This window comes from Musca vetustissima, unplaced genomic scaffold (genome assembly GCF_032173495.1).
Source record: "Musca vetustissima isolate MV318-11 ecotype Yass unplaced genomic scaffold, APGP_CSIRO_Mvet_v1 utg14244, whole genome shotgun sequence".
In the NCBI taxonomy this organism is placed as follows: domain Eukaryota; kingdom Metazoa; phylum Arthropoda; class Insecta; order Diptera; family Muscidae; genus Musca; species Musca vetustissima.
Genome location: NW_026875857.1, coordinates 2,054 through 118,723, shown reverse-complemented (window position 1 = coordinate 118,723; position 116,670 = coordinate 2,054). Strand labels below are relative to the sequence as shown.

General features: G+C 35.8%; 1 protein-coding gene, 1 long non-coding RNA gene and 2 other non-coding genes across 5 annotated transcripts; 2 read left to right on the top strand and 2 right to left on the bottom strand.

The window, feature by feature from the left end:
- Positions 1 to 33,047: 33,047 nt before the first annotated feature.
- LOC133338360 (apoptosis-resistant E3 ubiquitin protein ligase 1-like) lies at positions 33,048 to 94,377 on the bottom strand. Of its 2 annotated transcripts, none has more exons than XM_061546536.1 (9): positions 94,176 to 94,377; positions 36,175 to 37,124; positions 35,918 to 36,116; positions 35,716 to 35,852; positions 35,209 to 35,644; positions 34,122 to 34,411; positions 33,730 to 34,053; positions 33,411 to 33,673; positions 33,048 to 33,165 (listed from the first exon to the last, which is right to left on the bottom strand). In XM_061546536.1, exons 1-9 carry the CDS (start codon positions 94,375 to 94,377, stop codon positions 33,063 to 33,065), a joined length of 2,904 nt encoding a protein of 967 aa, XP_061402520.1. In that variant the 3' UTR covers positions 33,048 to 33,062. The 2 variants fall into 2 exon arrangements, with proteins under 2 accessions (XP_061402520.1, XP_061402521.1); XM_061546537.1 differs by having other exon boundaries at positions 35,209 to 35,626.
- Trnaq-cug (transfer RNA glutamine (anticodon CUG)) lies at positions 92,405 to 92,476 on the top strand. Its single transcript has one exon. It is a non-coding gene; the product is annotated as a tRNA-Gln (tRNA).
- A 5,273-nt stretch (positions 94,378 to 99,650) lies between the features above and the next one.
- Trnaq-cug (transfer RNA glutamine (anticodon CUG)) lies at positions 99,651 to 99,722 on the bottom strand. The gene has a single exon. It is a non-coding gene; the product is annotated as a tRNA-Gln (tRNA).
- A 1,891-nt stretch (positions 99,723 to 101,613) lies between these two features.
- On the top strand, positions 101,614 to 101,850 carry LOC133338359 (uncharacterized). The gene is made up of 2 exons (XR_009754629.1): positions 101,614 to 101,657; positions 101,722 to 101,850. It is a non-coding gene; the product is annotated as an uncharacterized LOC133338359 (long non-coding RNA).
- Positions 101,851 to 116,670: the final 14,820 nt, after the last annotated feature.

Here is a 116,670-nt window from a genome sequence, read left to right as displayed (position 1 = left end):
GCCCAAGGACGAACCCTATTGAAATTGGGAAAAATCGGTTCAGATTTAGATATAGCTCCCATATATATTTTCGTCCGATTTAAGGTAAATGGTGCACCAAAGTCCCTATATATCTTTCGATTTGCCCGAAATTTGGCACAGAATAATGAATAAGGTCAAGAATGATGTGTGCAAAGTTTTGCGAAAATAGGTTCAGATTTAGATATAGCTCCCATATATAGCTTCGCACGATTTTAGGTAAATAGTCCACAAAAGTCCCTGGACATCTTTTGATTTGCACGAATTTTGGCATAGTGTACTGAATTATGTCTAAAATGATGTGTGAAAAGTTTTGAGAAAATCGGTTCAGATTTAGATATAGCACCCATATATGGCTTCGCCCGATTTTAGGTAAATAGTCCACTAAAGTCCCTGGAAATCTTTTGATTTGCACGAATTTTGGCATAGTGTACTGAATTATGTCTAAAATGATGTGTGAAAAGTTTTGAGAAAATCGGTTCAGATTTAGATATAGCTCCCATATATACACTCTGCGACACATGAATAGGACACCAATGTAATTCATATTAAATTACAAGTTATAAACATATATAGCGAAAAAAATTTTAAGTTTTTGCATTTTTTCAACCACAGGTAGTTCTTAACGAGAAAAATATTTTTCGATATGATATGGATAATGGTTTTTTAAAATAATGCCAATGAATGTAAAACTACTGCAAATTTGGCTTTATAATTGCGTCAGTAGAATAGGACACCCTTTAAAAAAACTCATAAAATGTATAGTTTGAAAATAGTTTTTATTTTGGTTTATTTTTAACGTTAAATTATTGAGATTTGAACACATTTTTGCAATATTAATAATGAGTAGGTCCTCCTCTGTTAAGAACTACTTCGTACATTCTGTCTGGAATGGAATCGTACAACGATTTAATGTAGTCGAGGGAAATTGTGGACCAGGCCTCTTTTATTGCATAGATAAGGTCATCTCTGTTGTTGTACTGCTTACCAGAAGCGTAAACTTTTCTAAATAGTCAGCCCCACACATTTTCAATTACATTAAGGTCTGGGGAGTAAGGTGGCCAGTTAAGAAGCTTGACATTTTGGCTTCGAATCCAAGACTACGACTCCAGCTGTATGAATCGGTGCATTGTCGTGCTGGAATATCCATTCTAGGTCTCCAAAAAAATTTTTGAATTGAGGAAATGCTTCCTGAAGAACATTTTTGTAGCAATTTGCATTCATTGTGGTGGTTAGGAATTGCAAATCGATAGTGCCATAGTATGATATGGCCCCCCATACCATTACACCGCCCACTCGCTATGCAAGCGATCCAAATAATGATTTTCTTTTCGAATATCGTGGAAATAATAATTAAAACCATCTGGCCCCTCGAAATTAATTTTTTTTTCATCAGAGAAGACGACACGGTGCCAATTTGTTTTACCCGTCCAATGCGAACGACAAAATTCGAGGCGTGCCTTTTTACGCGTGTCGTTAAGCGGTGGTTTCTTCTTAAGTTTTAATCTCTTTAAGTGGTCAGCTTTAGAAATAACACGCTGAACAGTTCTTACGCTCGCTACTACACCTGTTTTAGCAAACATTTGTGCTGCGGAGTCGTGAGAGTTTGAAGCTTTTCTAAGTATAGCACGTTTATCTGCTGCTGAAAGTACACTTTTTGTTCGACTTTTCATATTTTTTCCGTAACTTGATTCATTTTTTAAAAAATTGGATACTACATTCCGGCTTCTGCCATTTTTTTTGCGATTTGATTAATAGATAAATCAGATTCTTTGTAAATTTTAATTTTAAGTTTTTCTTCAACAGTCAATGATTTTCCTCGTCCCATTTTTCACGAATTGTAATTTAAATTACTTTAATTACGGTGAAAATTAAAATTATTGACCTTCACATTTTAACTTGTACGAAAAAACTGGAATTTAAAGCAGTGTCTTATTCAAGTGTCGCGAAAAAATACTGTACTTTTACCACAGTACCAAAACAAAATAGAAAAAATCTCATAACGGTACATTTTCTGCACATTAAATTACACTCAAATAATGAGCGATAATCAATAAGAAAAAACAATAACAAATAACATACAATTGTACCTTTCTTTTGTAAAAACCAGCAGTCTCTTAAATAATATTTGCGTTGTCCTATTCATGTATCGGGGAGTGTATCTTCGTCCGATTTAAGGTTAATTGTGTACCAAAGTCCCTATATATCTTTCGATTTGTACGAAATTTGGCACAGCGTACTAAATTAAGTATAGAATGATGTGTGTAAAGTTTCGTGAAAATCGGTTCAGATTTAGATATAGCTCCCATATAAAGCTTCGCTCGATTTTAGGTACATAGTCCACTAAAGTCTCTGGAAATCTTTTGATGTGCACGAAATTTGGCACAGAGTTATGAATAAGATCGAGAATGATGTCTGCCAAGTTTCGTGAAAATCGGTTAAGATATTAGATATGTATTTTCATCCGATTTAAGGTAATTGGTGCACCAAAGACCCTATATATCTTTCGATTTGCACGAATTTTGGTATATGGTACTGAATAAAGTCTAGAGTGATGTTGATAAGCTTCGTGAAAAGATCCATAGGTAGGCCAATTGACACAACGTACTGATGTTATATAAATTAGTCTCTGGCAAGTTTCCCTGAAATCGGTTCAGATATAGATTTATAACAAAACGCGTCGTCTGTTAGGATACATATGTAAAATATACCCAAAGTGGTGAAGGGTATCATATAGTCGGCCCAGTCCGACTTTACTACTTTCCTTACTGTTTTTTTTTTAATATATGCTAGTCTTGGATCCAAAAATAATTGTTAGAAAATCTACGTATGTTAGCCAATACATGTCTGTATTGGCTAACAAAAATAAGTTTTAAAACTGGCATTGAACCTTAAAAAATATTCTTTATAAAATTGACGTCTTGTGTCTGGGCTCTGAAAAAATGCATTTAAAAATCCATGTCTCATATGGGTTCCTGATGAAATATTCTTAAATTCTTGTTTTGGAACTTAAAAATATTTAAAAATGATAATAAGGGAAGTAGGCCTGGGCTGACTATATGACACCCTTCACCACTTTGGGTATACTCTAACCATTTCATATCAATGTTCCTTCGATACGTGACTTTTATCTATAAGTGAACCTACTAACATCAATCCATACCTATTCTAAATTTCACTTCATTCGGGCAGATTTAGAGTCGTTTTTGTAAATCGATAGCACACTTGAATCAAATCAATTGTAATCAAATTTAATCTCACCCGTTCGAAATATATTTGGCAGGGACGTGCGCACCGGGCCCCCCGAAATGAAATCCTGTGTACGTTGCTGATATTTGGAAGCTATGTCTACATCTGATCCAATAAAAAACCGCCATAAAGCCCTTCTAGTCTCAATTTGATTCGTTGTGCAAAATTTTGCGTCAATCGGACAAACATTAGGAGTTTGGTGCACCACTTACCCAAAATCGGACGAAAATATTTATGTGGAAGCTATATCTAAATCTGAACCGATTTCAGCAAAACTTGAAAGTGATTAATATATATTACTTTAGTATATTGTACAAAATTGTATGCCAATCGGACAAACTTTGGATCTTTATTGTATAATTTACATAAAATCGGAAGAAAATATATACGGGAGCTATATCTAAATCTGAACCGATTTTCACGAAATTTAACACACATCTTCCTACACTTAATTCAGTACGCTATGCCAAATTTCGTGGAAATCGAAGGACATATAGGGACTTTTGTGCACCATTTACATAAAATCGGACGAAAATATATATGGGAGCTATATCTAAATCTGAACCGATTTCCACGATACTTAACACACATTATTCTATACCAAATTCCATCCAAATTGAACGATATATAGGGACTTTGGTACACCATTTACCTTAAATCGGGCGAAGATATATATGGAAGCTATATCTAAATCTGAACCTATTTTCATGAAGCTTATCATTCTAGACCCAATTTGATACGCTATGCCAAATTTCGAGCAAATCGAAAGATATATAGGAACTTTTGTGCACCATTTCTATTAAATCGGACGAAATAGGAGCTATATCTAAATCTGAACCGATTGTCACGAAAAGATGTATAGGGACATTGGTGTACCATTTACATTAAATCGGATGAAAATATATATGGTAGCTAATCTAAATCTGAACCGATTTTTTCCCATTTTCAATGGGTTTCGTCTTTTGGCAAAGCAAATGAGTTGTGCCAAATTTCATCCAAATTGGGCCATAAATGCCACCTGTACTTTGTGTACAATTTAACACGCACAGACGGGCGGACAACGATAAATCGACTCAGAAAGTGATTCTATTCACATTCTCAAAGTGTACAGTGGGTCTATCTCGTTTCCTTTTGCCTGTTGCAAACATATGAACAAAATCTGCGCCTGCGGTGAGTAAGAAATAGTTTCAAAAATCCAAGCCATTTTACTTCTTAAAATATATTTTTTTTAAATCCAAGCCATGTAACTTAAAAAAAAAAACTTAAAATACACGCCTCTGATAGACCTCGAAAAATTTTCTTTAAGAAATCCACGCCTCTGATAGACCTCGAAAAATTTTCTTTAAGAAATCCACGCCTCTGATAGACCTCGAAAAATTTTCTTTAAGAAATCCACGCCTCTGATAGACCTCGAAAAATTTTCTTTAAGAAATCCACGCCTCTGATAGATCTCGAAAAAATATTCTTTAAGTAAACCACGTCTCTGATAGGCCTCAAAAAATATTCATTGAAAAATCCACGCCTCTGATAGACCTCAAAAAAATATTCCTTAAAAAATTCATGCATCGCTGAAAATATATTTTTTATAAATCCACAATTTTTAACTTTTTAAATATTTCTTCAAACTCACGCCTTATATTGAGCCTTGACAAGATATTCTTTAAAAATACCGAAAAATATTTTAAACCAGTGAGCGGAGCAGTATAGTCGGACGGGGCCGACCATATGATACCCTACACAACTACCACAGAACTCTAACTTTTGCGTATGTTTATTTCGAGCCTGATCAATATTTCGAGATATTTGCAAACTATTGGCCGATTAGAGATCAACAGCACCTCTTCCTTACATTGACATATTTTCCGAATATCCCAATATTCTGTACAGCCCTTCTTATTACTTGTCCAGATTCGTGTGTTGTGATTTTCAGTTTTGTAGCCTATAGATCGACTCGAAAAAATACAAAAAAATAATAGTTTTGGGTCAACTTCATCCCAAAATTTTAATCTCATCATCACAGAAATTATAGGCGTTGTCCTTGACCATACCTGGATCCTCAAGGAAATTTTCAAAGCGATGAGCGCTATATGTCCCCCCTCTATTGTGGCAATATGTTACTAAATAATATATGAATACGTAAGCTCCTGAAAATTTTTACGTGTAACTCCCACATCCGAGTACATACGACCATATAATTGGTATCAATTTTAATGGTGAACCACTCCTCTTGGATATACTATCAACTTCAAGGGTCTATGTTCTTCAGGAGTAAATATATACGCTATTGAACACAAATTTTGTAATTTTTCACGCAAAAGTCAGGGTCCATTTGACCCGCTAAATATTGACCGATCTTTATCAAAACAGACATGCTTATTCTTTGGCCCGATCCCCTTCTCCATGCAAAAATTCGCGATGTTTGGGCCATAATAGCGGTCTCTGGAGTGACCAGAAAAACCGACAAAAATTAAGTATTTGGTCCATTTCATCCCCTAATTATTAACCGATCTTTACCAAAAACAATAGGGGTCTTCATTGGGCAGAACGCATCCTACTTGCAAAATTTCGTGAAGATTGGTCCATAACTGTGGCCTGTATGGTGTTTACAAATTATAATGGACGGACGGACGGACGGACACACATGTCTAGATCGACTCAGGTAGTCGAGATATGACGATCGGTATACTTAAAGGTGGGTCTAGGTCCAATATTTCGCGGTGTTACAAACTCTTGGGGCTGCACAAAGCTATTATACCCTGACAACATAGTTGTGTAGGGTATAAAAGTCCGAGTTCATTTCTGCCTTGAAAAAATTATTATTTTTTAACATCCATACCAAACCAATTTTTAACCCTTTGTGGCCATTTTAACCCTTTTTTCAGTAATCATAGAACAATTTTCTGTTCACAGATTTAATGCAACTATCTGAAATAGGATATGAACAAAATTTCCTTGCATTCGGGAGATACGGTATGCCCTTACTAAAAAATAAAACTTCAATATCACGAAAACCAAATGCAAAACTGACGGAAAATTAATTTAAAATTATTCTCTACATTCTTTTTTTACAATAATCAAAAATAATTCTAATGACAGAATTTGTACAATTCGAATATGACGCGATATAAATAATTTGGACTGTATACACAAATTAAAACTGTACACATTTTTGTCCACTTTTCTATATTAACCCTTTGTGGCCCAATGTTGCCCACAGGCACCAAAATATTTTAGAGCTTATATTTAGTATGCAGCTAGTACAGGGACGTAAGCAGTGGGGCGGCCCGGGGACCCCCCGAAATGAATATTTTTCACAGTAAATTTGTCTTGTCCATAATCAGGTATGAAATCCAAAGTCTACTGGCTACATACTAAATATAAGCTCTAAAACATTTTGTTGCCTGTGGGCAACATTGGACCATAAAGGGTTAAACAACAGACAGGATGTTGTTAAAAATTCGATTTTAGTTAAATCCAAGTTTTTTGTGCAATGAAATCAAGCGAAGAGCTTTCGAATAATTGACCTGCATATAGGACCACCAACATTGGGCACGTATCAAACAGTTATATTTTTGATGTCTTTGAAAATAATTATTACATCTCTCCAATGTGCATCACTACTGGTAAATTTCCAACCCAAGGCTCATTCTGACAAATTTCGTTGTGAATTTCCGGTACTATAAATAGAATTTAATTATTTTAATTATTAACGTTAAACAAAATGTGCATAATATAAATAGGTATGTTATAATAATAATAATTGTAAGCAAATTACATTTTGTCATCTGGTATGAACGACCAGTTTTATGCGTCCATTACTGGCCACCGCTCTTCATACAAGTGTTTTCATTATTTGTTAACTTTCTTTGCACTGAGAAAAATAGAAGACGAAAGAAGAAGAAATAATTGTTTGCCAACTTCCAACCATGGCGATAGGGTTGAGTAGCAATAGACGTTGTCGTGAGTGACATCAAGACATTTTATGAGGTGATAAATTTTTTTAGAGTTATCATCTAACCAGAAAATTTGTTAGATGCGATGTGATGCTATGCAATCCGCAGATGATGACATTATTATTATCTTCTGTAAATTAACAAAAAAAATAGGCCTCACACCGCCGATTAGGAAATCCACGAGAAGGCACTCAGTTTCTCCTCGCATGGCGTTAATAAATGTTAAATGCTTTGGTAAGCCTATTTCCGCACGAAGCTAACAGAAATAAAGACAGCAAAGTGTGGCAATAATTTTTATAATCATAATCATAATGGAAATGAAAATAATAATCATAAATTGTGAATTATGAATTCATTACCAAATGACTTACTTATGTAATGACCGTGTTCATAACTCGCTAAGCTCATCTTTTTTGGCGAACAAAAAAAAAAAAATATGTCTGAATTATGATCTTCTTTAATGTATGAGCATAAAATCATAACTAAGTTATTCTTTTGCTCTCTCATTTGATTATAAATATCTTGGAAGAAAAGTGAAATTCTTTTTTAATTGAACGATAAATGCAAATGTCAATAATGTGTTCCAGAATAAACACACGGCTATTTACATACCTACACATGTATCTACAATCATACATACATACAATATCTTTTTGATAGTTTATTTAATGAAGCGCCGGTGTGGAATATTTGTTTTTGCACCCACATACAAAAATATGACGCAAAAAATTTGAAATTAACCGTTATGTATATCAGGTCAAGCGTTTTGAGAGGATTACTATTTATATATCGGGTCTGAAAAATGTCGGGAGTGGATTTTTTAAAGGACTAATACAAGGCATGGATTTTTAAAGAATATTTTTTCAAGGACTATAAGAGTAGTGGATTTTTAAGAATGTTGTACAGAACACGCGCAGTTTTCGCTTGGGCGGATGCGATTCGTTCCCTTCCTGCGATTCGTTCGCTTCCAGCGATCCTTTCGCTTCTATATAACTCTTCTCGTTTCAGAAGGAGTTTGAACGAAGGGCCCGACCGACTACATCAGCCTGCGCCGACTACATTAACCTGAGCCGACTACATCAACCCGAGCCGACTACATCAACCTGAGCCGACTACTACAATCCTGAGCCGACTACTACAAGCCGAGCCGACTACATCAATCTGAGTCGACTACTTCAACCCGAGCCGACTACATCAACCCGAGCCGACCACATCAACCCGAGCCGACTACTTCAAACTGAGCCGACTACTTCAACCCGAGCCGACTTCTTCAACCCGAGCCGACTACTTCAACCCGAGTCGACTACATCAACCCGAGCCGACTACATCAAACTGAGCCGACTACTTCAACCCGAGCCGACTACTTCAACCCGAGTCGACTACATCAACCCGAGCCGACTACTTCAACCCGAGCCGAATACATCAACCCGAGCCGATTACTTCAACCCGAGTCGACTACTTCAATCCGAGCCGTCTACATCAACCCGAGCCGACTACTTCAAGCCGAGCCGACTACATCAACCCGAGCCGACTACTTCAACCCGACCCGACTACTTCAACCCGAGCCGACTACTACAGCCCGAGTCGACTACTACAATCCGAGCCGACTACTATAACTCGAGCCGACTACTATAACTCGAGTCGACTACTTAACACTAGCCGAATACCTAAACCTACACAACCGAAGCCGACTATACAAATACAGCTGAGTGCCACAATCGGAGTCTACTAGCTACAATATGAAGCCGAGTACAGTCACCCCATCAGCCCGACGGAACGAGTCCCAACACACCGAAACGACAACCAACGAATTAATAACTCCACCGTATTGAAGATCCCACATGTTACTCTCTATCTAAACACAGAAGTATTACAATAAAGAATTTAACTTTTACCAAACGTGTTTTTAACTTAAGGTTTGTGGGTCCTTGAGTTGACCCTGGCTGCGACTGAGCATACTTCAGCCTTACACAAAACCACACGTTATAAAAGACCTCGTCTCCAGATTCACTCCAGTAGATGAGCGATTTCCTATAATCCGTATAACAGCGAAGTTCTTCTACATCAGTCTTATTTGCGCCCATGCTTCGACCGAAGACAAAGATGAGCAGACCAAAGACATATTTTATGAGCGCCTAGAAACATCATATGATCGCTGCCCTGGCCATGACATTAAAAGTCTGCTAGGAGATTTTAATGCAAAAGTCGGAAGGGAAAATATCTTTGGCCGCACCGTCGGAAAATTCAGCCTTCATGAAGAAACATCCGACAAAGGCATGATATTGATTGACTTCGCGGCAACAAAAAACATGGTAGTTAGCAGCACCAGATTCAAGTATCTCGATATACACAAGGCCAGCTGGATTTCTCCTGATCAAGCAACGAGAAATCAAATTGATCATGTTGTGATAGACGGAAGGCATTCATCCAGTGTATTAGAGTTCGATTGATCAGAGAAGCGAATATCGATTCGGACCACTACCTTGTAGCAGCCAAGATAGCAGCAAAGCTACATTAAGACGGTTGCGAATCTTGGCGATCTAATACAACGCGGAAATTCGACGCCCAAAAGCTGCAAACACAAAGCTGCATGTAGCCGAGGCCTACTCCGCTCAACTTACCCACCTGCGTATAGGGCAACGCTGCGGACAGTAGCAACACGTAATGCGATGGAGAACTATCGGGAGAAAACGAGAGAGGAGAAACGTATTTTCAGAAAAAAGAAGAAAGAGCAAGAAAACCATGAGCGTGAGCAAATCGAGATGTACAGGAGTCAGAATGAAGTCCGAAAATTTTACCAACGAGTAAAACACCAAATCGATGGCTTTGGCGCAGGCACATCCTCCTGTAGAGATAAAGATGGAAACCTGGCGACAGATGCAGGCAGCGTGTTGAGGATATGGAAGGAGCATTTTGAAAAGCTTCTGGTATCAAATAGTGGCGGTGAAGAAGATACCCTAGAACCAATAAGAGATGACCTAGCCAAGATGAGATCAGAATAGCAATTAATCGCCTCAAGAACAATAAAGCAGCAGGAGCCGATGGGTTACCAGCCGAATTATTCAAGACTGGTGGTCAGATGCTGGTAAGGAGCATGCACCAGCTGATTAGTACAATATTGCTAGAAGAATGCATGCCCAATGATTGGAACCCCAGCATACTGTGTTCCGTGCACAAAAAAGGAGACAAGACAATATGTGTCAACTATAGAAGAATAAGTCTCCTTCCCATCGCATATAAAGTGTTATCCAGCGTACTGTGTGAACGACTGAAGCCAAGGGTCAATGACATTATTGGACCATACCAATGTGGCTCCAGACCTGGCAAATCCACCATTGACAAGATTTTCACTCTGCGCCAAATCCTATTCATGTATCGGGGAGTGTATCTTCGTCCGATTTAAGGTTAATTGTGTACCAAAGTCCCTATATATCTTTCGATTTGTACGAAATTTGGCACAGCGTACTAAATTAAGTATAGAATGATGTGTGTAAAGTTTCGTGAAAATCGGTTCAGATTTAGATATAGCTCCCATATAAAGCTTCGCTCGATTTTAGGTACATAGTCCACTAAAGTCTCTGGAAATCTTTTGATGTGCACGAAATTTGGCACAGAGTTATGAATAAGATCGAGAATGATGTCTGCCAAGTTTCGTGAAAATCGGTTAAGATATTAGATATGTATTTTCATCCGATTTAAGGTAATTGGTGCACCAAAGACCCTATATATCTTTCGATTTGCACGAATTTTGGTATATGGTACTGAATAAAGTCTAGAGTGATGTTGATAAGCTTCGTGAAAAGATCCATAGGTAGGCCAATTGACACAACGTACTGATGTTATATAAATTAGTCTCTGGCAAGTTTCCCTGAAATCGGTTCAGATATAGATTTATAACAAAACGCGTCGTCTGTTAGGATACATATGTAAAATATACCCAAAGTGGTGAAGGGTATCATATAGTCGGCCCAGTCCGACTTTACTACTTTCCTTACTGTTTTTTTTTTAATATATGCTAGTCTTGGATCCAAAAATAATTGTTAGAAAATCTACGTATGTTAGCCAATACATGTCTGTATTGGCTAACAAAAATAAGTTTTAAAACTGGCATTGAACCTTAAAAAATATTCTTTATAAAATTGACGTCTTGTGTCTGGGCTCTGAAAAAATGCATTTAAAAATCCATGTCTCATATGGGTTCCTGATGAAATATTCTTAAATTCTTGTTTTGGAACTTAAAAATATTTAAAAATGATAATAAGGGAAGTAGGCCTGGGCTGACTATATGACACCCTTCACCACTTTGGGTATACTCTAACCATTTCATATCAATGTTCCTTCGATACGTGACTTTTATCTATAAGTGAACCTACTAACATCAATCCATACCTATTCTAAATTTCACTTCATTCGGGCAGATTTAGAGTCGTTTTTGTAAATCGATAGCACACTTGAATCAAATCAATTGTAATCAAATTTAATCTCACCCGTTCGAAATATATTTGGCAGGGACGTGCGCACCGGGCCCCCCGAAATGAAATCCTGTGTACGTTGCTGATATTTGGAAGCTATGTCTACATCTGATCCAATAAAAAACCGCCATAAAGCCCTTCTAGTCTCAATTTGATTCGTTGTGCAAAATTTTGCGTCAATCGGACAAACATTAGGAGTTTGGTGCACCACTTACCCAAAATCGGACGAAAATATTTATGTGGAAGCTATATCTAAATCTGAACCGATTTCAGCAAAACTTGAAAGTGATTAATATATATTACTTTAGTATATTGTACAAAATTGTATGCCAATCGGACAAACTTTGGATCTTTATTGTATAATTTACATAAAATCGGAAGAAAATATATACGGGAGCTATATCTAAATCTGAACCGATTTTCACGAAATTTAACACACATCTTCCTACACTTAATTCAGTACGCTATGCCAAATTTCGTGGAAATCGAAGGACATATAGGGACTTTTGTGCACCATTTACATAAAATCGGACGAAAATATATATGGGAGCTATATCTAAATCTGAACCGATTTCCACGATACTTAACACACATTATTCTATACCAAATTCCATCCAAATTGAACGATATATAGGGACTTTGGTACACCATTTACCTTAAATCGGGCGAAGATATATATGGAAGCTATATCTAAATCTGAACCTATTTTCATGAAGCTTATCATTCTAGACCCAATTTGATACGCTATGCCAAATTTCGAGCAAATCGAAAGATATATAGGAACTTTTGTGCACCATTTCTATTAAATCGGACGAAATAGGAGCTATATCTAAATCTGAACCGATTGTCACGAAAAGATGTATAGGGACATTGGTGTACCATTTACATTAAATCGGATGAAAATATATATGGTAGCTAATCTAAATCTGAACCGATTTTTTCCCATTTTCAATGGGTTTCGTCTTTTGGCAAAGCAAATGAGTTGTGCCAAATTTCATCCAAATTGGGCCATAAATGCCACCTGTACTTTGTGTACAATTTAACACGCACAGACGGGCGGACAACGATAAATCGACTCAGAAAGTGATTCTATTCACATTCTCAAAGTGTACAGTGGGTCTATCTCGTTTCCTTTTGCCTGTTGCAAACATATGAACAAAATCTGCGCCTGCGGTGAGTAAGAAATAGTTTCAAAAATCCAAGCCATTTTACTTCTTAAAATATATTTTTTTTAAATCCAAGCCATGTAACTTAAAAAAAAAAACTTAAAATACACGCCTCTGATAGACCTCGAAAAATTTTCTTTAAGAAATCCACGCCTCTGATAGACCTCGAAAAATTTTCTTTAAGAAATCCACGCCTCTGATAGACCTCGAAAAATTTTCTTTAAGAAATCCACGCCTCTGATAGACCTCGAAAAATTTTCTTTAAGAAATCCACGCCTCTGATAGATCTCGAAAAAATATTCTTTAAGTAAACCACGTCTCTGATAGGCCTCAAAAAATATTCATTGAAAAATCCACGCCTCTGATAGACCTCAAAAAAATATTCCTTAAAAAATTCATGCATCGCTGAAAATATATTTTTTATAAATCCACAATTTTTAACTTTTTAAATATTTCTTCAAACTCACGCCTTATATTGAGCCTTGACAAGATATTCTTTAAAAATACCGAAAAATATTTTAAACCAGTGAGCGGAGCAGTATAGTCGGACGGGGCCGACCATATGATACCCTACACAACTACCACAGAACTCTAACTTTTGCGTATGTTTATTTCGAGCCTGATCAATATTTCGAGATATTTGCAAACTATTGGCCGATTAGAGATCAACAGCACCTCTTCCTTACATTGACATATTTTCCGAATATCCCAATATTCTGTACAGCCCTTCTTATTACTTGTCCAGATTCGTGTGTTGTGATTTTCAGTTTTGTAGCCTATAGATCGACTCGAAAAAATACAAAAAAATAATAGTTTTGGGTCAACTTCATCCCAAAATTTTAATCTCATCATCACAGAAATTATAGGCGTTGTCCTTGACCATACCTGGATCCTCAAGGAAATTTTCAAAGCGATGAGCGCTATATGTCCCCCCTCTATTGTGGCAATATGTTACTAAATAATATATGAATACGTAAGCTCCTGAAAATTTTTACGTGTAACTCCCACATCCGAGTACATACGACCATATAATTGGTATCAATTTTAATGGTGAACCACTCCTCTTGGATATACTATCAACTTCAAGGGTCTATGTTCTTCAGGAGTAAATATATACGCTATTGAACACAAATTTTGTAATTTTTCACGCAAAAGTCAGGGTCCATTTGACCCGCTAAATATTGACCGATCTTTATCAAAACAGACATGCTTATTCTTTGGCCCGATCCCCTTCTCCATGCAAAAATTCGCGATGTTTGGGCCATAATAGCGGTCTCTGGAGTGACCAGAAAAACCGACAAAAATTAAGTATTTGGTCCATTTCATCCCCTAATTATTAACCGATCTTTACCAAAAACAATAGGGGTCTTCATTGGGCAGAACGCATCCTACTTGCAAAATTTCGTGAAGATTGGTCCATAACTGTGGCCTGTATGGTGTTTACAAATTATAATGGACGGACGGACGGACGGACACACATGTCTAGATCGACTCAGGTAGTCGAGATATGACGATCGGTATACTTAAAGGTGGGTCTAGGTCCAATATTTCGCGGTGTTACAAACTCTTGGGGCTGCACAAAGCTATTATACCCTGACAACATAGTTGTGTAGGGTATAAAAGTCCGAGTTCATTTCTGCCTTGAAAAAATTATTATTTTTTAACATCCATACCAAACCAATTTTTAACCCTTTGTGGCCATTTTAACCCTTTTTTCAGTAATCATAGAACAATTTTCTGTTCACAGATTTAATGCAACTATCTGAAATAGGATATGAACAAAATTTCCTTGCATTCGGGAGATACGGTATGCCCTTACTAAAAAATAAAACTTCAATATCACGAAAACCAAATGCAAAACTGACGGAAAATTAATTTAAAATTATTCTCTACATTCTTTTTTTACAATAATCAAAAATAATTCTAATGACAGAATTTGTACAATTCGAATATGACGCGATATAAATAATTTGGACTGTATACACAAATTAAAACTGTACACATTTTTGTCCACTTTTCTATATTAACCCTTTGTGGCCCAATGTTGCCCACAGGCACCAAAATATTTTAGAGCTTATATTTAGTATGCAGCTAGTACAGGGACGTAAGCAGTGGGGCAGCCCGGGACCCCCCGAAATGAATATTTTTCACAGTAAATTTGTCTTGTCCATAATCAGGTATGAAATCCAAAGTCTACTGGCTACATACTAAATATAAGCTCTAAAACATTTTGTTGCCTGTGGGCAACATTGGACCATAAAGGGTTAAACAACAGACAGGATGTTGTTAAAAATTCGATTTTAGTTAAATCCAAGTTTTTTGTGCAATGAAATCAAGCGAAGAGCTTTCGAATAATTGACCTGCACATAGGACCACCAACATTGGGCACGTGTCAAATATATCTACGTTTAATGTCTTTGAATTCAATTATTATATCTCTACTCTCCATACTCCAATGTGCATCACTACTGGTAAATTTCCAACCCAAGGCTCATTCTGACAAATTTCGTTGTGAATTTCCGGTACTATAAATAGAATTTAATTATTTTAATTATTAACGTTAAACAAAATGTGCATAATATAAATAGGTATGTTATAATAATAATAATTGTAAGCAAATTACATTTTGTCATCTGGTATGAACGACCAGTTTTATGCGTCCATTACTGGCCACCGCTCTTCATACAAGTGTTTTCATTATTTGTTAACTTTCTTTGCACTGAGAAAAATAGAAGACGAAAGAAGAAGAAATAATTGTTTGCCAACTTCCAACCATGGCGATAGGGTTGAGTAGCAATAGACGTTGTCGTGAGTGACATCAAGACATTTTATGAGGTGATAAATTTTTTTAGAGTTATCATCTAACCAGAAAATTTGTTAGATGCGATGTGATGCTATGCAATCCGCAGATGATGACATTATTATTATCTTCTGTAAATTAACAAAAAAAATAGGCCTCACACCGCCGATTAGGAAATCCACGAGAAGGCACTCAGTTTCTCCTCGCATGGCGTTAATAAATGTTAAATGCTTTGGTAAGCCTATTTCCGCACGAAGCTAACAGAAATAAAGACAGCAAAGTGTGGCAATAATTTTTATAATCATAATCATAATGGAAATGAAAATAATAATCATAAATTGTGAATTATGAATTCATTACCAAATGACTTACTTATGTAATGACCGTGTTCATAACTCGCTAAGCTCATCTTTTTTGGCGAACAAAAAAAAAAAATATGTCTGAATTATGATCTTCTTTAATGTATGAGCATAAAATCATAACTAAGTTATTCTTTTGCTCTCTCATTTGATTATAAATATCTTGGAAGAAAAGTGAAATTCTTTTTTAATTGAACGATAAATGCAAATGTCAATAATGTGTTCCAGAATAAACACACGGCTATTTACATACCTACACATGTATCTACAATCATACATACATACAATATCTTTTTGATAGTTTATTTAATGAAGCGCCGGTGTGGAATATTTGTTTTTGCACCCACATACAAAAATATGACGCAAAAAATTTGAAATTAACCGTTATGTATATCAGGTCAAGCGTTTTGAGAGGATTACTATTTATATATCGGGTCTGAAAAATGTCGGGAGTGGATTTTTTAAAGGACTAATACAAGGCATGGATTTTTAAAGAATATTTTTTCAAGGACTATAAGAGTAGTGGATTTTTAAGAATGTTGTACAGAACACGCGCAGTTTTCGCTTGGGCGGATGCGATTCGTTCCCTTCCTGCGATTCGTTCGCTTCCAGCGATCCTTTCGCTTCTATATAACTCTTCTCGTTTCAGAAGGAGTTTGAACGAAGGGCCCGACCGACTACATCAGCCTGCGCCGACTACATTAACCTGAGCCGACTACATCAACCCGAGCCGACTACATCAACCTGAGCCGACTACTACAATCCTGAGCCGACTACTACAAGCCGAGCCGACTACATCAATCTGAGTCGACTACTTCAACCCGAGCCGACTACATCAACCCGAGCCGACCACATCAACCCGAGCCGACTACTTCAAACTGAGCCGACTACTTCAACCCGAGCCGACTTCTTCAACCCGAGCCGACTACTTCAACCCGAGTCGACTACATCAACCCGAGCCGACTACATCAAACTGAGCCGACTACTTCAACCCGAGCCGACTACTTCAACCCGAGTCGACTACATCAACCCGAGCCGACTACTTCAACCCGAGCCGAATACATCAACCCGAGCCGATTACTTCAACCCGAGTCGACTACTTCAATCCGAGCCGTCTACATCAACCCGAGCCGACTACTTCAAGCCGAGCCGACTACATCAACCCGAGCCGACTACTTCAACCCGACCCGACTACTTCAACCCGAGCCGACTACTACAGCCCGAGTCGACTACTACAATCCGAGCCGACTACTATAACTCGAGCCGACTACTATAACTCGAGTCGACTACTTAACACTAGCCGAATACCTAAACCTACACAACCGAAGCCGACTATACAAATACAGCTGAGTGCCACAATCGGAGTCTACTAGCTACAATATGAAGCCGAGTACAGTCACCCCATCAGCCCGACGGAACGAGTCCCAACACACCGAAACGACAACCAACGAATTAATAACTCCACCGTATTGAAGATCCCACATGTTACTCTCTATCTAAACACAGAAGTATTACAATAAAGAATTTAACTTTTACCAAACGTGTTTTTAACTTAAGGTTTGTGGGTCCTTGAGTTGACCCTGGCTGCGACTGAGCATACTTCAGCCTTACACAAAACCACACGTTATAAAAGACCTCGTCTCCAGATTCACTCCAGTAGATGAGCGATTTCCTATAATCCGTATAACAGCGAAGTTCTTCTACATCAGTCTTATTTGCGCCCATGCTTCGACCGAAGACAAAGATGAGCAGACCAAAGACATATTTTATGAGCGCCTAGAAACATCATATGATCGCTGCCCTGGCCATGACATTAAAAGTCTGCTAGGAGATTTTAATGCAAAAGTCGGAAGGGAAAATATCTTTGGCCGCACCGTCGGAAAATTCAGCCTTCATGAAGAAACATCCGACAAAGGCATGATATTGATTGACTTCGCGGCAACAAAAAACATGGTAGTTAGCAGCACCAGATTCAAGTATCTCGATATACACAAGGCCAGCTGGATTTCTCCTGATCAAGCAACGAGAAATCAAATTGATCATGTTGTGATAGACGGAAGGCATTCATCCAGTGTATTAGAGTTCGATTGATCAGAGAAGCGAATATCGATTCGGACCACTACCTTGTAGCAGCCAAGATAGCAGCAAAGCTACATTAAGACGGTTGCGAATCTTGGCGATCTAATACAACGCGGAAATTCGACGCCCAAAAGCTGCAAACACAAAGCTGCATGTAGCCGAGGCCTACTCCGCTCAACTTACCCACCTGCGTATAGGGCAACGCTGCGGACAGTAGCAACACGTAATGCGATGGAGAACTATCGGGAGAAAACGAGAGAGGAGAAACGTATTTTCAGAAAAAAGAAGAAAGAGCAAGAAAACCATGAGCGTGAGCAAATCGAGATGTACAGGAGTCAGAATGAAGTCCGAAAATTTTACCAACGAGTAAAACACCAAATCGATGGCTTTGGCGCAGGCACATCCTCCTGTAGAGATAAAGATGGAAACCTGGCGACAGATGCAGGCAGCGTGTTGAGGATATGGAAGGAGCATTTTGAAAAGCTTCTGGTATCAAATAGTGGCGGTGAAGAAGATACCCTAGAACCAATAAGAGATGACCTAGCCAAGATGAGATCAGAATAGCAATTAATCGCCTCAAGAACAATAAAGCAGCAGGAGCCGATGGGTTACCAGCCGAATTATTCAAGACTGGTGGTCAGATGCTGGTAAGGAGCATGCACCAGCTGATTAGTACAATATTGCTAGAAGAATGCATGCCCAATGATTGGAACCCCAGCATACTGTGTTCCGTGCACAAAAAAGGAGACAAGACAATATGTGTCAACTATAGAAGAATAAGTCTCCTTCCCATCGCATATAAAGTGTTATCCAGCGTACTGTGTGAACGACTGAAGCCAAGGGTCAATGACATTATTGGACCATACCAATGTGGCTCCAGACCTGGCAAATCCACCATTGACAAGATTTTCACTCTGCGCCAAATCCTGGAAAAAACCCCAAGAAAAACACATCGACACATTCCACCTATTCGTCGACTATAAAGCCGCATTCGACAGCCCTATCCGTTTAGAGGTGTATAAAGCCATGTCTGCGTTTGGCATTCCTGCAAAATTAATTCGGCTATGCAGGATAACTTTAACTGGCACAGGATCAGCAGTCAAAGTCGGAAAGGACCCCTCGGAGCCCTTTAATACCGAACGAGGATTCAGACAAGGTGACAGTTTGTCATTTGTCCTTTTTAACATCGTGCTGGAAAAGGTCATACGAGAGGCAAAAAGGAACAGAAATGACATCGACATAATGGGCCGAACATTCAGCCACCGTTGAACAAATTGGAAGGAGTCTGCCAAAGTGGGTCTAACAATAAACGGTGAGAAGACCAAGCTGATGGTATCAACGGGCAAGACGTCCAGTAGACCTGGAGCAACTGTGGAACTTGAGAACTACAGCTTCGAGGTAGTCAAAGATTTCATATACATTGGTACCGCCATAAACAAAGCGAATGACATCAGTTTTGAAATTCGGAGAAGGATAGTGATGGCCAACCGATGCTATTATGGTCTGAGCAAGGCCACCTCTTGCCAGACCAAACTCACACTATACAAGACGCTGATACTACCCGTGCTGTTATATGGATCTGAAGCATGGGTACTTACGCAAGCAGATGAGACAGCTCTTGGAGTGTTTGAGAGAAAAATTATCCGAAAGATCTATGGGCCGATCTGCGTTGACGGTGAATATCGCCGTCGAATGAAACATGAGTTGTACCAGCTATTCTCGGACATCGACATTGTTAGACGTATTGAGCTGCAGCGACTACGTCTCACATGTTGTGAGAACGGATGAAGATGCCCCAGACCAGAAGGCATATAAAAGTGAACCAGCTGATGGTTCGCGCAGAAGCGGAAGGCCAAGAATACAATATCGCCGAAAATGGTCTTTCAAATTGGAAAAACTGCGCAAAAGACCGACGCGCCTGTAAATCTTTTCTAAGTTCGGCTTATGGAACGAAAGTTCTGTTACAAGCCAGCTAAGTAATTTTGTTTCAAAGAAATTAAAAAAAGGAATTGTTTACAAAAAATATTGTTCCAAAAATTTCTAATCCCTCCATCCAAGTGCAGATTATAAAAATATCAGAGCTTATGCTCATTTTGGTGATGTTTGCATTTTCTCCATCATAAATATACAAAATTTGCATAAAAAACCTGCAACTAAGTTATTTTGCAAAACAAATAACTAATATTTGGAAACAGTGCTAAGATGTGAATGCCTGCCATAAAAAATTAGATCAGATGCGGCAAATCGTGCAGCATTTGATTCAGTCAGCTAGCCATCCCGCTAGCCACGGTCATGAGTGAGAGTTATGGTTATGCGTGATTAACAAATTATAATAGTTAACATACAAGAAGGGTTTACACACGATGAAAAGCCATTGATGAAATTGTGATGAAGTTGATGATGAGCCTTCACAGCAACAATGGGACGAAAAAGAAGAAGAAAAACATTTTGGACAAAAAGATTGTCGTCAAATACGACGGTGGCGCATGTCATCGATGGACTTTACTTGTGCACAATGCGCAAATGTAAATGGTGTGTGTATGTTTTGGAGAGTATTTACAGAGGAGAGAGTGTATGTGAGTGGCGTGAATATGTAGTTGTTAGAATTTGTTGTTGCTGCTATTATATTTGGTTATGAATTGTATCCAGCTACCGATCGATGTCATCATCATATCCCTCTATATAATCGCATAGAAAACCTGATCCTCTCCATTAATTTCAAAATGATTTGATTTATGTTTGGTATTTTCTAGATGTTACATACATACCAACATATGATAACGAAATTGACACAAAATTAAGTTATCAACAATTTGGTATGAAAAAGAAAGTGTTTTTGTTGCTGTTTTTCCTTGTTGTAATAAAAATGGCCATAATGTTGGGTCGTCGCATTAAAAACTCAAAAAAAAAAACTGCGGTCATTTGCAATTGCCCGATCATTTCATACGTTTAGCCCCAAAAAATTATCCGACGCTAAACTAATATGGACATGGGTTTATTACCAACAATGACAACGGCGACCTGTTGCTGTTCTCGGTCTTATGAGAGTTGTTGTTGCTGCCCGACAAATGTTAATTGTTTGCCTCTATAACCTTTTTTCTCGGTGTTTAAAAAAAGTTTAACTTAAACTAATTTCAACTGGATTAACCACAGCCCAGCTACTCCATATAGCTGCGAACATAAATACGCATGTTACATACATACACACATACGAATATACATATGTATTGTCAACTGTGGAGGGGCGATTTTTTTGTTTGATTTTCTCCAGACACTATCCACTACTGCTATGTTTATTTTATGACACTTTTACTTGACTTGACGTGACAACAACAGAAATAAAAGTGATAGTGCTAACAAATAGTCGATCGGTCGACTTTTCTATGAATGACGACGACATTAGAGCAATGTTTCTCAATTTGTTCCCCCCTTCCCTCTGCTGTTAGGATTAGATAATCATTTTTTCATAAGACCTGATCTTTGATCTTCAACAATTACATATCCACTGAATTTTTTCTCATGTAATATTATACAATATTTTCTTGAACCTATGGGACAGATGTATCATGCTAAAGTGACCTTCGACCATGGGAAAGTTCAAATGACATGAAATGCAGATGTAATTTCCTAAACGAAATTTTCTTTTCATTTTGCAATATGGGTTCAGTGGCTTTCACTTAAAAAGACTTCGAATTGGCTAAGTTTTTTCGAGACTCCAACAAATTACAGCCCTATAGGTGGTGTAGGGTGTCATGTGGACCATTATCACATGCCGGGCAGATATTATCCACCGTGCCATCAATTCGTGCCCAATATGAATTGAGGCGGCTACACCATCCAGATCTCCTTTGTGCCAAGACCACTCTGGTTAATTTTTCAAGGTCTATCAAGGCGTTGTTTTTTAAGATTCATTTTTCAAGGCCTATCCAAGGCCTTGATTTTTTACACATTAATTTTTAGGCCTATCTAAAGCGTAGATATTTATGTATTCATTTTTCAAGGCCAATCCAAGGCCTGGATTTGTTAAACATTCATTTTTCAAGGCATATCCAAAGCGTAGATTTTTTAAAGATTAATTTTTCGAGGCCTATTTAAGGCGTGGATTTATCATTTTTTGAAGACTTTTGTGATCATTGTCTGAAAATCTTCTGTTAGATCTATCCTGCCCATTTCCAATATCGGGAACTATTAGGATGGCTAAAGACAAATTATGGACTTTGATTAGCTACTCAACTCCTGACTCGTCAAGCTGTTTCAGCTTCACCATGAATATTGTGATGGCACTTGCATCATCCTCTAACATAAATTGTCGCTAATCGAGACAGACGTCCGATCATCCTTAATGGATTCAAAAGCGACTTAACTGTTGCCCAACATTTACTCACTCCGATACTGATGTTACAACACTTCAGATATTGTAGTCACATTTTCATTCTCTGTTCGCTGTGAAGTTGAGTCTCAATTCGGGTATACGACCAGAAGGTATATAGCGAGCGCCTGGTGACCCGAAAATTTCTTTTTGCTACTCGAGGATTAGAAGGATTATACAGTTCTCCACCAATTGTCGCTGGTAAAATTTCTGAACTCTTGCCGATTGGATTTCCCATGGTTAAGGAAAGTACGGCGTTGAGAAGTTATGAAGGGTGTTCTATTGATGGATATGACAATAGGGTGGTGAGTTGGCCCCAATGAAATGACGAGTTGCAAAGCCACGTTGTTCATCAGACCTGGAGACACGAACTTTGGCAATGTCCACATATCCTGGCTTCATTCATCGTGCAAAACGTTGAGTTATCTATTTCCTCGGCCTGCGTCATGCCCTTCTGGTAATTACCCCTTGTACCAGGTTATTGCCTTCCAAAGGGTGACTAATGTCTGACAAATAACGCGGGGAACTGCTATTTAACGGCGGAATATACAGGGACCCATCTGGCAACGCCATAACTATTGACAGAGATGCCACATCGCTTAATGACATACCGCGTTTGAAGCGTCAGTCCAAGCAGATTTTTACCATGAACCAATACAAACCACGCGAGCGCTCTGAAATAGTTGAAATTTACATTCAACAGAAGAAGTCAATTGTGAAAACTCAATGTGCTTTTAAAACATTAAAAAATGTGAGAAGTGCGCCTTCTAAGAACACCATTAAGCGTTTATACGAAAAATGTTCGACTGGTAAGGCTCTTTCTAATCCGAAGAGGCCATATATAGCATTTCCACATTAAATGAAACCTTTTACAAATTAAATGAACCCTTTTCCAAATTAAATGAACCCTTTTCCAAATTAAATGAAACCTTTTCCAAATTAAGTGAAACCTTTTCCAAATTAAATGAAACCTTTTCCACTTGAAATGAAACCTTTTACAAATAGAATGAAACCTTTTCCAATTGAAATGAAACCTTTATTCTTATCTAGGGAAATATAATATTTGCACTAATTTTAAACCAATATATGAAAATTAAATCAAAGAATATTAACAAATATAGTTGTATGGCTATGTAATTAACATAAATATTATTTAATTCGGTGTGATTTCATTTAATATCTTAACATAAAACTAAATAAATAGTAATACAAACTGGGGTATTTCTTGACATTTTAATAAATAAATATTTAAGAACAAGAATTGAATACCCGGCCCTAAATACGAAATACATATTTGACTTAATAAATTGTTGATGATAAGGTAACTGTTTATCTTAATGAAGGGGTTCCCGACTTGCAGCTAGTAGTAGTTAGAACAATCTTGCCGAGTAAGCTTTTGAATACTTCGCTCGATTACATCAACAATGTTATGTTCCATTGAAACGTCACACAGCTCAGCTCTTGCACATAATTTTATTTTTGAAAATGCATTTTCGATTGGATTTAGCATTGGAGAATAAGGCGGTAAGAATTTAAGGTTGCATCTTTTGGATTCGATCAAATTTTTTATGTCATGTCGTTTGTGTATTTGAGCGTTATTTTCCAACTCTGGATTGATTTTCTCAAAGAAAATTTCTATAAATAATTTAAATCTATCTGCATTGACACTGGAATTAGAAACGATTGTGTGATGTACAACTCCCGCGTTGTTTATTGCTGCAATTATAGTGACATTACGACCTCTGACCGTAGGCAACACAATGTGTGCTCTTGTTCCTTGTCTTGAACGGGCTTGGGTTCTTCGTATGTGAAGATTAAATCCACACTCATCAATGAATATAAATTTTTCTCCTTGTTGGGGTATCCATTTTGTAAAGTCTTGAGCATATTTTTGTCTCAAGCCTAATGTTCTGGAGTCATTCATTCGTTCTATTTCAATAGAGGCCATCTTAAACGTAATTTGTAATCCATATTCTATGCAGCTTGTGGAAATATTTATTTCATTTTCTCTCAAAAGTTTAGTTTTTATGGCTTTGAGGGTAATTCCAGGTTGACTTTCTATGTAGAACTCGATCAGACTTAAAACTTGTGGTGTCAACAACTTAGTTCTATTTCCTCCACGCTTATTTTCCTTCAATGTTCCAAAATTTTGTTTGTATCTTCTTATAAATGTTTTTTCGGAATTTATGTTTATGCAGGTTAAATTTGGTTCTCCCCTCTTCATAGAATTTAAATAATAACAATTTCATGTCTTTTGTTATACTGACCCAATTTGTTTCGGGGTCTTGTAGATGTAGCTTCGGTAGGTTCTGGAGCATTTCCACTTGTAATACTTGGCGAGGATATTGATTCTTCCTCAGGTTCCCAATCTTAAACCAGGTTCGCATTTATTTTAAACGTTGCTATTTTTAAATACAGTGAACTCTCGATAATGTGAACATCCAAAACAGTAAACTCTCGACAATGTGAAGTAATTACAAACAAAATTTTGGAACATTGAAGGAAAATAAGCGTGGAGGAAATAGAACTAAGTTGTTGACACCACAAGTTTTAAGTCTGATCGAGTTCAATATAGAAAGTCAACCTGGAATTACCCTCAAAGCCATAAAAACTAAACTTTTGAGAGAAAATGAAATAAATATTTCCACAAGCTGCATAGAAAATGGATTACGGAAGTTAAAAATTACGTTGAAGATGGCCTCTATTGAAATAGAACGAATGAATGACTCCAGAACATTAGGCTTGAGACAAAAATATGCTCAAGACTTTACAAAATGGATACCCCAACAAGGAGAAAAATTTATATTCATTGATGAGTGTGGATTTAATCTTCACATACGAAGAACCCAAGCCCGTTCAAGACAAGGAACAAGAGCACACATTGTGTTGCCTACGGTCAGAGGTCGTAATGTCACTATAATTGCAGCAATAAACAACGCGGGAGTTGTACATCACACAATCGTTTCTAATTCCAGTGTCAATGCAGATAGATTTAAATTATTTATAGAAATTTTCTTTGAGAAAATCAATCCAGAGTTGGAAAATAACGCTCAAATACACAAACGACATGACATAAAAAATTTGATCGAATCCAAAAGATGCAACCTTAAATTCTTACCGCCTTATTCTCCAATGCTAAATCCAATCGAAAATGCATTTTCAAAAATAAAATTATGTGCAAGAGCTGAGCTGTGTGACGTTTCAATGGAACATAACATTGTTGATGTAATCGAGCGAAGTATTCAAAAGCTTACTCGGCAAGATTGTTCTAACTACTACTAGCTGCAAGTCGGGAACCCCTTCATTAAGATAAACAGTTACCTTATCATCAACAATTTATTAAGTCAAATATGTATTTCGTATTTAGGGCCGGGTATTCAATTCTTGTTCTTAAATATTTATTTATTAAAATGTCAAGAAATACCCCAGTTTGTATTACTATTTATTTAGTTTTATGTTAAGATATTAAATGAAATCACACCGAATTAAATAATATTTATGTTAATTACATAGCCATACAACTATATTTGTTAATATTCTTTGATTTAATTTTCAAATATTGGTTTAAAATTAGTGCAAATATTATATTTCCCTAGATAAGAATAAAGGTTTCATTTAATTTGGAAAAAGTTTCATTCTATTTGTAAAAGGTTTCATTTCAATTGGAAAAGGTTTCATTCTATTTGTAAAAGGTTTCATTTCAAGTGGAAAAGGTTTCATTTAATTTGGAAAAGGTTTCACTTAATTTGGAAAAGGTTTCATTTAATTTGGAAAAGGGTTCATTTAATTTGGAAAAGGGTTCATTTAATTTGTAAAAGGTTTAATTTAATGTGGAAATGCTATATAAGTCGACCAAGGCGATCGGCCGAGAATATCGCTGCGTACGAGCCTGTGTTGAGAGGTCCCCAAGAACATCCCAAAAACGCCGTTCTCAGCAGTTGGGCATGGCTCGGTCCACTTTACAACGGATTATTCGCATTGATTTGCATTTGTTTTTTGTCGACAGATCTAAAAATGAACATTGCTGACAGTTTTTTTTATAAAAAATCGAAATACCGAATTACAAAAACGTAACTTGGTAGGTAGAATAGGGTAAATATGGGGATGCATTAAAAGGGAAATTAAATAGTTCGGAAGTTTGCCGCCAGATGTAGCCGAACACATATTGTACCGTAGTGAAGACTCTTACCAAATGTGGTGAAATGTTAGTTCAAATCATATTATCGGGTGAGCAAAGACCCAAACCATAACTGCAAATATATCCATACATATTTACTATGATAATACTCCGGCGAAAGAAAATATGTGTGAATTCTCATATATTAGTTTTTTGTAATATTCTGGGTCGGCATTTTCTCTATTATCAACATAATATAAACTAGTAGTCTGCTATATAAACGTAATTAATCCACTTAGAACGGGTGTTGGTCGTAAAAAAATGTGCGTGCGCCACATTTACAAACATATTTTACGACTCGAACATACATGCTAATAAAAGCATTTCGTTTCTAGATCCTAAAATATTTTTTCAATGAAGTGAAAGTAAAAGTAAGCTTATGATAGGGTTATAGTATTCTGCGGAATATTGTTTATTATATTCAAAGTCTTATGGCTAATGAGGGTATAGTATTCTGCGGAATGTTCTTTATTATATTCAAAGTCTTATGGCTAATGATGGTATATACATTTTGCTACGGCAAAAATGTGCCTCATCGAAATATTGGGTTTTGATCCAATGTTTCTTTGGACCACATCAGTTTCACTGGCAAACACGCATTTTGCACATTGCTTTTAGACCCCATGTTTCTTTGGATCAAATCCGTTTCAGACAATTTGGAGTCGACTTACAAATGTCCGTCCGTCTGAGGTCTGACTGGTGCGCACGATAATTCCAAAAGGGAGTAACCGGTTTTATTGGAAGTTTGCAAATCGTACACATTTTACAATCCGGTTCACATGGATCGATCTACGAGTTATTACTAACTAGTGATCTAGTTAGTAATAACTCGTAGATGGCAGTGATCGGTAAGGGTCGTTTGTCGTTTACTAATACATTTACATATTCCAATGGGAGAAAATGTGAAGAAAGGAGAGAAAAAAACACCGCTCGGTGGTGTATACCCGGTCAGTATATACCCGAATGTAGACTTTTGGCCCAATAAGGAATTTAAAACTAATTTTGGTGGTTCAGCTTCCAGTATTTGGGGGAAAAGATCAGCGCCAGGTAGAAAAACTAAAAATGTGTAAGCTAAATCTAAATTAATTTCAACGTTGAAATAGGTGGTGGTGAAAACAATTTCCTATTAACACTACGTCTAACAAATGTTTTTGCTTCAAAAAAATTAGACGAGTTTTTGGTGGAAGACAACTTAAGGGAACAAACTTCTCTTGGTGCAGATTTGGATTTGAGTTTCTTACAACAGATACCTCGGATGAAGGATCAATAATGGCACGAGCAGTGTGTTGTGTTTTTCCATTATGAACTATGTTACCACTGCTGTTCCAAAGAGCACATTTCTGTCTTAACAGGTATCGGTGGATGAACACATTTTTTTCAAAGGCGGGTTCGACGATTTAGGAAAATAATTCATCTAGCTTCGCGAAACCGAAATGGATTAAAACCCTAAAATGAGGCTATTTTAATAATTTCCACTCTGTGTTAGGACCACAGAATATTAACGAAGTATTGAAGCATTGTACAGATAGCAGAGTAGTAGGTTAAAAATGGGGGCTCGTTAAAAAACACAATAAAATACTTTAAATGGTTGCCGCTGGATTTCGCTGTTCTAATTTTACCGTAGTGTAGACACACTCTTAATATGGTAAACTGAAGTGAACACCCTGTGATTGCTATCAAAGACACAAACCATTAAAGGCAATCATTAGAAACTACTTTTGCATATCCTTTTTTAAATCTTACATATTTTTAAAGAAGTCTATAGAATAATTCGTTCCACACAGCTGAAATAACATCCAAGATCGCGTAGTATTTAATAATTATAATTTAATACAAATTTTTATATACCTGCAATGTTATGTATTCAAAATAAATTCTAATACTTACTCTCTAAACCAGTTGAAATTAAAAAAGCGTTTTTTTTTCAAATTCTATTTTTTCGCATCTAGTTTATTTGATTTGGTTTTTTTCATTTCAATATTTTTTATTTACGTTTCATTATTCGGTTGTTTCTTATTTTAAAATTTCTCTATATTATCAATCAACAATATTCTTGTTTTCTTCTTTTCAATTTTTATTTCACTTATTCAGTTTAGATTTCGTTTGGTTTTTTTCTAGGGATTTGCAACCTTGTCATTATTTACTCATTTAATTACAAATACAAACAATGCAATTTGAATTAATTTTGAACAATTCATTGCTTTTATGTTTTCAAAATATTTTGTTGTAAATATTTTTTGTCAACTACTTTATGTCAACTGAAGATGAGTGATTTGGAAACCAGTAAATAAAAATCAAAATATAATTTCTGAAATATGTTTATCGATATGTGTGCGTGTGTCTGAAGATGTTTGTAAAATTGCTAATGCTATAAGCTTTTTATAACATAAATTTTCGTATTATCGAATATTGTTCAGGATTGCTTGGCATTATGGTTTTTATTCAAAGCTTTTTTGGAAATCTATGTAAAACGTAAGCCAGGGTTATTTCAACGCGTTTTTATTCAATTAAAAAATAATAAATATTGCAATATTAATTTCAATTTTAAATACTAAAATTTGAATTTAAATTCTAATTTTTTGTTTATTTCATTTTTTCAATTACAATATTTTATATATCAATTTCAAGAATTTAAATACATACATTAGAGATGATATCACAATATTTGCTGCTGATACGCTTTAGGGATGTTTTTTGCTACAATTTTTCGTTAGTTATTACTTTGTGTTTTTGTTTTTACCAAACTACATAAGTACTGTACAGGATGGCTATATAATATCTAAACCTACACCGCAACACTTCGAAAAAGGACTTTTAACACACTAATTGTCAAAATCGAAGTCTTCTTACTGTAAATGTCAATAGTGGCGCCCAACGAAATAGTGTTTTTATATATACCTACAATTTCTTTCAAGGAGATTTGCAATCCTCTGAAAATCAGAAAATTTCGGAGCTTGTGCGCTATGTTTATTCACAGATATAGGTAATTTTGCTACGTAATATCAAGTACAGGCTATTCGGTTCGGAAATCCTTAGAATATCCATCCAAATAATTTTCAAAATATCTAAAATCGAATAAAACCTATGCGGCTGGAATTTAAGATATTTAAAGGTAGCAGAGTAGTAGGCTAAATGTGGGTAATCCGCACAAAATCAATAAAAATAGTTCAAATGATTGCCGCAACAAAAGTGGTGAGGTATGGCAATGACCTTGTGATCGTTATCAAAGACACAAACCATGAGTATAACATTTAACAGCAAACATCAGAAAGTATTCATATATTACCTTTTAAAGCGTCCTCATATTTACCATACTTGCACTATTTATAGAAGTCACACATGGTTAGGCGGTTAATTACATCAAAATACCTGAAATGGCTTCTTTGTGTGGTGATTTTGTGGTATAATTTTCGCAGCAGATTAGTAGGTTGAAAATTTAGTAGGTAAGTTAGTAGGTCAAATGCTTGGCGCCAGATTTCGTAGTTTTTTTTTCGAAGTGTAGACACACACCAAAAAGTGGTGAAGTGCAGTAATTACCCTGTGATCGTTAACGAAGACACAAATGGTTTGTGTATAACGTATAACGGCAAATATATTATAATGAGTCCTCTCATTTACCCTGTACGACTGACTGAAATAATTGCCGATTTAATACAAGCCAAAGACTTTGTAGCGTTTTTTAAATAAAATAGAGATTTATACTTCAAAATGCCTTCTCTACGAGCAATTTTCAGACGAGCATATGCAAGCTCGTCTTCGAAGGCCCACACAGTCAATTCGTAACCTGTGAGGATATTCTTAACCTTTTTTCACAATATCCGATATTTTAATTATACAAAAGCTACACCAATCGACACTAGCCTTTGCACATTTGTGCTAAAAATATCAAACATTCCAATGGAAATGCCATATGACGCAAGACCACACTAAGTGTTGTCTATATATATCTAGTAGGTCAAATATTCTCCGAAAAGAACGCGTGTCCTTCTATGAGAAGATCATCTTACCTCAACGAAAAATACCCTTTTATTTCAATGTGAAGACCTGTTGGCATTCTATGAGTATACATTTAGTTCATTTAGATGACGGTCTCCTGTTCCATGGAAAGAAATTCACACCTTCTAGAAGATGTTCGTTAGCTTTTTTTAAGAGAATTTTTGCTTCTTCTTTTTCTTCTCTTCTTCTGACCTCCAAGAAAATTCGTAACCCTTAAGCTTGTCTTTGGGAGACCCATGTAATCTTCAACAATAACGTCTTTTGCTTTTCTAGAGAAAAAATCAGCACTTATGAGAAACCCTTCCGCTATTCGATGAACACACCTTGAGCTTCAGTCCTTCAGGTCTTCTATGAGCAAAACCTTTTGATGTTTAACAAATTGATGAGAAGGATACCTTCAGCTCTTCTATGAAAAGAAGACCTTCAACTCTTCGATGAGAAGAATACTTTCAGCTCTTCTATGAAAATAAGGCCTTCAGCTCTTCTATGAGAAGAAGACATTAGCTCTCCTATGAGAAGAAGACCTTCAGCTCTTCTATGGGATGAAGGCCTTCAGCTCTTCTATGAGACGAAGACCATCAGTTCTTTTATGAGACGAAGAACTTCAGCTCTACTATTAGAACTCTTCAACTCTTCGATGAGAAGAATACCTTCAACTCGTTCATGATAAGAAGGCCTTCAGCTCTTCTATGGGAAGAAGACCGTCCGACCTTCTATGAGAAGACCTTAAGTTTTTTCTCTGATAACAATTTCAGTTCTTCTATGAGAAGAAGACCTTCAGGTAATCAATGAGGGGACACCTTCAGCTCTTCTACGAGAAGGCCAGCTGGTTTTCTATTAGCTGACGTTCTACTGTTTTATAACAAGACATTCTGTTCTTCGGTAAGAAGTTCCTAAATAAGTTAACGGAGAAAATAATCTCCTAAGATTATGTTTTCTGCTTTCAATGAGGAGACTTTCTGGTCTTCTATGATAAGACCTTCAGCTATTAGTTAGCTAAGTACTTTACTTTGTTACAAGATACAATTGGGTATAAACGGGTTTTCTGTATTAATAGCTTCTGGGGAGAATATTCCCAACAAAAAACTAAGGGAACTATCCTGATTGCTTATATTGAAAAAAGTAGGAACTAGGAAAATTCAAAAATTTACCTATTTTGAAGCAAAGAGTCCGATAAGTTGGAGTGTGGCTACAATCCATTTACAGACTTGGAAGGAAATTTTCTTGAATAAACAATTCTGAGGGAGGCCGTGAACTTTGCAATTAACCTTCAAGAAGATATGCATATATAATTTTTATCCATTTAGAAGCCAAAATTACAGAAACATAGATTGGGAAATGCGGATTAATTTTCAAAAAGTGTGTATTCTTTGGATGAATGATTAGTAGTGTTATCATGGTGATTCATTAAATATCAATAAAATTAGTTATGATGATTGCCGTTAGAACCCGTTTAACATGTCTTTGCAATAGTACAGATACGCACCAAATGTATTGAAGTGTAGTTACGGCCCTTTGATCGTCAGTAATGGCACAAACCATTAGTTCATCTAGAGGACAACATCTGTATTACATTAAGATTATGTTTTCAAATTTATGGTATACATATAGAGTGATACGATTAATAAAATAAAATAAGGATGATACGGTGGAGAGTTGCTATAATTACGGTGCCATCCTGGAAGGACATTAGCAGGCTGGCGATATTTAAGCGTCTGCTATAATGGTCGCCCAATATCCCCGATCGAAGTCAGTGGTGTAGGTCATTTTGGATATCAACAAAACACTACTAGTATAAGATTTTAGTTATGAATGATTTTTTTTCTTCTACTTATTGCTTAATTTTTTTCTTTGGTTTTTTTGTTCGTCACTTTTTGATATTATTGCTGATGAAATGTTACGATTTTGTGGATTTCATGAGCATTATTCCGCAGTAGTACAACAGCAAAAATAAATCACGTTCTCTTATTCAGAAAGATATACAATACAAACATACGTATTTCAAAAATATGACATTTGAAATAGTGGGGAGGGTGTGTAAATGTAAGGAATTCGGAATTAGTTGAAATCTACCGTTTTTAGAAAAGGTAAAGGTAGTCAGAACCCACAGAACTTTTGAAGAAAATTTCCAAAATTATGAGTTCAACACTTTCTCTATCAATTGGAAACCATGGTATCCGCATTTTCTTATACATAATTTATATCCACTTTTAAATATTTTCTTAAATAAAAACCGGTATTGAATTCCTTACATTAACTCCACCTCGTATCAAATGCCTCGTCTTTTTTCTACTACAACTACATTTAACTAACTTATTATTAAGGAACACACTTTTTCATATACAAATTACTAATTTTTTCATGTGGCATACATTTTCCATTCTGTGGCTTTCTCTCTGAGGATTCCAAAAATTCCATTTTTATTTAGACCATGCCAAAACCTTCGGTACCCTCACTAATGGCCAATAGTAAAGCCTTTTCAAATTGTTCATAGCTTTCGTAGTCGGGTAAGCAGAGTTGATTGAAACTGTAAAAATAAAAAGAAGAAGAAGAGATAATTTAATAAAAACAGTAAGGAAAAGTGTCAAAGTGGGACGGGACCGACTATAAAATACCCCACACCATTTAGGGTATGGACCATAGGCGTGTTTTTTTAATTATTTTTTAGAACATAGCCATAAGCGTAGATTTTTTTTAAATCATTTTTTAAATCATTCATTAGTCCAGGGTATCAAAAACATTCTCTAAATTTTATACCCTTCAAGTACTCACCACGTATGAGCTGTTGGTAAATTACCAAATGTCGGAGCCGCTGTAATCTGAAATTGAGGATTAAGCTCTTGAAACCCACCGGGTGGCAGTTGGGAACAGCCCGTGGTAAATTGCAGTAAACGGGCCATTTCCGTTTGACTAAAATTGCTAATGCCGGCCCAAAACCAGGCCAAGACACGACGGAACTCCGATGAGTTGCCATTCGCTATGTGATGAGCCTTGAAATCGGCAATGGAATATTCGCCGGTACCGCACATAAGAAGCTAGGAAGAGATTTTAAATTAAATAGACTTTCTCTTGCCCGATGTGTAAGCCTTACCTCCAATTCATTTTCATCGAAAATACTTAACAAATTATCCGGTATAATACCGTTGAGACCCTTCAGGAAACTATCCACTTCGTCCTTAACACTATTACATAGCCTTTGCTGGGCCAACGCATCTAAATATTGATTTTTTGTGGCATTTGTAACCCGCACCTTCGAACCATTCGGTACCAACTCAATTGTTTTGCTTAGCTGGCCACTGGCATCATAGATATCCTCAACGAAATATAATTCCAACGAGTCACTTGCATCCAAATCTGTATCCAAAATATATTTAATTTTTGATAAATACAAATCCGGGTCATCTTGTTCGAAGTACTAAAAATAAAATTTACAAAATTGTGTTAATAACAGTTTTAAATTTCAAAAATTGGTTCGGAACTTACCTTATAGTGAACTCTTAAACCTATTAACTGGGCAAGGAAAGATCGGGTAAATCTGGCCCTCACCAATTGCCGATATGTACCACCCAAGGCACTTTCATATAAACATTTGCCGACAATTTTTCCGGCAAATTCAAAATGTTTTAATTTCAAGTGGGGTGGCCGGTGAGGATTTGGATGGACCAAGGCCTGTCGTTTATCGTGGAAGGTACAGAACAGGCCACCACGTGGATCAAACAAGGCACTGCAAATAAGTTCAAACCATTCACGGCGTAACCCACCCCAATCGATACCTGGAAGAGAAAATGGTTCAGGCGTGGATTTATTAAAAATTAATTTTCAAGGCATAGCCTAAGGCGTAGATTTATTAAAAATTCATTTTCAAGGCATAGCCTAAGGCGTAGATTTATTAAAAATTCATTTTCAAGGCATAGCCTAAGGCGTAGATTTATTAAAAATTCATTTTCAAGGTAAAGCCTAAGGCGTAGATTTTTTAAAAATTCATCTTCAAGGCATAGCCTAAGGCGTGGATTTATTAAAAAATCATTTTCAAGGCATAGCCTAAGGCGTAGATTTTTTAAAAATTCATTTTCAAGGCATAGCCTAAGACGTAGATTTTTTAAAAATTCATTTTCAAGGCATAGCCTAAGGCGTAGATTTTTTTCAAGGCATAGCCTAAGGCGTAGATTTTTTTCAAGGCATAGCCTAAGGCGTAGATTTTTTAAAACTTCATTTTCAAGGCATAACCTAAGGCGTAGATTTTTTTCAAGGCATAGCCTACGGCGTAGATTTTTTAAAAATTCATTTTCAAGGCATAGCCTAAGGCGTAGATTTTTTAAAAATTCATTTTCAAGGCATAGCCTAAGGCGTAGATTTTTTAAAAATTCATTTTCAAGGCATAGCCTAAGGCGTAGATTTTTTAAAAATTCATTTTCAAGGCATAGCCTAAGGCGTAGATTTTTTAAAAATTCATTTTCAAGGCATAGCCTAAGGCGTAGATTTTTTAAAAATTCATTTTCAAGGCATAACCAAGCACATGCTATTTACATATGACTTCTAAGAAGGTATATTGTGTTTTTCTCGAACTTACCTTGCTCCCCCTGAAAGGTAACCTCAAAATTACCACACCAATCGGAAACCGAAAAATGCTTCGTAGCCTTCATGCTACTCTCCAGGATTTTATCTCGCTGCACCTTCAACGACAACTTCTCATGATAATAATTTGCATGGAATTTCCGAACCTCATGATAAAAGAAATCCTGTTTATCCTTAAAGGTTTCCGAACCTCCGATATTCTTCAGTAAAAAATGTGTAAACGTGGCCGCAATAATATTACGATCCCTAGAGGCCAATTCAATTTTCGGCTGGGCGCCATCATCGATTATGAAAATCGGTCCATGGACATGAGTCGGCAGTTGTGGCAAAAAATGGAACTTTGTCGAGGGACACAATCGAAATGTGGCAATCCGTTTGGGTATAAATTTCAAGATCATCTCTTTGATCGTGACCTGAAATATTAAAGAATTCTTGATCAATGAAATTTCGAAGTAAAAATCGAGGATTATTATTAGGGGGGGCAGGCTCCCCAACAACTCACTTGTTTCGGACCCACCGAACAGAGAACTTTACGTGGCTTAGATTTGGCCGCACCAAATATACTGAGGAGGCGGGCCTCATAGCAAATGTTGTGCTTGCGTGAAGCGATATTTTTATGCACCAATGTGGTGTCGCTGCCTGGAAAGAGAAAGGGGGAGGACATTAGAATCCGTGGAAGATCTATATTCAATTGAGGGACTCACTGCTTAAAACTATAATATCAAAGTCCCCATTGGGTAACTTTTGGTCTAGATAACTTATAACGGCACGTAGACATATGGGTTCGGGAAACAAAGCGGTAACGGCAACTCGAGCATTTACCCTATCATAGGTGAAGGCAATGGCATTTCGCAACTTCTCCAAGGGTTGGCCATTTAGGTCATAGGTTTCCACGTGGTAGCCCTTAAAAAATTAAAATTTTATAACCACAAATTTTTGGGGGCATTTCAGAATATCTTACTTTAACCGGATCCACACCCTGATCAAATTGGCAAGCATTGCCGAACTCATCTCTCGGTTCGATGTGCAATAAGGTCGGCGATCCGGCACAACAAATAACCGTACTTGCCGGTCTTATAAATCTCGAACGCCTGGCATCTATGGGACCCGGTATAAAGGTCTTTGTAAATGGCGATCCGGCAATATGGCTGGAACCAATCATCACCGATATTTTATACTGCCCTGCTGTGCGCACTGTAAATTTCACCTTTGCAATATTGGCATTATTTGGATCCGTCGGGGAACCCAATTCACTGATTGTTACCATTTTGCGGGTACCTTCGGTAACTTCAACAAAAAATTGATCTGTATCACAGATGGGATAAGGCTGGCCGTTGCGTTGATAGAACCGCACAACAAAGCACATAGTGCCACCCACCACCGCCGGATCTTTCCAATCCCATTGGACTTTACAATTTGCCGGAAGTAGATATTTTCCCGTTACGTATTGCAGTAAGGAGTGGCGAGCCTCTGGGGCCAAGGATGGTTGGGTCATGGCAGCCAAAGTGACCAGGCCGGCCACAGAGACGGAGACCACCAGCATACCACCCCATGTCCAGGCATCTTGATGTTGACTGGATTTAACAACGGTGGACCACAACTGGGCCTTCAGTGCATCCAACTGGGCCTTCGATGTGGGTAGATTTTGTCTGGCTTGTGACCATACCTGCCAATCTTTTCCCAAAATTTTACTGGCCCGTGAATCTTCGAGCCAATAGACATCTTCGAGGGAGGCAACCTCGACATTGAGGAGACGTTGATAGTGATGCTGCAGCCGATGATCCTTCAGCCATTCTCGGAGAATGAGTTTTTGTTGCAAATGCATAGCGGCACGTTGCAGTCGCTGTTCATCACCGGGTGGCAGCTCGGGTAGGCGGTCGGGATCGCCACAACTTGATAAGGAGGAAATGCCTGGAATAAAAAAAAAAGAAAAACAAGGAAGGATTAGTGCCTTGAAAAAATAATGTTTTAAAAAATCCATGCCGAAGGATATGCCTTGAAAAAATAATGTTTTAAAAAATCCATGCCGAAGGATATGCCTTGAAAAAATAATGTTTTAAAAAATCCACGCCTAAGGCTATGCCTTGAAAAAATAATGTTTAAAAAATCCACACCTACGCCTAAGGCTATGCCTCGAAAAAATAATGTTTAAAAAAACCACGCCTAAGGCTTTGCCTTGAAAAAATAATGATTAAAAAATCCACGCCTAATGCTATGCCTTGAAAAAATAATAAAAAGGAAGGATTAGTGACAAAATTGCAAACAGTGGATAGACAAATTATCCATGCGGAAATCCATTTAAAAAATCCACGCCTAAGGCTATGCCTTGAAAAAATAATGTTTAAAAAATCCACGCCTAAGGCTATGCCTTGAAAAACTAATGTTTAAAAAATCCACGCCTAAGGATATGCCTTAAAAAAATAATGTTTAAAAAATCCACGCCTAAGGCTATGCCTTGAAAAAATAATGTTTAAAAAATCCACGCCTAAGGCTATGCCTTGAAAAAATAATGTTTAAAAAATCCACGCCTAAGGCTATGCCTTGAAAAAATAATGTTTAAAAAATCCACGCCTAAGGCTATGCCTTGAAAAAATTTCAGAAATCCTCGCCGAAGGCTATGCCTTAAAACAATTTTAGAAATCCACGCCTAAGGCTATGCCTTAAAAAATTAGAAATCCACGCCGAAGCCTATGCCTTGGGCGAAATCATTTTGAAAAACAATTTCTATCCATGTGGTAAACAATTTTCCTGCCACTTCCCCTCCAGCCCCCTAAATTTATTCAATAAATGTGATTACATCGTTTCATTGCGATAAGTGCCCTGATTTGGTTTGGTTCACATTAAGATAATCTCACTTTTAATCAGCACTTAATAGACCTAATTACATCTACCCCTACCTACCCCTCATCTAATTTTCTTGATTTAATAATCGCCACCATGTAAAATATTTTCAATTTTGGTACCAAAGGAAAAAGTAAAACAATGTGCGGCACCCCCCTCACTCAATAGCTGTTGCCTGAGAGTGTTGCCTGAGAACACTCAGTCTACTTTTAGAAGTAAAGAAGCAGGTGGTGTAGGATATTTTTGTCGTTTTCGTTCACTTAATAACTTTAGTGTGTTTAGTGTGTCTTTGCTCCTTCTTCTTCCCTTCCATCCCGCCAAAATTATTTGGTAAATTATTTCTTAATAATTCCAACTCCCGAGAACTCCTATCCAACGGAATTTTATATTTCTTCTACTTATTTTCTTACAAGCACCGAAGTTAGCTATTTTCAAGAATGGTATTTGTCATAACGTCTGCCCTTTACTCAGACACACACACACACACACACACACATAACCTAACTATTTTCTCCCCAGCCCATTTTTGCCTCTGTAAATGGCTTGTAATCGCTTAAAAGCATATTACTGTTTTGTTAGCCTCCTCATGCCTCCTTCACAATCTATTAAGCCAGTCCGCTAACTGGCTCGTCGTTGTAGAACAACTGTCAATCAATTAAATGTAATTTTAGTAAATTTTTATGAAAAAGGCGTGAAATATTTCATTCGAATTGAAAATAATTTTTCTTGTGTGAATGTCACGAAAAAAAAACAGGTAAATGAAATGTCACTCAAAGCAGAAAGGACATATTTCCATATAAGAGATGAGGGAAAAAATCCTTGATGAAAATGAGAGAAAGAAACATTATCCGGCGGATTACTGGGAAGGCTCAGAAGTTATACGTTATATATACATATTCACCCAGATGGATATCCTTTCGTAAAGTAGTCATACTGAAATAAACAATAACTATCCTTAAATGAGAGTTGTGGTTTCCGGACCAACCCCTTCTATGCATTAAATTTATTTACAAACATCAAGGATGCATATAGTCCATTGGTGCAGATGGAGAAACATCCTTGGAAAATTTTTCAAAAAAGCGTAAAGTTGATTCAGATAAATATGACATTGAAGACGTATGTGGGTAGAAGTGCGGTACTGAACATTGGTCGCAAACTGAAGAATAAGAACTTACCCCAAAGAAATCCAGGGGAAAGTATTTATACTCTACACAACAATGTTATCAGGTTGTTATAACTCTGTGCATTCCCAAGAGTTTGTAATGCCGCGAAATATTGGTCCTTGACCCACCTTTAAGTATACCGATTATATCTCGACTAGCTGAGTCGATCTAGACACGAGTGTCCGTCCGTCCTCCTGTCCATTATAAATTGTAAACCCGATACAGGCCACAGGGAACAACTGTAGTTTAGTAAAAACGATCAGATTTTTCTGAATTTTTTTCCAGAGGTAGGTATTTTTACCCTAATTATGGGTTTTTTTTTCTTGGAGGTCGTACCCGGTTACCGGGTAATTTGACCAGAAGTTCGGGTACGCGTACCCGGTTATATCCGGTTCTACGAATCCGGTTAATATAAAATGGGTATCAGTTTAAAGCTTATAAAAAGACCTTTCCATTTAGAGGTGATATGATGGGCTTATCTCAAACCGGAGATACAGTCAAAAAACTGGGTTTTGGACCTCGATTTTTTTGAAAAACTCCCTAAAAGTCGAACTTGGATCCTCTCCAATCCGGACTAAATTGATAGACTACAATGTCCTTGCCCTTTCCAAAACGGTGCGACATGCGTCTATATCAGTTGTGGATCAAAAGGTATGAGCCTCAGAACCCTATAAAAACAAGGGAATTCTTTCTACAAGGCATAGTCTCCTTTTAAATAGAATGGTTTTTTGGGTGGGTTTTAAGACTTAAGACTTTCACCTTTCACACCGGCTACGCGACAGAAACTCCTGGGGATTTAAGACTTTCTCCCAGATACCAACAGCGGCTACGCGACAGAATCTACTGTTAAATGAATAGTTTTTTTTTTTGTGGCCGGTCTTTGGCCGTGGATTTAAGACTTTCTCCTGTTGACAGATACATACACCGTCTACGCGACAGAATCTCCTTTTAAATAGAATAGTTTTATGGATGGCCGGCCTTCGACCGGACATTTAAGACTTTCTCCTGTGGACAGACACCAACACCGGCTACGAGACAGAATTTCCTTTTTTTGTAGGATTCTAAGGCCCATATTCACAACAGATATAGCCACATATCACACCATTTTGGAAACGACAAATTGTATTCTATCATTTTAGTCAGGATTGGACCCAAGTTCGACTTTCAAAGAGTTTTTAAAAAAATCTGGGTCCAAAACCCAGTTTTTCGACTACGTATTCAGATATTGTTTAGTAACCCATTGCTACACTAGAGGGCGGAAATATAGCGCTGATCGCTTGGAAATTTTTGTTTGTTTTCGAGTCGATCTATAGGCCACAATTATATGCCGAACATCACGACACAACCCATGTTGAAGGGAATTTGGACAACAAATTAGAAGGGCTGCACTGAATATAAGTAATATTCGCAAAATATGTCAGTGTAAGGAAGAGGTGCTGTTGCCATCTAATCGGCAATAGGGTGCAAATATCACGAAATATTGCCAAGACTCGGAAAAAACATTCGCAGAATGTTAGAGTTCCGTGGTAGTTGTGTAGGGTATCATATAGTCGGCCCCGTTGGACTATATTGCTCCGCTCACTGGTTTTTGTGTCGATTTGTTTATATAGAGAAATATAATATAGTCGATTTAATTTTTTTTATTCCGATGTGTATTCCTGCACGTGTTTGTGTGGAGGGTGAAACTCGTGCGAGCATTTTGGTGCTTTGTATGGAATATAATATCAACCTATTAGACATTACATGCGAGCTTAAATGACAATACCCTCCATATCCTCAAGTATTCTGTCTCCATGGTATTGAATCGGCGCAAGGCTATTGACAAGAAGAAATAGCAAGACTTTGTGGTGAATAACAGAGAGGACACAACACGGAAAGATTTTCCGCTATCTTGTTAAAAGTAAACATAACCCACTTCTATGGCAAATTTAAATGTGTTTTTCTCGAAACCGTGTTTTTACGAATGGAGAGCACGACTATTCAAAAACTTATAATCCAATCGGTTTCAAATTTTGACACGTTACTCTATGAGTATATAGCTATCGCATGAATAGGATAAATCCAATCGGATTTATTGGTATTTTGTCTAAAATATTTGATTTTCCAAAGGTACGTCATTTTGTTAATTCTAGACCTAATTCAGTACCCTATGCCAAATTTCGTGCAAATCGAAAGATAAAAAGGATATTTGGTGCCCCATTTATCTTAAATCGGACGAAATTATATATGGGAGCTATATATAAATCTGACCTGATTTTCTCAAAACTTGACACACATCACTTTATCCTCAATTCAGTACACTATGGAAAATTTCGCGCAAATCGAAAGATATATAGGGACTTTTATGCACCATTTACATAAAATCGGACAAATGTATATAGGGGAGCTATATCTAAATCTGAATCAATTTTCTCAAAACTTAGCACACGTCATTCTAGACTCAATTTTCTCAAAACTTGACACACATCATTTTAGCTTCAATTCAGTACACCGTGCCAAATTTCGTGCAAGTCGAAAGATATATAGGGACTTTGGTGCCCCATTTACCTTAAATTGGACGAAAATATATATAGGAGCTATATCTAAATCTGAACCGATTTTCTCGAAACGTGACACACATAATTCTAGACGCAATTCAGCATAATATGCAAAATTTCGTGTTAATCGAAAGATATATATAGGGGCTTTAGTGCTCCATTTACATAAAATCGGACAAAACTATATATGGGAACTATATCTAAATCTGAACCGATTTTCTCGAATCTCAGCAGACACTATTCTGGACTTAATTCCATACGCTACGCCAAACTTCGTGCAAATAGAAAGATATATAGGGACTTTGGTGCCCATTTACCTTAAATCGGACGAAACTATATACGGGAGCTATATCTAAATCTGAACCGATTTTCTCAAAGGGGTTCGTCCTTGGGCCAAATAAGTGAGCTGTGCCAAATTTCATCCAATTCGGATTACAATTAATTTACAATCTAACATGTATAAATCGACTTAAAAAGTTATTCTATGCATATTCTCAAAAGGAACCATGTGTCTATCTCGTTTCCTTTTGCCTGTTACTAACATATGCACAGACATAGCACCCTGTACCACATAGTGGCGAAGGGTATGATAAGGATGGTGGCGTTATATGGGAGCTAAAACGTGGAGCATTGACAATACCAAACGTCCTAGGAGTAATTGCAATGTCAGTGTGATCTCTATCGGGATTTCAACAGGAAAGTCATACATGCAACAGGAAAGTCATACATGCAATTTCCGACGACACTCCAACTTATGGTGGAGGGTATAACAATTATAAGTCCACGAATTAATATAGCTCCCCATTTAACGGTACTACCAATTTTTGATATTTTTAGAACTTCATACTAGTGTTTCAACCGAATTAGCTCTATTTACATATTTTTTGATATCACGCGTGGAAAAGTTCCTACCAAAAATGTTAAATTTTGGTATAGCCCACATTGAACGATCCCTGCTCTTAAAAGGTATTTTGATGGACCTTGGCACATTTTCCAGCCGAAATGACTATATTTTAACATTACGAAGTGGTTGTAATTTTCCATTTTCAACTCTAAATGGCACCAATGGCAAAAATGTAGCATGGGGTGGTATACTGAGGAAATCTGAAATACCTTTTTGGTTAGAAAATGTGGTTAGCCTTAAAGTGGAAAAGGGGCCTGGACAATATATTGACAATTTTGGTGTTTTTCTAGAAAATTTAGCTAAAAGAGGTAACTAAAGCCTCATTGTCTCATATTTTTCACAGCATGTTCAACAAGGGTTTTATGATTACCATTTTATCTCAATATATTTCTTATCAATTGTACTTTAATAGAAAACGGCGTATAAAGGTCGTAGAAAATCCACCGTTTTTAAAAGTCATTGCTAATACAACAATGACATTTGAAAGAAAGGTCTGTATGTAATGGCAGGACATGCAAAAAAATATCCATTTGCAGGTTTGGTAGGAGGGGGTGTATTTCGAAGAATGTTTGTTTCTAGTCACGAAGGTATAAAAGCAACAACTTCCTGTAATTTTGTTGTTGCCGCTTTCCTTTACTTGCAAAACAAGTTCAAATGAACTTGCAATAGAAATTGGTAAGTAATGGAAAGAAAAAGTCAAGGAAACAAGGTTTAATCGGACATGTTAAGGTAGAGGAATGGTTATCAGCAGTTTATTAATTTCTATTTCAATGTTCAAGGTGTGTGAAGGACAAAGAGGCCTTCATGCACATAACAAATAATAGAATTTCTTTCAAAATTTATTTCTTAAGGACATCCTCTTGAAAAAATCGTCCTTAAGAAATCCACTGCATGTATTGGTCTTTGAAAAAATCAACAGCTTGTATTGGTTCCGGAAAAATATGCTTTAAAATGCACTCCTTGTATTGTTCCTTGCAAAAATATTCTTTATAAATCCACGTTCCTTAAAAAAGAATATTTAAAAAATATTTAAAAAATATACGCCTCGAAAAGTCCTTGAAAAAAAAAATTTTTTTAAAAATCTACGCCTCGAAAAGTCCTTGAAAAAAATTCTACGCCTCGAAAAGTCCTTAAAAAATATTCTTTTAAAAATCGACGCCTCGAAAAGTCCTTGAAAAAAAATTCTTTAAAAAATCTACGCCTCGAAAAGTCCTTGAAAAAAATTCTTTAAAAAATCTACGCCTCGAAAAGTCCTTAAAAAAATATTCTTTTAAAAATCGACGCCTCGAAAAGTCCTTGAAAAAAAAATTCTTTAAAAAATCTACGCCTCGAAAAGTCCTTGAAAAAAATTCTTTAAAAAATCTACGCCTCGAAAAGTCCTTGAAAAAAATTCTTTAAAAAATCTACGCCTCGAAAAGTCCTTGAAAAAAATTAATGAATCTGCGCCTCGAAAAGTCCATGAAAAAAATTAATGAATCTACGCCTCGAAAAGTCCATGAAAAAAATTAATGAATCTACGCCTCGAAAAGTCCTTGAAAAAAAAAATTCTTTAAAAAATCTACGCCTCGTAAAGTCCTTTAAAAAAATTTTTTTAAAAAATCTACGCTTTGAAAAGTCCTTGAAAAAAAAATCTTTAAAAAATCTACGCCTCGAAAAGTCCTTAAAAAATTCTTTAAAAAAATTTACGCCTCGAAAAGTCCTTGAAAAAAATTCTTTTAAAAATCTACGCCTCGAAAAGTCCTTGAAAAAAAATTCTTTAAAAAATCTACGTCTCGAAAAGTCCTTGAAAAAAATGCTTTAATGAATCTACGCCTCGAAAAGTCCTTGAAAAAAATTCTTTAAAAAATCTACGCTTCAAAAAATCCTTGAACAAAAATCTTTAAAAAATCTACGCCTCAAATAGGTCTTGAAAAAAATATTCTTTAAAAAATTCACGTCCATAGTGGGCCTTGAAGGAATAATTTATCTCTCCGTACAATAATTAACCGCTTCTTAACTTGTAATTTTCGTGATGGGTTTTTAATTAAACGAAGTAGTGACGTTCGTCCTCTTAACTTACAAAAAGGACATGCATGTCTGTATATGTACGTGTGTAAAAATGTAAGAAATATTGGCTGTTATGCCAGAAAACAAAACAAAAATGAGAACAAAGCAATCTGGTGGGCGTAGCAACTTCTGCATTACTCAGCACCATTGTTGTGCTCGTATCCACCTAGAAAAAAAAATATTGAAGGTCTCAAACAGAAAGGTCACAGTATTGCTCTTTGATATTTTACCTAGAAATGAAAGGAAATACCGACTAAATACTATGGATGCGGATGCTTTTCGAATTGCTTACAATGGATATTTTTAGATGCGAAACGAAATGCATAAGGAATGGAAAAAATGATTTTTCTTTTGTGTTACAAATTGGATTTTGTCTTAGGTTTATGGTTTCGGTTGTTTGATATTAAGTACAGATTGATGAATTCAAATGTCTCATTAGGATTCGGATTCAGCAATGCGACAAATATTATTTTTGGAAACCTATACTTGCATTAAATTATTGATGGAGAGATATTGTAAATGTTTCAAAACGTGGATTTTTTAAAGAATATTTTTAGGGACCCATACAAGGTGTGGATTTTTAAAGAATATTTTATAGAGACCCATCCATACAAGGAGTGGATTTTTTAAAGAATATTTTATAGGGACCCATCCATACAAGGCGTGGATTTTTTAAAGAATATTTTTCCAGGAACCCATACAAGGCGTGGATTTTTTAAAGAATATTTTATAGAGACCCATCCATACAAGGAGTGGATTTTTTAAAGAATATTTTATAGGGACCCATCCATACAAGGCGTGGATTTTTTAAAGAATATTTTTCCAGGAACCCATACAAGGCGTGGATTTTTTAAAGAATATTTTTTCAGGAACCCATCCATACAAGGCGTGGATTTTTTAAACAATATTTTTTTAGGAACCCATCCATACAAGGCGTGGATTTTTTAAACAATATTTTTTAGGGGCCCATCCATACAAGGCGTAGATTTGTTAAACAATATTTTTTTAGGGACCCATCCATACAAGGCGTGGATTTTTTTAAAAAATATTTTTTCAGGGTCCCATTCATACAAGGCGTGGATTTTTTAAAGAATATTTTTTCAGGGTCCCATTCATACAAGGCGTGGGTTTTTTAAAGAATATTTTTTCAGGGTCCCATTCATACAAGGCGTGGGTTTTTTAAAGAATATTTTTTCAGGGTCCCATTCATACAAGGCGTGGGTTTTTTAAAGAATATTTTTTCAGGGTCCCATTCATACAAGGCGTGGGTTTTTTAAAGAATATTTTTTCAGGGTCCCATTCATACAAGGCGTGGGTTTTTTAAAGAATATTTTTTCAGGGTCCCATTCATACAAGGCGTGGGTTTTTTAAAGAATATTTTTTCAGGGTCCCATTCATACAAGGCGTGGGTTTTTTAAAGAATATTTTTTCAGGGTCCCATTCATACAAGGCGTGGGTTTTTTAAAGAATATTTTTTCAGGGTCCCATTCATACAAGGCGTAAAGAACATTTTTCTAAAGACCCATACAAGGCGTGGATTTATTAAAGAATATTTTTTCAGGGACCCATACAAGGCGTGGGTTTATTAAAGAATATTTTTCAAGGGCCAACTGAGGCGTGGATTTATTAAAGAATATTTTTCAAGGGCCAACTGAGGCGTGGATTTATTAAAGAATATTTTTTCAAGGACCATACAAGGCGTGGATTTATTAAAGAATATTTTTTCAGGGACCCATACAAGGCGTGGATTTATTAAAGAATATTTTTTCAGGGACCCATACAAGGCGTGGATTTATTAAAGAATATTTTTCTAAAGACCCATACAAGGCGTGGATTTTTTAAAGAATATTTTTCTAAAGACCCATACAAGGCGTGGATTTATTAAAGAATATTTTTCTAAAGACCCATACAAGGCGTGGATTTTTTAAAGAATATTTTTCTAAAGACCCATACAAGGCGTGGATTTATTAAAGAATATTTTTCTAAAGGCCCATACAAGGCGTGGATTTATTAAAGAATATTTTTCTAAAGGCCCATACAAGGCGTGGATTTTTTAAAGAATATTTTTCTAAAGGCCCATACAAGGCGTGGATTTTTTAAAGAATATTTTTTCAGGGTCCCATTCATACAAGGCGTGGATTTTTTAAAGAATATTTTTTCAGGGTCCCATTCATACAAGGCGTGGATTTTTTAAAGAATATTTTTTCAGGGTCCCATTCATACAAGGCGTGGATTTTTTAAAGAATATTTTTTCAGGGACCCAAACAAGGCGTGGATTTTTAAAGAATATTTTTTCAGGGACCCAAACAAGGCGTGGATTTTTAACGAATATTTTTTCAGGGACCCAAACAAGGCGTGGATTTTTTAACGAATATTTTTTCAGGGACCCAAACAAGGCGTGGATTTTTTAAAGAATATTTTTTCAGGGACCCAAACAAGGCGTGGATTTTTTAAAGAATATTTTTTCAGGGACCCAAACAAGGCGTGGATTTTTAAAGAATATTTTTTCAGGGACCCAAACAAGGCGTGGATTTTTAAAGAATATTTTTTTAGGACTATACAAGGCGTGGTTTTTTTAGAGAATATTTTTTCAGGACTATACAAGGCATGGTTTTTTTAGAGAATATTTTTTCAGGACTATACAAGGCGTGGTTTTTTTAGAGAATATTTTTTCAGGACTATACAATGCGTGGTTTTTTTAGAGAATATTTTTCTAAAGACCCATACAAGGCGTGGTTTTTTAGAGAATATTTTTTAAGGACTATACAATGCGTGGTTTTTTTAGAGAATATTTTTCTAAAGACCCATACAAGGCGTGGATTTGTTAAAGAATATTTTTTCAGGGACATGGGTCCCTGGATTTGTTATACCCTTCACCACTCTGTGGTACAGGGTATTATGTCTTTGTGCATATGTTTGTAACAGGCAAAAGGAATCGAGATAGACCCATGGTTCCTTTTGAGAATATGCATAGAATCACTTTCTGAGTCGGTTTGTTCATGTCCGTATGTCTTTCCGTCCGTCCATGTATTATTGTGAGCAAAATACCGGTCGCATTTATGATCCGATTTGGAGGAAATTTAACACAGCCCATTTGTTTGGCACAAGGACGAACCCTATTGAAATTGAAGAAAATCGGTTCAGATTTAGATATAGCTCCCATATATAGTTTCGTCCGATTTTAGGTAAATGGTGCACCAAACTTCCAATATTTTTGCGATTGAAAAAAATATTGCGCAGCGTACTGAATTAGGTCCTAATTGATGTATGCGAAGTTTTGTGGAAATCGGTTACGATTTAGATATAGCTCCCATGTATAGTTTCTTCCGATTTTAGGAAAATTGTGCACCAAATCACAATTTTTTTTCGATTGAGACAAAATTTTGCACAGCGTACTAGATTAGGTACAGATTTAGATATAGCTCCCATATATAGTTTTTTCCGATTTTAGGCAAATTGTGCACCAAACTCGCAAAGTTTGTCCGATTGAGACAAAATTTTGCACAGCGTACTAGATAAAGTCCTGCTTGATATTTATGAAGTTTTGTTGAAACCGGTTCAGATTAAGATATAGCTCTCATATATAGTATCGTCCGATTTTTGGTAAATGGTGCCACAAACTTTCCATAATTTTTTCGATTGAGACAATATTTTGCAGAGCGTATTAAAATAGGTTCACATTGATGAATACGAAGTTTTGTGAAAATCGGTTCAGATTTGGAGATATCTCCCCTATACCGATTTTTTGGTAACTGGTGCACCAAACTTCCAAGGATTGTCCGATTGATACAAAATGTTGCAGAACGTATTGAGATAGGTCCTTATTAATGTATACGACGTTTTGTGAAAATCTGTTCAGAATTAGATAGGGCTCCCATATATAGTTTCTTCCGATTTTTGGTAAATGGTGCACCGAAGAGCCTACGTCTGTTCCATATAAACGAGATAAAATTGTGAACAGCGCTCTGTGCTGCAGCATACCAAACGGTATATGCACGGTTGCTCAATTCAGAATGGTATGTGTATTTTTTCAAGGAGCCATACAAGGCCTGTTTTTATTAAATAATATTTTTTCAGGGACCTCATACAAGGCGTGGATTTATTAAAGAATATTTTTTGGGGACCCATCCATACAAGGCGTGGATTTATTAAAGAATATTTTTTTCAGGGACCCCATACAAGGCGTGGATTTATTAAAGAATATTTTTTCAGGGACCCATACAAGGCGTGGAGTTATTAAAGATTTTTTTCGGGGACCCCATTAAAGCCGTGGATTTATTTAATAATTTTTTTTCAATCCTATCTCTTCCCCACCAAACTACCCACAATGTTCAATACTCAAAAACCCACACCCATAATAGGCCACAACCACACAACTATTAGCCAAACGTCATTGCTAAAAGGATCGCCGCCATACAATGTTACAGAGACGGAGATAATATCTAAGTGTCAAATACATGCAAGTCAAGTCAAGCCAACCAAGAAGTTTGTGGTATGTAAACGGCTGCAGGAAACGGAAACATGAAATAAAAACCCACGCTCATTTTCATGGCTGAAGGCAAGCAAGAAAGCTGGCAGGCAGGCATGCAGCGGCCAATAGAAACCAGAAAACAAGAACAACAACTGCAATAGCAACAAAAACTACAACCGAAACTGTCACTTCATAGATGTCGACCATTTAGGAATATTGCTTCTTCAGTGCCCCGAGAGCAAGATGTAGGATATTTGCATATTGTTGCTGATATCCATTTCCATTTGTATTGGAGGTTAGTAAACATTTTGTTTTTGTTTCTTTTTTGTTGCATTTTACAAAACTTTTCTAATAATTTATAATGAACCTTGAAAATGTTCTAATAGAACACCTTGAAATGTGTGTACATGTGTTGCATTTTTTGTTTTCTTTTTCCATAAGTAAATAAACGCAATAATAGTTTGCATTACCAACTCGTATCGAATAATAAATTTCAATTTAATTTCAAAGGCACCTTGGATTGCCTTCCTTGCATTTATTTACATGTCCTTTTTCACACCTTTTCCGCATTGACTGCAGCAAATAAATTTTCGTGTTGATTAGCAAATTTGTCATGTTGGGAGGGGCTTTATTTAAATACAATTAATTGGCACTTTGAAAAAAATAATTGGTACCTGCAGAGCTACTGAGTGACACCATTTACGAAGAAACTTATTCTGTAATAAAATTGTTGGCTATTTAAATATGTATTTATACCCTTCACCACAGTATGGTACAGGGTATTATGTCTTTGTGCATATGTTTGTAACAGGCAAAACTAATCGAGATAGACCCATGGTTTCTTTTGAGAATATGCATAGAATCACTTTCTGAGTCGATTTATGCATGTCCGTCTGTCCGTCCGTCTGTCCGTCCATGTATTTTTGTGAACAAAGTACAGGTCGGATTTATCATCCGATTTGGATGAAATTTGGCACATGTCACTTAATCGGTCCAAGGACGAACCCTATCCGATTTAATGTAAATGGGGTACCAAAGTCCCTATATATCTTTCGATTTGCACGAAATTTGGTATAGCCTACTGAATCAGGTCTAGAATGATGTTTCGTGAAAAACGGTTCATATTTAGATATAGCTCCCATATATAGTTTCGTCCGATTTAAGGTAAATGATGTACCAAAGTCCCTATATATCTTTCGATTTGCACGAAATTTGGTATAGCCTACTGAATTAGATCTAGAATTATGTGTTTTAAGTTTCGTAAAAATCGGTTCAGATTTAGATATAGCACCCATATATAGTTTCGCCTGATTTTAGGTAAATGGTACACCAAGGTCCCTGAAATTCATCTGATTTGCACGAATTTTGACATAGCGTATTGAATTAAGTCTAGAAGAGCGTGTGCTAAGTTTTTTGAAAATCGGTTCAGATTTAGATATAGCTCCCATATATAGTTTCGATTTTAGGTAATGTTCTACCAAAAACCCTATATATATCATTCGATTTGCACGAAATTTGGTATAGCCTACTGAATTAGGTCTAGAATGATGTGTGCTAAATTTCGTGAAAATCGACTCAGATTTAGATATATAAATATGTGTCTGATTGAGGTTAAATTTTAAACAGTGCAGCATACCGAATAGCGTGTGTCAGGTTTGAAATGAAATGAAATTTAGCATAGGTTCCAGAAAGACATAATAATCACATATTTAAGTTCGTTCAATGTCATGTCGAAATTCCTTCAAAAAGGCGACATCTTTTCGGATACATATGTAGAATATACCCAAAGTGGTGAAGGGTATCATATAGTCGGCCCAGGCCGACTTTTTTGTAAAGGATATGTTTGTCTAGTTAAGAAAATGGTTCGAAATTGGAGGTTATACGTATTCTTGAATGCCTTTTATAAAATTCCAAGGCATAATAATAATAAAATCTTGAAGGCATAGCCGATTTATAGTGCCAGTATCAGGTATCAGTGAGAGATCTTCCCAACATTTTTAGCGTAATTTTCTCGAATGAGAAATACAAACGATTTCACTTCCATATACCCTCATCTTTACGGAAAGAAAGACTATATATACTTTTCTATGCATACATTTTTAAAGAATATTTTTCAGGGACCCATATAAGGCGTGGATTTTTTAAGAAATATTCTTCAGGCCTTAAAAAGGCGTGGTATTTTTAAGAAAAACATTTCAGGGTCTAAACAAAATATGTTTTCAAGGGCTAGACAATACGAGGCTGCGATTTTCATAAGAATAGTTTTCAAAGACTAATCCATAATAGGTCTATAATAGGTGGGGATTCTTAAAAAATTCCGGGATTAAAAAATTATTTTTGAAGTCTATAACCAGTAAGCGGAGCCGAATATTCGGACGGGGCCGACCGTATGATACCCTACACAACTACCACGAAAATCTATCATTCTGAGGTTCTATATTCTGAGCCTGGGCAATATTTCGCGGCATTTGCCCTCGTTGGCCGATTATAAGTCAAAATCTTCACTTTCAAACCCTGGCATATTTTCCAAATCTTATTTTCCCGAGGTGAATATTTACGCTATAATATAAAAATTTGATTGATTTAACCCTTGGAATATAATATCTGCTGTTCTACATATAATAATGGCCTCTAAAGCAACTAGAATATCTGACAAAAATAAAGTTTTCGTTTCATTGCACCCCCTAAATATCATCTCAACATCACCGAAAATTATAGGCGTCGTCCTTGATCATAACTGGAACTTCATGTAAAATTTTAAAGCGATCGACGCTACATTTCTGCCCTCTAGTGGGCTTAATAATATCATAACACATATACACCTTTAAATATTTACGTATAACTCATACGCGTGTACATACAACAATAAAATTGGTATCAATTTAATATTTCGCGGTGTTACAAACTCTTGAGGCTGCACAAAGCTATAATACCCTGACATCATAGCTGTGTAGGGTATAATAGGCGGGGAATCTTTAAAGAACATTTATTCAAGGACCAACAAAAAACGTTGATTTAAAAAAAGCATTTTTTCAAGGTCAAGGCCTTGATTTTTTTTTTAAAGGCCCCCTATCAGAACACCCGAAAAGTTAATGTTATTGCTAAAAGAAAATGGTTTAGCTCATGGAAGACTGCCAGGATATCATGGATGTCGTTGCTAACTCATTGATGCCTTTACGTATGTGTCGAGGGTATGAATTGCATTCTGAACTACTGACAGCGTCCTCGTCAACTAAAATAAATGATCCGCATTCGTTATCTGGACACATAAAATTGGTAGTGATTTCTAACAAAAAGGCGATCTTTTGAAATTCCAATAAAAATTTACATTTTGATTTCACACAGCTATTGAAATACTTATAATTCAAAATAATACTTCTTGATAGAAAGCAATGGACTAAACATTTGTTAATATTGTTATTAAGGGGAACCCCTCATTTGATTTAATTCGAATCTACACTAATTCAAGAATGTCTCTACAAAATTTCAAATGAAAATCTCAAGAACTCTTGAAGATATAGCCGATTTATTGTGTCAACATTAAGTGTCGGCAAGAGTGATTATCAAACATTAAACGCGTTTTTCTTCAAACATTGATTTTGCGAATGGCGGGCACGATAACTCAAAAACATATAACCCAATCGATTCCAAATTTTTACACGTTTCTCTGTGAGTGTATAGCTATCGTATGAACTAGGATAAAGCCAACCGGATAAGACCTTCCTTATTTTTTAACTTGAGTCTATATGTTTTTTTATTCAAGTAGTTTTTAATAATGTTGGAATTTTTGAGACATATGGGCTATATACAATTTCATTATTCTCCCTTATTATTTAACCTTTAATCACCACTAAATGCAGTTGTTGCTATTATTATTGTCCATTCTTATATTTGTTGTGAATAAATGCAGCAAAGCGAAAACTGATGATGGCACAATGCCCACTCCGGTTAAACAATTACAATTAGAATTGTTGTTAGTATTTCCGTTGACGAAAATACGAACTATTATTGGTAATATCATGAGTCATCTATTTTGCGCTGTCCATATATATATATATACAATGACACTGTATCAATATAATATTTTATATATTTAAATGGTGTTTTTATACCGTCCAACATAGGGAGGCCATAAAAAGATCGGTCGGGCCAAGTTTAATTTGTTTTTTTCTTTTTTTATAAAGATATATTTGTAACGGCGAGAACTTCTACATGTCTTCCCAAAACTATTTTAGTAAAGCATTTTGCAACTAAGGGGAGTGGATTTTTGATGTTGATGTCATAGAACCCATATGCACGTTCAGCTCCATTCTAGGTACACAATATACCCTGTCCTGTCACATTTCAGGTATTTTTAATGTCCCAATCACATTATTTAATTGAGGTAACTGTAATTTGTCATTTGGGGGTTTCAAGGGCCTAGAAGGGTTTAAAATTTTTTAAAAAATCCACGCCTAAAGACCTCAGAGAAGGGTTTAAAAATTCTTTAAAAATCTACGCCTAAAGGTCTCAGAGTAGGGTTTAAACATTGTTTAATAAATCCAAGCCTAACGACCTAAGAGAAGGGTTTAAAAATTCTTTAAAAAATCCACGACTAAAAACCTCAGGGTTTAAGAATTCTTTAAAAAAATGCATGCATAAAGACCTCAGATAAGGGTTTAAAAATTATTTAAAAATCCACGCCTTAAGGGGACCCCCCCATTCTCGGTGTCAAAAAATTTTATTTAGTTATTCGAATCTACACTACTTCAAGAATGTTTCTACAAAATTTCAAGTGAAAATCTCAAGAACTCTTGAAGATATAGTCGATTTATTGTGTCAGCATCAAGTGACGGCAAGAGTGATTCTAAACTCATTTTTCTCGAATCAGAATGGCGGGCACGATAACTCAAAAACTAATAACCCAATCGATTTCAAATTTTGGGACGTTTCTCTGTGAGTGTATAGCTATCGTATGAACTAGGATAAAGCCAATCGGTGAAGACCTTCCTTATTTTTAAACTTAGTTTGTGGTAAAAAAAAATAGGCGATTTTCCAAAAAAAAATTTCAAAGTTCCGCCATTTTGTCAATTGTTGTGCGAAGTCAATAATCCTAGTTCATACGAGAGCCAGACATGTACTCTTCCTAAAATCGTTTGATTTTTCGGATTCCGATATTCCAGTGAGGAGTTATCATGCCCGCCATCAAAAATAAGAACTTTTCTTTAATCAAAAAAAAAAACAGCAACAAAACAATTAAAATATTCGTCTTCCTTTTTAAATCTTCAAATATATATGTGCAATGTTACAAACCTTAACATGCATTGGTATTCATTCACCAGCCCTTTTAAAATCTTAAAAATATAAAATTGATAATGGGGGAGGTCCCCTTAACCCTTCATCGAAGGCTTTAAATATTCTTTAAAAAATCCACGCCTTAAGGCTTCATCGAAGGCTTTAAATATTCTTTAAAAAATCCACGCCTTAAGGCTTCATCGAAGGCTTTAAATATTCTTTAAAAAATCCACGCCTTAAGGCTTCATCGAAGGCTTTAAATATTCTTTAAAAAATCCACGCCTTAAGGCTTCATCGAAGGCTTTAAATATTCTTTAAAAAATCCACGCATTAAGGCTTTCGATGAAGGCTTTAAATATTCTTTAAAAAATCCACGCCTTAAGGCTTCATCGAAGGCTTTAAATATTCTTTAAAAAATCCACGCCTTAAAGCTTCGTCGAAGGCTTTAAATATTCTTTAAAAAATCCACGCCTTAAGGCTTCATCGAAGGCTTTAAATATTCTTTAAAAAATCCACGCCTTAAGGCTTCATCGAAGGCTTTAAATATTTTTTAAAAAATCCATACCTTAAGGCTTCATCGAAGGCTTTAAATATTCTTTAAAAAATCCACGCCTTAAGGCTTCATCGAAGGCTTACAAATATTCTTTAAAAAATCCACGCCTTAAGGCTGCATCGAAGGCTTAAAAATATTCTTTAAAAAATCCATGCCTTAAGGCTTCATCGAAGGCTTTAAATATTCTTTAAAAACATCCACGCTTAAGGCTTCATCGAAGGCTTTAAATATTCTTTAAAAAATCCACGCCTTAAGGCTTCATCGAAGGCTTTAAATATTCTTTAAAAATCCACGTCTTAAGGCTTCATCGAAGGCTTTAAATATTCTTTAAAAATCCACGTCTTAAGGCTTCATCGAAGGCTTTAAATATTCTTTAAAAAAATCCACGCCTTAAGGCTTCATCGAAGGCTTTAAATATTTTTTAAAAAATCCATACCTTAAGGCTTCATCGAAGGCTTTAAATATTCTTTAAAAAATCCACGCCTTAAGGCTTCATCGAAGGCTTACAAATATTCTTTAAAAAATCCACGCCTTAAGGCTGCATCGAAGGCTTAAAAATATTCTTTAAAAAATCCATGCCTTAAGGCTTCATCGAAGGCTTTAAATATTCTTTAAAAAATCCACGTCTTAAGGCTTCATCGAAGGCTTTAAATATTCTTTAAAAAATCCACGCCTTAAGGCTTCATCGAAGGCTTTAAATATTCTTTAAAAAATCCACGCCTTAAGCCTTCATCGAAGGCTTTAAATATTCTTTAAAAAATCCACGCCTTAAGGCTTCATCGAAGGCTATAAATATTCTTTAAAAAATCCACGCCTTAAGGCTTCATCAAAGGCTTTAAATATTCTTTAAAAAATCCACACCTTAAGGCTTCGTCGAAGGCTTTAAATATTCTTTAAAAAATCCACGCCTTAAGGCTTCATCGAAGGCTTTAAATATTCTTTACAAAATCCATGCCTTAAGGCTTCATCGAAGGCTTTAAGCTTTCTTTAAAAATTCCACGCCTTAAGGCCTCATAGAAGCCTTGCAAATTTTTTTAACAAATTCACGCTTTAAAGCCCTGTGGAAATCGGATAAAATTATGGGTTGTCAATATTATGAATCTGGTGTTAACCCCATAAAGCAACTCGTTTTCGATTATGGCAGATCATTCCTTACTTTCTGTGGATAGTACAAGGATAGGCTTAGGAATATCCCTAATAAAAATGTTAGCTTTCCAAATCTGCTCTATCCGCCTGAATTTACCCCCACCATTACTTATCCAAAATACTTTCTTTGAAAATACAACACAAAGAAACTATTGTTGGCACATTGTTCTCTCTAAGAAGAAGAAATAACAACTACAATAACAAAATAACACAAAAGGAAATACATTACAGGTATTTTTTCTGTCGTCTTTTTTGTTTTCTTTTATTTTTGGATAAACAAAAATTGTCCATGAATTTGCCTTCCTCTTCAATTCGCTTGGATTGTTGAATGAAAGCCAAGTTGATTTCATTCTTTTGAGCATTTTCTGTAGCTGGCATTGTGACTACATTGTTCCAGACAACAACAAATTCAAATCCATTAACAACAGCAACAACAAAACAATAACATTTATTAAAATTTGTTCCAGTGATAATTATTTTTGGCACAATTCTATCTTGAAATTGTCTTCTAGCCTGCAGTCTCACTCAGTTTTAATGAAAATTTATGATAAAAATAAAATAATTAAAAACAAAAACTAGAAGAAAAATTAATTTCTGCAGCCATATGTCAACTTTGGAAAACACATACAAATTAAATGACGTTAACATGTTGTTGGTTTTTCGGGGGGGGAACCATGGAAGACAAGGAATGGCATTGGAAAACAAATTTATTAAAAACGTATCCATCTTGGTTTCATGTTTCCCGCAGAAATGTTTGCCACATTGTTATGAAATAGTTTTCCATTTTTTTTTTTTTTTTGCAAATATGCTTTTCATTTTTGTCTTTGTCTGTGTGTTTGTGGGAGTGTGGAAAAACTCTGTGACGGACAGCTGTCTGTCAGTCATTTTCATGAGTTATGTAAATGTGGTCGAACACGATGGTCTGACAGACAAGTACATAAAAGAACTAGAGATATGTAGATTTACCTTTTATTGCTTTATGGTATTTGCCCACCGCCCACAAACCGCAACAACCACAGAGTGTCCTTGAACTGGGCACGGAGGAAATAAGAGCATGGATATTAGAAATATGAGCAGGTTATGTATACCGGAGCAAAATAATTATGGGTCCCTAAAAAAATCTTTAAGAATTCACGTCTTATATGGGTCCCTACAAAAATAATCTTTCAAAATCCACCTCTTATATGGGTCCCTGAAAAAATAATCTTTCAAAATCCACGTCTTATATGGGTCCCTGAAAAATAATAATAAAAACAAAAATTCACACCATTTATGGATCCCTGCAAAACATGTTTACGAACACGCCTTTTATGGGTCCCTGAAAACTAATCCTTAAAAAATCCACGCCAAAAAAATATTCTTTAAAATTCCAAGATGTTGTTTTCTACTTGGTCTTTCCATCTAATTCGTGGCCTTCCCATTCTGTGGGAACCATCAGCAAGCTCGCTTTTGAGCTGGGGGCATTCTCATTCATTCGCACAACATGGCCTAGCCTCCGTAGTCGCTGCAGCTCAATGGCTGACTATGTCGATGTCCGCGTTTAAATTGTATAGCTCGTGGTTCATTCGACGCCGATATTCACCCTCGACGCAGATCGGCCGTAGATCTTTCGGATAATTTTTCTTTCAAACACCCCAAGAGCTGCCTCATCTGCTTGCGCAAGTACCCATGCTTCAGATCCATATAACAGCACGGGTAGTATCAGCGTCTTGTAAAGTATGAGTTTGGTCTGGCGGGAGATGGCCTTGTTTCTAATCTGCTCGTTTTATTCCCAGGTTTATAAAATATTTAACTACCACTCCATTTTGTGTGCTTCGGGTCCTTATGGGTGTGCTTCGGGTCCTTATGGGTCTATAGAAAAATATTCTTTAAAAAATCCACGCCTTGTATGGGTCCTTAGAAAAATATAAAAATATTCTTTAATAAATCCACGCCTCAGTTGGCCCTTGAAAAATATAAAAATATTCTTTAAAAAATCCACGCACAAATATTCTCTAAAAAGGCCTTAGAAAATATTCTTTAAAAAATCCACGCCTTGTATGGGTCTCTCGAAAAAATATTCGTTAAAAAATCCACGCCTTGTATGGGTCTCTCGAAGAAATATTCGTTAAAAAATCCACGCCTTGTATGGGTCTCTCGAAAAAATATTCTTTAAAAAATCCACGCCTTGTATGGGTCTCTCGAAAAAATATTCTTTAAAAAATCCACGCCTTGTATGGGTCTCTCGAAAAAATATTCTTTAAAAAATCCACGCCTTGTATGGGTCTCTCGAAAAAATATTCTTTAAAAAATCCACGCCTTGTATGGGTCTCTCGAAAAAATATTCTTTAAAAAATCCACGCCTTGTATGGGTCTCTCGAAAAAATATTCTTTAAAAAATCCACGCCTTGTATGGGTCTCTCGAAAAAATATTCTTTAAAAAATCCACGCCTTGTATGGGTCTCTCGAAAAAATATTCTTTAAAAAATCCACGCCTTGTATGGGTCTCTCGAAAAAATATTCTTTAAAAAATCCACGCCTTGTATGGGTCTCTCGAAAAAATATTCTTTAAAAAATCCACGCCTTGTATGGGTCCTTAGAAAAATATTCTTTAAAAAATCCACGCCTTGTATGGGTCCTTAGAAAAATATTCTTTAAAAAATCCACGCCTTGTATGGGTCCTTAGAAAAATATTCTTTAAAAAATCCACGCCTTGTATGGGTCCTTAGAAAAATATTCTTTAAAAAATCCACGCCTTGTATGGGTCCTTAGAAAAATATTCTTTAAAAAATCCACGCCTTGTATGGGTCCTTAGAAAAATATTCTTTAAAAAATCCACGCCTTGTATGGGTCCTTAGAAAAATATTCTTTAAAAAATCCACGCCTTGTATGGGTCCTTAGAAAAATATTCTAAAAATCCACGCCTTGTATGGGTCCTTAGAAAAATATTCTTTAAAAAATCCACGCCTTGTATATGTCCTTAGAAAAATATTCTTAAAAAAAAATCCACGCCTTGTATGGGTCCCTGAAGAAATGTTCTTTAAAAAATCCACGCCTTGTATGGGTCCTTAGAAAAATATTCTTTAAAAAATCCACGCCTTGTATGGGTCCTTAGAAAAATATTCTTTAAAAAATCCACGCCTTGTATGGGTCCTTAGAAAAATATTCTTTAAAAAATCCACGCCTTGTATGGGTCCTTAGAAAAATATTCTTTAAAAAATCCACGCCTTGTATGGGTCCTTAGAAAAATATTCTTTAAAAAATCCACGCCTTGTATGGGACCTTAGAAAAATATTCTTTAAAAAATCCACGCCTTGTATGGGACCTTAGAAAAATATTCTTTAAAAAATCCACGCCTTGTATGGGACCTTAGAAAAATATTCTTTAAAAAATCCACGCCTTGTATGGGACCTTAGAAAAATATTCTTTAAAAAATCCACGCCTTGTATGGGACCTTAGAAAAATATTCTTTAAAAAATCCACGCCTTGTATGGGACCTTAGAAAAATATTCTTTAAAAAATCCACGCCTTGTATGGGACCTTAGAAAAATATTCTTTAAAAAATCCACGCCTTGTATGGGACCTTAGAAAAATATTCTTTAAAAAATCCACGCCTTGTATGGGACCTTAGAAAAATATTCTTTAAAAAATCCACGCCTTGTATGGGACCTTAGAAAAATATTCTTTAAAAAATCCACGCCTTGTATGGGTCTCTCGAAAAAACATTCTTTAAAAAGTCCACGCCTTTGTATGGGTCCTTAGAAAAATATTCTTTAAAAAGTCCACGCCTTGTATGGGTCCTTAGAAAAATATTCTTTAAAAAGTCCACGCCTTGTATGGGTCCTTAGAAAAATATTCTTTAAAAAAATTCACGCCTTGTATGGGTCCTTAGAAAAATATTCTTTAAAAAATCCACGCCTTGTATGGGTCCTTAGAAAAATATTCTTTAAAAAATCCACGCCTTGTATGGGTCCTTAGAAAAATATTCTTTAAAAAATCCACGCCTTGTATGGGTCCTTAGAAAAATATTCTTTAAAAAATCCACGCCTTGTATGGGTCTCTCGAAAAAATATTCTTTAAAAAATCCACGCCTTGTATGGGTCCTTAGAAAAATATTCTTTAAAAAATCCACGCCTTGTATGGGCCCTTAGAAAAATATTCCTTGTATGGGTCCTTAGAAAAATATTCTTTAAAAAATCCAGGCCTTGTATGGGTCCTTACAAAAATATTCTTTAAAAAATCCAGGCCTTGTTTGGGTCCTTAGAAAAATATTCTTTAAAAAATCCACGCCTTGTATGGGTCCTTAGAAAAATATTCTTTAAAAAATCCACGCCTTGTATGGGCCCTTAGAAAAATATTCTTTAAAAAATCCACGCCTTGTATGGATCCTTAGAAACATAATCTTTAAAAAACCCACGCCTTGTATAGGTCCTTAGAAAAATATTCTTAAAAGAATCCACGCCTTGTATGGGTCCTTAGAAAAATATTCTTTAAAAAATCTACGCCTTATATGGGTCTCTCGAAAAAATATTCTTTAAAAAATCCACGCCTTTTATGGGTCCCTGAAAAAATATTCTTTAAAAATCCCCGCCTTGTATGGGTTGCTCAAACATACGCTTTAAAATCCACGCCTCAAATAGTCCTTGAAAAATTATTTTTTAAAATCCACGTCTATGGCTCTGCTGATATTGTAACGCCTGCAAATATTTTAACCATTAATATTTCTCCGAATGGAAAGTAACTCCCACAAATATGTCAGAGATGTCTTGAAACATGATTGCTTTCGATTTTGATTAATAGTTTTCTGTTTTTTTTTTTATTTCAGCAAATATAACCCGAAATTAAATGGGTGATTATGGAAAGCCGTAAAAAATGGTTTGCTAAATTCCATCTACAGTGGAACAATGTTTTTACCTATCCTACAGAGACGACCCAAAACATCGATAAACCAAAAATGAAATTTTAATCCCACATTTTCGAATTCATTACTAAGTAGACGGACTGTATGTCCCCTTATATATGTATACATATGTGTGCTGTTTATTTAGAAAACAAATATTTATAAATAGAGGTCAGTGCAGCACATGTCAGTATCGCCGGAGGCGTTAATAAATTTTACTTAGCAAGCGATAAATTTTTAAAAGTTAAACTAAACACTCATAAATGTCCTACCATCCTATTTTAGTTAGGAAGCCATTATGGCAAAGTAAAACCTGAAACATGTTTGTAAGAATGTAGTGTATGTTCGCTACATTTTAGGGCTATGTTAAATAGTTTAACAACAAATTTATTTTATCCTAAACAAATTTAAAAGAAATATTGAAAATGTGACCTTGAAATCATTTCTTTAAAAAATCCACATCTCCTATAGGCCTTGAAAAAATATTCTTTAAAAAACACCACAGAGGGGCGTATGGGATGATAGATACCAAGCAACGGCTTTGATTGGCTTATCTTGGGACCTCTTTCATCTCAATTGTAGACACTGGCCTCCTCCTGTCACCTCCCCGGGGTGACACCTGGGCTAGCTATTTTCAGCGAGTTCACCCATAAGAACTATAAAAAAATAGGTTGAGGCGTCGGGTTAGTTGCCCACACTCGGAAAACCCCTCCTAATATGAACAAGCAAAGAAAAAGAAAACCAAACCCCCTAATGTTGACTACCCCTGCAAACGTATAAAGGGCTACGATCTGCGAATCTGCACTTGGAATGTGCGCACGTTGTACAGAACATGGGCAGTTTTCGCTTTCGCGGATGTACTCAAGAAGTACAAAGCCGATATTATTGCCATACGGGAAATGCAATGAAAAGGGACAGGCGTAAGTAAGTCAGGCGATTACGCCCTGTATTATAGCTGCCATGAAACGAGACATGAATTTGGCTGCGGATTTATGGTTAATAGCAGAATAAAAGACCTCGTCTCTAGATTCCCTCCAGTAGATGAGCGAATTGCTATAATCCGTATAAAAGCGAAGTTCTTCTACATCAGTCTTATTTGCGCCCATGCTCCGATCGAAGACAAAGTTGAGCAGACCAAAGACGAGCGCCTAGAAACAGCATATGATCGCTGCCCTGGCCATGACATTAAAATTCTGCTAGGAGATTTTAATGCAAAACTCGAAGGGGAAAATATCTTTGGCCCCACCTTCATGAAGAAACATCCGACAACGGCATGAGGTTGATTGACTTCGCGGCAGCAAAAAAAACATGATAGTTAGCAGCACCAGATTCAAGCACCTCGATATACACAAGGCCACGTGGATCTCTCCTGATCAAGCAAAGAGAAATCAAATTGATCATGTTGTGATAGAAGGAAGGCATTCATCCAGTATATTAAACGTTCGATCGATCCGAGGAGCGAATATCGATTCGGACCACTACCTTGTAGCAGCCAAGTTTCGCACTCGTCTAAATGTTGCAGCAAATGTGCGATCTAACACAACACGGAAAATCGACGTCGAAAAGTTGCAAACACAACAGGTATCCGAGGCATACTCCGCTCAACTTACCCACCTGCTTGACAAAAGCACTTCTTGTCCCGATAATAGTATAGAAGCACAGTGGTAAAGAATTCCACACTCCCTACAAACTGCAACAAAAGCAACACTTGGGTACCATAGACCACCACCAAGAAACCTATGGTAAGATCTGGAGTGTGGTAATGCTACTGATGTGAAAAATTGCAGCGTATAGGGCAATCCTGCGGACAATAGCAACAGATAATGCGATGGAGAATTATCGTGAGAAAAGGAGACAGGAGAAACGTGTTTTCAGAAAAAAGAAATAACAAATAACAAAACGTGAACGTGAGCAAATGGAGGTGTACAGGAATCAGAATGAAGTCCGGAAATTTTACAAACTAGTAAAACACCAAACCGAAGGTGTTCGTGCAGGCACATCCTCTTGTAGAGATGAAGAAAGAAACCTGATGCTCTGGAAGGAGCATTTTGAAAAGCTTCTGGTATCAAATAGTGGCGGTGAAGAAGATACCCCAGAACAGAACAATAAGAGTTGACGGTATAGAGTGTATACCACCTAGCCAAGATGAGGTCATAATAGCAATTAATCGGCTCAAGAACAATAAAGCAGCAGCAGAAGATATGTGCCAACTATAGAGGAATAAGTGTGCTGTGTGAACGATTGAAGCCAATGGTCAATGACAATATTGGAACATACCAATGTGGTTTCAGACCTGGCAAATCCACCATTGACATGATTTTCACTTTGCGTCAAATCCTGGAAAAGACCCACGAAAACACATTCCACCATTCGTCGACTATAAAGCCTCATTCGACAGCCCTATCCGTTCAGAGGTGTTTAAATCCATGCCTCCGTTCGGCTTTCCTGCAAAATTAATACGGCTATGCAGGATAACTTTAATTGGCACAAGGTCACAAAGTCGGAAAGGACCACTCGGAGCTCTCCAATACCGAAAGAGAATTCAGATAAGGTGACAGTTTGCCGTGTGATTTTTTTAACATCCTACTGGAAAATGTCATACGAGACGCAAAGGTGGCAGAAGTGGCACTCTGTACACCAAACAACACATGTTACTCGCCTACGCCGATGACATCGATATAATGGGTCGAACATTGCGAGCGATAACAGACACCTTTGAACAAATTGAGAAGGAGTCGGCCAAAGTGGGTCTGACAGTAAACGGCAAGAATACCAAGCTGATGGTATCAACGCGCAAGACGTCCAGTAGACTCAGACCAACTGTGGAACTTGTTAAATATTTTATATACCTTGGTATCGCCATAAATAAAACGAATGACATCAGTTTTGAAATTCGGAGAAGTATTGTGCGGGCCAACAGTTGCTACTATAGTCTAAGTAAGCAGTTTAGATACAAGGCCACATCCCGCCAGACCAAACTCACATTTTACAAGACGCTGATACTACCCGCGCTGTTATAAACGCCTAAATAGACTATGGTTCCACCAAATAATCTTTAAAAATCCACGCCTAATATAAGACACATGGTTCCAAAATAATCTTTAAAAATCCACGCCTAATATAGACTATGAAAAATATTCTTTAAAAATTCCACGCCTAATATAGATCCACCAAATAATCTTTAAAAATCCACGCCTAATATAGACTATGGTTCCACCAAATAATCTTTAAAAATCCACGCCTAATATAGACTATGGTTCCACCAAATAATCTTTAAAAATCCACGCCTAATATAGACTATGGTTCCACCAAATAATCTTTAAAAATCCACGCCTAATATTAAAATTTTCTTTAAAAATCCACGCCTAATGGTATGGGGATTCTTCGTAAAATATTATTTAAAATTCCACGCCTAATATAGACCCTGAAAAATATTCTTTAAAAATTCCACGCCTAATATAGACCCTGAAAAATATTCTTTAAAAATTCCACGCCTAATATAGACCCTGAAAAATATTCTTTAAAAATTCCACGCCTAATATAGACCCTGAAAAATATTCTTTAAAATTTCCACGCCTAATATAGACTATGAAAAAAATATTTAGAAAAAATCCACGCCTATGATAGACCCTGAATTTTTTAAAAACATTCACGCATGACATGATTGAACTTGAAAAAAATCTTTATCTTTAAAAAAAATCCACGCATTTATAGACCATGATTTCGTTGTATCGTCGTCGTCGTCTTAGATTGAGGTAAGTTTTTCACACATATACAAGGTAGGTTTCGTATGTTAAACACTTACACATTTGTGTAGTTATCTTGATTAGGGGGGCACAATTTATATATTTTGGTTTGAGGGGGGATTTTTTTTAAAATTTCATATGCAAGTTTTACGGAACATTGTCGGAACGAGAGTCGTTGTTTTGTTGCTATTGTTTGTTTATTGTTTTTTTTTCTACTAACCCATTTGATTAGGGCAAGATTTAATGGCCAAGTGGCTTTTATGGTAACAATGAATAAATAACAATGAATAAATAAAAACATTGCATTTAAATATTTATTAAGAGAAAAAGGATAGAGACTCCTCAGGGCAGGGAAGTAGCCATAGGAGGGGTTCCAACTGATATAATATTCAGTGGCTCTGCCCTTCCAATATAATATTCAGTGGCTCTGCCCTTCTGAAGATCTACGTCTATGCTTTCTAAATATCTGTTGTGTGTTCTATTGTTCTTGTTGTTGTTGGCAATTTTTTTCGTGGTTTTCAACATTCAACTTCACACTTGACTATACAACCACTAGAAGCGAACCCAAGCAAATCCTTTTCATTTGCTTTGAATATATTTGTTTATTCTTCAATTGCAATAGAACGTAATAAAAGAGAAGCATCTTCCAAATCTGATACAACAACTGCCAAATAATCGGAATGCTGCATTATTACCACAAATGGAGCTAAGAAGCATTTACACGTTTGAAAGGAAAGGCAAAAAATAAATAGAGACCATAAAACTATCACTCAACACTCATACAAACATACATTCTCGGAAGACAAAAGGAGAATCGAGGGACATTCGGTTTTAAAGGCCATACAAAAATATTCTTTAAAAAATCCACGCCTTGTATAGACCATTGAAAAAATATTCTTTAAAAAATCCACGCCTTGTATAGACCCTTGAAAAAATATTCTTTAAAAAATCCACGCCTTGTATAGACCCTTGAAAAAATATTCTTTAAAAAATCCACGCCTTGTATAGACCCTTGAAAAATATTCTTTAAAAAATCCACGCCTTGTATAGACCCTTGAAAAAATATTCTTTAAAAGATCCACGCCTTGTATAGACCCTTGAAAAAATATTCTTTAAAAAAATAGGCTTTAAAAAATATTCTTTAAAAAATCGACGCCTAAAATTATATATCCTCGAAAAAAATCCTGATAGCCCTTTACCACATTTCTATCTGATGGAGTTATTAATTGCCAACACGTAAAAGCCATAAATTTACAGCCTTTTTTACACCATGCTTCCCGAACGTCCATTCAGCCAGCCTACCACACATTCGTCCTTCTACGCAATCAAAATACAATTTTCAACAAACCATAGTCATGTGGTGGCCATTCATTATAAAAATACAATAAAAACTCACACACACGGTCACCGACAGACAGACATACCGACCAACTGACAATTTAAGTTCCGCACTTCCCATTTGTCCATCATAATTATCAAAACGAAGGTTTAAGTTGTTGTTCGGTGGTATGCCCTACAAATTCCATCGAGGTCCTTTCTGCCTGAATGCCTACCCGCCTAACCGCTTGGCCGAGGACCACAACACGTTAAACATATTTTCTTGTCATTTCATGTTGTGAATATTAATTATGACAAGATATTATCGTGTCATATCAACCGCTTAAGTAGAGCTCTTCTTTAACGTGAATTTATTTTTTGTAACACGCCATTAACACCGATGGTCAGGCGGCATATTGAATCGGAAAGACGGGGTTTGCGGGCGGTAATGGTGTTAACACGGAACAAAAATTAAAGGGGCACATTTTATGACAACTATTTTTGAAAAAGGCGTGGAATTTTTAAAAAAATATTTCTTCAAGGCCTATACGGGACTTTTTAAAGAATATTTTTTCAAGGACTATAAGGTGAGTGGATTTTTTTAGGAATATTTTTTCAAGGCCTATAAGAGGCGTGGATTTTTACAAGGATATTTTTTCAAAGCCTACAAGGGTCGTGGATTTTTTGGAATATTTTTTAAGGACTACAAGGGGCGTGGATTTTAAAAAAAATCTTTTTTCATGGACCCATACATTGGTAGATTTTTTAAAGAATATTTTTTCAGGGACTCATACAAGGCGTGGATTTTTTAAAGAATATTTTTTCAGGGACTCATACAAGGCGTGGATTTTTTAAAGAATATTTTTTCAGGGACTCATACATGGCATGGATTTTTTAAAGAATATTTTTTCAGGGACTCATACAAGGCATGGATTTTTTAAAGAATATTTTTTCAAGGCCTAAAAGAGGCGTGGGACCCATACAAGGCGTTGATTTTTTTAAAGAATATTTTTCATACCTAAAAGAGGCGTGGGACCCATACAAGGCGTTGATTTTTTAAAGAATATTTTTTCAAGGCCTAAAAGAGGCGTGGGACCCATACAAGGCGTGGATTTTTTAAAGAATATTTTTTCAAGGCCTAAAAGAGGCGTGGGACCCATACAAGGCGTGGATTTTTTAAAGAATATTTTTTCAAGGCCTAAAAGAGGCGTGGGACCCATACAAGTCGGGGATTTTTTAAATAATATTTTTTCAAGGCCTAAAAGTGGCGTGGGACCCACACAAGGCGTTGATTTTTTAAAGAATATTTTTTCAAGGCCTAAAAGAGGCGTGGGACCCATATAAGGCGTGGATTTTTTAAAGAATATTTTTTCAAGGCATAACAGAGGCGTGGGACCCATAAAAGGCGTGGATTTTTTAAAGAATATTTTTTCAAGGCCTAACAGAGGCGTGGGACCCATATAAGGCGTGGATTTTTTAAAGAATATTTTTTCAAGGCCTAACAGAGGCGTGGGACCCATATAAGGCGTGGATTTTTTAAAGAATATTTTTTCAAGGCCTAACAGAGGCGTGGGACCCATATAATTCGGGATTTTTTAAAGAATATTTTTTCAGGGACCCATACAAGGCATGGATTTTTTTAAGAATATTTTTTCAGGGATCCATACAATTATAAATTATTTTTTCGAAGTGTAGATATTTATACCCTTCACCACACTGTGGTACAGGGTATTATGTCTTTGTGCATATGTTTGTAATAGGCAAAAGTAACGAGATAGACACATGAGATAGAGATAGATTTATGCATGTCCGTCCGTCTGTCTGTCTATGTTAAACCAGGTACAGGTACAGGTCGAATTTATGATCCGAATTAGATGAAATTTGGCATAGGTCACTTATTTGGCCCAAGGACGAACCCTATTGAAATTGGAAAAAAATCGGTTCAGATTTAGATATAGCTCCCGTATACAGTTTCGTCCGATTTAAGGTAAGTCCCTATATATCTTTCGATTTGTACGATATTTGGCATAGGGAACTGAATTATGTCCAGAGTGACGTATGTTAAGTTTCGAGAACATCGGGTCAAATTTAGATATGGCTTCCATATATAGTTTTATCCGATTTTATGTAAATGATGCAACAAAGACCCTATATATCTTTCGATTTGCGCGTCTTTTAGTATACCGATCGTCATATCTCGATCTAGACATGTGTGTCCGTCCGTCTGTCCATTATAATTTGTAAACACGACACAGCCCACAGTTATGGACCTATCTTCACGAAATTTTGCATGTAGGAAGGGTTAGGCCCAATGAAGTTCCCTATTGTTTTTGGTAAAGATCGGTTAATATTTAGGGGATGAAATGGACCAAATACTTAATTTTTGTCGGTTTTTCTGGCCCAAACATCGCGAATTTTTACATGGAGAGGGGGATTGGGCCAAAGAATAAGCATGCCTGTCTTGACAAAGATCGGTCAATATTTAGCGGGTCAAATGGACCCTGACTTTTGTGTGAAAAATTACAAAATTTGTATACTATGGTGTATATATTTACCCCTGAAGGACATAGACCCGAGAAGTTGATAGTATATCCAAGAGGATTGGTTGACCTTTAAATTGATACCAATTATATTGTCGTATATACTCGAATGTGGGAGTTACACGTAAACATTTACAGGTGTTTACGTATTCAGATATTATTTAATAAACCATTACCACACTAGAGGGCGGAAATATAGCGCAGATCGCTTTGAAATGTTCCATGAGGTACCAGTTATGGTCAAGGACAACGCCTATAATTTTCAGTGATAATCAGATAATAATTTTGGGATGAAGTGGACCGAAAAATTATTTTTTTTTTCGATTCGATCTATAGGCTACAATTATAAGGCGAACATCACAACACAACCCACGGTGAAGGGAACATGGGCAAGTAATTAGAAGAGCTATACTGAATATTGGTAATATTCGGAAAATATGTTAGGGTAAGGAAGAGGTGCTGTTGACCTCTAATCGGGCAAGAGGGTGCAACTATTACGAAATGTAATATCACCAGGCCCGGAATAAAAATCCACGGAGATAGAGTTCTGTGGTAGTTGTGTAGGGTATCGGATGGTCGGCCCCGTCCGACTATACTGCTCCGCTAACTGGTTTTTAATTATTTTGTTGAGAGGTATATTAAAAAGTATTGTTTTGAAAATTACATAAGACTTAATTTAAAAAAATATATTTTTAAAGACATTTAAAGTTCTATAAAGTTCAATCACGCCACCATAATAATCTGTTTTTTTTCTTCTTACGCTCTCATCCAAAATTAAATTGTTAATTAATTTTTAATCCAAATCTTTTGTTTTGCCTATTTTCCATTGTTGTTTTGTTTTTGTTGTAAAAAAAAAATAAAACCTCCATACAAGTCCGGTGTTTTGTGTTCCATATTAATTTTTTAGAAAGTTTCCACATTCATTGTCTACCCTCCTCTATATGTGTATGTGAATGTGTCTGTGTGAATTTCCATGTATTCATTTCAGGACACCATGTAATCATGGCTAATAAATGCTCATAAAACTTGACTGCTTGGAAGGAATGTTTTGGGGGGAATTTTTGTCGGATGGCATGGCGTAAAGGTGGCACTTATTTTTGAATTTTGTCGAATATTACGAGGATGGGTTGCAACGTGTGCGTGTCCAGAAAAAAAAACAACAGCAAGGATTAAAAGTGATTGGCATTTTGTTGGCGTGCTAAAAAAAAATAAAGTGTTGCCTCACGGTGCTATAAACATGTTGGGAAAGGAAAAGGGGTCTTCTCGGAAGGGTACATTTTGGAAGAATGGGAACACATAAACTTATTCAAAAAACAAGAACTTGTGTTCTTCCAGAAGAGCTAGAAGTTGATTCGTTATTGAAATCTATTAGAAATAAGGCAGACCATTCTCTACGTAAAATATCTCATAAAAAAGTGTTATTGTCCATCGTATCCTGACCTTACCCCATTTGTCTCCCACGGCCAACTGATTGTTGTTCCCAATCCAAAAATCCATTTATCCATCACTTTTTTAAAAGTTGTGACAACTTTTCATGATTTTTCACACCCCATCCTCGGCCGTGAACACCCCAACCTACTTGTCATTCGTAAACTTCAAACCTATCTGCTTTATTTGTTGATTTGTGTGTGTGTTCTGGTTGCAAGTGTGGGGTCATTCATCATCCATTTGCTGGTTCTGCATTGTTATGACCTTCTCAGGATGTCGTTTGTTTTTCGGTTGTTTTCAATTACATTAAATCATGTGCCAAAATGATGATTGGCAATAAAATCCAATAGCAAACGTAACGAAGAAGAAGAACAAAATCACTAAGATTATCGACATGGATCAACAACACACATACGAACATAGTCTCACCTGCATGTGTACCTGCATCCGGCAGTCTCTACTGATGCTAGCCAAACAACTAAAGGTTCTACCCAGCCAGCCATTGCAATGACAATAATGTCAACCATCGAACAATTCGACAACATTAACAACTGAATTTGTAAAAAATGGTTATCGATTCTGGTTGGTTGTTGGTCAGGTTTCGAACAAACCAATCAAGTGGATGAGGAGGCACACACATATATCACTTTGGGTATTGGAATTGTGAATAGAAGGAATACGATAGAAAACTTTAATAAGTCTTGTTTGGGTCCCTGAAAAAAATATTATTTAAAAAATCCACGCCCTGTATGGGCCCCTGAAAAAAATCATTCTTAAACAAATTAACCCCCTGTATGGGCCCCTGAAAAATATGCTTTAAAAAATTCACCCCCTGTATGGACCCCTGAAAAAATATTCTTTAAAAAAGCCAAGCCCTGGGCCCCTAAAAAAATATTCTTTAAAAAATCCACGCCCTGTATGGGCCCCTGAAAAAATATTCTTTAAAAAATCCACGCCCTGTATGGGCCCCTGAAAAAATATTCTTTAAAAAATCCACGCCCTGTATGGGCCCCTGAAAAAATATTCTTTAAAAAATACACGCCCTGTATGGGCCCCTGAACAAATATTCTTTAAAAAATACACGCCCTGTATGGGCCCCTGAACAAATATTCTTTAAAAAATCCACGCCTTGGTCCCCTAAAAAAATATGCTTTAAAAAATCCACGCCCTGTATGGGCCCCTGAAAAAATATTCTTTAAAAAATCCACGGCTTGTATGGGTCAATGAAAAAATATTCTTTAAAAAATCCACGGCTTGTATGGGTCAATGAAAAAGTATTCTTTAAAAAATCCACGCCTTGTATGGGTCTAAAATATTCTTTAAAAAATGACCCATACAGGGCGTTATGGGCCCCTGAAAAAAGATTTTTTTAAAAATCCACGCCCTGTACCCTGAAAAAAGATTTTTTTTAAAATCTACGCCTTGGGCCCCTGAAAAATATTTTTAAAAAAACCACGCCCTATATAGGCCCCTAAAAAATATTCTTTAAAAAATCCACGCCCTGTATGGACCCCTGAAAAAATATTCTTTAAAAAATCCACGGCTTGTATGGGTCAATGAAAAAATATTCTTTAAAAAATCCACGCCTTGTATGGGTCTAAAATATTCTTTAAAAAATGACCCATACAGGGCGTTATGGGCCACTGAAAAAATATTTTTTTTAAAAAATTCACGCCCTGTATGTGCCCCTGAAAAAAGATTTTTTTTTTAAATCTACGCCTTGGGCCCCTAAAAAATAATCTTTAAAAACTTCACGCCCTGTATGTGCTCCTGAAAACATATTTTTTATAAAATCCACGCCTTGTGTGAGTCACATTGAAAAAATATTTATCCAAAATAAGTTACCCTTTTTACCCATTTTATTAAATGCGTTATAAAAATAATTATGGAAAGCAAACAACAAAAAACGCTAAAACAACTTTTATTTATTCCACTCATATTACAATATAGATAAACATTGAAAGGATGTTCACACACACACACATACGGGCACACACTCTAATATGCACATACACACACAAACATTCTACATATAGGCTGTTTAATATTGTTGTGACATTCAATGTTTGATTGCTACTGCTTGTATTTGTTGTTGTTGTTGTTCTGGCGTTACGACAGACGATGATGGCAATATCATCGTGACATTGTTGTCCTTTTTATTTTTGGTCGTTCTTTTTTTATTTTAGACCCAAACAATGGAATGGGCAATGTTCGGACGGACGAAAAGTTTTTGTGATGTTTTACCATCAGAGGTGGAGGGATGGGTAATGTTAGGTAGCTAATGTGTGAATATATGTTAATGGGCGAGTGTGTGTGGTATTTAATACATGTGTTTTTGTCAGCTATCGCATTTAGAACGACATTGTTGTGTAGTTGTTACTTTTAATAATGAGTATATATTGTTGTTGCTGTTAGTTTTTCCATTATTGCATTAATGTTCCACATAGCCAATGCAAGGTCTCTACTCTTGTGAGGTATTTTTTTCTATAGACCAAAACATTACTTCCTTTATTGACAATCTCAAAATATATTATAGTGTTCAAGATATATCAATATATAGACGACCACACAAGGTTAGACTTTATGTACAATAAATAGGGAAGCATTGAATTTAGTTTTCGTCTATAATATCAGAGATAAATCTTAGTTCTACGTCTAAATGTGTTCTAACTAGGATTTCTATAATGACGAATTCCAAAAACAGAATAATACCCATTCGCAGAATTCCGAAAAAATATATTTGTGCTTCGTCAAAAACATAAGAATTCATACAAGATCAAACAAGTGAAAACGTCTATAAGAACGATCAGGCCCACCTTTATTATTCTCCACCGTTGCGAGCAAGAAAATTATTAGTTGAAAATATGGAGAGAACCTTTAATACACCGAAAATGACCAGGACCGTTATATTGTGGTTATGTCTATACCAAATTATAGTCATGTCCGATGAAAAATAAACCTAAGACATATATATTTTGCTAAAATCAAAACATGAACCTATACTTGAGATTTTCTACATAAATTTTTTACAGTGAGCGGAGCAGTATAGTCGGACGGGGCCGACCATACGATACCCTACGCAACTACCACGAACTCTAACTTTCTGAGGATGTTTATTCCGAGTCTGAGTAATATTTCGTAATATTTGCCCCCTCATGCCCGATTAGAGGTCAACAACACCTCTTCCTTACTTTTTCGAATATTCAGTACAGTCTTTCTAAATACTTGTCCAGATTACCTTCACTGTGGTTTTTGTTGTGATTTTCGGATTATACTCGACTCGAAAACACACAAAAAATTAAGTTTTCGGTCCATTTCATCCCAAAATTTCAATCTGATCATCACCGAAAATTGTAGGCGTTGTTCTTGACCATAACTGGAACTTCATGAAAAATTTTAAAGCCATCAGCGCGATATTCCCCCTTTAAATTTGGTAATGAGTTACTAAATAATATCTGAATACGTAAGCACCTGTAAATATTTGACTGTAACTCCCACATCTGAGTAGATACATCACTTTATTTGGTATCAATTTAAAGGCCAACCACTCCTCTTGGATATGCTATCAACTCCTCGGGTCTACATCCTCCAGGAGTAAATATATATTCCATAGAATACAAATTTTGTCATTTTTCACACAAAAGTCAGGGTCCATTTGACCCACTAAATATTGACCGATCTTTATCAAAACATGCATGCTTATTCTCTGGCCCGATCCGCTTCTCCATGCAAAAATTCGCGGTGTTTGGGCCATAATTGCGGCCTCTGGAGCGACTAGAAAAACCGACAAAAATAATGTTTTTGGTCCATTTCATCCCCTAAATATTAACCGATCTTTTCCAAAAACAATAGGGGTCTTCATTGGTCAGAACCCATCCTACATGCAAAATTTCGTGAAGATTGGTCCATAACTGTGGCCTGTATCGTGTTTACAAATTATAATGGACAGACGGACGGACGGACACACATGTCTAGATCGACTCAGCTAGTCGAGATATGACGATCGGTATACTTAAAGGTGGGTCTAGGACCAATATTTCGCGGCGTTACAAACTTTTGGGGCTGCACAAAGCTATAATACCCTGACAACATAGTTGTGTAGGGTATAAAAAGTTTTCGGTCCACTGCATTCCAATATTATTATCTGATCATCATTATCTGGCGTTATCCTTGACCATACCTGGATCCTCATGGAAAATGTCAAAGCGATCCGCGCTATTGTATGTGTAACTCCCACTTATTTAAGTGTAACTCCCACATCCGAGTACATACTACAATGTAATTGGTATCAATTTAAGGGGACCCCCCCCCCATTCTCGGGGTCAAAATTTTTGTTGACATAATTCGAATCTACACTGATTAAAGAATGTCTCTACAAAATTTCAAGTGAAAATCTCAAGAACTCTTGAAGATATGTCCGATTTATTGTGTCCGCATCAAGTGACGGCTGAAGGGCTTCTCAAACTTTAAACGCGTTTTTCTCTAAACATTTTTTTGCGAATGGCGGGCACGATAACTCAAAAACTAATAATCCAATCGGTTCCAAATTTTGCAACGTTTCTCTGGGAGTGTATAGCTCTCGTATGAACTAGGATAAAGCCAATCGGTGAAGATCTTCCTTATTTTTTAACTTGGTTTTTGGGAAAAAATCGGCGATTTTCCAAAAATATTTTTTCAAAGGTCCACCATTTTGTTAATTTTAGAGCGAAGTCAATAATCCTAGTTCATACGAGAGCCAGACATGTACTCTTTCTAACACCGTTGGAATTTTCGGATTCCGATGTTCCAGTGAGAAGTTATCATGCCCGCCATCAAAAAGAAGGACTTTTCTTTAATTACAAAAAACAACAACAAAACAATAACAAAATTTTTTTGTAAATTATTTTTCTTCTCTTTTAAATCTTCAATTATATATGTGCAAAGTTACAAACCTTAACAAGCTTTGGTATTGATTTACCAGCCCATTGAAAGTCTTGAAAAAATAAAATCGAGAATGGGGGAGGACGGACGGACACAAATGTCTAGATCGACTCAGCTACTCCAGATATGATGATCTGTATACTTAAAGGTGGGTCTAGGACCAATATTTCGCGGCGTTACAAACTCTTGAGGCTGCACAAAGCTATATTACCCTGACAACATAGTTGTGTAGGGACAATGAATATGCGTATGGGACAATGAAAAATCATATTATTGGGTGAGACCTGTGGTACATCGCTATATGGGTAGGACAAGAAACCAACCTGAAATCCTCAAAAGACCGAACATTGAGAGGAACTGTTATATGGGGACTATGCAAAAAACTTACACCAATATATCCTAGCAATGTCGGCGCAAAATTTCAGAGACGATGGACCTATATATTCGATAGTTCCACTAAATATATGGTTAGTAGGTCTGCTAGGTTTATACGACACAGGATTCAGCATACGGTTACTAAATAGGACACTCCATTATTCGATTCATATTAAATTTACAAGTTTTCAAAATGTTGACCCTTTGTACTATTTTCAATTTTTCTAAATCCAATATCAGGGGAATGGAATGTCTGACATGAACCAAAATTTGCACAACCCATTATCTTTACTAAGTCTAAATTAAGTCCAAAGATGGGACCCATTGGTCCATTTCCTCTGGTGCCTACCCCACAAATTGTCAACATTTTCAATATTTTTAAATACAACATCGGGCGAATTGCATGTCCGATTGGATCCAAACTTTGCATAACCTATAATCATTACCAAGCGCAGTTCCAGTCTGAAGATTAGACCAGTGTTTGACTCCTTCTGTTACGTCCCCCACAACTGCTTAAAACGTTCAATATTTATAAATGTAATATTAGGCGAATGACCTATTGTCAGTAGTAACATAACATTTGAATTAATGAACCTACAAACATTTGAAGAAGGTATTTTATGAAATAAAGCCTTGCTGAGGCCATCATCCTTTTCAAAAATAAATCGATGTTCTATTTTCTTTTAAATAAAACTGAATACTTTTTTGAGGACAGTTTTATAAATGCTGAAGGGGAAATTACAGAAACTGTAAAAAATTGAGCGCAATTTTGATAGGAACTGCTATAAATCAATTCTAGTTGCAACCAGCACCAAATCTAAACATGCATTTTCCTCTTAGAACCCGAAATGCCAATTGGGGTTACAAAAACTAATTTGGGCCAAGTTACATGACCTAAAATTACGAGAAACCCTCTACCATATATGAACCCGAAATCCAACAAATACCTATATATGAACCCGAGATATGTGACAACAAATACCTACATATAAGTAAAACTTCGTAAATGGTCGGGTTGAACTTTTCTGTGGGAACTAGCGACAAAAAAAAAATACTTATATTTTTATTTTATTAAAAATATTTCTAGCCCTAGGTTAGGATGAAATGAAGTGTGGTCTACACCACCACATATCCATAGTATGGCATACACCTATGTTAGTGAATTGCTTGTTGTATGCTATAGCAAGGAAAAAAATTATAAGGAAGAATCTGAAGAGACAATCTTCTAAGTCTTCTAAGTCTCCTTAAGTCTTTTCAACTCACACCCCCTTCAGTCATTTAGATCGGGAATTCACCACTAATTTGGTGAAACGCTTCCCACGTATCGAATATTCTGTTAATATGCACATATATCTAACATTTTTCATATACAGTTGAGTACGGTTATAGCGAACTAGTAGGGACCCAGCAAATTAGTTCGTAATAGAAGAAGTTCGTTATATCCAAGGTAAGACAAAACATTGGCTTAGTAGAAAATATATATTCAGTTAGAAATTGGTAGGCTTTTTGTAATGGCTGCATTTTTTTAAGGTTTGTATGAAAAATATGTCTTAAAACTTCGGGACCAGAAAATATGTTCGAAATGTAAATGTTTTTCCATTCACATCCCTTTGGAACTTTTAGATCGTGAATATTTTCATTTCCTAAGAACTGGGTTCGAAACCTTTGCAAAAGCTGGGCAGTGCTGTAGAAAATGTTCTCACGTTTTGCTTCCTTCCTTCGCACGCTCCACACTTGCTGTCACCCGTGCACCTATAGAACATAAATCGAACATTTCCTGTTAAAATGGTTTTCTCCTTCCTTGAACCCTGAGTGCTAGACTACAGTCACCTCGGAGAAAAATGCGACTAAATCCTTCGAAATAAGCGAAATCAGGGGTATTTTATAACAATATATCCAAAAATCTATTTTTTTTCACTCTCCAAGAACTCGGAATACCAAATTACAACCAATTTCAATATTCCAACAATGGAAAGGAACCTTTACTATGATGTTTATCCATTTCCAAAAAAGAAATGACAAATAACAAATATTTTGATGGGAAAAAGTTTAAAATACCGGAAAGGGGGATACCAGGGGCTATACAAAACGTGGATCAATATATTCAATTTTCAGTGCTAAATATCCAATAATTAGTACCAACGTATGTACAAAATGTAGAAGCTCCATTTCATATATTGCGATCGGTATTTGAACTGAACAATCCTGTCCAAAAATATATACATACCAGGAAATGGGACCTATAGCACTTTTCGTATAACAAAGGTGAGATCCCCATTCAAAGGTTCTGGATTTTAGCCCATTCGCTTTTTGGAACTCTTGGAGCCCCGAAACCCACCTACTTAATTTTATTACAATGAATAAACAATCATACACTTATAGTACGAATTTCCCTAAACTACTATCACAGATATCGATCTACACAATAGCGATCCTCATACCAAATTCCAATATTAAAGCTAAATTCTTGCTCCTAATTTTAAATTTTACTAAATTTAGTACTATTCTAAAACTGTATGTATACTTATATCAAAGATTTATGAAACCATAGTGCACCGATCAAAACAAAGTTCTTATCCCAACAACCATCCACTTCATAATTGAAGTTCCATGCTTTCACAAACTACTAAATTCAGTCATTTTAGTACAATTAAAAACATTTCGTACGCTTAATAAATTTTTACGAATTTTTTGGTTGTCTAACAAAAACGTTTGGCATACTTAATTTCAAAATTCTTTATCTAGGTATCTACTCGTAAACACTACATTTGTTCAGAGTTCTACACCGATCCGTTCACTCAGAATCAGTGCTGCCATTTTTAGTAATTTTCGGTACCATTTGCATACATTTATAGTACGAATATGAACAAATCCAGCCTTATCAAACGCATTCGAACCTATGACTAACCAGATTGTAAAATGTCAAGATTCTAGCTTCAAGCATTTCTGCTGTGCGTTAGTACTTTCCGTATCCTTATAGTACGAATTTCCAAAATTCCAGCCTTATCACACACATATGTGCCCATATAAAATAACAATATTTTAGCTGCAGTCGTTTCATGTTAATTGTCAAGTTAATAATTTTCGTACCCTTATAATACGAATTTCGCCAAATCCAACCTTAACATTCATCCACGTACCAATACTGACCCATATACAAAATTTCAAGATTCCAGCTTATGCTGTTTCGTCTGGGCCTTGATTGTAAAATTTCGTAAGTTACTCTTTTATATATGTATATTTACCGAGGAATATTTCAAGGTGTTCCAAACTGAATTATAAATTTAATATACACTCAGTATGCCAAATAAAACCCATTTCAGCTAAAAATTAAGCAAAGGCCTTCTAAATCGTTAGGGTCCTTTATATTGGAGCAATATAAAACGTAGAACTACATTAATTTCCCTCTATTTTTTTTTTAATTTACTCCAATACATGTCCCTCACTCCTTGACTTCTACGAACTATGAACCATTACCATACGTTATTTTCTGTGAACATTTCTTTACACTTCCTGAGAAAACAACGTTTCATATAGAGGTCCTCAGACTTCCCCATATGAAAGTTCTCTTCATTCTTTCTGAAAAAATTGCGCGGGATTTCCCAAAGATTCATTGATAATCCATAGCTGAGCATTGTTGTTATTTATTTTTAAGAAATAGGTTAGCTGCAAACTCAAGCATACATACACACATGTACACACACATACATACACTATATGCAAAAATATAGAACAAGAGGCATGACATAGAAGTTATTTATTTACATTCTGAATTTTTGGCCAAGAGGAGGAAAGGGGCAGAACTGCAAGGAAATATAGTCAGCCGAAATTTTTTTATATCGATTTGCCATTTTTATTAACTTTATGTGAGACTAAAAATATGTTTTTAAATTAAATGATATAATTTTTGTGTGGAAAAAAATCCATTTAGGAACATATTTTATTTTCCATTGAAGAAGAATGATGATGGTGGATTACTTCATTCCTCAGGAGACTCAGTTTTTTGCTGCAACCACAATGAGAGCTTTCCGGAGGCAGCAAAGAAAGCGGTGGGCAGGAGAAAGGCAGCCTAGTTAAATAAGGTGAAACTAACACCTAAAAATAAACTATTTTTTTCCACGATAACAAACCAGCAATTCATAAATACCACAAGTACTTCCGGAACACAAATACTCACACAGACACAATCGAAGAAAGTATAAAAAACCTTAAGAATTGGTTTTATATATAAAAAATATATATAATAATAAGGAAAAATAAAACAAACACCCAAAAATTTATATTACACGCACAATACAATATAACACAGACACACTCACATGCACACAAGAAACACACACATTTTCTTTTCCTCAAGATATTTTTCTTTTGTTTTTTCCTTTTTGTTTTTCATTTCTTTCTCACATTTTGTTTTTCCTCCAATTTGCTAAGGCTTGTTAGTGGAATGCTTTTCATGGTGTGGGCAGAGGGGTTATTAAGGCTCCTCGAAACTCTATAGTGCGTATGAGAAATCTAAACACACTCATACGCACACACACACATACACTCATTCACTTTTTCATACAAGTTCCACAATGGAAATCTATTCGATTTTTCTTCCTTTTTCAATTCGAGTAATTCGAGGTATTGCCACAACAACAACGACAATAACACAAAACAACATTAAGTCAATAATAATAACAGTTATGCACCGATTTGTTGTTTTTTTTTTCTTCACAGTTTACACGTTTCCAAATCACACGTTTTATTGTCTTTTACATCGGGAGGTTTTTTTCCGTTTCAATTCACTTTTATATCCATCGACGGAGCTGGCACAACTGAAACTTTAAGGACAACCGAACATAGATTTTTATATGGCTAACTATAATGACATGCCAGAGGAAGCAAAATAAAAGCTCATATTACAGGATATGGCAAGAGAGAGGACGTATACCAATGAGAGCCAGAGAGAGAGAGAGATTTGGCAAAAAAGTGATGCCAGATTTGTGTTAATACAATGGACAAATCTATACCAATAAAAGAGAAAAGTGATTGACTGACTGATTTAACGGTTCATCAACGCCCTGACGAAACGGCTGAAGATAGAATCTTGAAATTTCGGGTGAGGGTCATTCATAGTCGCAGCGTATAGGGCAACCCTGCAGACAGTAGCAACACGTAACGTGATGGAGAATTATCGGGAGAAAATGAGAGAGGAGAAACGTGTTTTCAGAAAAAAAGAAAGATCAAGAGAAACGTGAGCAAATCGAGATGTACAGGAGTCAGAATGAAGTCCGGAAATTTTACCAACGAGTAAAACACCAAACCGAAGGCTTTGATGCAGGCACATCCTCCTGTAAAGATGAAGAAAGGAACCTGGTGACAGATACAGACAGCGTGTTGAGGATCTGGAAGGAGCATTTCGAAAAGCTTCTAGTATCAAATAGTGGCGATGAAGAAGATACCCCAGAACCAATAAGAGATGATGGTATAGAGTGTGTACCACCTAGCCAATATGAGGTCATAAAAGCAATTAATCGGCTCAAGAACAACAAAGCAGCAGGAGCCGATGGGTTACCAGCCGAACTATTCAAGACTGGTGGCCAGATGCTGGTCAGGAGCATGCACCAGCTGATTAGCACAATTTGGCTAGATGAATGCATGCCCAGTGATTGGAACCTCAGCATCCTGTGTCCCGTGCACAAAAAAGGAGACAAGACGATATGTGCCAACTATAGAGGAATAAGTCTCCTTCCCATCGCATATAAAATGCTATCCAGTGTGCTGTGTGAACGATTGAAGCCAATGGTCAATTGGACATTATTGGACCATGCCAATGCGGCTTCACACCTGGCAAATCCACCATTGACCAGATTTTCACTCTGCACCAAATCCTGGAAAAGACCCACGAAAAACACATCGACACATACCACCTATTTGTCGACTATAAAGCCGCATTCGACAGCCCTATCCGTTCAGAGGTGTTTAAAGCCATGTCTGCGTTCGGCATTCCTGCAAAATTAATACGGCTATGCAGGACAACTTTAAATGGCACAAGGTCAGCAGTTAAAGTCGGAAAGGACCTATCGGAGCCCTTCAATACCGAAGGAGGATTCAGACAAGGTGACAGTTTGTCGTGTGATCTTTTTAACATCCTACTGGAAAAGGTCATACGAGACGCAAAGGTGAACAGAAATGACACTCTGTACACCAAACAACACATGTTACTCACCTACGCCGATGACATTGATATAATGGGTCGAACATTGCGAGCGGTAACAGCCACCTTTGAACAAATTGAAAAGGAGTCTGCCAAAGTGGGTCTGGCAGTAAACGGCGAGAAGACCAAGCTGATGGTATCAACGCGCAAGACGTCCAGTAGACTCGGACCAACTGTGGTACTTGAGAACTACAGCTTCGAGGTATTAAGGACTTTATATACCTTGGTACCGCCATAAATAAAACAAATGACATCAGTTTTGAAATTCGGAGAAGTATTGTGATGGCCAACAGATGCTACTATGGTCTAAGTAAGCAGTTTAGAAACAAGGCCACCTCCCGCCAGACCAAACTCACACTTTACAAGACGCTGATACTACCCGTGCTATTATATGGATCAGAAGCATGGGTACTTGCGCAAGCAGATGAGACAGCTCTTGGGGTGTTTGAGAGAAAAATTCTCCGAAAGATCTACGGGCCGATCTGTGTCGACGGTGAATATCGGCGTCGAATGAACCATGAGCTTTGCAATTTATACGCGGACATTGACATAGTCAGTCGTATTGAACTGCAGCGACTACGGTGGCAAGGCCATGTTGTGCGGATGAATGAAAATAACCCAGCTCAAAAGGCATATAAAAATGAGCCTACTGATGGTTCCCGTAGAAGGGGAAGGCCACGAATTAGATGGAAAGACCAAGTAGAAAACAACATCTTGGAACGTGGTCTTCCAAATTGGTGGACTTGCGCACAAGACCGACGCGCTTGGAAATCTTTTTTAAGCTCGGCTTATGGAACAACCGTTCTGTAACAAGCCAGCTAAGTAAGTAAGTCATTCTTAGTACAAAGGTGACAGATAAGGAAATTCGTACTAGAACGGTACGAAAAGTACTAAATATGATACCATTTGTATTTGGCGAACCAGTAGTGTTGGAACTCTTAAAGTTGAAATGAGGGTTACTGACGGAGTGTAGAATAGATATAGCAAAGGGCTTTTTCGACATTCGAACTATAAGTATCGGAAAAGTACTAGAATGTACTAAATTTGGTACTATTTCGTAGCATGAGAATGCATAGATTTAAAAACTTGAAATTTGGAATGCGAATTAAGGTTGAGATGTAGTGTCGATATAAGGAAGTGGTTTTGAAAGCGTGTATTCATGTATAAGAAAAGTACTATATTGTACTGTATTTGGTACAATTTTTAATTGGAGATACAAAAGGAGCTGGAATCCTGAAATTTGAAATTAACATTACCGCCGGAGTGTAGTCTTGGAATATGTTCGCAGTTTTGGACAATTTTTACCTTTGTGTACGAAAAGTACTAAATCGTACTATAATAGGTACAAATTGGATTTGGATGAACCGACAAAGCTGGAATCTTGACATTTGAAGTTAGGATCACTGTTGGAGGTAGAATTTATCTATATGGGAAGTTTTGGAAATTCCCACTAATGTGAACTAAATTTGACAAAATTTAAATTTTGGGTGATCCGATATATGAACTTTTTTACTAATTGGAACCAAATGTGGATTTGTGTTAACCGATTGAGCTGGAATCTTGAAATTTAACGTTAGGATCACTGTTGGGGTGCAGGATAGTGCTACATACAAAGTCTTGGAAATTCGTACTAATGTGTACTAAATGGTACCTAATTTGGATTTGGGTGAACCGATCACTGTTGTGATGTAGGATTGGGCTGAATTTAAGTTTTTTTGTAAAAGAAGTTGGGTGAATAGACATTGTTTACTTTTTTCAATAAAAGTTTGCTGAATTAATATTTTGTACTAAAAGATTGCAGAATTGATGGCGAAAGGTTCACTGAATTAATTGTCTCTACATTCGACATCCCAATCCGCTCAGACGTGTTCAATATCTGCGTTTCGAATTCTTGCAAAATTAATACGACTATGAAAGATAACTATAACTAGCACAAGGTCAGCGTTAAAATTCGGAAAGGACCTCTCGGAGCCCTTCAACACCGATCAAGGATTCAGACAAGGTGACAATTTGTCGTTTGACCTTTTTAACATCCTGCTGCAAAACGTCATACGTGCTGCTGTAAAAGGTCATACGAGATGCAAACGTGAGCAGAAATTACACCAAACAGCATATGTTACTCGCCTACGCCGATGGCATCGACATAATGGGTCAAACATTGTGAGCGTAACAGGCACCTTTGAACAAATGGAGGAGTCTGCCAAAGGGGGACCGGCAGTAAATGGCGAGAAGACCAAGCTGATGATATCAACGAGCAGGGCGTCCAGTAGTTTCGGACCAACTTTGAGACTTTAAATCTACAGCTCTGATGTATTCAACGATTTTATATACCTCGGTGCCGCCATAAACAAAATTAATAACATCAGCTTTGAAATCCGGAGAAGAATAGTGTTGGCCAACGGATGTTGCTATGGTATGATTAAGCAATTCAAAAAAAGGCCACCTTTCGCCTGATCAAACGCACACTCCACAAGACGCTGTTTGAGAGAAAGATTCTCCAAAAGATCTGTGTCGACGGTGAATATCGCCTTCGAATGAGTTTTACCATATTCTCGGACATCGAATAGTCAGACGTATCGAGCTGCAGCGACTACGTTGGCTAGGTCATGTTGTTAGAGTGGATGAGGATGCCCCAGCTCAAAAGGCAAATAAAAGCAATCCAATCACGCAGATGGGGAAAGCAACGAATTCAATGGAAAGATCAAGTGGAAGTCAACATTTCGAAAAATGGACTTTCGAATTGGAAGAGATGCGCACAAGACCGATGCGCCTTGTAATCTTTTTTAAGCTCGGTTTATGGAACAAATGTTCCGCCTCTAGCCAGCTAAGTAGGTACATAAATCAGTTGCGAATTGACTTATTTTATCGAACAGTGCTTGCTGAATTTACGTTTTCCATGGAACAAGTTGGTTAAATCGATTCCATAGAATTTATATCAATTCATGCTGAATTAATAGTTTGTATAGAAAAAAATGTTTTATTCCAAATTTTGCTGAATTACAAGGAGGAAAGGTGTTCGAGTTTATTTCACTTTAACAGAATTTGAATTTCCGATAAAAAAAAACTTTAGCTTATTACAAATGTTGCTATTTTTTTTCAAGGAGGAAAAGGTTCAGAGTTTATTTTCTCCATGAAATTAGTTTGCTGAATATACTATTTTCATAAAAACCCGAATTTTATTTTTTGTAGAGGAAAAGTCTGCTGAATTGATTTTTCCGGAAATTTGTTTGTCAAATTAACTTTTTCTATAGAATAAGATGGTTGAATTGAATTTTCGATTAGAAAACTTTAGCTGAATTGAATTATTATAAATTTTGCAGATTTTTAATGGGGAAAAATGTCAGAGTTTATTTTCTTTACATGAAATTCGTTTTTTGAATTTACTATTTTCATAGAAAATAATTGCTAAATTCAATTTTTTTATAGAAAAAGTCTGCTGAATTTATTTTTTTCCAAAGATATGCTTTTAAAAATAATTTTTATAGGGTAAGATTGCTGAATTGAATGAAATTCGTTTGCTGAATTTCCTATTTCCATAGAAAATATTTGTTGAATTATTTTTTTTTTTTTTTTGTAGAAAAAATCTGCTGAATTGATTATTTCCCCAAAGATATGTTTTTCAAATTAATTTTTTATAGAGAAAGATTGCTGAATTGAATTTCCGATGAGAAAACTTGAACTGAATTGAATTATTACATTATTACATTTTTCTCTTTTTCCGCAGAGGGAAAATGTCAGAATTTATTTTTCCATGAAATTAGATTGCTGAATACACAATTTTCATAAAAAATATATGCTGAATTCAATTATTGGTATAGAAAAATGTCTGCTAAATTGATGTTTTTCCCAGAGATATGTTTGTCAAATTAAGTTTTCTATAGCATACATTTGATGAATTGATTATCCGTTGAAAAACTTTAGCTGAATTAAAAAATTAATGAAAAATTTAGCTAAAATAACATTTTTATAGAAAAATTTGATTTTTTCCAAGGGAAACTTATGTTGAATTGCATTTTTTGGAAGAAAATTATTATTTTCTATGTTGAATTATTTTTTTTTCCTAGAAAAAGTCTGCTGAATTGATTAATTCCATAAAAATAGTTTGCTGAATTGGCTTTATCTGTAGAAAAAGTATGAGGAAATTACTTTATTTACTTAATTAAAAATTTCTTTAAATTTTTTCTAGAACATGTGTTTGTCAAATAAATTTTTTCTATAGCATAATTTGCTGAATTGATTTTTCTTAAAAACCCTTTAGCTGAATTGAGTTTTTCCAAAGAAAAATATATGATTTTAATTATTCCAACGATTAATTTTGCTACCTTAACTTTTTCTATACAATAAGTTTGCAAAGTGGTTTTTATCAGATGAAAATTCTAGCTGAATTTCATTTCTCAAAGTAATATATTTTCTCAAATGATTTTTCTATATAAACAGGTTTACTGAATTAACTATTTCAATAGAAAATTTTAGCTGAATTAATGTTTTTCAAAGAAAATATAGCTGAATTGATTTTTTCCAAATATTATAATTGCTGAATTCTTATCTTCTGCATAAACAAATGTGTTTGATAAAATTTCCATAGAAAAAGTCCGCTGAATTGACACATTCCCTTATAAAAAGTTTGCTGACTTGACTCTTTCTATTAACAATTTTGTTTTTATGTAGAATAACATGTAGAACAGTATTTCTCCCCAGAAAATAATTGACTAAATAAACATTTTGTCCAAAGAAACAAAACATTTTTTAAAAAATCCACGCCTATGATAGAGCCTGAAAAAATACCATGAAACGTACTGTGGAAAAATATATCCAAAATGCCCCTAATTTCTCCTTTTTTGTCGAAATAATTCCCATATTGGCAACACCGCTTTTGCAAAGTTCAAAAAGTCCTTTAATGTCCTCTCTAAAAAGTTTACAATTTCATCAGACTTACTCTCTCTCTCTCCATCTGTCGCAATGAAGGCCATGAGCATAACAAACCGAAAAAGCACAACACGATTGGCATCTCTGTGGTCTGGGCCACAAAAGTCAAAACCAAAAAAAGTCGTATATTTTCTAAGTGGCCTGAAAGGATGCACATTTGTTTTTAGCACAGTTTGCTACTTGCTCTCTCGCTTCCCTGCCCACTCTCTCTATCTATTTTTTCATTGACATCCCTCTTTTTACTTTCACTTTCGTTCATTCATTGTTTACAACATCAATTTTACTTTCACCTTCTTTATTGTCGTAATGTCATCTTGGGTGACTGTCCCCCCACTTACTCTCATTCGCCCTCTCTCATCATGAATTAGCCCAGCTGGCTTTGCTGCTGCTCATCCTGCTGCCTGCCATTAATTGTGTCTTCTCATTATTATGGTGAAATTTACAGTTATTGGCTGGTATGATATGGCTCTGACTGTCAAAATGGCTGGCTGGCTGACTGACTGTTGTATCATTTTATGACCGAATTATTCATTATTAAATTTTCATAATGTTCAAAGTTAGTTCGTATAGATGGAAGGAATGACGGACGGATGGAAACGGAATGAAGGAAGAACGAACGAAGGATTTTTTTTCGTAGAATACCCAATGTTGTTATTAATTAACCCTGGACACTTCAAAAAGGCGTAGGATGTGATTATATTTTATATAAATATTTATAATGAAATACAAATAGGAAAAAAGATTATGGGAGGGTAGAGAGAGATTATCGGAGGGAGAGGAGGTGTAGGGATATTTAAAAAAATATTCTTTAAAAAATTATTTTATATGGAAATATTTTTGTAAATATTCTTTAAAAAATCCACGCTTAGTAGTGGAATATTTAAAAAAAATATTCCGACATATTCGACATTAAAAATTCCTTAAAGTAGTCGGAACCCTTATATGGTGTATTAACAATTTTTTTTTATTCAAGGACCACCAAGGCGTGAATTTATTAACCAGTAAGCAAAGTTCAAAAGTCGGACGGAGCCGACTATATAATACCCTTCACCACTTTGGATACATACAAGAGATGCTAATAAATACAATATCCTGTAGATAGAACAGACATATAATCTTTAGAGGGCCATTGAAATGGAATGGGGAGAAAATAAATGTGTGATCTACATAGATATTTGGACCAATTAAAAACCCATCCACATACCATTCTGAAATCTATTGAAAATTGTATGTCAATCGGATTCTTTTGGTTACTATTTGTATGAAATAGAGCAGAATAATGGTTATGGAGCTATGTGCAAATCTGGACCTAATTGAGCAACCGTGGCATATAGCGTTTGGTATGCTGCAGCACAGAGTGCTGTCCACAATTTTATCTCGTGTATATGGAACAGACGTAGGGTCCTCGGTGCACCATTTACCTAAAATCGGACAAAACTATATATGAGAGCTCTATATAAATCTGAACTGATTTTCACAAAACGTCGTATACATTATTATGGACCTATCTCAACACGTTATTCCAAATTTTGTATTAATCGGACAATTCTTGGGAGTTTGGTGCACCAAATCTAAACCGATTTTCACAAAACTTCGTATACATCAATGTGGACCTATTTTAATACCCCCTGCAAAATGTTTCAAAATAAATTTTGAAAGTTTGGAAGTTTACCTAAAATCGAACGAAACTATATATAGAAGCTATATCTAAATCTGAATGTAAAATTTCTTGCAAATCGAAAGATATGTAGGGACTTTGGTTCACCATTTCTATAAAATCGGACGAAAGTATATATGGGAGCTATATCTAAATCTGAACCGATTTTTACGAATCTTAACACATCATTCTGCAATTAATTCAATACGCTAAGTAAAATTTCGTGCAGATCGAAAGATATATAGGGACTTTAGTGCAACATTTACATAAAATCGAACGAAACTATATATGGGAGCTATATCTAAATTTGAACCGATTTTCACGAAATTTAACACACATCATTATGCACTTAATTCAGTACGCTATGCCAAATTTCGTGCAAATCGAAAGATACATAGGGACTTTGGTACACCATTTACATAAAATCGGACGAAAGTATATATGGGAGCTATATATACATCTGGACCGATTTTCAGGAAACTTAACACACATCATTCTAGACCTAATTTAGTTCGCTGTGCCAAATTTCGTGGAAATCGAAGGATATATAGGGACTTTGGTACACCATTTACATTAAATCGAACGAAACTATATATGGGAGCTATATCTAAATTTGAACCGATTTTCACGAAATTTAACACACATCATTTTGCAAATAATTTAGTACGATATGCCATATTTCGTGCAAATCGAAAGATATATAGGTACTTTGGTGCACCATTTACCTTAAATCGGACGAAAATATATATGGGAGCTATATCTAAAGCTGAACCGATTTTCTTGAAATATAGCACACATCTTTGTAGACTTAATTTAGTAAGCTATGCCAAATTTCGTGCAATTCGAAAGATATATAGGTACTTTGGTGCACCATTTACCTTAAATCGGACGAAAATATATATGGGAGCTATATCTAAATCTGAACCGATTTTCCCAATTTCAATAGGGTTCGTCCTTGGGCCAAACAAATGAGCTGTGCCAAATTTCATCCAATTCGGATCATAAATGCGACCTGTTTACAATTTAACATGGACAGACGGACGGACGGACATGCATAAATCGACTTAAAACGTGATTGTAAGCATATTCTCATAAGGAACCATGTGTCTATCTCGTTTCCTTTTGCCTGTTACAAACATATGCACAAAGACATAATACCCTGTACCACAGTGTGGTGAAGGGTATAAAAATGTCGCTCATAATATGGCGCCATCTATATACCTTCAAATGCGGTACTACCAAGTGATGAACCCGTCGATAACAAAGCTATGGCAACACCCAAAGCCAATTTAAAATAATCGCAGATAAATGATCTGAAATTATAACTATCGATAATTCCATTGATATCGAATAATATGGAGGGTTGTGTCTGTGCTGCTACAAACATTTTTTATTCGACGTGAACACTTTCCTTTGTAAAGTGCAACAATTTTTCTGGAAAATTAAAAGTACAAAAATATTCAGTGTCCGGCATATTTATCTGAAGCTTTAGGAGTAAAATAGGACCCACCCTGAATATCCATGGGTTTACATTTCTGCATCACAATTATTGGCTGTATAGCGACTAAAATCATGAACAAGATATAGATCAATTATGGAATTTAAATCTAGAACTTATTTCAGGGTGGACCAAATACCAAATTTTAAAACTCTCTAACATAATTACAAAGATATAAAAACCGTATATTTAATTGATGACATTTTCCCGATAAAGTCTTTAGTGGAATTTACATCCAAGTTACATGGCTCCATGTCGAACATCAAATATCAAAATAATCAGTATGTATTTTTATAAATTCCTGGCTCTATATAACGGACCGCCCATTTTCTCTTTCCAAACAAAGCAATTTTTCGGATTATCGATTAACATCTGATGATCATGTTTTGTCCTAGAATCAAGGTCGTATAAAACGGGTATAACAAATTAGGCCTGAGCAAAAAAGTTGAAACGATTTGACGAACATTTTAAGTTCGGCCGGGTCCATTTTTTATACCCTCTACATACCTGTAATCATTCGGGACCTTCGAAAGTATCGCGCTATTATCTATGGCACATTTTTGGTATGAAAAATTGAAACCCAATGAGAACCAAATTGACTAAAAACTTGCTCTAAATATTGGGGGTAACGTTAAATGGGATTTATGAAAAAAAAGTGGACAGGTATCGATGATTTTTGGTAGGGAGATTCCCTACCCCAATAGAATTAAAAATACTAAATTATGGCCAATTCAATTGAGATACATACCCAAACGGCCTCATACATCCGGGCTACCCTAAAAAGTAGTAAAAGCAGAAGTTGCCAATTCGTTTAGAAAATGCGCCCAAACTCCCCGAAATACCGGAAGATTTACTATCCAATAGGAAAATACATGCCAAAATTCGGCAAATAGCCGATAATATGGCAGCTATCGTAAAAAGTAGACCAATGTCTATATATTTTTTTTTTTTTTGTTGAGAAAATTTGTTACACAATGGGAATCTGAAGTTTTAAATTACAGCCAATTCGGTTAAAAAAACTTGTCGTAAATCCCCAAAATATTGTTGGTGTTACCGTTATATGGGGTATATGCCGAAATGAGGACCGATGTATTCCAATTTTAATACCAAAAATCCCAGGAGTAGTAAAAATGTACAGTGAACTCTCGAAAATGTGAACTAATTTATTGTCGGGGAAGTTCATATTATGCATACGTAGTCGAGTGCAAAAGTCGTCTTTTAGACTTTTCGATTTTTGCCTCTGATCAAAAAGTCGATTTTTAGACTTTTCGATTTTTGTCTTTGACTAAAAAGTCGACTTTTTGATCTTTCGATTTTGTCAAAACTGTTCAAAATCGATTTTCGAATTTTAGTGACTTCTGCAAAATCGACTAAAAATTTAATTTTTATATAAATTATTGTGATTGTTACAGTACGTTTACATTTAACCGGATTTCGTTAACCCAGTGGGTTTCAATTGCCATTTCCTTTGCATATATGTCAAATAAATCCTCATAAAGTAGGTTAACCCGGTAAAAAAGTTCTAATGTACAAGGAGTTTTATTGTTGTTATTTTATTATTGTTATTTTTGGGCTGATTTGAGCTTTGTGATAAAAAAAAACAAGTATTTATGAAAAAAATCGAAAGTCGATCTTGAAAAGTCGACTTTACGATTTTCTCGTAGATCAAAAGTCGACTTCGACTTTTAGACTTTTCAATACAAAAAATCGATTAGTCGAAAGTCGATTTACTCATCCCTAGTTCATATTTTCGGATTTGTTCACATTTTCGATTCCACCAGTTTTTTACCGCTAATTCCCTAATTTTTTTTCCAATATTTTAACATCTGTTTAGTGTTCACATTGTCGAGAGTTCACTGTATTTCACAAAATGTCAAAACTCAAACTTAAATATTGCGATCTCCATCATAATTTCAACGGATGAACATAGCTAAATCGGCTGAATCTAGGGATAAGTAAATCGACTAATCGATTAATATTGAAGTCGACTTTAGATCTTTGAGAAAAGCGCAAAGTCGACTTTCCAAAATCGACTTTCGATTTTCTTGATTTATTATCACAAAGCCGAAATTGCCCAAAGATTATACATTCCAGAACTTTATTTCATCTGTTGACAGCAATTCTTATAAAAAAAATCGACATCAGCTTAAGTTGGTAGAAGTCAAAAATCAGGTTTGACAAAATCGAAAGATCGAAAAATCGACTTTTTAGTCGAAGGCAAAAATCGAAAAGTCTAAAAATCGACTTTTTGGTCAAAGGCAAAAATCGAAAAGTCGACTTTTACTCTTGACTACGTATCCCTACCACAGTGTGATGAAGGGTATGTGGACCGTACTATAAAATCAATTTCAGATTTCATTTATTTTTCTGAATATTGTGTGTGTGTTTTTTTTTTAAGACATTCCTTTAAAAAATACCCTTTACTATTTACTATTATTTCAGACATTCAGGTAGCAAATTTTTTTTAGTCACATAATTCTATTAAAGCAGAATTAGACTATTCTTATATTCATTGCCTATTCTTTACCTACTGTTCGTTTTTCATAAATGCCTATCATTACTCTTTACTTTACCGTTTCAACCAAGCGACTGTAAACGATGCGGATTCTATGATATTTTTAGCAACATGCTTTCAGTTAACATTCGATCACACACAGGCACACACACACACATTTACACACACCAACTGATTCACATCATCAACCGCCATGAACAAGCAATCGCAAACAACCCTCATGCTCTATTGGGCAATTGACAACGGCGAACTCAACGGTTCCATGGTGTAATGGTTAGCACTCAGGACTCTGAATCCTGCGATCCGAGTTCAAATCTCGGTGGAACCTAAGGAAATAACTTTTTGTATATATTTTTTTATTTTTTTTGTATGGAGATTTTAATTTTTTTAAATTTATTTCACTAACGTAAAAACGTTGTGATGTTTGCCCTTAAAAACTCCTTAAATCGGTCGGTATTTTTATGTGAAGACTATGTTGGTGCATTATGTGGTAGTAGCTTGTTCATGCTCCTAAAAGAGTAACGTTCCAAATTATACAAAAACATCGATAGGAAAATGCGGCTAAAACCTTCAAAGTGCCGAAATTAGGATGTGGGAGCTACACAAAAACGTAAATCAATAATTATATATTTTGGTAGGAAGATCTGAGATCTGATACACTATAGAACCTGAAAAATTGAATTAGAGCCCATTCGGTTGAGGAACGTGTCCAAATACTCCTAAAATACCGAATAATGAGGGAAACATTATAAAGGGGCTACACGGAAGCTTGGACCAATATTGCTCCAAGTTTCCGGGTAGTGAGATTTTCTAAAATGTAAAATCAGATTCCGACATTTGCGATGTATCGTTATATAGGGGCGCGCTACAGGAGGACCAACTAATACTAACCAAAATAGCAATTTACACCATACAACGGGTCCAAAACCAAAATACCGAATATTCCGAGGTACTGTTATAACGGGTTTACCTGAAACAGTGGACCAATATCGATAATGTTGGTAGTCAGATTTTTTGCCCTGTAAGAATCCAAAATACTAAATTAAAGCTGTTTAGGTTGAAAAACGTGTCTAAAACCAACAAAATGCCGAATTATAGTAGTACCGTTATATGGGGTACCCAACAGGAAGAATTAAAAAAAATGTGACAGACCCCGAAAAACATATTCTTTAAAAAATCCACGCCTCTGATAGACCCAGAAAAACATATTCTTTAAAAAATCCACGCCTCTGCTAGACCCCAAAAAACATATTCTTTAAAAAATCCACGCCTCTGATAGACTCCGAAAAACATATTCTTTAAAAAATCCACGCCTCCGATAGACTCCGAAAAACATATTCTTTAAAAAATCCACGCCTCTGATAGACCCCGAAAAACATATTCTTTAAAAAATCCACGCCTCTGATAGACCCCAAAAAACATATTCTTTAAAAAATCCACGCCTCTGCTAGACCCCAAAAAACATATTCTTTAAAAAATCCACGCCTCTGCTAGACCCCAAAAAACATATTCTTTAAAAAATCCACGCCTCTGCTAGACCCCAAAAAACATATTCTTTAAAAAATCCACGCCTCTGCTAGACCCCAAAAAACATATTCTTTAAAAAATCCACGCCTCTGATAGACCCTGAAAAATATTCTTTAAAAAATCCACGCCTCTGATAGACCCTGAAAAATATTCTTTAAAAAATCCACGCCTCTGATAGACCCCGAAGAACATATTATTTAAAAAATCCACGCCTCTTGTGGACATTAAAAAATATTCTATACAAAATCCCGCCTGAATTGAAATGTTCACATTTCGCGTTTTTAAAAATGGGGTATAGTTGACATCACCGATTATCGTTCCAATTAGCAAAGAAATCTCATTGTGAGAGACATTTCACAAAGAAATCAAAACAAAACTATTCCAAACGGAAAAAAATAAAAACAATGCATTCACCTCGTTGAGGGTGGGTGGCACACCTCTCAATCGATAAAAATCTCCAACCTAAAGGGGTAACAGGTAGATTGATTATCTTTACTTACCATGTTTGTGAAATAGTTCCTTATAATCGGTTAGGTTCTGCTCCTCCAACCATTCCTCCACACTGGGCAAATCACTGCCAAAGCCATATTCCATCAGTGTGGGATAGGTATGCCAAAATATGATGGTCAACTTCAGCAGGGATATGGTAAACATTAAACTGAGTCCAAGTGCAACGAGGATTTTCATTGTGCTAATGAGCATAGTAAGAGGTTAGTGACGGGAATTCGGAATTCTTATTCGACTCAAAGCGTTAAGAAGGTGCGGTGGTGTGGGGGCAATATCCACTTGTAGGACACAATGCAAGTTATGCAGCCGAATGATTGTGTTAACCGAACACGGTAGACAGTTTGGCGACGGACGGAGGTTAAGAGATTGTCGGGAACGTCGTGATTCCGTCGTGGTTAGTGAGGAAGCAACAGTCGTTTCATGTTGGTTTTCCGTTTAGTTTCATCGACGATTTTCTTTTCTTTTTGTAAATGCACAACTTCGTGATTTGTCTGAGATTTGTTTGATTGTCGGAGAGGGTCGAAGAGGAGGCAACACGCGATGTCTTGCAAAAAAATAAAAACACACAATACGCCACGCACTTCCGACCACACATTTACTTCGAAAGTACAGCGACAGCAAAGTCCATTATTTTTATTTTGTTTGTCTGTTTTCTTTGGCACCCAGAAGAAGAAGTGTAAGCGGAGTAAGATGAAGATAACTCAATAAAAATTGTGATGCAGCTGTTACAAACGTAGATACACTTTTGACAAATTAATTTTGTCCTGCCACTTTTTGGTCCTTCTACACCGAAAGGCTAACTAGAGAAAATTGATTTTTAGTTCAGAAAACTGTTTTTCTATTTTGTTTTTATTCCTTATCTATGCTTTTTCTTCTTCTTGGTTTCCGTTTATCAAATCTGCAACACTCAGATGTCGTTCTGTTATCACACATGATTCTTCTCACATTAACTAGTCAACATTCATTCGTTCGGTCGCTTTCCTTCCGTCCGTGTGTTACCGTTACCTTCAGCCACGAATCTCGGTTTGTTTGTTTATCTACCTCTCTACTCGTTGGGGCTGCTGTTACAGCGGCTGCAGCGCTGCCAACTTTGACTTCGTTGTTGTTGACTCAATGAGATTTGATTTTTCTCTCTCTCTCTCGTTCTCTGTCAATTGTAATTGAAAATAATGACAAAATTGGCTTGCCATATCGTACAAATAATGAATATGTTGTGGGATATAAAGCGAGGATTTTTTAATGAATATTTTTTTTTCAGGGACCAATAGAAGGGTGATTTTTTTTTTAATTATATTCTTAAGGAAATTTTTTAAAGAATGTTTTTTAATGGTCTCAAAAAGCGTGGATTTTTTACAGAATATTTCTTAAATTTTAAAGATCTCACAAAAGGGTATATTTTTGAAAGAATATTTTTTATTGGTCTCAAAGAAGCGTGGATTTTTAATTTGTTTACGGTCTTAAAGAAGAAGAATATTTTTTAAGGTCTTAAAGAAGCATGGATTTTTTGAAGGTCTCAAAGTAGCGTGAATTGTTATGCTTCTTATATATTTTTTAAAGAACATTTTTTCGAAAATTTTTCAATTTTCTTATTTTATTTTTATAATATTTTGATGCATGCATAATTGGAATTGACCCCAATGAGGTTGAGCTAAGACCTCGGACATACCAAAAATGACGCGTAACGGAAGAAAAACGTTTGTGATAAACAGGGTTGCAAAATTTTGGGCCGATATTGAACCATTTTTTTTTTAAATGTTATAAGAGAGTAAAAACTTCCATAAAACATGACATGTTTTTCTGTGCAAATGACCGGTTTTTCTGTGCAAAATTGAAAAAATCAAAGTGTGGCTTTTCACGAGTTATTGTTGTTTTTGTATTTAGAACACTCCAAAATAGAGAGACGTGATATTTTTTAGTGCTAAATATGAGGTACCGTTACACATCTGGCCGTGCAAGTCGCTCAATATAAGTTATTCTATAAATATGCTTATATTTCAGTGGTGCTTGGTCAGCTTTGAGTGCGTGTTATTTCGATTCTGTTTACAATAGTTAATTAGTGTAAAATGGAAAATATAGATACAAGTGACCATATTTATATTAAATCAAAACATTTTTATGTTTGCGACACTATACTTGAAAATAACCGTTTAACCTATTAAGACTTGAAAGAGTTAAAGTAATTTGATATATTGACTTTCAGATCCGATTTGAACCAAATTTGGCTGAGACATTTCTGATTTTCGTTATGATCGGGTGTGTATTGTGATTTTGGCGTGGTTTAAACGTGAAATCGGATGGAACATTTATATGGATGTTATATCTAAATCTGACCCGATCTGAAACAAATTTCTGAGTTGTTTTTAGCCTTTAAAAAACATGCAAACTAAATTTTACGATGATCGGATGTATTTTGTGGGTTTTGAGTTACATAGACGTGAAATCGGATAGAGCATGTATATTGGAGCTATATCTAAATCTGAACCGCTTTTAACCAAATTCGACACACTTATATGCAGATTCAAAACAAATCGTACAAACCCAATTTCATCGCCATCCGTTGCATATTACCGATTTGGTGTATCTTAAACCTGAAATCGGATGAAAATATATATAGACGCCATATCCAAATCTGAACCGATTTCTTCCAAATACGACACACTTATTTGCAGACTCAAAAAAAAAAATGTACCAACCAAACTTCATCGCAATCCGTTGTATATTACCGATTTGGTGTATTTTAAACCTGAAATCGGATGAACATATATATGGGAGCTATATATTCAACAATAACAATTCAACAATAACAATTCTAGTAACAAAAAAATCAAATCAGTCAGATAAATTCACAGATATATACCATCACCCTATGTTTTGCGGGAGAGGTATTTGCAGTTATACACAAATTGTATTATTCGTTTTATAGAAGGCATATGTTTAATTAAAGATGTTTCGGATTTTATGTTGATCAAATATATAATATTGACACTTTTTTTAGGTCGTACCAGAGGAGAGGGCAGACGGGTACCACCTTCGGACTTGATCTAGGCTTGGTAAAGATAATAGGTTGTGCAAAATTTGGTTCAAGTCGGGCACTCCATTAGCCTAATATTGGATTTATAAATATTGAAAATGTTGACTATTTGTGTAAGAGATACCAGAAGGAGTGAACCAATGGGTTCCATCTTCGGACTTGATCTAGGCTTGGCAAAAATAACAGGTTATGCAGAGCTTGGTTCAAATAGGACATTCCATTTGCATGATATTGGATTTATAAATATTGAAAATTTTGACTCTATGTGGGGTGGTACCACAAGGAGTGGACCAATGGGTCCCATCTTCCTAATTGATCTAGGCTTGGTATAAATAATAGGTTGTACAAAGTTTCGTTAAAATTGGATAGTCCGTTTGCATAGTATTATATAATTAATTTCTAGCACAATTTTGACCAAAGGAGTGGATATTCTCCATCTTCGAACTAAGTTTGAAATAAATATTTAGATGTGCAAAGGTTCGATCAAATCGAGTATACCCTTCGAGAGTTATCGTGCGCACCAGACAACGACAACAGACAACGCACGGACGGACATGTGTAAATCGACTGCAAATTTTGTGAAACGGATTTGGACCAAAGAAACATGGAGTCTAAAACCAATATATCGATGAGGAACATTAGCCATAAGGCTCAGGGTATTAAATATTAAATTTTTTGTTCTTTAAACGTTAATAAATTACCCATTTCTTCCTAAAACATTTTTACTATAAGTTTATTTTAAAACAATTAAAAAAGTGCCGACAGATATATACACTCACCCTATGGATTTATAAATATTGAAAATATTGACCAGAGGAATTTGACCAATGAGTCCCATCTTCGGACTAAAGAAACATGGGACCTATGGGTTCCATCTTCCAACTTGATATAAATCAGATAGTCTGTGTTCATGTTATTATAAAATTAATTTTTAGCACAATTTGGACCATTTTGGTCCAAAGAAACTTGGGGGGTCTAAAATCAATATTTCGATGAGGCACATTTTCAACGTATCAAAGTGTATATACCCTCATTAGCCATAAGACTGAGGATATAAACAAGTAACAGGCTATTTATTCGGTTTGCCATTTCCGTTCCTTTAAAAAAATACATTTTTTGTATAAAAATAATAGTAAATAATAAAAAAAAATATTTCCTGTCACATCTTTAATATTTGTAGTATATTTCTGAACAACAAAGATCAGCGTTGAATTATTTTTAAGGGATTTAAAAAAAACAACATTAATTTAATCATTGCTTTCCGTTTTAGGCTGACGTCAGAGTGCGCGCGAGAAGCGATACTATGATATGCCGCTAGACGACGCTATAAACCTCCGCGTGTGTCGACTTTTAGACTTTTCGATTTTTGCCTTTGACTAAAAAGTCGACTTTTCGATCTTTCGATTTTGTCAAACCTGTTCAAAATCGATTTTCGACTTTTACCAACTAAAGCATAATCGATTAAAAATGTAATTTTTATAAGAATTGTTGTCAACAGATGAAAAAAGTTCTGAATTGTGTAATTTTTGGACAATTTCGGCTTTGTGAAGAAAATCGAATGTCGATCTTGAAAAGTCGACTTTGCGATTTTCTCAAAGGTTAAAAGTCGACTTCGACTTTTAGACTTTTCAATACAAAAAGTCCATTAATCGATTAGTCGAAAGTCGATTTACTTATCCCGAGCATGGACTTGAGTCCACATAAATTCCGACAGATTGATCCATGCCATTAAAATGCGAAAAGATTCAAAAGTATTTTAATGGCATGGACCAATCTGTCGGAATTTATGTGGACTCAAGTCCAAATTGAATTAAATAATAATAAAATAATTTGGAAAAAATAAGGGAAATCGATATTTTGCGATATGAAAATGTTTTCGTCTGAATTCATCTTGAGTCAATGAACACTAATTTACACTGAAATAGGCGATGTAAACAAACAACACGCTCGGCTCTCTGTAGCACTAACTTTGACATATTATAGCATTGAAGTAGCATGAACTATTATAGCATGTAGTATCGCATCGCTTCTTGTTTGCACTCTGACGTCAGCTTTAGAGAGTTAATCTATTAGCGGATTATATATCAATCGTGTAATTCTGTGAATAAATGCTATTTGAAATATTTTTTCTTTATTATTTTTACCTCAACTCTAACAAAAATCCCCCAAACAGATGTGGCTACTCATTCATGTACTAAAAGCTATTTTTATTTCTCTTCCTCTTCTCACATTTTGTTTTTAATTCTATTTTTAGCTCACACTTTAGTACACATAGTTTTGACACAATCCAGTTAGTGTTGCCAATATTGTATTTTTGCCTCTGCTAGAAATTTAATTGTTGGTTGGCAACACTATTGCTTATATATTTTAAGACTTACCAACTACACAAACTTCCACTGAGAATGAAAATAACAAAATAGCAGAAAAAGAATTCTTTAGGTTCCACCGAGATTTGAACTCGGATCGCAGGATTCAGAGTCCTGAGTGCTAACCATTACACCATGGAACCAGTTGAACAACGGTTGACTTAATGACAAGAGGAAGGGGGGAAATGGATGGATTACGGATTACGAAAGGGGGTGAGCGGACACACAAACACACACACCCATATACATATTTTTAATATTAGGAGAAAATTTTAGAAAAGTCAAGTAGAGTTGAAAAATTTAATATAATTTGAAGCATGGAAGATGGGGATGGAAGTAAAATGTGTGACTTTGAATAGGGAAATTAAAATGGAAAAATATAGATGAGGTTCAATAGTCGGATTCTTACGAAGCGTCTTCAGTAAAGAACCCCTTTAGAAGGTATAAATATGTGCGTGTAAAGCGGATTTTTTAAATCTATTTTTAAACGCATAAAAAAGCGAAAGTGTGAGTTTTTAAATGTTTTTTGAAGATGTGGATTTAAAAAAAAAATTGTTTGAAGGCGTGGATTAATAAAAAATTTTGGTTTGAGGAGGAGTTTTAAAACAAATTTTTAAGGCGTGGATTTATTAAAATTACTTTTTCAAGGTGTGGATTTATAAAAAAAAATCAAGGCGTAGATTTATAAAAAAATATTTTTTCTTCAAGGCGTATAAAAAATATTTTTTCAAAGCGTAGATTTATAAAAAAAATTTAAAGGCGTGGATTAAAAAAAAAATAAAGGCGTGAATTTTTATAAAAAACAATAAAGACGTGGATTTAAATAAAGGATTTAGCCGTGGATTAAAAAAAATAAAGGCGTGGATTTATAAAAATAAACTTGTCGATTTTTTTTTAAATTAAAGGTTGGATAATAAATATAAAGGTATCGATTTTTTTAATTTTTTTTTTAATAAAGGTTGGATTTTTTAAAAAATTTAAAGCCGTGGATTTTTTCAAAAAAAAAGCACGAATTTGGTAAAAAAATAAAAGCATGGATTTTTTAAAAACAAATAAAGGCGTGCATTTTTTGAAAGGTAATTGAAGGCGTGTATTTATAAAAAATTGTTGTCTTAAAAATCGATTTTTTTTAATAAAGGCTTGGATTCTTTGAAATAAATTAAAGGCTTGGATTTATAATTTTTTTTTCGCGGCGTGGATATTTAAAAAAATATAAAGCGTGGATTTTTTGAAAAATAAAATCAAAGACATCGATTTTTTGAATACAAAATTAAAAGTGTTGAATTCTTTGAAAAAATTAAAGTCGTGGACTTAAAAAATTAAAACATTGGATTTTTTCTGAAAAACAAATCAAGGCATGGAATTTTTTGAAAAAAAAAAAATTAAAAGTAAAGGTATTGATGTAAAAAATTAAAACCGATTTTTTTTCAAAATATATAGGCGTGGATGAAGGTGTGGATGTTTGAAATAAAAATTTTAAAAATTGTTGTTGGAAAAAAATTGAAGGCGTGAATTGTTGAAAGGATAATTTTTTTGAAGTCGGGATATTTAAAAAAATAAGGCTTGAATTTATAGCACTTATTGATGGATGTCTTCGGAAAAGTCTCCATTTATCTGCTGATGATATTCTCAAGATTCACATCAAGTCCATCTACTTAATTTCATTCATTTCAGTTGACCACTTAATAGCTATCATAAAATAAATAAATCTCCGGCACTTAACATTCAAATCACATCGATAATGACAAAATAAATAAAACTACGTTGTCTGAAATCTATAGACTGACCGCTAATAAAAAAAGAGATACAATCGCATAATCATAATTGCGGTAAAATAACTTCACTATCAAACGAGAAATGGCTAGGAAGAAACCCATTCTAGAATGCACAAATTGGGAATACCTCACATTTGCATAGCATCGCAAATTAAAAAAATGCATTGAAAATGAAATCCAGCAAATAACTATCATCTCCCAACTATAAATACCCAAGGAGGCGGCAACGAAATGCAGCAGAAGCATTTCAACTTTTAAAGTAGAAACAACAAAATTCCAAAACAACTCAAAATGTTCAAATTTGTAAGTAAAGCTCAAGAATTTCTTGCCGATCAATATAAAAGTCAAAATGTATTTTTTTCCATAGGTCTTTGTTCTCATTGCCGCCTTGTTCGCTGTGTCCATGGCCAGCCCCTCGCCATTGCCAGCACCAGCTCCATTGCCCAGAGCTGCTCCCGGCCCCAATCCAGCTCCTCAATTCTATTATGGTACTCCCTATGCCTACAGTGGTTATTATGCTGCTCCATATGCCTATTATGGTTAGGAGGAAATGTTTTGGATAATTGAAAATGGCTGCCCCTCCCCCCTTTGGTTTTTGAAATGATGTGACTTTGTCACCCACTCTCTCGTACTAAGGATAAGGTTTTTATTGTTTATATTTTAATGCTGACACGTACATACAGACATCTGTGAATCATACTGTTTTTTTTTACTTCTCAATATTTTTTAATAAATATTTTTTGTAAAGAGAAATTTTTAAAAAATTTTTGACTATTGGCGAGATTTTTTTTTTTTTGGATTTCATATGCCAAGACCTGATTATGGACGACACATATTAAAAGAAAAATAAAAAAAAATCAAAAAAATTCAAAATTTTGGTAATGCTATGAGCTTTTCAATATAGAGAAGAGGGTAAAATTGTGTACAGTACTACAGTCCACATTATTTAAATCGCTTCGTATTCAAATTGTACGAATGCTGTCATCAGAATTATTTTTGATTCTTGTAAAAATGAATATAGAGAATAATTTAAAATGAGTTTTCTGTCGATTTTACATTTAGTTTTCTTTATACTGGACTTTAATTCTTCCGAAAGAATGTACTGTATCTACCGAATGCAAGGATGTAGCGATGTCAAATTTTGTGCATATCCTATTTAGGATAGTTGCATTAAATCTGTGAACAGGAATTTGTTCTAAGATTGTGGAAAAAGTTCGGGGCTTAAAGGGTTAAAATTGCCGAAATTTTAACAGAACGGCAAACAAACATATTTTTTGAGGCCTTCTACAGAATATTTTGAGAAGGTCATCTCTACATTGAATACTTTCTAAAAAAAACCCGTGTGCATATAAGATTTCTATTGGCCTCAACACATGAAAAATATTGTAAAAGGTTCTAAAGGTCTTCTGTAGAATGGTAGATATTCTATAGGTCATTTATAAATATAAACCTTTTATATAACACAAGTAAAAATTCTTACTACGTGAGAAAGTCACAATTTAAAAAAAAAATGTTAACATTTCATTATCATCAAAACAATTTTCATTTTTTCTTCCCTTTCTTTGTTATGGAAACCATATGCATTCCAGCATTCACTGTTCGTACCACCATTCACTGTTCGGTTGTATTTTTATACCCCTCTTCAAACTGTGGTATTATGCCTTTGTGCATATGTTTGTAATAGGCAAAAGGAAACGAGATAGACATTCACACTCACTTTCTGAGTGACCAATGAGTACTGAGTTAGTTTTGTTGAAATCGCTTCAGATTTAGATATAGTTCCCATATATAGTTTCGTTCGATTTCGTGTAACTAGTGAACCAAACTCCCAACGTACTGAGTTAGGTCCCTCAAGACGTATGCGGAGTTTTGTTGAAATCGGTTCAGATTTAGACAGTAGCAACACGTAACGTGATGGAGAATTATCGGGAGAAAAGGAGAGGGGAGAAACGTGTTTTCAGAAAAAAGGAGAAAGAACAAGAAAAACGTGAGCGTGAGCACATCGAGATGTACAGTAGTCAGAATGAAGTCCGGAAATTTTACCAACGAGTACAACACCATACCGATGCTTTTGGTGCAGGCACATCCTCCTGCAGAGATGAAGAAGGAAACCTGGTGACAGATACAGACAGCGTGTTGAGGATCTGGAAGGAGCATTTCGAAAATCTACTAGTATCAAATAGTGGCTATGAAGAAGATACCCCAGAACCAATAAGAGATGATGGTATAGAGTGTATACCACCTAGCCAAGATGATGTCATAAAAGCAATTAATCGGCTCAAGAACAACAAAGCAGCAGGAGCTGATGGGTTACCAGCCGAACTATTCAAGACTGGTGGCCAGATGCTGGTCAGGAGCATGCACCAGCTGATTAACACAATTTGGCTAGATGAATGCATACCCAATGATTGGAACCTCAGCATCCTGTGTCCCGTGCACAACAAAGGAGACAAGACGATATGTGCCAACTATAGAGGAATAAGTCTCCTTCCCATCGCATATAAAGTGCTATCCAGTGTGCTGTGTAAACGATTGAAGCCAATGATCAATGACATCATCGGACCATACCAATGCGGCTTCAGACCTGGCGAATCCACCATTGACCAGATTTTCACTCTACGCCAAATCCTGGAAAAGACCCACGAAAAACACATCGACACATACCACCTATTTGTCGACTATAAAGCCGCATTCGACAGCCCTATCCGTTCAGAGGTGTTTAAAGCCATGTCTGCGTTCGGCATTCCTGCAAAATTAATACGGCTATGCAGGATAACTTTAAGTGGCTCAAGGTCAGCCGTTAAAGTAGGAAAGGACCTATCGGAGCCCTTCAATACCGAACGAGGATTCAGACAAGGTGACAGTTTGTCGTGTGATCTTTTTAACATCCTACTGGAAAAGGTCATACGAGACGCAAAGGTGAACAGAAATGGCACTCTGTACACCAAACAACACCAGTTACTCGCCTACGCCGATGACATCGATATAATGGGTCGAACATTGCGAGCGGTAACAGCCACCTTTGAACAAATTGAAAAGGAGTCTGCCAAAGTGGGTCTGGCAGTAAACGGCGAGAAGACCAAGCTGATGGTATCAACGCGCAAGACGTCCTGTAGACTCGTACCAACTGTGGAACTTGAGAACTACAGCTTCGAGGTAGTTAAAGACTTTATATACCTTGGTACCGCCATAAATAAAACGAATGATATAAGTTTTGAAATTCGGAGAAGTATTGTGAAGGCCAACAGATGCTACTATGGTCTAAGTAAGCAGTTTAGAAACAAGGCCAGACCAAACTCCCGCCAGACCAAACTCACACTTTACAAGACGCTGATACTACCCGTGCTATTATATGGATCAGAAGCATTGGTACTTGCGCAAGCAGATGAGGCAGCGCTTGGGGTGTTTGAGAGAAAAATTCTCCGAAAGATCTACGGGCCGATCTGCGTCGACGGTGAATATCGGCGTCGAATGAACCACGAGCTCTACAATTTATACGCGGACATCGACATAGTCAGTCGTATTGAGCTGAAGCGACTACGGTGGCTAGGCCATGTTGTGCGGATAAATGAAAAATGAGCCTACTGATGGTTCCCGTAGAAGGGGAAGGCCACGAATTAGATGGAAAGACCAAGTAGAAAACAACATCTTGGAACGTGGTCTTCCAAATTGGTGGACTTGCGCACAAGACCGACGCGCTTGGAAATTTTTTTAAGCTCGGCTTATGGAACAACCGTTCTGTAACAAGCCGGCTAAGTAAGTAAGTGAGTAAAGGTTCAGATTTAGATATAGCTCTCATATATATTTTCGACAGATTTTGTGTAAATTGTGTACCAAACTATCAAAGTTTGTCCGATTGGAACGAAATTTTAGGTCCAGTTTGATGTCCGTGAAATTTTGTTGAAATCTTTTCAGGTTTAGATATAGCTTCCATATATATATTTCCATCCAATTTCATCTAAATGGTGTACTAAATAACTATAGTTTTTCCGATTGAGACGAATTTCTGCACAACACATCAAATTGGTGCTACAATAACGCTATCTGATTTTGTAACAAATAATAGATGTAAATATGAACCCTATATATTTTCGCCTGAGTTCATGCAATTTGTGCACCGAGATGAAATTGTGGAAAGCATAACAAATGGTGTATGTCACGGTTGCTCAATTAGGTCGCGATTTACATATAGCTGCCATACATAATTTTACTCGATTTCATACAAATGGTACACCAAAAAAATTATGTCTGCCCGATAGACATGCAATTTGTTGTAGATATCAGAATGGTATATGCATGTTTCAAATATCTATGTAGACCACACATTTAATTTCAACCGATTCCATTTCAATGGTTCTCAAAGAGGCAATGTAGTTCCATCTACAGGATATTGTACATATTAGCAAATCTTGTAGATACGCAAGTGGTGGTCGGCCCCTTCCGACTTTTGAACTTTTCCTTACATGTTTTTATACCCTTCACCACACTGTGGTACAGGGTATTATGTCTTTGTGCATATGTTTGTAACAGGTAAAAGGAATCGAGATAGACCCATAGTTCCTTTTGAGAATATGCATAGAATCACTTTCTGAGTCATTTACGCATGTCCGTCTGTCCGTCCATGTATTTTTGTGAACAAAGTACAGGTCGCATTTATGATCCGATTTGGATGAAATTTGGCACAGTTCACTTGTTTGGCCCAAGGACGAACCCCATTGAAATTGGGAAAAATTGGTTCAGATTTAGATATAGCTCCCATATATATTTTCGTCCGATTTAATGTAAATGGTGCACAAAAGTCCCTTTATATCTTTCGATATAGCTCCCATATATATTTTCGTCCGATTTAATGTAAATGGTGCACAAAAGTCCCTTTATATCTTTCGATTTGCACGAAATTTGGAACAGCGTAATAAATTAGGCCTATAATGTTGTGTGCTGAGTTTCATTAAAATCGGTTCAGATTTAGATATAGCTCCTATATATAGTTTCGTCCGATTTTATGTAAATGGTCCACCAAAGTCCCTATATATCTTTCGATTTGCACGAAATTTAGCATATCGTATTCAATTAAGTCTAGAATGATGTGTGCTAAGTTTCGTGAAAATCGGTTCAGATTTAGATATAGCTCCCATATATAGTTTCGTCCGATTTTACGTAAATGGTACACCAAAGTCACTATATATTATTCGATTTGCACGAAATTTGGCAAAGCGTTCTGCATTAGGTGCAGAATGATGTGTGCTGAGTTTGATAAAAATCGGTTCAGATTTAGATATAGCTCCCATATATAGTTTCGTCCGATTTTATATAAATGGTGCACCATTTATAAAAAATCGATTTGCACGAAATTTGGCACAGCGTAATGAATGAAGTATAGAATGATGTGTGTTAAGTTTCCTGAAAATCGGTTCAGATTTAGATAAAGCTCCCATATATATTTTCGTCCGATTTAATGTAAATGGTCCACCAAAGTCCCTATATATCTTTCGATTTGCACGAAATTTAGCATATCGTATTCCATTAAGTCTAGAATGATGTGTGCTAAGTCTTGTGAAAATCGGTTCAGATTCAGATATAGCTCCCATATATATTTTCGTCCAATTTAAGATAAATGGTGTACCAAAGTCTCTTCATATCTTTCGGTTTGCACGAAATTTGGCACAGCGTAATGTATTAGGTCTGGAATGTCGTGTGTTAAATTTGCTGAAATCGTTGAAATCGGTTCAGATTTAGATATAGCTTCTATATCTGACCAAATGAAAAAAATAGTATAGGTTGGAGAATGACATGTTTATGGATCCAATTTCCTTTTACTGGTCCTTCAAAAAAACGACTTCTGTTAGGATTCATCTGTTGAATATACCCAAAGTGGTGAAGGGTATCATATAGTCGGCCCCGTCCGACTTTACTACTTTCCTTACTGGTTTGTATCGTTCTATGTCTCTCTCCTCACTTGGTGGTTCTTATTTTTGCAACCGTTTGTAACTTATTTACAATCGCGGTCTCTCCACTCACTCAATTGTGGCTAGTTTTGCATTCCATTGTTTCTTTATTTCATACACTCTTACCGACCTCTGCATTGGTGTTACAAAATTCGCATATATATTTTCCAAATTATTTTGATATAAATGCAAAATACAAAATAATAACAACAGCAACAGGCTCCACAGAAAGTTTATAAGATTGTTATAATGACGCAATGAAAAAACTATAAAACTTCTTCTGTAGACTATAAAAAATAATTTTAAAGAAATTATGTAGACAGAGGCCGGAGAAGGATTTATATAGGTCCATCTTTAGATACCAAGGCATTTCGACTGACCAAGAGACAGTTTCCAATATATATATATATATATATATTGTCTATATATATATACATATTCCGCCCAATTTTACTACTTTTCAATGCATTTTTAAGAAAATATTTCCTAGCAGAAAATGTTTAATATAAAACCAAACACGAAGCTTCTCTTTAAGGCTTTTTATTTACTTTTTCCAGCCGATAAAATAACCATTTGGTTTATCTTTCCTTTAAGGTCATCTCTCAGAAAAATCTGGTAGCTCTGCCAATAGGAGAAAAAATGCCTACAATCCCAAGGCATTCCTACATTACTTAAATCGGTTAGTAATAATTTAGGAAAGATTTTCCAAACTTCTGAACCCCATATCACGGAAAGTATACATTTTCCTCTAATTAATAATGTAATCAGGATACAGAAAGTTGCATGTGATAAAATTTTAAATTTTTTCTGAGAGGGAGAGGAATTTATTTTTTACCAAATCCCGATTTAGATATATTTGAGTTTATTTAGAAATATCTGTCCATATTGCTGGCAGGTTCTAATTTTACGCATCGTAATATTAATTTCAAACATAGTGTTTACATTGACCTACAACCTCCCGAGCCCAGTCGATCACGGATGCTGATTGACAGCTCGGGTATTGGCTCTGCACGTTCCCTCTGCGGACACCGCAGAGCGTATATACCAAAGGGCAACGGTTGTTGTAGGTTTGCTCCCCTTCCTCGACACATTCTCTCACTGGAATCTTTGTATGTATGTAGTTCAAAGATCATTAAGATCCTCTGCGAACCTTCTTATCGAACTAACGCATACGCGTTAGAACTAACAGGCCTCTGACGCCACCATTGATTACAAAAGGTAATTTATTTGTTGAAAGAAAAGAAGAACAGTTTAAATCGAATAGTGTAGCTTATCGGATAGATTTGCGTCCGCAACAGACTACATCAAAGGAACTATTCCGCAAAAGAAAACCAGTAAGGAAAGTAGTAAAGACGGACTGGGCCGACTATATGATACCCTTCACCACTTTGGGTATATTCAACAGATGTATCCTATCGATGCACCAATTACATAAAACCGGACGAAAATATATATGGGAGCTACATTTAAATCTGAACCGATTTTCACGAAATTTAGCTCACGTCATTCTAAACTTAATTCAGTACGCTATGACAAATTTCGTGCAAATGGAATGATTTTCAAAGACTTTGGTGCACCATTTACCTAAAATCGGGCGACTATATATATATATATATATATATATGGGAGCTTTATATACATCTGAACCGATTTTCATGAAACTTGGCACACATTATTCAATTCATTACGCTGTGCCAAATTTCGTGCAAATCGAACGATATATAGGGACTTTGGTGCACCATTTACATAAAATCGGACGAAAATATATATGGGAGCTATATCTAAATCTGGACCGATTTTCAGGAAATTTAGTAGACATCACTCTAGGCTCAATTCAGTACGTTATGCCAAGTTTCGTGCAAATCGAACGATATATAGGGACTTTGGCGCACCATTTACCTTAGATCGGACGAAAATATATATGTGGGAGCTATATCTAAATCTGGACCGATTTTTACGGAACTTGGCAGACATTATTCTTGGCTTAATTCATTACGCTGTGCCAAATTTCGTGCAAATCGAACGATATATAGGGACTTTGGTGCACCATTTACCTTAGATCGGACGAAAATATATATGTGGGAGCTATATCTAAATCTGAACCGATTTTTCTCAATTTCAATAGGGTTCGTCCCTGGACCAAATAAGTGAACATAGCCAAATTTCATCCTAATCGGATCATAAATGCGACCTGTATTTTGTTCACAAAAATACATGGACGGACTGACGGACGGACTGACGGACGGACAGACGGACAGACGGACATGCGTAAATCGACTCAGAAAGTGATTCTATGCATATTCTCATAAGTAACTATGGGTCTATCTCGATTCCTTTTGCTTGTTACAAATATATGCACAAAGACATAATACCCTGTACCACAGTGTGGAGAAGGGTATAAGAAACCGGCACAATGTCCGATTCTCTTGTTCAATGACCGAATTAACTGAATTGGAACATAACGAAAAAATCGAACCGCTTAATAAAATATTCTCTATGAAATTTAAACATGGTGTAGAACTGATTAGCAATATTACTAGATCTCGACTGGAGTATACAAAAAACCTGTAGCTTCGATTGCCATTCCTCCTCCATATGTCAATGATTAGAGAAAATGTCAAAAAGAATAGTTAGTTTCTCTCCCCAGACCATTCGAAAAATAAAGTCCTACTTAATTTATTTTTGCTTAATTATTTATTAATTAACGAAGTGTCCTATATATACAAAAAAAATCTATGTATGTACGTTTTAAAGTGTATTCCGCATAATCCTTGTGAGAGCAATCAATATCCGCAACTCCAGCCAGAACTAATTAAACCTCCAATCGTTCAATTTTCTTAACCATAATAGGCATATGGAGCAGCAGCATAATAACCACTATAGGCATAAGGATAATAGAATTGAGGAGCTGGATTGGGTCCAGGGGCAGCTTTAGGAAGGGGAGCTGGTGCTGGTCCAGGCACTGGCGAGGGTGTGGCCATGGCCATAGCAAACAAGGCAGCAAGGAGGACAAAGACCTAAAAGAAGGAAGGATTTTTTGCAATATTATTTTTTTGAAAAATATAATTAATTTTAATTCGACTTACGAATTTGAACATTTTGTTTGAAGTTGTGTGTTGTTAGTTTTGCAGATAAACTATACCTTCTGATGGTCTCGTGTCTGCTTTTATACATTCTACAACAAGTGTGCATTTTGTTTGATTTCATATGTATGCATTGAGATCTGACAGGTTTGGAGAACATTCTTCTTATTTAAGATTCAATGAACGCTTCTTTTTTCGTGGCTATTTTTTGTTGTTGTTTGCAGTTTAAGGTAGGATGTCTTTACTTATGGTACGTGCATACATTTATTTTGTCATTCTGCTTGCAGTTTCGAAATAACATAGTTTTGGTCAGACTACAAATTTTAGACATATTGAGTCATGCGTAGCATGGAGGTTCATTAGGTCATTGAGGACCATATGCGTAGATTTATAAAGAATTTTAGTTTGAGATCAATACGCCTATGGTGGGTGGATTTTAAAAGAATGTTCGTTGGAAGTCTATTACGACCATAGGAGTGGATAAAGAATTTTTGTTTACAATGAACGTGAATATTAAAGAAAAATTTTTGTAGATCTATAACACCATATGCCTGGATTAAACTAGCGTTTGGTACTACCCCCCGGATATATTGAAAATGGGATATATCGTCCCACGATTTGTTGCAGCCCATATACAACGATACCCCAATTTTTCGGTATATTGAAGGTTTTAACTGCATATTGGCATTCCGGGTTCTTGGTTGGTGATGAATGCCTGTGCAGAAATATTCGATATAGGTTAATGTTTTGTCATAGATACCAGTCCCATTTTCGGTATTTCAAAGTTGTAGTCTCATCTTTCAACAGAAATCTTGTAAACGATTTTTGATATAGGTAGCCATTAGCCACAATTTCGAACTGAATAAGCTGTAGTTTCACATTTGCCAAAAAATATCGATATAGGTCCATATTTTAACATAGCTCCTACATAATTTTCGATGTGTTGAGATTTTTGAGCACAGTTTTCCAAACTCAGTGTCTGTATGTCATTTTCTCAGAGACAAATACGGCTCCACCGAATTTAAAGACGTTTTTACTTGTTTCTTGATGTGCGAAGACAAGAAGAAGTTTCTGAGTACAAAGCTGCACAACGAATGATCCATCAATTCCAATTTTTGGCCAACAAAAAGAGGATGATTTGAACCATTTTGTGTGAGTTGTGGCATTTTCAGGGTACATTCAGGAATTCGTCTCCTCTTATTCCTTTTTCGAATTTACCGAAGACTTCAGGAAAAAATATTCCTTAAAACATATTTTTTCAAAATCCACGCCTATTTAAGTCTCAGAAAAAACATAAAAAACATTCTTTAAAAAATCCACGCCTATTTAAGTCTCAGAAAAAACATAAAAAATATTCTTTAAAAAATCCACGCCTATTTAAGTCTCAGAAAAAACATAAAAAATATTCTTTAAAAAATCCACGCCTCTTTAGGTCTCCGAAAAAATATTCTTTAAAAAATCCACGCCTCTTTAGGTCTCCGAAAAAATATTCTTTAAAAAATCCACGCCTCTTTAGGTCTCCGAAAAAATATTCTTTAAAAAATCCACGCCTCTTTAGGTCTCCGAAAAAATATTCTTTAAAAAATCCACGCCTCTTTAGGTCTCCGAAAAAATATTCTTTAAAAAATCCACGCCTCTTTAGGTCTCCGAAAAAATATTCTTTAAAAAATCCACGCCTCTTTAGGTCTCCGAAAAAATATTCTTTAAAAAATCCACGCCTCTTTAGGTCTCCGAAAAAATATTCTTTAAAAAATCCACGCCTCTTTAGGTCTTCGAAAAAATATTCTTTAAAAAATCCACGCCTCTTTAGGTCTCCGAAAAAATATTCTTTAAAAAATCCACGCCTCTTTAGGTCTCCGAAAAAATATTCTTTAAAAACTCCACGCCTCTTTAGGTCTCCGAAAAAATATTCTTTAAAAAATCCACACCTCTTTAGGTCTCCGAAAAAATATTCTTTAAAAAATCCACACCTCTTTAGGTCTCCGAAAAAATATTCTTTAAAAAATCCACGCCTCTTTAGGTCTCCGAAAAAATATTCTTTAAAAAATCCACGCCTCTTTAGGTCTCCGAAAAAAATATTCTTTAAGAAATCCACGCCTCTTTAGGTCTCCGAAAAAATATTCTTTAAAAAATCCACGCCTCTTTAGGTCTCCGAAAAAAAAATTCTTTAAAAAATCCACGCCTCTTTAGGTCTCCGAAAAAAAAATTCTTTAAAAAATCCACGCCTCTTTAGGTCTCAGAAAAATTCTTTTTAATATATGACAGTAGCTTGTTAATAAATCCAAATAAAATGTTATGGTATTTCCATCGATTACTCTCACTTTTTATTATTTTCTGATATTTTTTTTTTTGCATTTTGCATAATTATCGCATATTTTGGTTCTCCACCACGTTCACAGAATTTTTAATTAGCTGCAGCTGAAAATGAAACAATTTGTTTGAGGGATCAGACCCGGCCATATGGCCAGGTCTGTATTTAGAATTGTTTTGTATTCTAATTGAATCAGAAAACAACGAAAAAAAACTCCGGCTTCAAAACGTATAATTGATATGCAAAACGCATGCCAACACTCATCCATCCAACAAGCCAACCAACCTGGCTGGCTAGCCATCCCGCCATTTATTTTGCGTACAAACATGCACATATTTATATGTGTCAGTGTGTCCAGAATGTTTGTCTACAGAGAAAAAAATGACTGCTCTTTTAGGAGGTTTTAATGGTTAATTTAATTGTGTTTTTATTTAATTTTTTTGTATGACAAACATTTAGCAGACAGACATGTATGTACATACATATGTTAATAATTATTGCTAATAAAAATTAAAATTATTTTTTGAACGGGCCTCCGAGTAGTTAAGTCATCAGGGAATCCGGTAGACAAATGGGAAAAAATCCACGCCTATTTTGGTGCCCTAGAAAAATATTCTTTAAAAGAGCATGCCTTGTATGGATGGGTCCCTAGAAAAATATTCTTTAAAAAATCCACGCCTTGTATGGATGGGTCCCTAGAAAAATATTCTTTAAAAAATCCACGCCTTGTATGGATGGGTCCCTAGAAAAATATTCTTTAAAAAATCCACGCCTTGTATGGATGGGTCCCTAGAAAAATATTCTTTAAAAAATCCACGCCTTGTATGGATCTTTAAAAAATCCACGCCTTGTAAGGATGGGTCCCTAGAAAAATATTCTTTAAAAAATCCACGCCTTGTAAGGATGGGTCCCTAGAAAAATATTCTTTAAAAAATCCACGCCTTGTAAGGATGGGTCCCTAGAAAAATATTCTTTAAAAAATCCACGCCTTGTATGGATGGGTCCCTAGAAAAATATTCTTTAAAAAATCCACGCCTTGTATGGATGGGTCCCTAGAAAAATATTCTTTAAAAAATCCACGCCTTGTATGGATGGGTCCCTAGAAAAATATTCTTTAAAAAATCCACGCCTTGTATGGATGGGTCCCTAAAAAATATTCTTTAAAAAATCCACGCCTTGTATGGATGGGAAAAATATTCTTTAAAAAATCCACGCCTTGTATGGATGGGTCCCTAGAAAAATATTCTTTAAAAAATCCACGCCTTGTATGGATGGGTCCCTAGAAAAATATTCTTTAAAAAATCCACGCCTTGTATGGATTGATGCCCTAGAAAATATTCTTTAAAAAATCCACGCCTTGTATGGATTGGTGCCCTAGAAAAATATTCTTTAAAAAATCCACGCCTTGTATGGATGGGTCCCTAGAAAAATATTCTTTAAAAAATCCACGCCTTGTATGGATGGGTCCCTAGAAAAATATTCTTTAAAAAATCCACGCCTTGTATGGATGGGTCCCTAGAAAAATATTCTTTAAAAAATCCACGCCTTGTATGGATGGGTCCCTAGAAAAATATTCTTTAAAAAATCCACGCCTTGTATGGATGGGTCCCTAGAAAAATATTCTTTAAAAAATCCACGCCTTGTATGGATGGGTCCCTAGAAAAATATTCTTTAAAAAATCCACGCCTTGTATGGATGGGTCCCTAGAAAAATATTCTTTAAAAAATCCACGCCTTGTATGGATGGGTCCCTAGAAAAATATTCTTTAAAAAATCCACGCCTTGTATGGATGGGTCCCTAGAAAAATATTCTTTAAAAAATCCACGCCTTGTATGGATGGGTCCCTAGAAAAATATTCTTTAAAAAATCCACGCCTTGTATGGATGGGTCCCTAGAAAAATATTCTTTAAAAAATCCACGCCTTGTATGGATGGGTCCCTAGAAAAATATTCTTTAAAAAATCCACGCCTTGTATGGATGGGTCCCTAGAAAAATATTCTTTAAAAAATCCACGCCTTGTATGGATGGGTCCCTAGAAAAATATTCTTTAAAAAATCCACGCCTTGTATGGATGGGTCCCTAGAAAAATATTCTTTAAAAAATCCACGCCTTGTATGGATGGGTCCCTAGAAAAATATTCTTTAAAAAATCCACGCCTTGTATGGATGGGTCCCTAGAAAAATATTCTTTAAAAAATCCACGCCTTGTATGGATGGGTCCCTAGAAAAATATTCTTTAAAAAATCCACGCCTTGTATGGATGGGTCCCTAGAAAAATATTCTTTAAAAAATCCACGCCTTGTATGGATGGGTCCCTAGAAAAATATTCTTTAAAAAATCCACGCCTTGTATGGATGGGTCCCTAGAAAAATATTCTTTAAAAAATCCACGCCTTGTATGGATGGGTCCCTAGAAAAATAAAAAATCACGCCTTCTTGCCTAAAAATTTATTCTTTAAAAAATCCACGCTTGTATGGATGGGTCCCTAGAAAAATATTCTTTAAAAAATCCACGCCTTGTATGGATGGGTCCCTACAAAAATATAACAAGTGTTCATCAAAATGTTCAAAATCGTTAGTATTGAAATCTGAAATTTAATTTAAAAATAAATTAAATGTAGTTTTAAAATTTCCAGTTCTTCTTGTTGTTTGCTGCCTTGTTGGCCATGACCATGGCTGCCCCCTCGCCAGTGGCCAGTCCTGATCCTGCACCCGCTCCTGCCCCAAAACCTCAAGTATTCTATACTGGCTATCCCGTGGCCTATAGCTATGCCTATCCTGCGGTCTACTATGGTTGATTATCTTGGATTTCAATGCCTATGCAAATCAGGAATAAATTACTCAGGACGTGGAACGGAAAGGATATGCTTTGAGGACATTATTTCGGGTTGTAATTTTAAGTTTTTTTCTGTAATATTTTTTATGGTAATAAATGCATTTAAAAAGCAAAAAATCACCTGGATTTGAAGAATATTTTTAAGGGACCCATACCAGGCGTAGATTTTTAAAGAATATTTTTCCAGGGACCAATCCATACAAGGGGTGGATTTTTTAAAGACTATTTTTTGAGAGATTCATCCATACAAGGCGTTAATTTTTTTAAGAATATTTTTTGAGAGACCCATCCTTACAAGGCGTGGATTTTTTAAAGAATATTTTTTTGGGAGACCCATCCATACAAGGCGTGGATTTTTTAAAGAATATTTTTTTGGGAGACCCATCCATACAAGGCGTGGATTTTTTAAAGAATATTTTTTTGGGAGACCCATCCATACAAGGCGTGGATTTTTTAAAGAATATTTTTTTGGGAGACCCATCCATACAAGGCGTGGATTTTTTAAAGAATATTTTTTTGGGAGACCCATCCATACAAGGCGTGGATTTTTTAAAGAATATTTTTTGAGGGATCCATCCATACAAGGCGTGGATTTTTTAAAGAATATTTTTGATTTTTGGATTTTTTAAAGAATAATTTTGAGATCCATCCATACAAGGCGTGGATTTTTCAAAGAATATTTTTTGAGAGACACATCCATTCATACAAGGCGTGGATTTTTTAAAGAATATTTTTTCAAGCCATTCATACAAGGCGTGGATTTTTTAAAGAATATTTTTTGAGGGATCCATTCATACAAGGCGTGGATTTTTCAAAGAATATTTTTTGAGAGACACATCCATTCATACAAGGCGTGGATTTTTTAAAGAATATGTTTTTCGGAGTCTATCGGAGGCGTGGATTTTTTAAAGAATATTTTTTGGGAGACCCATCCATACAAGGCGTGGATTTTTTAAAGAATATTTTTGAGGGATCCATTCATACAAGGCGTGGATTTTTTAAAGAATATTTTTGAGGGATCCATTCATACAAGGCGTGGATTTTTTAAAGAATATTTTTGAGTGATCCATTCATACAAGGCGTGGATTTTTTAAAGAATATTTTTGAGGGACCATCCGAATCATTTAGGCGTTGATTTTTTAA

Bases quoted from the DNA above. Each gene is read 5' to 3' on its own strand.
- LOC133338360 (XM_061546536.1), bottom strand. From the start codon at position 94,377: ATGCTCATTAGCACAATGAAAATCCTCGTTGCACTTGGACTCAGTTTA. The intron at 35,853-35,917 runs GTGAGTCCCTCA...TTCTCTTTCCAG, and splicing joins TGATATTATAGTTTTAAGCA to GCAGCGACACCACATTGGTG. The intron at 33,674-33,729 runs GTAAGGCTTACA...ATCTCTTCCTAG, and splicing joins TCGATGAAAATGAATTGGAG to CTTCTTATGTGCGGTACCGG.